The 124,630-nt window shown below is 44.9% G+C and overlaps 2 protein-coding genes and 1 long non-coding RNA gene across 3 annotated transcripts; all 3 read right to left on the bottom strand.

Moving 5' to 3' along the window:
* Nucleotides 1-9,101: 9,101 nt before the first annotated feature.
* On the bottom strand, nt 9,102-40,323 carry LOC307100544 (adhesion G protein-coupled receptor E2-like; the record flags this gene model as incomplete). Its single annotated transcript, XM_079773011.1, has 15 exons — nt 9,102-9,107; nt 11,013-11,123; nt 11,209-11,377; nt 12,210-12,301; nt 12,807-12,873; nt 20,089-20,324; nt 20,596-20,793; nt 22,125-22,304; nt 22,481-22,701; nt 22,890-22,997; nt 30,479-30,656; nt 31,063-31,140; nt 31,264-31,310; nt 31,864-32,013; nt 40,275-40,323. Coding segments are annotated over 15 exons (1,890 nt in total), but the record flags the coding sequence as incomplete, so codon positions are not given.
* Nucleotides 40,324-40,378: 55 nt separating this feature from the next.
* Nucleotides 40,379-41,287, bottom strand: LOC307099206. The gene is made up of 3 exons (XR_013813502.1): nt 41,236-41,287; nt 40,923-41,048; nt 40,379-40,430 (listed from the first exon to the last, which is right to left on the bottom strand). It is a non-coding gene; the product is annotated as an uncharacterized lncRNA (long non-coding RNA).
* A 307-nt stretch (nt 41,288-41,594) lies between these two features.
* LOC307100543 (adhesion G protein-coupled receptor E2-like) lies at nt 41,595-113,990 on the bottom strand (the record flags this gene model as incomplete). The annotated part of the gene is made up of 18 exons (XM_079773010.1): nt 113,896-113,990; nt 110,276-110,326; nt 109,977-110,102; nt 109,333-109,491; nt 104,283-104,432; nt 103,660-103,706; nt 103,459-103,536; nt 102,865-103,042; nt 88,132-88,239; nt 87,723-87,943; nt 87,361-87,540; nt 80,364-80,561; nt 79,617-79,852; nt 79,351-79,417; nt 78,976-79,067; nt 77,979-78,147; nt 77,783-77,893; nt 41,595-41,666 (listed from the first exon to the last, which is right to left on the bottom strand). Exons 1-18 carry the CDS (start codon nt 113,933-113,935, stop codon nt 41,595-41,597), a joined length of 2,283 nt encoding a protein of 760 aa, XP_079629136.1. The 5' UTR covers nt 113,936-113,990.
* Between the last annotated feature and the right edge of the window lie 10,640 nt (nt 113,991-124,630).

Raw genomic sequence — 124,630 nt, 5'->3', positions numbered from 1 at the left:
CCAGACATATAGGACATTCTCATCAATGTTGGTTCCTATTGTTATTACAGTAGTCCCCCCTTACCTTCAGTTGCCTGCAGTCAACCATGGCCCAAAAATATTAAATGAAAAATTTCAGAAATAAATAATTCATGTTTTAAATTGTACATCATTCTGAGCAACATGATTAAATCTCATGCCATCCTGTTCCGTCCAGTCTGGGACAAATCATCCCTTTGTCCAGTGTATCCACACTGTAGTGCTATCCACCATTGATCACTTAGTAACGGACTTGGTTATCAGATACACTGTCATGGTATCACAGTGCTTTTGTTCAAGTAACACTTATTTTACCTAATAATGGACCCAAAGTGCAAGAGTAGTGATGCTGGCAATTTGGATATGCCAAAGAGAAGTTGTAACGTGTTTATGATGACCGCCCAGCTGGCGTGGCTCAGTGGTTGAGCATTGACCCGTGAACCAGGAGGTCCCCGGGACCCGGTCCCCAGAAAGGGGCGTGAGGAGGCAGCCATAGGTGATTCTCTCTCATCACTGATGTTTCTATCTCTCTTCCTTCCTCTCTCTGAAATCAATAAAAACATATTAATCTAAAAAAGAATAATGATGATCTCTAATAACATCTGTTAATTCCTGAAGGAATTTAATGTGCATATTATGATCTAGGAACATATTCCTCATGGACAATGGGGGACTACTATGTTCAACATTATGGCCTCTTCTATGGTCAAACCTGACCCAATCTAGATCATTCTCTTCAGTGCTGTTCTATGATGTCCTTGTACTTCCTGGGTAGAAACCCACATACCCCTTCTCTGGCCTCTCTGATCCCTTAGTAGAGTCTCTAAAAGCTCATTCACTCCCAACACCATTCGTTTAAAACAGGGGTTTTCCATCCTAGCATTATTTGGGGACAGGTAATTATTTGTTGTGAGGAACTGTCTTATAGGAAGTTCAGCAGCATCCCTGGCCTCAACCCATTTAATGCCAGTTGCATTCTCCTCTACCCCTACTCATGAAAACCAAAAAGCACTCCACATCTGGTCACATGTCCCCTGAGAGCTAGAATCACCCCCAGCTGAGAACCTGAAAAAAAAAAAAAGACACTGTAACCTGCAGGAACTTCACTCAGCAATTCCTCTTCGGATGTTTATTCTAAAACTGTAGTAAGCTCAGACCCAGCAAAAACCTTGGGAATATCTCACTTATTTTTATGGTCTTCATATAGGAACAAAACCCCAAACTAATCCTCACCATTTTCTTCCAACTTATAACCAATCAATTTCCAAAATCACCAACTCTCCCAGCTGGTAAAATAGCTTTTGCTGCAGACTACTATCAAGGGCTATTTAAGTGTCCAAATGAATCTGATCTCTCTCTGTCCATTCACATATCCTCACCCTGAAAGCAGCTGATGCCAAATGAGTGCTGACTGTGTGGGAGACATGGAGTGTTTCACATGCTTAACACGTCAATCCTCAAGTCCTGGAGGTGGATGGTGGTCATGTTTGCATAATAATGTGAATACTCTTAATGGCATCAACAGTTCATTGAAAAGTGAATAAGATGGTAAACTTTTATTTCATTTTTATTGTGTATATTTGATCACAATAAAAAAAGAAACACTGCCTGTATATATTATTTGTCTGTATTTTTTTTTGGATTAGAAGACAGAGGTTCAGAGAAGTGCGGTGACTTTTCCAGCATCACCCAGCAAGGAAGTAACAGAGCAAAGATTTGAACAAGAGAGGGAGCTGATTCTAAAGTCCCTGTTTTCCCTTTGCATTCAACACACTCCCCTTAAATGCTATAAGAGATATGTCAGGATTTGCTACACACACACACACACACACACACACACACACACACACACACACTGTGTACATTCAGTCCTGCATGTCCCCAAACTTACCTTTCATTCCAGGGTGCTCAGGTGGTTCCACTGCTATTGATCTGTCTTTTTAAAAAGGCACGCCTCTGGGTGTTTGTAATCTCTCCACCAGCAGTTCCCCTGTGGCTAGAGATTCTGGCTGTGATCCCCTTGTGCCCTGAGCTTTTAATAAACTATTTCCTTCCAAGACATCTTTTGGGGGAAAAATATTTCCAGCCATCCAACCTCTTCCCTGTCAGTCAGGCAGGCAGAGCTGGGCAGAGCTAGCTATGACTCATTTTAATCTGGGCTGGATCCTCTCACTGTGACTCCTAAATCAAGACTTCTCATGTGGGTTGAAGAGGAGCCCCTTCAGCAAGTTTCCAAGTTGTGGTTTCACCTCTTCCTTTCCTCATTTACCTGAGTGATGTCAAAATTTGGGTCTAGGGGTTCCGCTGGTGATGCTAAGTGACTAGGGCAAAGGCACTAGCATTACTCGCCTTCTTGTAGCCAATAAAACTTTTACATATCTCTACTATGACCAGGCATGATCTGGACCCTTGGTCACCTAATTAAATAAATAGCAATTTGCCGGACACTGTCATTGACTCTTTATTTAATCCTCACATCCGATTACCCCCACTCAAAAAATCCACAGCAGAGCTTGCTAAGTAAACTATGCTCAATGAAGACATCCTGCAAGGAAACAATATTTTTGTTGGAACTAATGTTATTGACAAACGGACTGAGAGAGGGTAAGTGACTAATCTAAAGTCACACACCTACTAAGAGGGCAGGCTGTAATTCAAAGTCCCATCTGATTCCAAATCCTGAGCATTCTCAACTCTGAATGTTGCATGTTTCTTGAAGTTAATGCTCACCTCTTCTGCCCAGGAGTTCAGAACTGAGAACTCCTCTGGGGGGTGGAAGTGAGGGGAGAATGGCTTGTCCTCAGAAGGTGAGCTGGGGAAGACCCCAAACCATTCCAGATACATTGTTTTTGTTAGGTGCCCATGCTCAACAGCTTCCAACAGCTTTTATGGAAGGTCAGCATGAGTTGACCTTCAACATATCAACATAGATGACTTCCTGCTATCTAGAGGCCTGACTTTCTTGGGTTTATAGCAATGAAGACAGTTATGGAAAGAATAAGCATTCAGCATAACAAGACATCTATTTGTGGCTTGGCAAATATCAAAGAAGTAGACAAAAGTCCATCTTTCTATCTACCTGTATACACCCAACCCATCATGTCTGTGGAAAACAACATCAGCAATCCTTCCACTAAGGTCTAATGTCTAAATCATGCCTGGAATCCCAAGATTCCCACAAGTTGGATTTCAAGTTCTCACCCTCCCACTCACCAGGGTCTGTGTGCAGAGTGAGGGACCTTTCTCAACACCCCATGAGCATGTCAACCACCTCATTCCAGGATAGACTCTAATCAAACCTCCCTGGATTCTATCATTATGGGCTTAATCAGTGCTGCCTTTGTCTATGCAGAGATAGATGTCATTATTTGGAGACAGAGGCTCCAGGGAGAGCTGTTGCATCAGAAACCCCTCGGGGTCTCTATTTCTGCTAGAGAGAAAATTATAGTGGAAGCCTAAAGCCCTTGGTATTTGGATTGTCCCTGGAAGACTGTGGAAAAACATGTACTCATCTCTCAACCACAGGAAGAATGGGAAGCATTGATGTGGATAACTTAATGTGACAGATGTCCAAGTCTTTCTGTTTAGATATAATCAAGAGGAAGAGATGTGGGAATCCATTACAGCAAATGCATCCTATGCCTCATCTCTCCCCACCAATTATGATGTCCAGGAGACTTATTCTGAGTTAAATAATGAGACAGTGATGGTTGTGGGAAAGCAGGGGCAGCTTCCCTGGGTCAGGACATTTCTTCTTCTTCTTCTTCTTCTTCTTCTTCTTCTTCTTCTTCTTCTTCTTCTTCTTCTTCTTCTTCTTTTTTAATATTTTTATTGGTTTTAGAGAGGAAGGGAGAGGTAGAAAGAGATAGAAACATCAATGATGAGAGAGAATCATTGATCGGCTGTCTCCTGCACGTCCCCTACTGGAGATAGAGTCCGCAACCCAGGCATGTGCCCTTGACTGGAATTGAACCTGGGACCTTTCAGTCCGCAGGCCAACACTCTATCCGCTGAGCCAAACCTGTTAGAGCAGGACATTTCTTCTTTAAACTCCATTCTTAAGGGTCCTTCAAGACCAGGAGATGATGCAATGCTCTATAGATAAATTATTCTAGTGTCCATGAGTTTATCGTATGTTCATGGCCAGGACAGAGACCAGAGAGCCAGGCTACCATAAACAGTAGTAGCCCACTGCAGTAAGTCACAGGCAAGGCCAAGGTAGAGTGAGTTTACCAATAGTGATGTTCAGGCCAAAGCTGAGTAAGATAGGTGGCAATAAGCTGGAACCAGGGTGGAAGCAATAATAAAAGTGACATATGTTAAGGACCTGACCTATAATAGGTAACTATCAGCAAATTCCTTGTACCATGCCACCACTCTTTAGTTCCAAGCCCATGGCAGAAATTAGTAATCAATCTCATTGCTTTCTACTTCTGAGCTTGGATAGAGCTTCTCAAATCAGCACACTTTACAGCTAGACTTTATCAATTGCTTTTGACATTTGTCATGAAATCCACTTTGCAAGAAGACTCTAGACCAGTACTCAGAGCAGTGGTGATAGTCTGCATGGAGAGAAGGAGCTTGCACCAGAAAGTTACACAACACATTGCTTCCTTTATTGATAACATCTTGTTATGGAATGAAATACATGTCAGTTGAACTAAAGCTTAGTGATGTTGTTGATTTACAGTCTACCCCAAGGTTCTTTTTTCCTCAAGGGCCAATACCAGTTCATGCACCACATTTTGAGTAACACTGCCATGGACTATGAGTGCCTTGATGGCAAGGAACCTGCTGTATTCATTTTTGTGTAACTGGTAGCCAAGGCACATGGACAAAGCAATGTTTATTGCACAGGAAAGGCTGCAGCAGGCAGAAATTTGGAAAAAATTAAGATATGGAGAAGTGGGCTGTGGTAATTCTCACACCTGGCATGTTGACTTGCTTCAAAGATGGATGGGTGGATGGATGGACGATGGATAAGCCACGATTAAAGTTATTTGTAACTGAGTCATGTTGTTCTAAAGAACAGGGTAAGAGAAAAAGATGGCAAAGAAACTGTTAGTACTCTAGATGTGGCCTCAATTATTAATTCTTTGCATACACCTTCATATTTTTGCCATTTCCATATACTACCCATACTAACATTTTCTTAAATCAGGTACCTACTGCTTAATGTCAGTTATTCATAAAAAGCAGATGCACACAAAACTGTCCATTTTGACCCTATAGTCCATTATTTTAAATGAGAGAGATTGTATTATAACTCTTCACCAATTTCCTGAAATATAGCTAAAACCAATTAAAGATTTATGTGTCAGTAATAAAATATCATGTTAGAATATAAAATACTTAAAACATCACTTCCTATTGACTGCCAAATGAACATAGTTGTTAACAGTTGTTTGGTAAGAAGTCTACTCCATTGCTTACATTTCCAAGATTTTCTTTTTACTCCCTCAACTTTTGGAGGACTGACTCATTGTAGAAAAGAACCTTTGCTTTTGGCAAAATGTAGAAGGTCCCGAGGAAACAAGTTCAGAAGGAGCACACAATAGTAAGGAATGACTGACATTGAGTGTGATGTTATGATGACCTCTCTTAGCACCAACAACATCTGAGACACACACTTTCTTTTGTTTTTACTTGGGGCACTTTTTCTATTTATTGTTTTATTTGAAATCATGTATTTAACTCAAGGTATAAAATTTTCCTGTGTAATCATGGGCCAGAAAATATTATATTGAGAGATACTCACATTTTGAAAAGTTTAGACATTATCACCAACCCCGCCCCCCCCCCCCCCCCCCCCCCCCCCGCCCCACTTCTTTCTACTGGGAAAAGTTTAACCAGGGAGATAGTTTGTGGAATATAGCCTTTCCTTCCTCCCTTCCTTTCTTTCTTTCTTTCTTTCTTTCTTTCTTTCTTTCTTTCTTTCTTTCTTTCTTTCTTTCTTCCTTCCTTCCTTCCTTCCTTCCTTCCTTCCTTCCTTCCTTCCTTCCTTCCTTATTGAGGTAGCATTGGTTACCAACATTATATGTTATAATGTTACCATTATATATAATTCGATATAATTTAGCAATTTTTTTCTGAGTATATATCTGAAGAGTATAAAAAACAAATTTAAAAAATATGTATATGCATATGTTCATTGCAGTACTAATTACAATAGTCAAGATATGTAAATAACCTATGTGTCCATTGATGGATGAATTGTTAAAGAAGATGTGGTACATATGGAATACTAGCAATGGAATACTATTCAGTCATAGAAAAGATTAAATATTGCCATTTGCAACATCAATCCTGAGAGTATTAGGACATAAGTGAAATAAGTCAGACAGAAAAGGATAAAAATCATATGATTTTACCTGTTTTTCTTTAATCACTCACTCTTAGTTTTCTTATAATTGACTTAATTTTCTCTTTTCTGCTGTTGTTCCATCACCTTTTACCTGGGGAAGAGATAAAACTAAAATTATGGAAATGGCTAATAAATAAATAAATAAATATTCAAGTATTTTCTCAGTTTTTCTGGAAAATTTAAAGGAACATTCATGTACCTTTAACCAATTATTCTTTTATCACATTGTTTTATCTCTTTATGCATACATAAACACACACACTTTCACTTAATATCAAATTTACAAACTTATGTAATATATGAAATTCATATAACATAAATTAAATCATTTGAAAGTGTATGATTCAGTGGCATTTAGTACATTTGCTATATGCACTCTTCCCCTCTATCTAGTTCTAAAATATTTTCATCACCTCAAAGAAGACTCCATGTTCATTAGGTAGTCATTTCCCATCACCCTCTCCAAGCTCCTGTCAACAACCAATCTACTGTCTGTCTCCACAGATTTATTATACTGAATATTTCATATAAATAGAATTGTCCAATATATAACCTATTATATCTGAATTTCTTTTTTTAACTTAGCTTAATGTTTTAGAGGGTCATTCATGTTATACCATTGTTATTGGTTGAATTCTATACCCTCAAAATTCATATGTTGAAATCCTAACCTCCAGGACTTCAGAACATGACTATACTTAGACAAAGGGTTTTTAAAAGAGGTTTTAAGTTAAAATAAGGACATTAGGATGAGCTCTAACCCAATATGACTTGTGTCCTTACTTAAAGAAGGGAGGTTAGGGGTAATGTCAGCAAGATGGCAGAATAGGAAGCTCCAGACTTCCTTCCCCTCATGGACACATCAATTCAACAACAATACATAAATCCATTTCCTTTGTGAAAAATCCAGAGATCGCTTGAGAGGCTCCTGCACCCCAATTGAGTATGACACCTGCTGCATTGAAGCCAGTAAGAAAATTCATGGCACCATCTTGCCACAGGAGATGACTGAATTGTACCGCCAGCATTCTAACATTTTGAGGGTCTGCCTGATAGACTGGGTTTTGTCATGCCTGAGAATGAGCAATAATGGGCAGGTGCCACAAGTTGGGAAGCACTGAGAACAAAGGGGATGGATTGGACCAGCACACACTCTCTGCCCATTGGTCTTTCCCCACTTTAGCACAGAGCACATGAAGAACAAATGGTGCAGCTGCTGTAGAATACGGTACAGAGTTTCCTCAAAAAATAAAAATGGTCCCTGGCCAAGTATGGCTCAGTTGGTTGAAGCATTGTCCCAGAAACTGAAAGTTGTGGGTTTGATTCCCAGTTAGGGAGAGTATGGGAGGCAGCCAATCAGTGTTTTGTCATCATACCTCTCTCTAAGCATGTCTTTGGGTGAGTATTAGAAAAAAATTAAAAAGAAATTAGAAATGGAACTACCTTATGACCCAGAGATTCCACTTCTGGGAACATATCTGAAGAAATCCAAAACATTAATTCAAAAAATATGTGCACACCTATGTTCATTGCAGCATTATTTACAATAGCCAAGATTTGGAAGCAGCTGAAGTGTCCATCAGTAGATGAGTGGATAAAAAAGCTCTTGGTACATTTACACAATGGAATACTATGTGGCTATAAAAAAATAAGGAAATCTTATCCTTTACCACAGGATGAATGACCTGGAGATTATTATGCCAAGTAAAATAGGCCAGTTAGAGAAAGACAAATACCACATGAACTCACTTATATGTGGAATCTAATGAACAAAATAATTTAGCAAAACAGAAACTGAAGCATAGTTACATAGGAGAGACTGACAGCTGTCAGATGGGAGGGGTTTTGGAGAGCTGGGTAAAAAAAGGTGAAGGGGTTAAGCAAAAATATATACATATGACATATAAACATGGTGATAGCAAGAGTAAAAGGTGGGTGGGGAGAGGTGGAGGTGGGCAAAGTGGGGATAAATGGATGCAAAGAGAATTTGCTTTGGGCGGTGAGCACACGATGAAGTGTGAAGATGATGTTTTATTTACTTGAAACGTGTCTGTTTTTTTAAACCAACATCACCCCAAAGTTCAACAAGAAAAGTTTATAAATACTGCACTTCAGGAAATTACTCAGAACTGAACACAAGGGAAAGTACATGTAACAGGTTTAACACAGGAGTGGCATGATTTCATTTGTGTTTTGTAATGATCCCTCCGACTTCTGGGTATAGAGGCATTGGAAGGTGACAAGAGTAGGAAGGGGTAGTTTGTGATTCAGACATGAAGGGTATTGCAGTGGTTCAGACGTGAAGATGGCAGCCTGGCCATCTGGGCACATGAGGGACATACTGAGAAGATAAGAACAATAGGGCTGTCTAATGGATAGGTTTTAGTGGGAAATAAGGTAGCTGTGGAGTAACATTCAGGTTTTAAACTTGTGCAACGGAATGGATGTAGTTCAATTCAGAGAAAGACACCATGGAAAAGGATGGGATTAAGGTGAAGATGGTGAGTCATAAATTGCAAGGCTGAGTTTAAGATGTCTAGGTAATATCAAAGATGTCAAGTAACTAGAAATACTCCTCAAGTTCTCAGAGATAGAGAAGCGTAAGTGGCCATCATTTGCATCTCTATGGTGACTGACTCTAAGGAATGAATTCTATCGCCTAGGAAGAAAGAATTTGATGAGAATTTAAATTGATCTGGACTCAATCCATTGGGTGAAGCTATAACTGAAACAAAGAGAGAAAAGTTAATGGAGGTGATATAATGGAGAAAGACATGGAGGAGGGGCATTTAAGTAGATTCTAGATAGGAAAAGGATGGAGTGTTTCATGAGAAAGAGTGATAAATAGTGTAAGAAGTTTCTGGAAGGATTTTAGGGATTCGGAGATCATTGTAAACCTAAGAGATATTTGCTTTGGTGGAATAATGGGGGAAAGAAGTCAAAATACATGAATTGAGGGAATGAATTTAAGGCAAGGAAAGACCAACAAAGAAAAGTCAACTCTTGGCTGGTAGCTATAAGGAAATGGTAGGCCAAATGGCACATGTTTATAAGATGGGAAAAAATCAGCATGTTGCTACAGCATTGGGTAGAATGCTTTTGAGAAGGTGAGGTAAGAATGAAGGGGATAAGGGTGGGAGAAAGACAAGGAGGGAGGAGGGAGAGAGAATGTGTGAACAATAGTGTAAGAATAATTGATAAGGCAAGAATGTCGGGATTCAAAGTGAAGGTGAAAGTTGTCTTCAGAGAGAAGGGAAATGGTGTGAATGATATAGCAATGTGGAGAAGGTGCATGCTAATGTAATGTGTGGTTGAGAGGGTGCAGTTCACAGAGTCATCGCAATGACTCGGATTTTCTCTGTGGAATATGTGGTAAGAATATTTGCTGAGAAAGGGAGAGGAGATAGAAGATTCAACAGTGAAACCAGTGCTTGTGGAGCATGGGTGAACAAGTGAAAGATATACAGGACTTCCTGAGAGTATAGTAGGCTCCTTTATAAAAAAATTATTTTAAAATATGTTTTTATTGTTTGAGAGAGAGTGAGGAAGGTAGAGGGATAGAGAACTAGAAACATTGATAGGGTGCCTCCTGCATGCCCCCCACTGGGGATCAAACCTGCAACTCAGGAGTGTGCCCTGACCAGAATTTGAGCCAGGGACCTCTTGGTTCATGGGTCAATGCTCAACCACTGAGCCACAGTAGGCGGGCATAGTAGGCTCCTTTAAATGGGAAAGAAGACTCAAGGGGCTTAATGGAAGATGGAAGAAGAGGTGAGAAACTGTAAGTAAGAGGACTTTCTATGTCTAAAAACAATTGTAAAAAGAACTTGGTAAATCCAAACCACTGGTGGTTCTTAGTAATCATTGCCGTGAATTATCCCATGCAATGATGGCTTTTCCTTTCTGGCTTTACAGTGGATGGAGGGTGCTGAACATATCAGGCAGCCTCCTTAAGTCTAAAATGCTAGCTAACACTTATTTCCATTTATTTCTTTTTTAAAATATATTTTTATTGATTTCAGAGAGGAAGGGAGAGGGAGAGATAGATAGAAACATCAATGATGAGAGAGAATCATTGATTGGCTGCCTCCTGCACGCCTCACACTGGGGATTAAGCCCGAAACCCAGGCATATGCCCTGACTGGGAATCGAACCTGTGACCTGTTGGTTCCTAGGTCAATGCTCAACCGCTGAGCCACACCTGGCGGGGCTCCATTTATTTCTTAAATATGTACATAATTTCCCCCATTTTTGCCTTTTTGTTGTGTGGTGCTGAGTGACTACGAGATAGAGGTAGATGAAGGGTAAGATAATGTGCGTCTGAGTGGAACAGGCATTCTTGCTTCATATCATTGATTCTTGCTTATTTAGCTAACCAAGCATGGCACACAGCAGGTGTTCAATAAGAGTGCTAATGTGTAAAAGTCAAGATGAACACAGTTCCTCAGGAGTAAGAGCAAAATATATATTTTCTAAGTGAGACCATTGCTAAAGGTTAAGGAACCAAAGAGTAAATTCAGTGGAAGCCATCCTAGGGCATCACCTGCTATATACCCAGGTCGTCCAGTGTGTTGGGCATGAGGTACTCTATCAGCTAGTAAAGTGCTCTGGGAGCAATGTATGAACTTACCACACTGTGTTTAGGGGCATCCGACAGGAGTCCGCTGGAGAGGGTGTATTGCTCAGACTCTGCTTTGGTTTTCCTGACCCCTTCCCACCATTTCCGGTATTGTTGGCGGACCTGCAGAGGCAAAGCATGCTCTGAGTCAGCTCACTGAGGGGAGTGAGAGTGGAAAAAGTCCTGGGTGAGAGGTGGACAGTGGTACCTGCTGGCTGAGGAGACAGTACACCAGGAAGATGAAGACGCCCTGCAGGCTGTTGATGATGGTGAAGAGATAGGCCATGGCGAGAGCAGCTGGACCCACCTGCAGGATTCCCAAACACCACGTGCAGCCCAAGATGAAGAGCTGAGCTATCGCTTTAAATGTCAGCATCCTGAATAGGAGGAGAAGAGAGGTCCGTGGTGCAGCCAGAGCAACAGAATCAAGGCCATTCTCATCTCCACCCAATGAATGCTCCTGACTTCCCTTGTTGGTAATCAGTTCACAGACAGAGTTGTGTTCAGCTTTGACCTTGACTGTCAATGATTCTCCACAATAGAAATGCTACTTGGGTCCAGGATGGCATTTTGATTGAATTGAGTAGGACTGTGACACTTCATAATGTAAGTTTCAAAAAAACTTTCTATAATGCTCCCTGGTGATGCCTAATTTTATTCAACCAACATTACCGAGTGTGTTCTGTGCATCAGGCTGTGTTCTGGGGCCTGGGTATTAAAAGTAACAGAGGCAAGGTTTCTATTTTCATAAAGGCCACAGGCTATTCCAATGACTAACACAACGGAATAATGACATGCAAAATGTAGAAAGGACACTGGAGAGGGGTGAGAAGGAGCCTGACCGAGAGTGGGTATGGAAGAGTAGACTGGGTTGTGGGAGGAGTCACAGATTTTTCTAAGGGCACACAGGTTCTTTGTACTTTTGTTGTAGGACTGCTGACAAAAGTCCAAAGAATGTTTATCAACCAATGTCAATTCCTCCTGTTGCTGAGGGAGTTACAAGCTGAGATTAGAGACAGAGCATTGCGGCTGGAAAGTCAGCAGCCCACCACTGAATCCAAGCTGGCTCTCATTGGAGGACAGCTGCATCTCTTTACTCTGGGTTCCCTCAGAAGACCCTATGAAGAGACCTCATGGCTTCTAAGGCACATGGATTTGCTCTTGGGACCACACATGTCTGTGGGGTTGTCACCCTCTTCTCCATTTTACCTTGTATTCTTGAGGGTGGACACATCACTGTTGAGCGAAGAGAGTTTGCTTTTCAAAATCCAGAGGGTCATCAGAAAGAAAGCTAGATTGACCTTCAGGAAAACACACAAGGTTTAGTGAATACAATTTTAGTTTGTTATCTCTAGCCTAGCCTTTTCAACAGAAATTCCACATTTAAGTAGTTTTTATATTACACTACTAAACTACTAAAGCTAGAGCTTGTAGTTTTAGGAGCAGTCTTAGAAAACCAAAGCAGCCGAAGCCGGTTTGGCTCAGTGGATAGAGCGTCGGCCTGCGGACTGAAAGGTCCCAGGTTCGATTCCGGTCAGGGGCACGTACCTTGGTTGTGGGCACATCCCCAGTAGGGGGTGTGCAGGAGGCAGCTGATCGATGTTTCTCTCTCATCAATGTTTCTAACTCTCTACCCTCTCCCTTCTTCTCTGTAAAAAATCAACAAAATATATTAAGAAAAAGAAAAGAAAGAAAAGCAAACCCAAGGCAACCCAGGGACATTCTTGCTTATGTCATCCTCCCACCTCTTTATAAGTCTAATGACCCTCAGCTGAGCCTTAAGGATTCTCTGATGTCTTTACTCACAAAGAGGATGGCACAGACAGGTCCAAGGAAGCCCCATATAAATCCTTTTTCCCTGTGGAGCCAGCAGCTAAGAAAGAGAGAGAATTAAAAATGCATCGTCTCACTCCAACAAGAATTGTTTGAGTTGTCTTGTACCCATGGTGTGGGGAAGTGGGTTTATGATATCTAAATCCAGCCTACCACCAGGAATGCTCAGGACCTACTCAAGAAGGCAAATAATCCTTTCCACTAATATTTACAGGGTAAAATAAGATTGTTGTTAGAGTAATAAATTTGACAGTAAAATAGTAGTCAAGTTTTCAGGCAAATTTAAATTGGCTAGTTGAAACAAGCAAATATTCTAGAAAAATTAATTGTAGTGGACAAAAAGCAGTTCCTAAAGTGTTAACTAATATTTTTATTGGTAGTTCATCTCATGATAAAATTGCGCACCATGTATTGAACCTAAAACAGTAATATTATAGTGCAAAAAATTAAAATTTAAAAGCCATCAAGACTACATTATAAAATTTTCAAAAGCCTCCTAATATTTAAATAAAAAAAGGGGGGGGGGATAGTAGAAGAATATCATGTAAGGAAAAATATCCTATAAGTAAATTACATCTAGAAAATTAATACTTTAGAAAATTAATTGTAAGGCTAAAAGCAAGACACCCATGAAAAACACAAAAGGTGTCAAAACAAGCCAGAGGAAAATCATTTGGGCAAAAAATGAAATAGGATCGCAAGTCAAATTTATAGAAAATATTCCTTTATTAACTTTTGGTCGAGAATATGTTTGTATATTTTCAGAAAACAACTCCAAGACCATGTGGAATCCAGCAACAGAGAGGAATCGACAAGACTACTCCAGCCATGAAGACAGAAGAGAAGCAGTCCAGAGATGGAAGACGCTGACGTTGCCTTGCCATACTAGCAGTTAGCAGCTGTGCGTCACTGCAGGTTGCCCAGGACCAAACCAGAGAGAGTCGGACCTGCATTACCACCATTTGTCCACCATCCAGAACTGAAATGTCATTTCTGACATGTACACATAAGGAACTGTTTGACATTGAAATTGGGTCTCAAAAGAACTGTTGGCCCAGAAAGAAACTCACTACAGACTGATTCATTTGCCTGTCACCATAACCATTATTGCTTGTCTCATTTTCGGTTCTTATTAAGTGTATTTCTAATAGCACATGATCTCACTCATCTAGGGGAAATAATGAACAACATAGACTGATGAACAAGAACAGACCCAGAAACAAGGAGGCATGGATCAGACTGTCGGGCCTCAGAGGGAGGGTAGGGGAGGGTGGGGGTAAAGGGGAGAGATCAACCAAAGGACTTGTGTGCATGCATATGATCCTAACCAGTGGTTAAGGACAACAGGGGGGTGGAGGCATGCCTGGGGAGGGAATGGGGGGATGAGGACAAATATGTGATACCTTAATCAATAAAGAAATTAATTAAAACAAACAAATAAATAAATAAATAAATAAAATAAAATAAAAATGCATTGGTCCTTAGAAAAGTAGAACAATTATGCAAATTCATTCATTAATTCATTCATCAGTAAACATTGAGTGTCTCTTCTGTGATAGGCTCTGTGGTTGGCTCTGAAAATACCATCGTGAAGAAAGTAAGCATGGCCTTCAATCCCACACATCTCACAGACACACAATGAGACACCCTGCAACAACAAAACAAAAATGGGAACACTCTATCCACTGAGCAAAACCAGCTAGGGCAGAGTTTTTTAAATTATGGCTTTTTTGAGAGGTAACTCACAACCAGAACATTCACCCATTTGAACTGTACAGTTCAGTGACGTTTAAAATATTCATAGAGTTGCCCTAGCTTGTTTGCTCAGTGGATAAAGCATTGGCTTGCAGACTGAAAGGTCCTGGGTTGCAGGCTCAATCTGCAGTAGGGGCCGTGCAAGAGGCAGCCAATTAATGATTCTCTCTCATCATTGATGTTTCTATCTCTCTCTACCTCTCTTTTCTTCTCTGAAATCAATAAAAATATATTTAAAAAAATTTAGTGTTGGGCAATCATTACCACAATCTAACTTTAGAACATTTCCAACTCCTCAAAAAGAAACTCATTCCTACTAGCAGTCACTCCTCATTCCTGCTTCCATGTACCTCACCACCCACCATAGCCCCATGGCATCATTAATCTACTTTCTGTCTCTATGGATTTGCTTATTTTGGATATAAATGGAATTGTACAATATGTAGTATTTTATGACTGGGTTCTGTCACCTAGCATGTTTTCAATCAAGGTTCATCCATGTTGCAGTATGTTTTTATGGCTGAATAATCTTTTTTAAAATTATTATTATTTTTGTTGTTATTACTCATCCGAGGATATTTTTCCATTGATTTTTTTTTAAGGGATAGTGGAAGAGAGAAGGAAAGACGGAGAGAAACATTGATGTGAGAGAAACACATCAAATGGTTGCCTCCTGCACACGCTCTAGATCAGGGCCAGGGAGGAGCCTACAACCAAGGTACGTGCCTTTGACCTGAATCAACCCAGGACCCTTTGGTCCGCAGGCTGATGCTCTATCCACTTAGCCAAACCAACTAGGGCAGTCTTTTTATTTTAACCTTTTAACCTAATTTCAGTGAAGTGACATCTCATTTTGATTTTTTTGATTTTCACTTTCCTAATGACTGACGATGTTGAGCAACTTTTCATACACTCACTGGTCATTTACATATCTTGGAAGAAATGTCTATTCAAATCTGTCCATTTTCACTTATTTATTTTTTATTTAAATCTTAATTTTAAAAAAATTGATTTCAGAGAGGAAAGGAGAGGGAAAGAGAGATAGAAACACCATAATGAGAGAGAATCATCAGTCAGCTGCCTCCTGCACACTCCACACTGGGAATCAAGCCTACAACCCGGGCATGTGCCCTGACATGGGATCAAACCCAGGACCTCATGGTTCCCAGGTCGACACTCAACCACTGAACCACGCTGGCTGGGCTATTTAAATCTTTATTGTTAAAAGTATAATATAGGTCCTCTTTCTCTTTTGTCCATTTTTAAATTGGGTTGTCTTTTGTTGTTGAGTTGTTCCACTTAATTTTAACAACAGTGCAAAACAGAAGTTCTCTTCTGATTACAGGTTTGTAACTGAAGTATAAAGGGCTTAAGGTTTTACTGATAAACAGTGACAGAATTCACTCTTGATCCACTTTAGGGTAAGGAACAGGGGTGGGAAAAAGTAGGCTTACAGTTGTTTATATGTGAAGCAGTTTATTCTTGTACTATTACGTGTTAATTATTGTATTGTTTTCCATACCAACAATTGTAAACCTTTTGCCTACGCTTGTGCAGAGGACATTTCAGGGCAATGGAGAGTGTAGTAGGACATTGAAATGTACACTGAGAAAATTGTAAGCAAGAAAGAACTAATGTGTCCAAGAAGGAATCTCTCTAGAGTTGAGTTGATGCAGGCGCACCTAAGTTTGAGCAGCATGTTGTGGGGAAGAGTGCAGCTTCTGGGAGACTGACTTCCTGAATGTAAGTGTGCAGACTTGCTCTCCTTCTAAAAACAACAAACACATAAGCAACACAACTAAAACCAACCATTTCAAAACTCTGACAACTACCCAAAGCCACACAACAAACTGAAGTAGTCTATCCAAGAGAAACTACCGAAGCTTGATAAGGTTGGTGAGGAAGGACTCTTGTGATGTTTCAACTCTGAACTATTTCCACTCCTCTTCCCAGCTTAGTGGTGAGGCCACCAACAGCTGGTAGCATGGCAGACAACAGGGAGATGTGGCATTTTTTGGAGCTCATTTGAAAGTATCATCATTATCTCCAGAGCAAAGTCAGTATTTTTTCTGACCCTTTAGCTATCTGGGAAACCTGTAGTCTCCAAATTTGGTGTGTATTTTATTCCACTGAAAGCTCATCTCAGTGAGAGACAAAACAGCCTGCCCTTAGGGCATTCCACAAATAATAGCAAACGCCTGTCAGTAACTTTGCTAACTGCCTAAGGCTGTGATTTCAGGTGGTGTCAACAAGAACTTGTCTGAGGCCCTGGCTGGGTGGCTCAGTTGGTTGGCGTGTGGTCCCAATGCATCAGGGTTGCAGGTTCAATCCCAGGTCAGGGCACATACAAGAATCAACCAATAAATGCATAAATAAATCAACAAGAATGCATAAATAAATGGAACAACAAATCAGAAGTGTTGTTTGCAAATACCTTCTCCCATTTAGTGGGTTGCCTTTGGATATCTATCCAAAAATTTTTAAAACATTTATTCACAAAGATATATGCATGGCTATGTTCACTGCAGCATTATTCATGGTGGACAAGACATGGAAACAACCAAAGTGTTTTTCGATAGATGGTTGGATAAAGAAGATGTACTTATTATATACAATGGAATACTACTCCGCCATAAGGACACATGAAATTGTCTTTGTGACAACATAGATGGATCTTGAGAATATCATGCTAAGCAAAACAATTCAGACAAAAAAAAAAATCAAGAATCCTATGATTTCACTCATTTGTAAGATACAAAACTGAAAGCAAGAAATGAACAAACAAGACAATAAACAAACAAAAAGTCATAGACACAGCCCTAACTGGTTTGGCTCAGTGGATAGAGTGATAGCCTGTGGACTGAAGGGTCTCGGGTTCGATTCCGGTCAAGGGCACATGCCTGGGTTGTGGGCTTGATCCCCAGTAGAGGGCATGCATGAGGCAGCCAACCAATGATTATCTCACCATTGATGTTTTTATCCCTCTCTCACTTCCTCTCTGATATCAATAAAAATATATTAAAAAAAAAAGTCATAGACACAGACAACAGTATGGTGGTTACCAGAGGGTAAGAGGGGTAGGAGGAGGAAGTAAAGGGTGAAGGGGGAAAATATAGGTTGATGGAAGGAGATTTGACTTTGGATGGTAAACATACAATGCAATATACAGATTATACATTATAGAACTGTACACTTAAAACATATTTAATGTTACTAACCAATGTCACCCCAATAAATCTAATTAAAATATTTTAATTTGTACTTGTATGTTTATAGCAGCATTTTTCACAGTAGTAAAAAAATGGAAACAATCAAAATGTTTGTCATCTGTTGGATGGATAAAAAATGTGATATATCTATATAATGGAATATTATTTACAAAACAACAATACCAGAAACAACAACAATTCCAGGTGAGGCCTGGAAGCTGCAGAAATGGCCACAATCACAGCCGGGACTCCGTAGCCCACAGGTCATGATACTTGCTACAACATGATGAACCTTGTACACATCATGCTAAGAATCCAGTCACAAAAGACAGCACTTATGATTTAATTTATGGGAAAATCCAGGGTAGGTAGATCCATAGTTTAGTGGTTGTCAGGGGTTGGGGAGGAGGAGTAGCTAGCAGGAATGAGGACTGCATGACTCTGCATGATACAAGATTTCTTTCTTTTTGTTGTTGTTAATCTTCACCCGAGGATATTTTTCCATTGATGTTTAGAGAGAGTAGAAGATAGGGGGAGAGACACAGAGAGAGAAACATCGATGTGAGAGAGACACATTGATTGGTTGCCTCCTGAAAGCATGCTGACCAACTGGGTCACAACCGGGGTTGACCAGGGATCAAACCTGCAACTGAGGTACATGCCCTTGACTGGAACCAAACCTGAGACCCTTCAGTCCGCAGGCCAACGCTCTGTCCATTGAACCAAACCATCTAGGGCACAAGGTTTCCTTTTAGGAATTGAAAACATTGTGAAATTTGATTGTGGTGATAGGTGTACAACTCTGTGATTATTGGAAGAACCCTTTAAAGATATGTGAAATATATTTCAAAATGAAGTGAAAACAATAAGCCTAGTATAAAAAGGTGAAACTAAAAGAGTGCAAGCTCTGGAGCTTGACTCCCTTGATTTGAATCCCAGCTCTGCTACTTACTAGCTGTGCCCCTTTTATTGGGCATTTATTTAAACTATTTGTGCCTCGATTTACTTATCTGTAAAATGGGTCAAATCACAGTGTCTAGTTCACAGTATTGGTGTGAAGAAGCATTGCATTAACTAATATAAAAATGCTTAGAAAAGTGCCTGGCACAGCCTGGCTGGTATGGCTCAGTGGATTGAACATCATCCCATGCACTGAGAGGTTGCTGGTTTGATTGCCAGTCAGGACACATGCCCAGGTTGTGGGCTCCATCCCCAGTAGGGGGCATGCAGGAAGCAGCCCATCAATGTTCCTATATCTCTCTTTTCCCTTCCTCTGTCTCTAAAAATCAATAAAAACATATATTTTTAAAAAGAAATACAAAAGTGCCTAGCACAGTCCAGCCGGCATGGCTCAGAGAGTTGACCTATAAACCAGGAGGTCACGATTTGATTCCCAGTCAGGAGGTCACAGTTCGATTCCTGGTTTGTGGGCTCAATTCCCAGTGTGGGGCATGCAGGAGGCAGCCAATCAATGACTGATGTTTCTCTCTCTCCCTCTCCCTTTCTCTTTGAAATAAATATTTTAAAAAGGGTTTGGCACAGAGTAAGCATCATGTTAATCTCAACTATGTTACAATCTATAGTTTAAATTATTTAAATCAGCTCTATTTTTCCAAACATAAATTAGGGACAACCTGTACGATTTGGATAAAGAGGTAGGTTAAATTGTTTATAATGATGTCCTAAGCACCTTTTTTCATTATACCTTTGTTATTTATGGAGAGTTTTAGAGATATTCTTCTTAAGTATTATAAATTAGAAGGCCAGTGCATGACATTTGTGTGCTGGCGGTGGGAGGGATGGGTGTCCCTCAGCCTGGCCTGTGCCCTCTCGAAGTCTGGGACCCCTTTGGGGATGTCCGACTGCCGGTTTAGGCCTGCTCCCCTAAGCTGGCAGATGGACATCCCCCAAGGGGTCCTTAGTACTGCCATGGAGGAGGGAGAGGTTCCCGCCACCATTGCTGCACTCACCAGCCATGAGACTGGCTTCTGGCTGAGCTGTGCTCCCCCTGTGGGAGCGCACTGACCACGAGGGGGCAGCTCCAGGGTTGGGCAGCTCCAGGTTTGAGCATCTGCCTCCTGATGGTCAGTGCGCATCTTACCGACTGCTCATTCTGCTGTTTGGTCAATTTGCATATTAGCCTTTTATTATATAGGAAAGCCATCAGAAAGATGCCCTAACCATCATCACTTATTGTCTCTATTCATATGATCTGTCATAATCAGAATGCTATGTTGGTTCCACAAAGTCATGGTCATGGAGAAGTAAAAGAAATGGGAAATTGCCCTTACCGAGCAGATGTTCCATAAAGGTGAGGCCTGGATGCTGCAGAAATGGCCACAATCACAGCTGGGACTCCGTAGCCCACAGGGAGCATGAACTTCTTCATGAACCTGCTCACACTGGAGTAGTTGACCACCGTCAGGTTGCGTGTGGTGAGGAAGAGGTGCAGGCCCTCCAGCAGCATCCAGGTGAAGGAGGCCAGGTAGAGATAGTGTAAGGCACCCGCGATGATGGCGCACAGCACCTGGGGGAGCAGTGAGAGTCACCAGGTGAGATTGTCAGGGTGGAGCATGGACCCAGGACCTCTCCTATACCTTGCCATTTGAGAGAACTCTGCTGTATAGGAAGGAATTGTCCAAAGAAGGTGTGATTTCTATTTGGGTCAGTCAATGTAAAATTGGCTACGTACCCCTCTAACCTTCCCCAAACCCAAAGTCATTTTATTAAGGTGTCCAATGCAAGTGTACTCCTCATTCCATGGTCAGGGCATGCGTCCTTTGGGACAGTGTCAGTACCTTGTTCTCAGTTCTGTCGATGGCCGTGAGGAAGAGCAGGTGGGCCAGGAAGAGGCAGAGCGAGAGCTGCAGGTGGAGTGAGGTGCTGGTGTTCTGGATGGCTTTGCACAGCAGGAAGGTGAGGGCCGCCAGGAGGAGGCACAGCAGAGAGAGGCTCAGCCCCACGTAGGTGATCACAGCCAGGGCGGGATCCTCCTCCTGGCACCCAGCAAAGAGGAGAGAGCAGTCACACTCTCCTGATCTGGGCTAATGACCCTTGTACCGATTTCAGTTTTGGGCAGGTACAACACAATTAGGAGTGGAGGAGCCAGGTAAATTTGTGATGTTTATGGACACTGTTAGAATTCTAGGGGGTCCTGAACTAATTCAGACTCTGTACACACTGAGGGATAAGAGAGTCCTCATTCAGGACCAAGCCCTGGAAATCATAGGATTGATTTTCCTTCATGACTAAGCTTATAGATTATCATGTGAGAGTCACAGAGGCACACGGCTCCATGTTGAGCATCATCCTCCATCCCCATGAAGTGATACTGTGTGACAGAGTCTGTATCCAGAGACTCGATGTCCAGGGATCAACTTCCCACCTTGGACTTATTCACCTCATCCCTGCAACACCTGTTCCTTACAGCTTTAAATCCTTGATTAAAGAAGGAAAAGTATTGATGATGGTGGTAGCTTGAAATTAATATTTCCAGCCTAATTTTTTATTATTTATTAAAAAAATATATTTGTATTGATTTCAGAGAAGAAGGGAGAGAGAGAGAGAGGGAGAGAGAGAGAGAGAGAGAGCTAATAAACATCAATGATGAGAGAGAATCATTAATCGGCTGCCTCTTGCACACCCCCTACCAGGGATTGAGCCTGCACCCCGGGCTTGTGCCCTTGACCAGAATCAAAAGCGGGACCCTGCAGTCCTTATGCTGATGCTCTAGCCCAGTGATGGCGAACCTCTGACACAGTGCCATTTCTGCTGACACGCGGCCGCTGAGGCGGCCGCATGCCGAGGATGAAACATTTATGTTATTTAAACTATAAATATCGCGAAATAATGTTTTTTCCTCAAAGGGACACACTACCCGAGTTATGCTCAGTTTTTTGGCGAAGTTTGAAACACCAAGCTCTAAAGGTTGCCCATCACTGCTCTAGCCACTGAGACAAAGTGGCTAGGGCTCCTGCCTATTTTTTAAAGATTAAAAATTTTCCTGCCTGATTTTTCAAATTATCTTAAATCTATAAGGAGATATATTTAAAAAATTAATTTTAGTGTAAGTAGGTGAGAGAGAGAGAGAGAAAGAGGGACGGAGAGAGAGAAAAACAAATGTGAATATGATAAAGAAAATGGAGGATAGCAATCCTCAGATGAGATGTTTGTGTATGACCCTGACTGGATAACCCAGCTGCACCATGTTTATTTGTTGACCCAAATAAGTTGCAGAATAATAAATTATGTTTTTTAGGTGCAACATGCATGGGAATTTATTACAACACAATAGACAATGAACAAAGTACCTTCTCAAGGCTCTCACCTGCCCCTCATAGTGGGCCATGAGGACGGCAAAGCTGCTGAGGTGGGTGCATTGGCAGATGGTGCTGGTGTCTCCGGTGCCCACCATCCAGCAGCCTTTGGTGGACCAATGACCACTTCCATTCTGGCCAGACTCCCAGAAAACACAGAACACCTCCTGCCTTGGTCCTGGGGTCACTGACTGTAGGAACAGGGCAAGGTGTGAGCTGGTGGTTCTGGTGCTCAAAAATGCTGACCCAAATCCTGCTGGTGATGGGCTTTCCTGGGGAGAAGATGCACCCATGGGAGAGCCCCTGAACCCCAAGACTGTGTCCAGGACTCAGGCCTCTTCCACAGCCCTGTTTCACCAGCACTCACGTGGTTGAAGACAAAGGTGACTGGGGAGCTGAGGTTCTGAGTGTCCTTATTGCTCACAAAGACGGATATGACATCTGAGAGCAGGACAGGGGAGCGTTCCTGCAACAGGCCCTTGTGTGTCTCATGCAGAACTGACTGCTCCTCAGTTTCCACGACCAGTGGGGCCTCAGCCAGCAACTTGCCCATCCCTGGAGAAGAGACAAGGCCCACCGCAGAGGGGCCTACAGACAAGGACAAGGTTGACATCTTGGGGTGTCCCAAAGGCCCCCTTCCTTCTTGGATGCATTCTCTCCTTTGACCAATCACAGCCCGCACTTCCCTTTAATATTTAATTCTCTGTTTGTCACATCCTTGGGTGTCATGTTCCACTGTAAAGCCTCATTGACCTTCTCTCCATATCAGTCATTACCTGAGCCACCTGAGTCCTGCACCACATCCCAGTTCACCAGCATCATTGCCTGATTAATACTCAGGGTGACATTCTTGTCTTCTTGCTCCTTCACTTCCAGGGACAGTTCTATGAGTTGTGAGAGTTACATAAGGGAGTTAGATTAGTAACTGTGCCTGCAGTTGTAGCTATAATACCATTTTAATGTATAGATATCTTTTATATGTATACTAGTGGCCCAGTGCACAACATTCGTGCACGGGGTGGGGGTGTACCTCAGCCCAGCCTGCACCCTCTCCAATCTGGGACCCCTCGGGGGATGTCTGACTACCAGTTCAACCAGCAGTTGGACATCCTTTTTGCAATCCAAGACCCCTGGCTCCTAACTGCTCAGCTGCCTGTTTGCTTGCCTGATCGCCCCTAACCACAGGTGCCAGCCAGCTTGTCCCCAAATGCCCCCCCAGTGGCCTGCTCACCCCCAACTGCCATCTCCCACCGGCCAGCTTGCCCCCAACTGCCCCCCCTGCCAGCCTGATTGCCCCTACCTCCCACCCCCTGCTGGCCTGCTCACCCCCAACTGCCCCTCCCGCTGGCCTGCTCGCCCCCATCTGCTCTCCCCCCTTGCCAGCCTGATTGCCCCTAACCACTTTTGTCTTGGCCCCACCACCATGGCTTTGTCCGGAAGGATGTCTGGAAGGTCACCCGGTCTAATTAGCATATTACCATTTTATTAGTATAGATTTTGTTTCACTATATACAAAATGTTATCTATAATATTATTATAGGTATACCAAATAATGTCATATATATCCTATATAATAAAGAGGTAATATGCAAATTGACCATCACTCCAACATACAAGATGGCCTCCTCCATCTGGTCAAAGATGTCTGCCCACATGATGACACAAGATGGCCACCACAAGATGGCCAGCAGGGTAGGGCAGTTGTGGGTGATTAGGCCTGAAAAGGAGGAGAGTTGGCAGCGATCAGGCCTGCAGGAGAGAGCAGTTAGGGGTGACTGGGCTGGCAGAGGAGGGCAGTTGGGGGCGACAAGGCCTGGAGGTGAAGACAGTTGGGGGAGACCCAGGCTGGCAGGGGAGGGCAGTTGGGGGAGAGACCAGCCCTGCAGGGGAGGGCCAGGCCTGCAGGGGAGGGCAGTTGGGGGGGACTAGGCATGCAGGGGAGGGCAGTTGGGAGCAACCAGGCCTGCAGGGGAGGGCCAGGCCTGCAGGGGAGGGCAGTTGAGGGGGGACCAGGCCTATAGGGGAGGGAAGTTGGGGGCAACCAGACCTGCAGGAGAGGGAAGTTGGGGGGGAACAGGCCTGCAGGGGAGGGCAGTTGGGGGAGACCAGACGTGCAGGGGAAGGCAGTGGGGGGAACCAGGCCTGCAGGGGAGGGCAGTTGGGAGTGACCAGACATGCAGGGGAGGGCAGTTGGGGGTGACCAGGCCTGCAGGGGAGGGCATTTGGGGGGGACCAGGCCTGCAGAGGAGGGCAGTTGGGAGCAACCAGGCCTGCAGGGGAGGGCAGTTGGGGGGGACCAGGCCTGTAGGGGAGGCAACCAGGCCTGCAGGGGAGGGAAGTTGGGGGGGACCAGGCCTGTAGGGGAGGGCAGTTGGGGGCAACCAGGCTTGCAGGGGAGGGTAGTTGGGGGGGGGTCAGGCCTGCAGGGGAGGGCAGTTGGGGGCAACCAGAACTGCAGGAGAGGGCAGTTGGGGGTACTAGGCCTGCAGGGGAGGGCAGTTGGGGGAGACCAGGCTGGCAGGGGAGGGCAGTAGGAGTGACCATGACAGCAGGGGAGGGCAGTTAGGGGCAATCAGGCCAGCAGGAGAGCAGTTAGGCATCAATCAGACTGGCAGTGGAGTGGTTAGGGGCAATCCAGCAGGCAGGCAGGAGAGCGGTTGGGAGCAAGTAGTCCTGGATTGTAAGAGGGATGTCCAACTGTCCATTTAGGCCCGATCCTAGTGGGATCGGGTCTAAATGGGCAGTTGGATATCCTTTGAGGGGTCCCAGATTGGAGCGGTTGCAGGCTGGGCTGAGGGACACACACACCCTGTGCACGATTTCATGCACTGGGCCTCTAGTGTTATAATAAGACACATATTTTGTATATGTAATAATGATATATATACCAATCTGAATTTTCAAAGAATTATCAGAGTAACTACCAATTATATAACCTGAATGAAATAAACAAATTCCTACAGACCCATGAGCTATAAAAGTAACTGAAGAAGTAGAGTCTGAACAGACCTGTTATAAGTAAGAAGATCTAATCTGTAATCAAAACTTTCTAAGTGAAAGTTCAGACCTGAATTCGACCAACCACTTAAGGAAGAGTTAACCTTTTGCACTCGGATGTCGAGTGCGGTTAGCATCAGTAGCAGGAATCGAGAAAAAAAGCAAGCGAGTGCAAAGGGTTAACACAAATTCTTATACACTCCTAAAAAATAGAATGAAAAGGAACACTGAATAATTTTATGAGGCCACAATTACTCTAAAAACCAAACTAGAAAAAGACATAAAAAGAAAACAAAACTATAGACTTTAACTCTTATGAACGTAGTTGCAAAACTGTCCTCCCCTGCTGTCATAGGAATATAACTGCCCTCCCCTGCTGTCATAGGAATAAAGTTATCCAAGAAGGCTTAAGACTTGTCCACTGAAAACTACAAAATATTGTTAAAGAAATTTAAAAACCCTAAATAAATGGAAAGGTATCCTGTGATTATGAATTGGGAGACTAATATTTTAAACATGGCAAGATTCCCAAAAGTGATCTACAGATTCAATGCAATACTAACAATATTCCAAAAGCATATATATATATAGAAAAAATGAAAAGCTCATTCTAAAATTCATATGGTATTGCAAGAGGCCCCAATATACAAACAATATTGAAAATGAAAAACAAAGTTGGAGAACTCAAACTTCCTGATTTCAAAATTTATTACTAGTATACAATAACCAGAGCAGTATGGTACTACCATATGAGTAGACATATAAACCAACAAAATAAAATTGAGAGTCCAGAAATAAACCCATTTATGGTCAACCGATTTTCAACAGAACCCTTCAATGAGGGAAAGAATAGTCGCTTCAGTAAATGGCGCTGGGGCATCTGGCTATGCACAAGCGAAAAAAGGAAGATGGACTCACACCTCACACAATACATAAAAAGCGGGTCAAAATGGATCAAAGACCTACATTTAAGAGCTACAAATAGAGCAGTTAGGCCCAGCCCATGTAGTTCAGTGGTTGACCCAGGAACCAAGAGGCACCCTCCTTCCCCTCCTGTTTGATTCCTGGACAGGGCACATGCCCGGGTAGCAGGCTCTGTCTCCTGTGGGGGTGTGCAGAAGGCAGCCAATCAGTGATGCTTCTCCCTCATTGATGTTTCTATCTTTCTATCCCTTTCCCTTCCTCTCTAAAAATATCAATAAAAACATTAAAAATAAAATAAAAATAGAAGTTAGTAAAAAACACAGGAGTAAATATTCATGACCTGGGATTTGGCAATCAATACTTAGATATGACACAAAATGCACAACAAAAGAAAAAAATAAACAAAACGGGCTTTATCAAAATTTCACGCATCTATTTATTAAAGTAAAAAGACTATGAAGAAAGTGCAAAGAATCTATAGGATGGGAAAACATACTAGCAAATCACATGTCTCTTTTCTTTTTAATATATTTTATTGATTTTTTACAGAGAGGAAGAGAGAGGGATAGAGAGTTAGAAACATCGATGAGAGAGAAACATCGATCAGCTGCCTCCTGCACACCCCCCACTGGGGATGCGCCCGCAACCAAGGTACATGCCCCTGACCGGAATCAAACCTGGGACCCTTGAGTCCACAGGCTGACACTCCATCCACTGAGCCAAACCGGTTTCGGCCAAATCACATGTCTCATAAGGGTCTACTAGCAAATACATAAAGAACACTTAAAACTAAACAACAAAAAGCCAAACAGCCCAATTAAAAAGTAGGCAAAGGACTTGAACAGACATTTACCCAAAAAAGATACACAAATGTTCAACAATCACTTGAAAAGATATTAAATATTACTAGTCATTAGGAAAATGTAAATCAAAACCCTAATGCAAGCATGTCAAACTCAAAGGCTAACACGGGCCAAATAAACAGGTTTAAGTTTATATGGGCCGCAAAAAAAACAAAAGCTTCAATTTTCAATGTATAATAGCATTATTACATATCAAGCAGATTATTTTTACTTCAGAGCAAAAATATTCCAATTTCGACTTTTCTTGGAAATTTCGATGTTTGTCTCCAATTTTTCATTTAGTTTTACTACCACTACCTTTGTATTCAGCATGTCCCTATTTCGATAGGGACATGCTGAATACAAAGGGATGAAATAAATGAGTAATTGTTAACATAAAATAATAGAACATTTTTATAAAAATTAATATTTTTTCTTGAACATTAGCTTACCAGACACTGAATACCTGCACAAATTAATAGGCGTAACGCAAATAAACCTATTTTTCTTGTTCTCCAAAAGCAAAGTATTTTCTGTTGCATACACCAAACAAGTCAGTAAAAGGCTAATGACTTGGCAATCGGCTGCTAAAATATTCGCTGCTGGTATTAGTGGAGAGAAAAGGTGCATCTGCACGTAAGGCGTGTAAGGGAAATGAATGCAATATGATTATAGTAATCAGTCATTAGCAAACGTTGTAGTTCGTTATTAATAACTAGGAGCCCGTTGCACGAAGTTTCGTGCAATAGACTTTTCCTTCACCTGGCTGCCGGCACCAGTTTTCCGCCAGCAGCAGTTTTCCTCTGGCCACCCGCTGATCAGAGAGCCTCCCGCCAGCACGATCGGCCACCCCAAGAGGAACTCTGATCAGGAGGCGCTCCAATCGGCGGGTGGGCAGAGGAAAACTGCTGCTGGCGGAAAACTGGTGCCGGCAGCCACGCAATCGGCCACCCCGAGTTCCCCCACCAGCGTCTTCCGCAGCGCCGGCCTAAGCAGCGCCGGCCATTTAGGCCAGCGGGAGGAGCAGGGGTCGGGGACTCGTGAGTCCCCGCCCCCCGCTCCTACCGCCAGCCAATTGGCCACCCTGAGTCCCGCCCCCCGCGCCTCCAGCTGGCCCAATCAGGGGCGTAGCAGAGTGATGCAATTTGCATATTACCTTTTTATTATGTAGGATTATGTATAACAGGATATTGTAAAAATTAAGTTACAAAATTTTTATTAAAACGTTTTTTACATACCAATATATTGGCTGGACTGCAAAAATATTCATTGAGGGCCATATGTAGCCCATGGACTGCAAGTTTGACATGCTTGCCCTAATGAGATATCACCTGACACACTAGAAAGGCTTTAATAAAACCAAAACAAAATGGAAGTAAGACGTTTTGCTGGGCATGTAAAGAATGGAACCCTCACACATTGCTGGGGGTGGAGGACACAGCCATTTTGGAAAACAGTTTGGTGGCTCCTAAAGTTTGGACATATAATTAGCATATCACTCAGCAATTCCACTCCTACATATGGGCCCAAAGAACTGAAACAGTTATTCATACAGAAATGTGTACACCAAAATCATAGTAACTCTATTCACAATAGTCAAAGGGTGGTAACAATCCAATGTCCATAAATGGATGAATGGATAAACAAAAGATGGTGTATGCATGCAATGGAATAGTATTCAACCATATGCTATATGCTACGACGTGGATGACCTTGAAAACAGTATGCTAGGTGAAAGAAGCTAGACTATAAAGTCATGTATTGTATGATTCTATTTATATGAAATTTACAGAATCGGCTAACTCATAGAGACAGAAAACAGATAAATGCTTGCCAAGGACTGAGGGAGGGAGAAATGAGAAGTAACTGCTTAGTGGGTATAGTGTTCACTTCTGGGGTGATGAAAATACTTTAGAAATAGAGGTGATGGCCTGGCGGGTGTGGCTCAGTGGTTGAGCATTAACCCATGAACCAGGTCACAGGTGGATTCCAGATCAGGACACATGCCAAGCTTTCTGGCTCAATCCCCAGTAGGGGGCGTGCAGGAGGCAGCCACCATTAAAAAAAAATAAAAAAATATATATTTTAAAATATATTTTATTGCTTTCAGAGAGGAAAGGAGAGGGAGAGAGTGTCAGAAACAACATGATGAGAGAGAATCATTGACTGGCTGCCTCCTGCATGACCCCTATTGGGGATCAAGCCTGCAACCCAGGCATGTGCCTTGACCAGAATCAAACCCAGAACCCTTCAGTCCACAGGTTGATGCTTTATCCACTGAGTATAACCAGCTAGGGCTAAAATACATTTTTAAAAATATATTTTTTATTATTAAGAGTATTACAGATATCTCCCATTTTTACCCCCTTTACCCCCCTCCTCCCAGCCCCTACCCTCACTCCCCCTCACCACAGGTTTCACTACCCTATTGCCCATGTCCATAGGCTATGCATATAAGTATATAGGTTCTTTGGTTTATCTCATCATTGATGTTTCTATCTCTCTCTCCCTCTCCCTCTCTCTGAAATCAACAAAAACATATTAAAAAGAAAAGAAATAGAGGTGCTGGCTGTACAACTCTGAATGTATTAAATGCCACTGAATTGTACACTTTGATTAAAATGGTGGATTTTATGTTATGTGAAATTCACCTCAATAAAACAAATCACTTAAATATCAGATAATATTAAATTGTATTCCTCCAAATTTAATAATTTGTTTTCTTTTAGGCCATGTCTATTTTATCTAATTTACTTATTACTAGAGGCCTGGTGCATGAAAATTCATGCACTGAAGGGGGATGTCCCTCAGCCCGGCCTGCCCTCTCTCACAGTCTGGGAGCCCTCAGGGGCAGGAGTGACCCGGTGATCATGGGAAGGTGATGCCCCATCACATCTGTGCTGCTGCCACTGCTGGCAGTGCAAGCTTCGCCTGGCCCTGGTTACCTGAGCCTTGGGTGGTCCTGGGCGGCTGGGCAGCTGCCATCCGAGGCTTGCCTGCACCTCAGGCTGGCCCTGGGTGGCTGGTGGGCTGAGGAGACTGGGAGACTCTGGAGGCAGGAGCATGGAGCGGCAGGGCCTGCCTGGGGGCAGGCCCAGCCTTGCCGTGCACCTGCTGCCCTGGTGGGGCTGAGGGGAATGAGTGCTGCCATCTTGTGGCTGTGGGTGCTACCATCTTTGAGGGCATGGCATTCAATTAGCATATTCCCTCTTTATTGGCTGTGGGTGCCGCCATCTTTGAGGGCGTGACAGTCAATTAGCATATACCCTTCTTATTGGCTGGGGCACTGCCATCTTTGAGGGTGTGGAAGTCAATTAGCATATTCCCTCCTTATTGGCTGTGGGTACTGCCATCTCTGCAACAGCATAAGGTTCCATTAGCATATTCCCTCTATATTAGATAGGATAATTATTTCATCTGCTGATAATTTATATTACAATGAGAATGTGTAGTATTGATAATTTTTTTCATTTTCTTTTGATCTCTTATCTTAATATGTTTATGAGAGTAACAGGGAGGTACACTCAGCTCTAGTGCGATGGGAAGAGGAATGAGGTGAGGAGCAGGCAGAGCAGGGCCTGGGGGCAGGCGGGGTTACTTGCCTGTTCCTACAGCTGTCCCGAAGGTCAGTGGCCCATTGGGCAAGGCCTTGCTCAGCTCTCTCAGGATCTGCTCCTGGCCAGTGAGCAGGATAGTGGCCACACAGTGCTGCTCTGAATGAGGCAGGGTAAGCAGGTCCCCCGGGGAATCCAGCAGATTATCCACCTCCTGTATGATGTCCTGGGGGGATGGAGACACAGAACCAGTGGATCTTGTGCCAGAGAAGCTTCAAGAAGACCCTGACACTCAGCTTCTGAGAACAGGCCCTTGAGCCTGTCTATTTGGGGATAAAGGTGGTATCGGATGGGATTCCCTGGGTCTTTGCTAGTGCAATCCGCCACTCAGAGGTCAAACCCTGGTCATGACTACCAAGGACAATGCAATTCCAGTGGCCAGGACAAGAGGAAAGGTGTTAGTGGGTCTAACAGTGAGTACAAATACATGGTATGCTCTTCCCATCCACCCTGGGAGAGCAGGGCCTCACAGCAGGGTGCCATTGGTGTTGGGGTCGGTCTCCTTCCAGACCAACGGGTCCTCGGGTCTGTATGGGATGCCTCCACCTGCCTCCCCTGGGTCCTGTCCTTACCTGGATGGTGTCCTGGGCCGTGGCAGGCTTGAAGTCTCTGAGCAGCTCCTGGACTCTTTCAAAGAAGCGGGAGAGACTCTGGAGAAAGAGGAGATGAGGCCTTAGAGGGCCTCATGCATGGGTGGAGGAGCGTGGGGAAATGGGTGGACAGTTTGCTGAGTGGAGGGACCTTGCCTTCTGGTCCCAGCTGGAGTCACTCACCTGGCTCTTGATTCCAGGGGGTGTGGTCCAGGTAGGGAAGGAGATCTCTGCAGGGGACAGAACAGCAGTCCATTAGGATGTGTGTGTGTGTGTGTGTGTGTGTGTGTGTTGGAGGCAGGGCCTGGGGTCAGACCAGCTATCTTCACACTGAGTAGTCCTTTGTTTATTCAGGAATCTGGGCCCCTCTCCTCTCCGTGCCTCACCCCCTTCCTGTATTCAGGCCCCCTCCCCCCCACGCTTGGCTGGAGGTGATGACACCTGGTGACTGCACATCCCTGAGTGGCGGACGCATGGGTTATGGGAAGTGTGCAGAGGCCTGACACACAGCAGGTGAGCCCCACACAGAGGTACAGGTTGTGAGCTATTAGATACCTTTGTCCCAGTTAGTAATTAACTGCTGCCTGGGGTCCCCCAGAAGCCTTCCCCTTGCTACCCCAGCTCCTTCCGCAGGACCCCCAGATCTTTTCCCATTTAGTCTCAAAGAATGGAAGCCTGGCACCCCCAGCATTCATTGTGTTGGGTTTGTGTGGCTGCCCGTGAACATGTGATCAGGTGGCTTGAGTTGTGGGTCTTTGGGAAAGTGAGATCTGAACTCCGAACCTTGTTCACAGACGGTGTTGTGTGCGCCATTGGGGGACCCAGGAACCGGCTTCCAGCCAGGGCGGCAGCGGCACTCATAGCTGCCCTTGGTGTTGTGGCATTGAGTGGATTTGTGGCAGGAGTTTTGCCCAGGTTTACAATCATCCACATCTGAGGACAAAGCAGAGACAGTGTCAGATTTCGGGGTTCAGCTGCCTTTCGTCCATTCTTGCAAGGGGGAGGATAGGGTGGTGGATGCCTGCAGCCGTGGGCAGCCTTCAAGCCTCGGAGTCAGCCACGTTTCCTGTCATGGAAGTGGCTGGAAGGCCCCACTGCCTCCTCCTAGTTGAGTGGTGCCTTTTCTCATTCACATGGAGGTGTCCTGAGGGTAAGCATGGTGGCCTAGATGCTCTGTTGTCCAGATGTGGCCAGAAGCGGCCCAAGTCCTCCCTCTGATTCCCTCTACCACCATCCCCCCCCGGGCAGCTCCCAGCTAGGGCAGCGACAGCACCACCACTTGGGTCCCAGCCTGAGGACTTGGGCAAAGGCCAGGCTGGGCCTTCCTGGAACCAAGTGCGGGAGAAGTGCTGCGGGCCTGAGCAGGCTCGTTTCGGCGGCCTTGGTCCTGACTCCCCCGAGGGGGGCTGTTAGCTGAGCTCTCCTTGGTTCCTGGTGACTCTGCTGAGACAGCGCTCTCCCATCCACATGACTTCTGAGACTCCAGCCCATGGAGATGGACCTAGAACCACCCTTGAGCCTGACCCCTCGCGGACAAGGCTTTTAGGCCGGGGCCCAGAATGTGAAAATGATGCCAGACAGGCCAGGGCCACCTGGACAGCGGGTGCCAGGCCATGAGGGCAGTGGGGCTGATATCCAGCCATGCAGCCTTGGGGTGGGAAGGTGTCCCTTCTGATCCCCCCTGAGGGCATCCCCTGGACTGGCAGGGAGTGATGAGAATCCACATGTGAGCAAGGCCAGTGTGGGCAAAGGCTGGGTGCCTGGAGCAGGCACAGGGGCTGATGGATGAAGAGTGGCAGGTGTTTCTGTCATCTGGCTCCTTGTTCTCCCACCAGGGACACAGACTTGTGGGCCTGGCCAGAGGGGCTCAGCCTCCATCGTCAGTCCCACACTGGTATGGGCCCCCATGGCATCTGGGTTGATCTCCTAGGGAGAGGATTGAGCCTGCGGCTATGGTCCCTGATGAAACCTGGCTTCAGGTTCTTCTGCCTCAGCAGGGCGGGCCTGTAGACCCTGCTCAGAGCCTCTAGGATCCCCAGCTCAGCCTCCTCCTCCCCTCTCTGTATTCTGCACTAACTCCCTCTCTCTGGGTGACTTGCGGCTTCTGCCTGACCACTGCTGGCCCCATCTACCTGCGGATGCCTGAAGCCCCTTCCCTGTTCCCTGGAAAGTGAGCAGAGCCTGGTGATGAGTGCAGGCCTGGCTCCTCCTGGGTCTCTGGTGAGGGGATGGGCCAGGCCAGCTGTTCTCTGAGCACCCACTCTGGGGCATGGTCCCCTGGGATGTCCAACCCGGAGAGAGTGTGTGAGATCAGAATGACTGTAGTCTAGAGGGTAGGAGAAAATGGCTGCTGGATAGGCAGACCTGTGGGGCACCTCACCGCAGGTCCAGACTGGAAATACAACTAAATTAGAGAACATTCACCTAGAATTACCAACTGAGGTCCAGCTGAGGATGTAACTTATAACAGGAAGAACAGTAAACACCTGGAGACAGGTAGGAAGGGGGAGGTTGTGAGAGGAGGGGAGCTGAGAGAGGAGGGAGCACTGTGCTATGGGGAGAACTGTTCCCTCAGAAAAGAGGAGCCAGGAGCACAGGCTGGGCTCCACACACCTGTGGTGTGACCCACGGCACACGTCTCATCCAATCAGCTATGAAAGGTAGCAGGGCTGGTGGTAGTAGCAGAGTCCAGGCCCAGCAGACCAGAGCCAGTGGGAGAGATTGCAGCAGTTTTGTTGCATTGGCCAGGGAGGGAGGCAAGGACTTGAGGTGCCTGAGGAGAGCTGGGGTGGGAAGCAGTGCAGGGAGACTTGAAAAAAACAGTAGCCAGGAGTCCTGTATTAGGTCCTTCGTACACCTCCAAAACGGCCATTTTTCCTGGGAGGAGCTAGCTGCTCCCCACACCCAGAGGGCAGGTAAAGAAAATAAATAAACCCTGCCCTAGGTGATACAACCTGCCAGACCCCAAATTTTGAGCTTTACTGAGGGAACAAAGGTAGAGGCCAAGTTTAAGGGTAGAACAGTCTCAAGGAGCCCTCAGTGAGCAGATTGGAGGAGGGGCCATCTGCCACACTATTCTAGGATCCTGACTGATAAAAACTCCAGGGTCCCAGCTGACCACATTGGTCTCCATACAAGGATCTCTGTCCAGCCAAGGGCAGAGTAATATGTTGGGCCACTCAGGGAAGAGTAGCTCTAGAACAGGAAAACACCCTCATCATATTCCCTGAAAGCAAAAGAGCACCTACCTACCTAAAGCCCTGTCAGAAACAGACTGTAGAGTGATTAAGATTGACAGCTGGCTGACAGGCCAAGGTGGGCAGAGGTGGAAGCTGGGGAATCGGGGGAAGTGTGCTGAACCAGCCCTGGCCCTGCGCAGCTAACTAACCTACTCCAGAGGGCCGATTGGCCCCTCCTGCTTACAGCCAAGGCCTGTGGAGACAGACACAAGCGGTGGACCAGGGCATTGCTTGGAGCTCCAAGCAGGTTCTAAAAGCCAACAGACAGTACCTGACAGTAGTTAGCACCTAAATACTTAACAGGAACCTAGAATTGGCAGACAGAACAAAAGAGTAGGGTCCTAAGCCAGTTCCCATGGGGCATTAAAACTCAGTTGAAATGAACGACACTTCACGTTTTCCCCCCAACTTTTTCCTTCCTTTCTTCTCCTATTCACTCCCATTTTTATTCTCCTTGATTCTTTTCAGTTTTTCTCTTTCCTTTCTGCCCCTCTCCTTTAAAATTTATCTTCTTTATCTCTCTGCTATATTGATTTGTTATTATTCTAGTCTCTGTTGTTTTGTTCATATATCTAATTGTCCTCTTCCCTGCTCCTATTCAATTTTCCATTCTGTTTTCTTTTTATTCACTACTCATTATATTTCTCTCTTCTCTTTCTTTTTTCTTTTTCTACTAATTTCTCGATTCACTTCCTAAATTTAGGTCTATCTGCTATTTTTCCTTTTCAAAAAATTTTTTTTCTTATATTCTCATTTCTTTTCTCCCTCCTTTATTCTACACCATGTTCCTTCCCCTATTCCTCTAATTCTTTATTCTTATTTCTTTATTTAAGCTCTGTATTTACAGATTCTTCCCCCATTTCTTGGTGTTTTTGTTTGTTGTGTTTTCTCCCCATATCTTTCTTTCTTTTTTCTATCATTCTTCCTCTATTTTATCTTTCCTAATTCTCTTTTCTCTGATGGTCACTTTTGTTGGGGCTATAATGGACTTACGTACATTCTTGTTCTGTTTCTCCTGTGTCATGTTTTCTTTTGTTGTATTTTGTGCTGTTTGATCAGCACTTCCATAATGGTTGGCACAACGTGGTCAGGGTAAGCCACATAATCAGACACCCTGGAAGGAGACTCCATTCACGAATGGGACAATAACATTCAACACCCAACAACAACAGGAGAATCCAAATTGGGGGGGGGTGTCTTCCTAGAACACCCATCCCAGGAAACCTGAGAGACTGCACCTCTGGGTCCCACAAAACATATATTCAATTTTGAATGATAGCCTTTTTTGAGTTACATAAGACCAACTCAAAAAATCTAGGTGGTATAGCAGTTTGATTTACTAGTAATACAAAGAAATAAATGAAGGCACAAACAAATGGAGAGACAAGGAAACAACCCCCAAATGAAGGAAAAGGAAGAATCACCAGAAAAGGAACGAAATGAAATGGAGGTAAATAATTTGTTAGATAAAGAATTCAAAGTAATGGTTATAAGGATGCTCAAACATCTGAATGGAAATTACTAGCAACTCAATGAGAAGTATAAGGAGCTGAATGAGAAATACATCAACATGAATAAGAATAAAGAGGATATGAAAAATGACATAGTGCAATAAAGAACACCCTGGAAGGTTTCAACAGTAGACTAGAAGAAGCTGATGACAGAATCAGTGAGTTAGAAGACAAGGTAGAAAAAAACACCCAAGCAGAGCAGCAACTGGAAAAAAAAAAAACTACACTAAAAAGCAGGATACTTTAAGCGAGCTTTGGGACAACATGAAAAAAACAACAACATCTGCATAATAGGGGTGCCAAAGGAGAGAAAGCTGAGCATGGAATAGAAAACCTGTTTGAAGAAATAATGACAGAAAACATCTCTTACTTGGGGAAGAAAAAGTCACACAAGTCCAAGAAGCACAGAGAGTGACAATCAAAATGAACCCCAAAGGACCTACACCAAGATACATCATAATTAAATGGGCAAATGTAAAAGACAGAGAAAGAATCTTAAAGACTACAAGAGAGAGCTAGAAAATTACTTAAAGGGATCTTCATTTGACTGTCAATGGATTTCTCAATAGAAACACATCAGGCCAGAAGGCAATGGCATGAATGATAAAAATCAAGGTATTGAATCCAAGAACACTCTATCAACAAGGCTATCATTCAAAATTGAAGGTGAAGTCAGGAGCTTCACAGACAAAAAAGGCTAAAGGAGTTTATAACCACCAAACTAACAATGGAAGAAATGCTAAAAGGACTATTGTAAAAAGAAGAAATAGAAAGGGAGGGAGGAGCACCGGCATAAAGAATAAAAATGGCAACAAAGGAGTACCTTAAACATAAATGGATTAAATGTTCTAATCAGAAGGCAAAGGGTATATATACATATATACCCATATATACACTGTTTACAAGAGACTCACTTCAGAACAAAGGACTCATGAAGTCTGAAAGTGAAGGGATGGAAAAGTGTTTTTCAGGCAAATGGAAATTTTAAAAAATCTGGGGTAGCAATACTTATATCTGACAAAAGAGACATCAAAGTGAAGGCCATAACAAGAGATAAGGAAAGCCACTTCATAATACTAAAAGGATTGATACAACAAGAGGATATAACTCTGGTAAACATATCTAACCTAATAATAGACAAACATGCAAATTGACCGCACCTCCGCTACACCCACAGCCAATAGAGCGAACAAGATGGCGGTTAATTTGCATATGCAGGCGCTGAGCGGCCTCGGTCCCGTAAACATCCTCCGGACCCAGGTCGCTCAGAGCCTGTAGGCCCACGCTTAGGTCCTGAGCGGCAGGGGCCCAGAATGCCCCTGGCCACTGGGAGCCTTGGAGGGGCGGGAACATTCCCACGTAGCCATAGCAACGCGGGAATGTTCCCGCCCCCAAACACTTGCAGCAGTCTGGGATCTGGGACCAGGAAAATATCCTCCGGACCTAAGCCGCTCAGAGCCTGTATGCCCGCGCTTAGGTCCTGAGCGGCAGGGGCCCAGAATGCCCCCTGGCCACTTGGAGTTTAAGGGTGCAGGTGCCAAGGGGCTGGGTCCCGCAAACATCCTCAGGACCCAGGCCAGTCCGAGCCTGTAGGCCCCTTGCTTAGGTCCTGAGTGGCAGGGGTCCCAGAACGCCCCCTGGCCACTTTGAGCCTATAGGTGCAGGCGCCAAGGGGCTGGGGGCGGGGCGGGGCGGGAACATCCCGTGTCACCATAGTGTCCCCAGCCGCTTGGGAATGCTCCAGCACCAAGAGGCAGTTTGGGTCCATGCCCCCAGCCTGGCGCACACGATGGGGGGCTGGCTGCTGGCCTCTGGGGTGTGTGGAGACCCCCGGCGGCCACCTCTGGGTGCGGCCCATGGGTCCCTGCATGCCCCCCAGCCTGGCGCCCATGGTCAGGGCTCATACAGGAGGCAACCAATCAAAGTGTCCCTCTCACATTGATGTTTCTCTCTGTCTCTCCCTCTCTCTTCCACACTCTCTAAAAATCAATGGGAACATACCCTCAGGTGAGGATTAAAAAAAAAATAGCATATCCTATGAAAGACACATCTTGAAAATGCCTAAAGAAAGTTGTCATTTTTTCTTGGTGAAGGGACTGGAGTCCGTGTTGATGAAAACACCTTGGTGGCTGTGGTGACTGGCAGTGGCTGCAGCAGCAGGGTGATGGGGCTGGTGCCTTCCCCTGATCAGCCCGGTTGCCTCCCACAAAGGGGCGTGGGGAGCGGGCCTAAGCCATCAGTAGGACATCCCCTGAGGGCACCCAGTATGTGAGAGGGGGCAGGTTGGGCTGAGGGACCCCCAACCCCAGTGCACGAATTTTATGCACCGGGCCCCTAGTATATATATATATATATATATATATATATATATATATATATATATCCAATACAGGAGCATCCAAATATATAAAAACTACTTCAGGAGGATATCAAGGGAGAGATCACAGCAATACACTAATAATAGGGAACTTTAATATCCCACTAACAAAACTTGATAAATCTTCTAGACAAAAAAAAAAAGAAATCAACAATGAAACAGCAATCCTAAGTTACACACTCTATTACATGAAGCTAATTGACATCTTCAGAATATTCCATCCTAAAGCTACAGCATATACATTCTTCCCAAGTGCAACAAGGGAACTTTTCAAAGGTAGACCACATGTTAGGACACAAAATAAGTCTCTACAAATTCAAGAAGATTGAAATCATATCAAGCATGTTCTCTGACCATAATGACATGAAATTAGAAATCAGCTACCAGAAAAGCACTCAAAAACAATCAAACACACGCAGGCTACATTGCATGCTATTAAACAATGAATTGGTTAACAAAGAAGAAATTAAAAAACATCCTAGCAACAAATGAAAATGAACATACAACAATCCAAAATCTATGAGGCACAGTGAAAGAAGTCCTGAAAGCAAAGTTTATAGCAATTTACAATAATTAAGATTTGAAAACAGTCTAAGTGCCCATCAGCGGATGAGTGGATAAAAAAACATTGGTACATTTACACCAAGCTTGTCAAACTCGTGGCCTGCAGGCTGCATGCCTCATTTATTTGGCACTTGTTAGCCTTTGAGTTTGACATGTTTGATTTACACAATGGGATACTACATGGATGTATGAAAGAAAGAACTCTTACCATTTGCAACAGTATGGATTGACCAGGGGAGTATTATGCTAAGCCAGTCAGAGAAAGAAAAATAAAAAATCTGATGAACAAAAATAGGCCCAGAGACATAGAAGCATGGAACCAACTGTTCAACCTCAGAAGGAAGGCAGGGGAAGATGGGTGGGAAGAGATCAACCAATGAACTTATGCATAAACATAAGCCGTGGACATAGACCATGAGATGGTGAGGACCTGAGGGGGTGAGGCAGGGGTGGGCTGGAAGAGATCAATGGTGAAAAAAGAGGACTTATGTAATACTTTCAGCAATAAAGATAAAAAGTAAAGAGAAAGAATGAGTATAGTCTAAAAACCCAACAGCCACCACTATGTTGTGCTCTATAATCACTTATACTTCCCAGCATTTTTGGGAGGTAAGCAAAATTATCACTCCCTTTTACAGATGGGTAAACTGAGGCACAGATGGGTAAACTGAGGCACAGAGCAGTAAAGAACATGTCCAAGGTCATACAGTTAACAAAAGGTATAGCTACTTTTGTTTTTAATCTGTAAAAGGTAGGCGCTCTTTTAAAATACACACACACACAATTACAGTAATATTATCACATCTCACACGTTACCAGTGATTCTATATAATAAAAGCCTAATATGCTAAGTGTCCAGTTGACTGGTTGGTTGTTCAACCAATCAAAGCATAATATGCTAATGATATGCTAAGGCAGCTCAACTGCTCGCAATGACATGCACTGACCATCAGGGGGCAGACAGTCCACTGGTCGACCAGTCGCTATGACGTCCACTGACCACCAGGGGGCAGATGCTCCGACCAGGAGGTTAGCTTGCTCTTGTGGTCCGGCGGTACTGAGCAAGATGGGTTGGACATGCCCTGGAGCCCTCCCACGTTCCCTCCCTGGCTGGCCAACCTCCCTTGTCCTTCCCCGATCCCGATATTGCACTTGTGGGGTGCATCGGCCTAGCCTGCACCCTCTTGCAATCTGGGACCCCACGGGGATGTCAGAGACCCAGTTTCAGCCCAACTCCACTGGTGCACGAATTTGTGCACTGGGCCTCTAGTTTCTGAAGAAGTGTCCTGGCTGGTGCTGCATGCCCAGCTGTCAAAGTACAAAACCAGGACCTGGGTCATGGCTCAAAGGCCACCCCACCTCTCTGTTTTAGTGCGACAGGCACAGGCACATTGTTCCCTTTCAGACCTGGAACCAGGGCCCGGCACCCTGTATGCTGCAGGAATGGCTCTGGTGACTCAAACCTCATGGACGGGGAGATGGAAGATGCGGGGTCATTCTTACCTTGACACGTATTCTCTCTTGCATTACTGAACTTTGTTGCCCCAGAACCAGGCCTGTATCCTGGCTTGCATGTGCAGTAATAGCTCCCCTTTGTGTTATGGCAGCCTGCGTCTTTTCCACAGATTACTTCCACGGGTTGTTCACATTCGTCAATGTCTGGAATAAAACGGGGGAAAGGCTCACCTCCCAAAGCCATGAGTGCCCTAAGGGCAGAGAGCCTGGTCCCATACCCAGCATGGAGCCTGATGCTCAATCAGTGTCTTTTAGGAAATATTTAGACTCTCAGGCAACACTGCTGTGGCTGGAGCAAGCCATTCCTGAAACCCACTAAGTCCTCTCTGCTCTGCTCAGCTTTCTGTCTGTCACCTGGATTTGGATACAGGAGCAACTGCTGAAGTGGTGGGTGGGTGAAAGCTCTGTATCCCCCTTCCCAGTCCTGGAAGGGTAAACTGAGGCATAAGTTCCAGGCTCCTAGAGACCCAGCGCCTCTCTCTGTATGAAGCCATGTTTATTCACTTCTGATTTTCCACCTTCATATCTTTTTCTTTCTCTTTTCTCTGTCCTTCATGATGGTCTGAGAACAAAGAATGAGGCCACCAACCACCATTCCCTCTCCATGTAGCCCTCCACCACCCCAAGCCTCTGTACCTTCACAAGTCTCCCCGGGGTTGACTTCAGTCTTTCCAGATGAAGATTGGAATCCTGGATCACAGCGACAGGCAGTGCCACCGACACATGAGGAGTCTGGAGGGCACGGCTGGGGACAGGCAGAGGCTGTGGGATGGAGACCATGGTCAGAGGATGAGGCTGAGCCAGAGGCTGGGGAGGGGTGTTGTGGGCGGGGGGGGGTGGGGGGCAACTCTGAGCTTCCCCTGCAACAGGCCTTTCCCCTGCCTGGGCTGAGAGGTGCAGGTGGGGAATGGGACTCTCCTGTGGACGGAGTTACTCCCAGCAGACTCACCCCTGGTGCTCTGGGGTCCATCTTCCAACATAATCAGCAAGACACATAGCCCTGGAACAGAGAGATGGGGGTCAGGGGGGGCACAGGACAGGGAAGGGAGGCCTGAGGGTGACATATCTGAGAGAAAGGGCTGCTCACCCCTCCCAGGCTCGGGCTCTGTCCATTACTCAAGGAGAGAGTGGCAGGTGGCAACCTCCCTGGCCTCCAATGCCCCTGGCCAGAGGGTCTGCACCCATCGCCTGAGGGGGGCTTTCAGGAACTGAAGGATGGGGAGGGGCCCGAGCCTGGCAGGGGTCTTGGCTTCTGCTGACCTGTGGGCAGCAGTTCAGGAGACATACTGGAGCCAGGTGGCCTTGGTTCTACTCCCAGACCTTGGTCAGGTGCCTCAGTTTCCCCTTCTGTAGAATGGGGATGAAGAGGGGGCCCTTTTCCTAGAGTGTGAGAGTTAAGCACACAGTACTGCCTGTTGTGTCAGAGTGCTTACTGCTGTCATTTCTTTATGTAAAAATGAAGGGGCTGGGCCAGGTGTCCTCTCAGATCTCCCAAATCCAAGGTACTCCGGCCCACACCCTTCCTCAGGGACACAGGTGCAAGCACACTGCACCCACATCTGTCAGCCACAATGACCAACTTGGGACCCAGTGGTGACATTTCACCCCCGGGCTCCCTGCACACAGGAAGATGCTGGGGGCTCATGTTAGGGGTGGAGCTACACGGTTCCCCCAATCCTACTCTTCGAGAGAGAGAGAGAGAGAGAGAGAGAGAGAGAGAGAGAGAGAGAGAGAGAGAAAAGACAGAAATAGAGAGCGAACAGAGGCAGAGTTCAGAAGACAGTGATCTAGAGAGATGGACAGAGAAATAGGGAACTCCTAGAAAGGAAGAGACACAGATGCCAGAGATTAGACTGGGAGACAGGGAGAGATAGGGAGATTGAGAGCCAGATAGAGAAACAGAGGGGAAGGGAGGGAGGGAAGGAGAGACTGAGGGCGGGCAGGGCCTGGGTAGAAGGTGGGGTGTGGGGAAGGCTTGAGGGATCCATCCAGTCCTTATAGATCTAGAGATGCTGGGGAGGTAGCCCAGACCCAGATAATCCAGGGAGACCAGATGGGGGGCAGCGGGTGGAGGGATGGGAGCCAGAGAGGCAAGGCAGGAGTGAGTCACTTTCTGGGCCAAATGAAGGGATAACTAATGGCTCCCAGTCCCACATGGAGGGGCTCTCAGGGGAATTCTGGGGTCTGTCATTGTGAGCACAACTTGGGGAGCTGTGGAGGGTGCAGACTAGAGGGTCCCCTGAGCACTCAGTCCCAATGTCCAAACTTGATACCTCTCAGGCCAGCAGAGGGCAAAGACACCCACACCTTCTCTGAGGCCCTCACAGATGCGGTAAACTGAGGCTGGACTTCCTGTCTTCCTCCTCTGTGGCCACAGGGTTTGGTTAGTTCTCCCTTTGGTGGAAACCCACTTCCTCTTTGTAGGACAGACCACAAAATGACCTTCCCTGGCAGGGTGGGCCCTTGGCAGATTCATCCCCAGCTCCCAAAGCCCCAGTAGCGGCTTCCATGCTCACAACTGCCCTAGGAAACAGAGGCTCTGTTTATGTCCACTCTGCAGATGGATAAACTGAAGCTCAGAGCCCAGAAAAGGCTTATGGAGAATCTGGTGAAGAGGGGGCTGGGGAAGATGGAAGTGAGGGGTCAAGTTCCCCAGACCCTGCAGGGAGGGGGTTCTTTGTGCTGAGCTGGGCTTTCCTGCCCCACCACAGAGGCTGCTGGGCCAGACCCCCCCCCTGGGGCCCAGGAAGTCCCCAAACAGGAGCCTGGAGAGGGGTGGCTGGTCCCCTGCTCCCAGTCCCATCTGGGTTGCATTCCCCTAGCTGAGCCCTGGGCAGTCAGATTCCTGCCTGGGGCCCCTGTGGCAGGGGTGGGGCAGTCATTCTGTCCTGGCTCCTCCTGCTAAGGACCCCCCCTCCCAACCCATCCCCCACACCCTCCAGTGAAATAATAATAATAGTAGCATTAACAACAACAACAACAATAATAATGTTTACTTAATTCTTACTGTGAACCAGGACTCACTCAACTCTTAACACAAGCCTGTAAAGTGGAGACCAGTCTTGCTCTGCCCCATTTCACAGACCTGGAAAGTGAGGATCAGGGGCTCTGTGACTTGGCCCCCTGACACATCGCCCCCTTCAGGTGAGCTCCACACGGACTCGGCAAATTTACTAAAAATCATCTAATTGTAATCATGCAACAGGCGAATTACATGCTATGTAAATTACACCTCACCTTGATAAAAACACACAAAAACACCAGCTCAGGCCTGGCACCCTGGGCCCGCACAGGGAGCCCCATCCCTGTGGCCCGGGGAAGTTCTGAGTGGCACCCCAAATGTCATTTCTTAACTCTCTTTGTTGCCTGGTTGCCCAGGCAACGAGCTGCCCTGATAACCTGATAACCCTTAGAGCCACCCTGGGTGGGGCGGGAAGGGAGGCAAGGGGGAAGTCACAGCAGAGCTCAGGTTCAACCCACAGCAGCAAAGCCCTTCAACGCACAGCTGAGTCCCAGCTGGGTCCGGGGGACCATAAGAGGGGGTCTCCGGGCTTCCCCTGCCACACGATGGGAGATGTGTGGGTGTCACCCCATTGTGGAAGGGCTCCCCCTTAGCTCCCTAGCCCCCTCTCTGCCCTCTGTTAAGAGTGACTTCCTGAGGGGGTCACAGCACTCACTCACCCCCTCTCTTCCACAGGCTCCAGTTTCCCCTCTTAGGGAGCAGCTTCCCAAGTGGAAGGAGCTTGGAGATCCCTCTGGGGGTGGGGAATAGACCCTTAGAGCACCCGGGGGGTTCCTGCCCGGGCGTGGGGGTACCCGGGCACTGCCAGCTGCTCTCTCATGTACTGTGGCCCCCGCCTAACCATGTGGCTTCCTTCATGTCAGGTCCCAGAGCTGCCAGCGGTGCCTCCAATTTCTCCTCAGTGAGGGTGGTGTGGGGAGACTGGGAAATAGATGCACCAAAGGGGTGCTACCAGGAACTCCCTTACCCCTCCCTTAGGGGCCCCAAATTCTTACCGTGTAGGATGTGAAAGGCGTTGAGGTGGGGGCCTCCCATGGTCTGGGCAGGGTGGTTGCCGTGTTGCCAGGCTGGGCAGCTGTGCATCCTCCTGTGGCCTCCTGGCCCTTATACAGCCTGTGAGTGGGGGTGGAGGAGCCACTGCCCAGGGCGGTGTCCCCACACCATCCACAGAATCATCTATTGTTTTGCCTTCTCCTCCCCTGGGATGTGCCTTGAGCCCTAACCTGTCTGGAACTCAGTCTTCCTGTCTGATGAATGGGAATACAATGCCTGCCACTGGCCTCACGCAGCAGGGTGGGGAAGAACTGGGGTAACATACTGGAAATGCATTGAGATGTTTGCTGCAAGCTTGGGGGAGGCCTGAAGAGGAACATCCCGCCACCACCACTATAACCGGGCCTGTCAGCAAGCCCGATGGCTCTGACTTCAACTAGACCCCAAATCCTCCCACTTCTCCTCATTGGCCCCCACTCTGGTCTACCCCCATCATCTCCCACATCGGTGCCCTGGCTCCTGTCCCCATACTTTGTTCCCCTCTGTCAACCTAAGAAACATTCAAACCTGAAGAGAATTTTTATGAGTTTATTTGAGCCAAACTGTCAGCAATAGCCTAGAAGCAAAATCCCAACAGATTGAAAAAATTCTCCCAAGAATGGCAGTTTTTCACTTTATTTTATACATTACAATCAAAAGAAGAGGCAGAAGGGGGTTACAAGAAATCCTCTGGTGGTAGATTGGGGAGTCAGGCGCAGAAATCTCTGGGGTTGGGTAAAAAGTAAAAGGAACAGGTGCAGACTCCTTTACGCAGGTGGGTACAGGAGAGTGAAGAGTTCACAATTCACATGATAACAATCACTGTGAGGGGTTCTGTGGTCTCCTGTCCAGGTGGGAGATTGTGCTCTGAGGGACTGGATGTAAGGAAGTTACCCTAACATTGCAAAGGTATGTTATGTAGATGCAAAAAGACAATAGACAAGCTCAGTGAAGGTAAAGCTTGGCCTTTGTCAGGGAAGATACACGTCTAAGACTTGGCTACCTTCCATGACTAGTTTTTAGTTTAAAAGTTTTTATTTCAGGTTGTCCCATTGTTATCAGTGGAAGTGGAGTTCTTGGGGTGCTGCAAGGAAAAGATTCGCTAAAGCCCCAGGGGAAGATGGGGTTTCGTGGAAAGTTTTATTGATGATGTAAACTTAAGCGGGTTCCCCTCCAAGGTCCCATCTCTGTTTATCTCGCTTTGGAAGAAGTCCAATCTTGTCTTCAGCAGGGCCAGAATTAAGGTCATTGCCCAGAACATCTGTTCCCTATTAAAATCCAGTCCAGTCCAGCCACAGGCCATGTGACTGTTTAAGGTCACATGGTCATGGAGGCGAGCACGGGAACGCAGGGGTGAGTGTGGGTCACAGAGCAAGAGGGAGCACAAGAAGAAGAGAGGACTCTGGGGATTTGAACCTTCTAATGTTGTATTGTAAATCAGTGAACTAAAACAGGAGACCCCTTAATCAATAAGCCAAATTAATTTGGAGTCTTTTTATTATGCTAGCGCTAGCGGGCTCAGAATACAATATCTCTGTCAAATTCTGGGCCCCAACATGGTGGAAGTCTTCCCAATTTATACTTTTTTCAGCTCTTTGTCTTCCAAATTTGGAACGCGACTTCCGGACCTTCTGAGAAAGAAGGCTTGCATGCTGGGACGGGCCCGTGAGACCATATCTCAAGGCTGGCCCGGTGCCAGCACTGACAACTCTGTCTGGGGCATAGCTTATGGCCTCTCTGGAATGGGAGTAGTCTTATTTTCCCCCATTAGTTAAGCAAGCGAGCGTTTACAGAAGCCAAAATAGCAGGGTTAAAATTTCAAACAGCAGTTTTTACACAAGATGGAGGTTACTATGCTTCACTAACATTTTGTGCGTTTCCATCCCCTGGCCCAGGGCCCCTGAGTGCACACGTGCTGAGAATTTGAGTCACTGACTCTTATTGTGCATGTACTCGAAATCAGGGATCCCGTGCGCAGGCAATGAGAAACAGAGTCAAGTCACGGGTGCTCAGTGCTGTCTCTCGCATGGAGAATGAGGGTCCCCGGTTTGCTTGAGGCCTGGGTTGCACAGCCGCGCTGTGTCAGTGGGAGGTTGAATCCTGCGCTTCGGGAGAGAGACTTCCATGTGCCCTCATCCAGAATCAAAGTGAGGTGTCACAGCTGCCCTGTGTGGGCCTGGGGTCTGGTTGCACGAAGGCACTGGGGGAAACAGATTCTCTGTGTCCATGGGCCCAGGCTCAAATTCAGTTAGCGCAGCCGCTCTGTGTGGGCATGGGGTCAGGTCACGGAGTGCGTGCTGTGGGGAAAAAAAACCCCGTGTCTGCACACCCAGGCTGAAATTTAGGTAGGGTAGCTGCCCTGTGTGGGTGTGGGATCAGGTCGTGGGAGTGCGCAATGTGGGGAACTAACTCCCGGAGTCCGCGCACCCAGGCTAAACTGGGTAGCACAGCCACCATGTGTGGGCAGGAGGCCTGCTTGCCTGGAGCAGAGCGGGTCTAGCAGTTCCTATGCAGCTGCAGAGGGCAGGTGGGGAGGGGGATGGGCTCTGTGACTCACAGAAATCCAAGGCCTGGATGCCTGGAGTCTTGGTGTCCGTGGATCTGCAGCTGTGGTTGCAGGTCTTTTACCCAAGTGGCTGTAGGGTCCCGGTTTGCGTCTGAGACCAGATGGGGTGGTGGTGAGGCTAGGATCCTAGTCTCAAGCAGTTCTGTTCTTCAAGATGGCATGGCTTCTGTGCCGGCGGTGTCCTCCCCCGATGGCTGAGTCTTAACAACATACTCCTTTGTCGATTCTAATCACTAGTGATGTACAAACATCTTAATTTGCTTGATGGATTTTGTAGTAGAATCTTAGTTTATCAGGTTTACTGAGGTACTATTGACAAGTAAATTGAAATATATTTAAAAGGTATGACCTAATGATTTGGTTGTAGTGGAATCTTGAGCAAAAAGAAGTGTCCCCAGAGACACATACAAAAGCCACCATTGTCATAAAGCTCAGACACAGAGAAAATGAAACAAGGTTTTGGCATACAGATGTGCAAGAGAACAAATAAACAAAAAAATGAATGAGAGAATAGGAAACAGAATTTGAGCTGGTGGAGCGAGAGAGCAGGGTCATGTCCCAGTTCTTGGTGGGGGACTGAAAAAGGGGGGGGGGTGTCCTTATAGGAATAAAAATAAATAAATAAATAAAGTAAACTAAAGCTGGTCATGGGAAATTGTTTTAAATATATATTTTCTTTTAAAATATTTTTATTGATTTCAGAGAGGAAGGGAGAGGGAAAGAGAGATAGAAAGATCAATGATGAGAGAGAATCATTGATCGGCTGTCCCTTGCACGCCCCATACTGGGGATAGAACCTGCAACCTGGGAATGTGCCCTTGACTGAAATTGGACCCGGGACCCTTCAGTCCATAGGATGATACTCTATCCACTGAGCCAAACTGGCTAGAGTTGGTCATGGGAAATTGATTTTCTGAACCTGAGACGCTGTAAAACTTTCTTTTTGAACTTTTAAAATGTTTTAAGTCTCTAATGAGAAGTGGTTAGAGGAAGAAGAGATGGAAAGATGTGCCCAGTCTTGGGGAGGCCCCAGAGGGGGAAGGGGATGAGCTGGGGGGGAGGGGAGAGGTGGTGGGTAGTGGAGGAATTGACAGTGGCCAACAGGAAGCTGTGCAGTACGGAGCTGATAACAGTCAGTGCTTTTTTGGTCGCTTTATCGAAGCTCAGAGCCTCTTCCCCATTCTGCAAGGGTTCCTGGGAGTGCCCAGTGACAAAGGGCTCCTGTCTCCCAGGGACCCTGCAAGGGAGTCCCAGAATGTGGGCTGGGCTGGGGCAGAGGGAAGGAAGAGGGTTTAGGCTGAATACCCAAGTCAACCTCTCTTTGTGCCTCAGTTTCCCCAGCTGCACCTCGCCCTCCATCATAGGTTTTTGGGGTCTTGGGCAATGGTGCTGATGGTCATGACCAGTCTCAGAAAGAAGTGATGTATTCTGAGAGCCAAGGACTTCAGTAAGAGTAAACCCATCCCCAGCACTCTATCTGATTGGGGACTCCCTTCACCAGTTGTATACAACATTTTTGTCACTTCCTTAAAAAGTTAAATAGAGTTCCCCCATGACCTAGTAACTCAACTCTTAGGTAAGTACCTAAAATAACTGAGAGCAAGGACTCCAACAAATACTTGTACACCTACGTTCATTGCAGTGAGATTCCCAATCGCCAAAAGGTGGAAACAAACCAGGGTCCATTGACACATGAATGGATGAACAAAATGTGATCCATCCACACAATGGAATAGTATTCAGTCACAAAAAGGAATGAAGTTTTGATAGAGGTGGTGGTCACCCAGCATGTAAATGTGATGAATGTCACTGGATTGTTCACTTTTTTTTTTTTTCAAATTTTATTTTATTTTATTTTTTTTATTTTTTATTAAGGTATTATATGTGTACATATCTTGCCATTGCCCCCCCCCCCACTCCCATATATGCCCTCACCCCTCAGAGTTTTGCGTCCATTGGTTATGCTTATATGCATGCATACAAGTCCTTTGATTGATCTCTTATCTCCCCCATCTCTCCCTAACCTTCCCCCTGTAATTTGACAGTCTGTTTGATGCTTAACTGTCTCTGTATCTATCTTTTTGTTCAATTTTATAATGTTCTTTATTATCCATAAATGAGTGAGATCATGTGGTATTTTTCTTTCATTGACTGACTTATTTCACTTAACATAATGTTCTCCAATTCCATCCAGGTTGCTGCAAATGATGAGAATTCCTTCTTTTTTATGGCAGCATAGTATTCCATTGTGTAGATGTACCACAGTTTTCTGATCCAGTCATCAGCTGACGGGCACCTAGGCTGTTTCCAAATCTTAGCTATGGTGAATTGTGCTGCTATGAACATAGGGGTGCATATATCCTTTCTGATTGGTGTTTCTAGTTTCTTCGGATATATTCCCAGGAGTGGGATTACTGGGTCAAATGGGAGTTCCATTTTCAGTTTTTTGAGGAAACTCCATACTGTTCTCCACAGTGGCTGCACCAATCTGCATTCCCACCAGCAGTGCACGAGGGTTCCTTTTTCTCCGCATCCTCGCCAACACTTGTCGTTTGTTGATTTGTTGATGATAGCCATTCTGACAGGTGTAAGATGGTACCGCATTGTTGTTTTGATTTGCATCTCTCGGATAATAAGTGACTTTGAGCATGTTTTCATGTGTCTCTTGGCCTTCCTTCTGTCTTCTTTTGAAAAGATTCTATTTAGGTCTGTTGCCCATTTTTTTATTGGATCATTTATCTTCCTTTTATTAAGTTGCATAAGCTGCCTGTAGATGTTGGAGATTAAACCTTTATCAGTGATGCCATTTGCAAATATGTTCTCCCATGTAGTGGGCCTTCTTGTTGTTTTGTTGATGGTTTCTTTTGCTGTGAAAAAGCTTTTTATTTTTATGTAGTCCCATTTGTTAATTTTCTCTTTAGCTTCCACTGCCCTAGGAGCAGTGTCAGTGAAGAATTTCTTTTGGCATATGTCTGAGATTTTGCTGCCTGTGGATTGCTCTAGTATTTTTATGGTTTCCCGTCTTATGTTTAAGTCCTGTATCCATTTTGAGTTTATTTTTGTGTATGGCGTAAGTTGGTGATCAAGCTTCATTTTTTTTGCATGTATCTGTCCAATTTTCCCAACACCATTTATTGAAGAGACTGTCTTTATTCCATTGTATGTTCATGCCTCCTTTGTCAAATATTAATTGAGCATAGTGGTTTGGGTCGATATCTGGATTCTCTATTCTGTTCCATTGATCTATATGTCTGTTCTTGTGCCAGTACCAGGCTGTTTTGAGAACAGTGGCTTTGTAATACAGCTTGAAATCTGGTATTGAGATCCCTCCTACTTTATTCTTCTTTCTCAGGATTGCTGTGGCTATTCGGGGTCTTTTTTTATTCCAGATGAATTTTTGGAGAGTTCTTTCAAGGTCTGTGAAATATGCCGTTGGTATTTTAATGGGGAGTGCATTGAATCTATAGATTGCTTTGGGTAGTATGGACATTTTAATGATGTTGATTCTACCAATCCATGAACATGGTATGTTCTTCCATCTGTTTACGTCTTCCTCTATCTCTTTTTTCAGTGTCCTGTAGTTTTCCGTGTATAGGTCTTTTACCTCCTTAGTTAAGTTTATTCCTAGGTATCTTAATTTTTTTGGTGCGATGGTAAATGGGATTGCCTTTTTAGTCTCTCTGTCTGTAAGTTCACTATTGGTGTATAGAAAGGCCATAGATTTCTTGGCGTTAATTTTGTATCCTGCTACATTGCCGAATTCATTTATTAAATCTATTAGTTTTTTGACGGAGTCTTTCGGATTTTTTATGTACAATATCATGTCGTCTGCAAATAAAGACAGCTTTACTTGTTCTTTTCCAATTTGGATGCCTTTTATTTCTTCTTCTTGTCTAATTGCAATGGCTAATACTTCCAGTACTATGTCAAACAGGAGTGGTGAGAGTGGGCATCCCTGTCTTGTTCCTGTTCTTAGGGGAAATGTTTTTAGTTTTTGTCCATTGAGTATGATGTTTGCTGTGGGTTTATCATATATAGCTTTTATTATGTTGAGGTATGAGCCATCTATTCCCACCTTGTTGAGAGTTTTTATCAAGAAAGGGTGTTGGATTTTGTCAAATGCTTTTTCTGCATCAATTGATATGACTATGTGATTTTTATCTTTCAATTTGTTTATGTGATGTATCACGTTTATTGATTTGCGGATATTGTACCATCCTTGCATTCCTGGGATAAATCCTACTTGGTCATGGTGTATGATCTTTCTGATGTACTGCTGGAGCCGATTTGCTAGAATTTTGTTGAGGATTTTGGCATCTATGTTCATGAGGGATATTGGTCTGTAATTCTCTTTCATTGTGTTGTCTTTATCTGGTTTTGGTATTAGGGTGATGCTGGCTTCATAGAAGGAGCTTGGAAGTGTTCCTTCCACTTGAATTTTTTGGAATAGTCTGAGGAGGATAGGTTTTAGTTCTTCCTTGAATGTTTGGTAAAACTCTCCTGTGAAGCCATCAGGCCCCGGGCTTTTGTTTGCCGGAAGCTTTTTGATGACTGCTTCAATTTCGTCCATAGTTATTGGCCTATTGAGCTGTTTAGATTCTTCTTGATTGATTTTTGGAAGGTTATATTTTTCTAGGAATATGTCCATTTCCTCCAGGTTGTCCAGTTTGTTGGAATAGAGTTGTTCGTAGTATTTTGTAACAATCCTTTGTATCTCAGCAGGGTCTGTTGTTATTTCACCTCTTTCATTTCTGATTTTGTTTATTTGGGTCCTCTCTCTTTGCTTCTTGGTGAGCCTGGCTAGAGGTCCATCAATCTTGTTTATCCTTTCAAAGAACCAGCTCTTGGTTTTGTTGATCTTATGTATTGTTTCTTTGGTCTCTATGTCATTTATCTCCGCTCTGATCTTTGTTATTTCCTTCCTTCTGGTTACACTGGGCTTTTCTTGCTGCGCTTTTTCTAGCTCTTTGAGTTGTAGGGTTAAGTAATTTGTTACCATTGTTTCTTGTTTTTTGCAATAGGCTTGTAGAGCTATGAACTTCCCTCTCAAGACTGCTTTCGCTGTGTCCCATAGATTTTGGATTGTTGTGTTTTCATTGTCATTTGTTGCCATGATGTTTTTTATTTCTTCCTTGATCTCTCTGGTGACCCAGTCCTTGTTTAATAGCATGCTGTTTAGTCTCCATGTGTTTGATTTCTTTGGATTGTATTTATTGTAGTTGATTTCCAGTTTTATGCCACTGTGATCTGAGAAGATGCTTGATATAATTTCTATCTTCTTGAATTTGAAGAGATTTTGCCTGTGACCCAGCATATGGTCTATCTTTGAAAATGACCCATGTGCACTTGAGAAGAATGTATATTCTGTGGCTTTGGGGTGAAATGTTCTGAAGATGTCAATTAATTCCATCTGGTCTAGTGAGTCATTTAAGATTGCTGTTTCTTTGCTGATTTTTTGTTTAGAGGATTTGTCCAGTGGTGATAGTGGGGTATTAAAGTCTCCTACTATGATTGTGTTGCTATTAATCTCTCCCTTGATATCCTCCAGGAGTTTTTTTATGTATTTGGGTGCTCCTATATTGGGAGCGTATATGTTTACCAGAATTATTTCTTCTTGTTGGATTTCTCCCTTTAGTATTATGAAGTGGCCTTTCTTATCTCTTGTTATGGCATTTACTTTGAGGTCTATTTTGTCAGATATAAGTATTGCTACCCCTGCTTTTTTTTCATTTCCATTTGCCTGAAAGATATTTTTCCATCCCTTCACTTTCAATCTGTGTGAGTCTCTTGTTCTGAGGTGGGTCTCTTGTAGACAGCATATACATGGGTCGTGTTTTTTTATCCATTCAGCTACTCGATGTCTTTTGATTGGAGCATTTAGTCCGTTTACATTTAAAGTTATTACTGAAAGGTATTTGTTTGCAGTCATATCTATTTTTGTGTCTGTATTCCTTCTTACCTGTTTATTTCTTCTTTTTACAGTATTCCCTTTAGCAATTCTTGCATTGCTGGTTTGGTGGTGATAAACTCCCTGAGGCTTTTTTTGTCTGCAAAGCTCCTGATTTCCCCTTCAATTTTGATTGATAGTCTTGCTGGATATAGTATTCTTGGATTCAGTCCTTTGCTTTGCAACACTTTGTATACCTCCTTCCATTCACTTCTAGCTTGTTGTGTTTCTGATGAGTAATCATTTGACAATCTGATGGGTGTTCCTTTGTAGGTAACTCTCTGTCTCTCTCTTGCCGCCTTTAGGATTCTCTCTTTATCATTTATATTTGCCATTGAAATTATGACATGTCTTGGTGTGGGTCTTTTGGGGTTGATCCTGCTTGGGACTCTCTTTACTTGCGTAACTTTTATCTTTCCCATATCAGGGAAGTTTTCTGTCATTATTTCTTCAAATAGATTTTCTAAACCGTGCTGCTCTTCTTGTCCTTCTGGCAGCCCTATTATACGCATGTTACTTCGTTTCATGTTGTCCCGAAGCTCCCTTAGGCTTTCCTCCTACTTTTTAATTTTTTTCTCCAATTGCTGTTCAGCTTGAGCTTGTTTCTGTACCTGATCTTCTAACTCACTAATTCGGTCCTCTGCTTCTTGTAGTCTACTGTTGAAACTTTCCATGGCGTTTTTGATTGTAGCTATATCACTCTTCATTTCTTCCTGATTCTTGCATAAGTTGTTGATTTTCTCATCCATCCGTTGTATAAATTCCACGACCATTACTCTGAACTCCTTTTCGGTCATGTTGCAAGCTTCAGTTTCACTAATTTCCTTTCTTGGCGACTCCACATTTTCTTTCCTCTGTGAGATATTTCGTTTCCCCATTCTGGCTATTACCAGAAAGCTCAAGTTTCCGTTTGTGTGGACCTGGGCCGTGTGCTGTGGGGACTTCGCTCCACCCGAGTTTCACTGGAGTGCTCTGACACTAGGACGTGTGGCTGCCTTTGGTTGGTGGGAACCAGACTTGCCCAGGGTCAGTGTCCCCAGTGTTCTGTGTGGTCTCGTGTGCACACTTGGAATCAGGGGCCCTGTCTGCACCACACTGTTGGTATGCGCCGAAAATGAGATCCTTAGGATGTGCCAGGAGTCAGAGTTTCCCTGTGTCTGCACCAAGACTCGAGTGTCAAAGTCTCTGTTGCCTTGTGAGGTTTCTCGTTGAGAATCAGGGTCCCTGTGTGTGCATGCACCAACAATTGGGGTCGCTGGCTCTTAGTGTGAATGCGCTGTGAGTCAGGGATCCCCGGCAGCTGTGTCCGGCGTGCCAAATTCCCTGAAGTGGAGCTGCGTCCTGTGTGTGCTCTCTCTACTGAGCCAAACCGGCTAGAGCGCACATTCTTAAAATCCTGAAGATGAGCTGATTCTGTGGTGCACTCTCCCAAAGTCCCGGAAGGGGGGCGGAGTCCGTCCTGCGCGCCAACTTCCCTGAAGGGAAGCCCTTCTGTGCACGCCCTAAGATTCCCAGAAGGGGGAGCTGTGACCCGCAAGCCAAATTCCCCGAAGGGGAGCCCTCTGTGCGCACTGACAGATTTCCCCGACCGGGAGCTGCTTCTGTCCCGTGCCGCGCCAAATTCCCTAGTGGGGAGCGCGTCCCTGCGCAAAGCTCGGCAGCTTGGGGGAGGGGCGGGTCTATCAGTTACTATGGCGCTCGCGCGCCTGCTGGGAGTGGGGTAGGCTCTTTGACTCACGGAATTCTGCTGAGAAGTCTGGATTCTTGTTTGTTGGTCTGAAGCTGTGATAGCAGTTCTCTGTGCCCAGTGGCTGCAGGGTCCTGGTTTGTGTCAGAAGCCAGGATCCGCGTCTCAGGCAGCTCTGTTTCCCAAGATGGCGTGGTCTCCGCGTCCGCACCAGCCGCTGAGAAGTGTCCGCTTTGTGCGCGGGGCTGCGCCGTCTAGGACTGCCCAGTTAAGGAGCCCCTTGGAAGACGTGCAGAATCTAACTGACCCTAGCTCACACACACACACACACCACACACGTCTACACTCTCCTCTATGGGTTCCTCACTCGCACTCTCTCCCTACCTTCCAGCCGGTCGCCATCTTTTTTCTCTCTCGATTGTTCACTTTTAAATGGTAAATTTCACATCATTGTGAATCTCAGCCCAGCTTTAAAAAATCCCAAGTGGGTGATGGCACTGTCCCTCAGCCCCACCCTGGGCATCTCTGCTGTCACAGCCTCTCCTTTGTGCCTCACAGGTTGCCCCTTGGTTCACCTTTCCACTGTCTGATCTGAAGTAGGCATTACCCTCCTCTTTTTACAGATCTGACAGTCACATATTCACTCAACAAATGCTGCATCCCAGGCATTGTTCTAGGCTCTGGGGGTACAGGTGTGAAAAAGAGCAAAACTTCTACCCCATGGGAGATCATGAACATGATACATGAGAATGTTGTGGAGAATGTCAGGTATGGGAACATTAAGCAGGTTAATGAAGGGGGAGAGGGATGCTGGTGGGGGTGGGGTTGCCAAACTAAGTAGGGTGGTGAGGAGGCCTCCCTGAGAAAGTGACATTTGAGGAAAGACCTGAAGGAAGTGAGGAGGCAAGAGCTATGAAGATATCTGGGGAAGAATGTTCCAGGCAGAGGGATAGGCCCGTGCAAAGGCACTGAGGGAGGGGAGAGCCTGGTGTGGAAGAGGCCTGTGTGTCTGAAGCTGAGTGTGCGTGTGTGTGGTCGCGGGGGGGGGGGGGGGGGGAGATGTAGAAGATATTCTGGAGAAATAATGGGGTGACATTATATGCAGCACACAATAAAGTTAGAGTTGAATTAAAAAATATTTAGTACTCAGACTGGAGTTGTCACCCCTGTGTGGGTTCTTTATTGTACCCCTCATTTCTGATAGCCTCTGTTGAGTACCAGGAGCATTGGGACCCTCCATGGCAGCTAGCACAGACCTGTCCACAGACCTTTTCACACCCACACATGAACTAGAAAGGACCATGAGCCATTTTACAGGTGGGGAAACAGGCTAGAGTGGGGTGGGATTATGCAGAATTACATACATACAGGCAGAGCTGGGAATCCTGATGCTCTCTGCTACACTGGGGTAGGAATGTAGACTCTGGGTGACTTCCTGCATCCAGCTCCCATCATCACTCCCTGTCCCCCACTTCCACCCTCACACTCCATAGCAACTGGAGGGTGCCTGTGAGCACTCATGTCAGGGACCATTCCTGCTCTACTCAAGAACCCTCCATGGCTCCCACCTCACTCAGAGCAAAAGCCCAAGTCCTCTCACCTGGCCCCTAACACTCTGCCCTGTCCCCTCTCTACCCTCATTATCTTCTGCTGTCCTCACATACTCTGTTCCAGCCACATAGGCCTTCTCACTGATCCTCAATACTTCAGGCATGTTCCCACCTCAGAGGCTTTGCATGGACTGTTCCTTCTGCTTGCTCTGCCCTTCCTACCCAAGACTTCCACACATTGCTTGCCTTAACTCTATCTGGTCTTTGTTCAAATATCACCTCTTGAGGGTTCCAAGATGGCTGTGGAGTAGCTCTATTAGCTTGCTCTAAGTACTGGTCCAGACCTGTGGCTAAACTGCAGAGCATTCAGATTGAAACACCAGTTGAAGTGTAGCCTATTTGAAATATTGTGAATGGGGAGCAAGGAGAGGGTACAGGAGGAGACTCAGAGAGGGTGAGCCTACTTGTGCAGCTGCATTGCTGGGAAGTCAAAGGGAAGGTGCAGCAGCACAGCCCACGCCCCTGGGAGCATGGGGTTTAAGCCCCATGAAGGGATCTCCAATCAGAGCAACAGAGAACATAAGGGGAGCCCATGTAGCATCGGGCTGTGTCAATCAGTGGTGATTTGGTCCAACTGGGAGACTCAGATTGTACTATCGCAGGCAAAAAGAAATTGCTTTGTTACAACACCAGCCTGGGATGTTTGCCCCTACCTGTGTCTGTAGGAGGGGCTACGTGGCAGAACTCAGGGCCGGTGGAGTGGGCTGACTAGTACACCCAGCAGTGAATCTGAGGGACCATTTATTCTCTAGAAGAACTTCTGGCAGTGTTCAGGATGGGGGTTGGACAGTGTGATCCAGGGAGAGAAAATCAGTCCTGCCCAACTCAAGCACAGGGAATGCGCCATTCCCCATCTATAGAGTAGCTGATACTGCCCTGCCCTGCTGGGACCTGAGGCAAGGGGGAACAACTCTGGGCTTGAAATCTGTGCCCATATGGCTGATCTGGTGGCACAGGAGACTCAGACATTTGGCCTGTTCAGAGCCTACGGCCACTCCCAGTGGGGTAGTCTGAAATATTGGAGTTACAAGCAGGGCTGAGTTTTTAATTTTTTAACTCCTCCTCATTGGGATGGTGGCAAGGTGTTGCAAGAAATCCAGGCATAGCTGAGGAATTATAAGGAGAGTAAGTGCCCACCCACCCCCTATTCCAGTCTGTTTAAACCTTCCTGGTCAAGACCCAGATACCCCTCCGAGCTCAGTTCCATGGAGGAAGAGAGAACAACTCAGAATAGGGACATTCAAGGTGAAAGGCTGGCAGACCTAGCCTCTGGGCTACAAGACCCCACCCTCTGGACTACTTGGGTTTTTGCCCTACTGTGATCTAGTAAGGCTGGCCAAGACTAGGCAAAGGCAATAACTCACATAGGTTTGCAGTAGAAAACCTCCCAGGAGTCCCAGGTCCAATATGCCAGTGGGCCAGATCCAATAACATCAGATCAAAATCCAGTGAGCTCCACAAATAGCAGACACAAGCACTTGTATAACAGTTGGCATGACATGGTTGAGTTAGAGCATCACAGTCAGCAAGACTGAGGGCTGAGCCCACCCACAAATGGGACAAGAGCAATCAAGACCCAAATGCAATCAAGACCCACACAACCAACACAAAAAACATTCCTAGAGCACCCAGCTCAGAAGATAAAGAAGACTACAAAATTGAGTTCCAAAAGGAGGACACCCCACCAAGACTGGCAGGCATAGCAGCCTTATGCAATCCAAAAAAACACACAAAAGAACAGAAACATTGGAAAACAAAGATAGCCTCCAAATGGAAGAGCAGGAGAAATCCCCAGAAAAAGAGCTAAATGAAATGTAGGCAGAAACAGAGTAGAAAGTAATGGTTTTTAGAATGCTCAACAGAATGGAGGAGGACATAGAAATCATAAAAAACAACCATTTGGAAATGAAAAATGACACAGCTTAAATAAAGAATACAATGGAAGGAATTAATAGTAGGTAGGAAAAAGCAGATGATTGAATTGGAGAATTAGAAAACAAGATAGAAAATATAAGTTATTCAGAGCAGCAAAAAGAAAAATACTTTAAAAGCATGAGAATAGATGAAGGGCTCTTTGGGACAACATGAAACATAACAACATCCACATCATAGGGTGACTAGAAGCAGAAAAAAGTGAGCAAGGGATCAAGAACCAGCTTGAAGAAATAATGACATAAAACTTACATAACCCTGTGAAGATAAAAGTCACAAACTTGAGGTAACACAGAGTTCCAATGAAGATGAACCCAAAGTGACCTGCACCAAGACACATCATAATTAAATGGCAAACATAAAAGACAAAAAGAGATTCTTAAGTACAGCAAGAGAGAGACAGTCAGTTACCTACAAGGGCGTTCCCATAAGACTGATAGCTTATTTCTCAACAGAAACACTCTAGGGCAGAAGGGAATGGCATGAAGTATTCAAAGTAATGGAAAGAAGAAATGGTAAACAAGACTTCTCTATCCAGTAAGGCTACCATTTAAAACTGAAGGTGAAATAAAGAGTTTCCCAGACCAAAAATTCACTACCACTACCATCACCACCACCAAACAAACAAACAAACAAAAAAGAAACACTAAAGGAGTTTATTAACACAAACCAACATTGCAAGAAATGTTAAAGGGACTGTTGTAAGAAGATGAAGAAAGAGAAAGAGAAGAACATAGGCGTGAAGAATAAAAATAGCAATAAATAAATACCTAGAAATAGTAACCCTAAATGTAAATATATTAAATGCTTCACTAAAAAACCATAGGGTAGCTGAATGGTTAAGAAAATATGAAGCATATATATGCTGCCTACAAGAGACCCAACACAGAACAAAAGACTCACAGGATGAAAGTGAAGAAATGGAAAAATATATTCCATGCAAAATAAAAGCAAGGGGAACAATACTTATATCTGAGAAGCTATACTTCAAAACAAAGGCCATACAAGAGACAAAGAATGATACTACATAACAATAAAGGGATCAATCCAATAAGAGGATATAACCCTGGTAAACATACATGCACCCAATATAGGAGCACCTAAATATATCAAAAAGACTTGCAGGACTTAGGCAGAGATAGACAGCAATGCAATCATGTAGGGGACTTTAACACCCCACTGACTACACTGGGTAGATCTTCCAGACAAAAAATTAAAAAGGAATAAGTGACCTTAATGACACACTAGATCAGATGGATTTAATTGATATTACAGAACATTTCATCCAAAAGCTGCGGAATATACATTATTCTCAAGTGCACATGAAACATTCTCAAAGATATAACACATGTTATGACAAAAAACAAATCTCTACAATTTCAAGAAGACTGAAATCATATCAACCATCTTCTGGGATCACAATGGCATGAAGCTAGAAATCAACTTCAATAAAAACTCTCAATAACATTCAAACACATAGAGGATAAATAGCATGCTAATAAATAATGAATTGGTTACCAATGATATCAAGAAAGAAATAAAAAACTTCCTGGAAACAAAAGAAAATAAGCATGCAACAACCCCAGGTCTATGGGACACAGCAAAAATGGTCCTCAGAGGGAAGTACATAGCATGACAGACCTACCTCAAGAACAAGAAAAATATCTATTAAACTATCTAACCCTATAACTAAAAAAAAAAGGTAGTAAGAGAACGACAAGAAAGGCTCAGAGTAAGTAGAAGGAAGGAAATAATAAAGATCTGAGTGGAAATAAATGACATAGAGACTAAAATAACCCAAAACAATACAAAAGATCAATGAAACCTAGAGCTAGTTTTTTTAAAAGATAAACAATATTGATGAAACTATAGCCAGACCCATAAAGAAACAGAGGACCCAAATAAATAAAATCATATAAGAAAGAGGTGAAGTAACAACAAACACCACAGAAACACAAAGGATTGTAAGAAAATGCTGTAGACATCTATATGCCATCCAACTAAACAACCTGGGTGAAACTGGTAAATTTATGGAAACATCCAATCTTTCAAAACTCAATCTGGAAGCATCACATAACCTGAAGAGGCTGATAACAACTGATGAAATTGAAGCAGTAATTACAAAACTCCCAGCAAATAAAAGTCTGGACTGGATGGATTTTAGGCGAGTTTTACTAAACATTCAAAAAAGAACTAAAACCTATCCTACTCAAACTATTCCAAAAATTTCAAGAGGAGGGAAGATATCCGTACTCTTTTTATGAGACCAGGATTATCCTAATTCTAAAACCAGATAAAGACACCACAAGGAAAGAAAGTTATAGGTCACTATTCCTGATGAATATGGATGCTAAAATCCTCAACAAAATGTTAGCAAATCAGATCCAACAATACATTAAAAGGAAAATACACCATGACTACTTGGGATTTATTCAAGGAACTCAAGGCTGGTACAATATTCACAAATCAATAAACATGATACATTACATTAAAAAATGAAGCATAAAAATCACATGATCATATAAATAGACACAGAAAAAACATTCAACAAAATCCAGTCCCCATTTTTGATAAAAGCTCTCAGCAACATGGGAATATAGGGAACATTCCTCAATATAATAAAGGTTGCATATGACAAATCTATAGCCAACATCATGCTAAATTAGCAAAAACTAAAAGTGTTTCACTTAAAAACAGGAACAAAACATCATGTCCACTTTCACCACTCTTATTCAACATAGTACTGGAAGTCCTAGCCAGGGCAGATGTGATGTGATTAGTTGGGGCCCCCACCATCGCCCCAGGATCGCCCCACAATTGCCCCAGAGGGAGGACCAGACCACACTCTATGAGGCGATCAATCGGGGTGGGGGCTATGCGATTGAACACCCTGCAGAGGGAGGCCCAGGCCACGGGCCTGCGTGCAGCGGTGGGTGGTGTGGGCCTCCCTCTCAGGGGTGATCTGGGGTGATGGCAGCGGCCCCCCGACCAATCACATCGCACCCGCCTTGGCTGGCCTGGCACCAGTGCGTGTCATAGCATGGTCGTCCAGATGGTCATATTGCTGTTCAGCCATTTGGTCGATTTGCATATTATACTTTGATTATTATAGATATGCATAGCCCAAGGACTCAGGCAATATTGCAGTGAGGGCTTGTGGTGGGGCAGAAGCTGGGTGCAGAGGGACAAAGGGATTGGGGGCGAGAAATGGCAGACATCTGTAATAATCTCAAGGATAAAAATAAATATTGAAAAAGAAGCATTTGAAGAAGGAAAAAATAACTGGAAGGGAAAGTTACATAATTTACCTGACAATGTAAACTATTTTGAAAATTCAAAACAAACATGAACATATCATAGAGTGGTATGCAAAAACCTCTGGTATTTTAATATTAAAAAACAGACACTTCAAAGAAATTGAAAGCTGGTGACAAAGTGCCCCAAGCCACTGAAGATTTCACATTCCTCTGCTGGTAAGGATACTTGAGGAGGAGGAGGAGGAGGAGAAGGAGGAGGAGGAGGAAGAGGAGGAAGAGGAGAAGGAGGAGAAGGAGGAGGAGGAGGAGGAGGAGGAGGAGGAGGAGGAGGAGGAGGAGGAGGAGGAGGAAGAAGAGGAGAGGGAGGAGAAGGAGGAGGAAGAGGAGCAGGAAGAGGAGGAGGAGGAGAAGGAGGAGGAAGAGGAGCAGGAAGAGGAGGAGGAGGAGGAGGAGGAGGAGGAGAAGGAGCTTAAGAACCTCTGTAGTATTATGTCCTAAATAGGGTATTACTTGTTGTCTGAGAGTTTAACCAATTGTTATGTAAATTTCAGTCCATCATAACTTAAGCAAAACAACAGTTTTGCAAGTTAGTCTTTAGCTCATAAGCCTGGAGTAGAGCAAATGAGACTTTCAATTAAAATTGAAAAACAATATAGTATAGAGACACGTTTCTTTAAGCAGACTACCAAATCTGATATTTCCAGACATTGGTAAAAACTAGCATAACCACTGCCATCACATCCTGGCTAAGCTGAAGGGAGGCAGCATTACCCATGAGGCAGTGCTTGATGGTAAAGATTACGCAGAATAAACAGCAAGAGCTGGTTCAAGGTCTTAGGGAACCCACACACTTGGACTTCAATTATTTCTCTAGTATTACTAATTTTGTGAAAATAACATTAGGTATTTCTTTTTCTTCATCATATGAACTATTAAAACTATTAGATTAGCCAACTAATAAATGTTAAGCAGAGCTTGGATTTAACTGAGATACATGATTGTGGTACTGAAACGGGGCAGCAATAGAATGTGGGGGAACCAGCTAGTATTGTAAGAAATAGTAATCATGCTCTGTTAACCGTGATTGTTTTATTCTGATTAAAGAAGACACATTCTACCCTGGCTGGAGCTCACTCTAGAGATGCAGCCCTTCCTCTCCATTTGGAGATGCCTATCATCATGAAAAGATTAACAAAGATTTGTGACAGAAACCAGATGGACTGAAATTTACATAACAATTGGTTAAACTCTCAGACAACCAGCCCTTTGAGGATTCCCAGCCTTTTCTTGCACACCTGCAGGCCTTTGCAAATCTCCAGCCTGCTTACCTGTTAGTTTTGGCACTCCCTTTGGTATTTCCCTATGTAACCCTAGCCCTTGCATACCACTAAACCCTTTGAAGACCCCTAGTCCTTTTGCATATCTGTAAACTGCCCTTTTGCTATAGAAGCAGCTGGCTTATGGTGGGCTGCAGAGCAGATTTTTGTGGATAACCTGCTGCTCTCCCATACTGCCGGCAATATTGGAATAAATGATCATAAATGATTCAACCCTGTCTCTGCTTAATTGGCTCATGTAGTGACAGGCAGCACGGACCCATTGTTTGTCTGGTTATAATGCCAGATACAATGGGTCCAAGAATGCCTATCACTACTTGAGCCAAATTGAACCATATATTTATTATTGAAAGAAATACATGAGCATTGATTTCAATCATGCTAGCAGTATGGAGAGAGCAGTTGCTCCTCCTGCGAATTCTGCTCTAACATTTAATTTTAAACACTCTCTCACATAGAGTTAGTGGGTGGGGAAAAAAAATTTAAAGCTAGTGAATTCCCAGGGTTTGCCTTCCTTCATTGTCCTTACAAAGATTAGCCCTGGAATGTTCTCTCCCTTCGGATAGGTTTCATCCTTGATCCGGGCTCCAGGATACCTTGTCTCAAGGACCCGATCTCATTGTAAGATGTCCTTCTGTTTTCCAGGGTCTGTAAGAAAACCTATCTGTAGTTAGTAAGGTGAATAATCATTAAACAACTGTGGTCCTACTCTTACTACATGTTCTTCCACCTCTCATTTAGTATTATCACCTCATATCTATGAAATTAGTTTTATATGGAAGGGGTCTTGTTGTTGAACTGTATTCGTCCTGTCCTGTTCTATTTTCCCCTTATGGATTTTTGACTCGGAATTCTTTCAGGGAAAAGGGGCATCAGGTCTCCTCTGTAGCTGTCCATTATTTAAATGAATTGTTTGTTTTTTATGTTGAGTTGTATGAGTTATTTCTATATTTTGCATTAACCCCTTACCAGCTATATCATTTGCACATATCTTCTCGCATTTAGTAGGTTGCTTTTTTGACTTTTTGGCATTTTTGTTTTTGCTGTTGTTGTTTAGTGATGCACAAAGCTTTTTGGTTTCATGTAGTCACATTTATTTTTTTAAAACCTTTATTGTCGAAAGTATTACATATGTCCCATTTTTCCCCCATTGACCCCTTCTAGTCTGTCCCTGTTCTCATCTCAGGCCTCCACCCCACTATTGTCTGTGTCCATGGGTTATGCATATATGCACACAAGTTCATTGGTTGATCTCTTCTCACCTGCCCACTGTCCTCTGCCCTTTGTTTATTTTTGTTTTTGATGTCTGGCCAATTTTATGTTAAAGTCAGCTGATTAGCAAACATATCTCATTTACTTCCTTAATCATCCTATCTATGAAAAATGACATATCACAGTTTTCTGGGGCTAGGATGCTAGCATGTTTTGGAGGTGCTCATCCTGCCTATTATAAAATCTTTATCAGTAATATTATATAAAAGAATTAAAAGAGACATTTTTAGGAGTATATCATATTATATCCTTAAAGAATCTTTATATAAAGTAAATAAACAATGAAATTATAATAGCCTCTTGAATGAGTGAATACCCTATTTTAAAAAAATTACACACAACTATGATTTCTTTTTTATTTTGTTCAGAAAATCTAAAACTTCCTGTACCCAACTCTAACAGAGAACCACAGGCTTCTACTCAAAGAGTGGTCCTCCGGCCAGGACCTGCAGCATCATCACGTGGGTGACTGTGTGATTCTCAGAATCTCAAGGCCTCCGGGACCTGATAATTTAGATTCTGAAATTGAACTAGACTCCTGGGTGACTCGTATGCACAGTGAAGTTGGAGAAGTGCTGGTCTAGACTAGGTGCTCTCACCATTTCATGCTGTCAATTGAGGCAGGATAATTACATGTGTTGCGTATTGTTGGTGTTCAGCAGCATCCATCAGACATTGACAAAGAGCCCCTGAGGCACAGTCATCTCTGGATGAGAACCACTGCCCCACAGTGAAAGCTAGAGGCATCCTGACAGAATTCTCATCAGTTTGACCTCTGAGCAGATCAGTAACCTCATTTGTGCCCTATTCCTGCAATGGGGAATAGAGAATAAACTTTTCTAAAAATTAAATCAGATAATTCCTCTAAAATGCTTAGCTCAAGTCATATGGCATAACAATATCTAAATATATCTCATCATTAATTAATATTTTTAAAATATGTTTTTAATGATTTTTTTTTTTAGAAAGAGAAAGAGAAACATTGATGATAGAGAAACACCGATTGCCTGCTTCCTGTATGCGCCCTACTGGGGATCAAGCCCACACTGGGGCATATACCCTGACAGGAATCTATACAGTGTCCTCCCAGTGCATTGCATGATGCTTAACTAACTGAGCTAATGGGGAACATAAGACTTTTTTTTTTTTGGTTGGGGGTGGGGTGGGGCTAGCAATCTGAATCTTTGCCAGTAACCTGCCTTCTAATGCACACTTTTGCTAGCTGATAATTAACTTCATTTGTGAAAGAATGTAGGAGGCTAGCAGCTTGACTCTGTATGTAGTTAATATGTAGAAGGCTAGCAGCCTGACTCTGTACCTAGTTAATCAGTATCCTAATGCACATTCCTGTTAGCCCATAATCAAGTCACTGCCCCTTCCTTAATTATCTGCTCTTGCAAGACCTAATTACCTAAATACTCCCAATTTACAAGGGCCATAAACCAAGGATGTAACAGCTTAGCTAGAGGGAGGTCACTGGCGCCATCCAGGATAGACATTAGATACAATCTAAATTAACCATTCTAACTGACTCAGGAGGGGCTGTGCAAGTGCACCACAGAAGCTTGGTAGTTAGGAAACAACAAAACTCAGAAATATATAAGGAGAAAATCTCATTGTATAAGTTGTTCAGGATCTGGATATTTGAGTCCCCTGAACTAGCAGCGCTGCTTTGAATAAAGGCTTACTTTCCTGAACCTCTGAGTGTTCAACTGCCCCTTATTCCGTGCCAATTCCACAAGCCATACTGGCCTTGTTAATTAATATATTATGAGGTACTAAATGAAAGCTCTTAACTTGTTATCCTATTAGTAAAAAAGGTAAAATGCAAATTAACTATCACTCCATCACAAAGATGGCTACGCCCATAGCCACAAGATGGTGGCACCCAGTCCTCTCAGCCCTGCCAGAGTCCCAGGGGTGGAGAGGGGGGAGAGATGGCGGCTGCTGAGAATGGGCAGTATGAGCGGCCTGGCGGAATGCATGCTTCATTGCTGTGTCCAGCTCGGGCCTGCCCCCCGTAGCCAGAGCAGACACGGACACGGACATGGACAGGGACGGGGGGCCTGCCTGCAGCCTCCATGGCCGAGTGCAGGCCCGGAGAGGAGATGGCAGGCCTGTCTCCCACGGAGGCTGTGCAAGTCTCTCCCACCTCCCGCAGAATCAGCATGGGTACCTCCCAGCTCCAGTGGAAGCAGCGCGCAGAGGTTCCCACCAGCTCCCACGTAATTGGTGGGCGGCTACTGTGCGCAATATTATTTGATAGGCTACTAGTATAAGTACAAAATCCCTAATTATGTTGACAAATGTGTCAGGAAGCCAAAGAATGTGAATGTGGAGCCATGGATTGCATATCAAAGGAGCATAGTTCTGCTTTGTTGAAGAGAATAGCAATTTTCCAGAGATATCAGGTCAGTGTCCCACCCCAATCAGACATTGAAGAATCTGTGAAATCAGGGATGGGATAGGGTAATAGAAAGCATATGAGATTAAGACAAGGAGTCATAAAAACTGAATTAACGAATTCCATCCTGGCCTATTGAGATCAGAGAATCATTAGGAAAAATTTCGTTTGTTTTTCCAGAGGCCCAGAGTGAAATCACGTGCTTAGATATTGGAAAAACATGAGGGAAATGTGCCTGATGAGCTGTAAATATCCCCCCTGTGCAGTCCTCAGCCTATACAACCCTTGGGGACAGGGAATGGCTGTTGCTTTTGATTCCAAAGCTGGCTCAGGAACTGATGCTTCACTCTTTCCTGCAGTCTTGTGTGGGGCAGAGCTTCAGTTTCCATCATCAACCATCCAGGGAGCAATTCAGTCTTCCACACAGAGACCTTCCTCTCAGAGACCCCATGAGTCTGGGAGGCCAGTAGGTACATCAGGAGAGGGTCAGAGAGGATGGAACCTGTCAACTTTTACCTGAGTCACCTGCGAGCACAAACAGCCTAGCCCACAGACAAGAGATCACTCTGTCTGCCTTCTTGGTTAAGTGACAATCTGTAATTTATTGAACACATTAAGAAAGATGTGTTTATTTGATTCTGCACTACAAGGGCCATAATGGGTATGCATATACAGTTGAATGAGACTGTAGAATGAGTGAGATGCATAAAGTAATTGCAGTAAAATGAAAATGTATTTGAGATTCATTTTTCAGGGAGGAAGTAATAGGGTATTAGGTGGGAAGAACAGTGCAGTGGACAGGGAGTGTTTGCATTAAATTTCAATGATGTTGTGTATTTGAGCATGTTTATTGATAAAATCCTCACCAGTGGAGGTAGATGGCACCTTGCAGAGCAGTTCCTGAGACATTATTGCCGTATCTTTCTTCATTATGGGTATTCATATAAGAAAATATTATTTAACTAGAGGCCCAGTGCATGATTAAATCATGCACGTTTAGGGTCCCCTACACGCTTTCGCTTTCCATCGCGGGGGAGCTGGGTGCCTGTCCGCTGGTGCATCAGGCCTTTCAGAAGCCTCCGGGGCGGCGGAGGCTTCTGAAAGGCCTGGTGCCGGAGTGGACAGGCACCCAGCTCCCCTGCTTTTGATGGTCCGTGGCGGGACGTGAGCTTGCTGCCCCAGAGGCTCCTTCTGTACTGCAGCTCGCCGGCCCAATCAACCACCCCGGCCCAATCGGCCCCCCCGGCCACCCCGAGTCCCGCTCCCCCGTGCCTCCTGGCCAATCGTAGGCATAGCGAAGGTACAGTAAATTTGCATATTTGTCTATTATTAGGTAGGATAAGGTTAAAGAGGAATACTAAATAGTGTTACTTTGAGTTATTTTATTATTGGCAAGGATGCGTATATTTTTGGATTGGTTATCCTTTCTTTTCTTTATTTTAACAATTAGTAGGAATTCCTATTCCACACTCAGCCCCCCCCCCCCCCCCCCCCGTGGTCATGCGTTCTCTATTTTTAATGAGAAATTCTGTCATGTTCTTGTAGAATATAAATTGAGGACTGGCTGACTTCTAGGCAAAGATATAGGGTGCTGAGAAAAAAGTCACTATCGTTATGTAGATGGAGAAATAGAGGTCACCCATTGTACCTTAACTCTTAATGCCACAGAGGCAGCACAGTCAGTTTACATTTATGCAGTGAGGCCTTCACTGTACCAGCTGAAAATCTGGTTAAAATTTATTTTCTACTTTACGTGTGTTTTTAACATAAAATTCCCATACCCAAGGGACCTAATGAATGAAGAGGCTTAAACTCAGTTTCCTCAGACGAATTTTATTGAATAAATGTCTCTATTAGAATCCTATAGCTGCTGTAAGTATTCCCATACTAGTTGTTTAAAACAAACAAATGTATACTCTTCCAGTGTGGAGGTCAGAAGCTTGAAATGAGTCTCACTGACTAATATCTAGAGGTGTGCAGGCTGGGGTCCTCCTAGAACAGCACTTCTCAACCTGTGGGTCGCAACCCCTTTGGGGGTCGAATGACCCTTTCACAGGGGTCACCTAAGACCACCGGAAAACACAGATATTTACATTATGATTCATAACAGTAGCAAAATTACAGTTATGAAGTAGCAACGAAAATAATTTTATGGTTGAGGGTCACCACAATATGAGGAACCGTATTAAAGGGTCGCGGCATTAGGAAGGTTGAGAACCACTGTTCTAGAGGCTCAGGGGAGGATCTGTTTCTTTCTAATGCCTGTTATTGTTGCTGGCCGCCTGCATCCCTTGGCTCATGTTCTTTCTTCCATCTTCAAAGCCAGTTGTGTAGCATTTTCAAAATGTCTCTGAGACCAACTCCATTTTCTCTCTCTTTAATGTTAACAGAACCATACAGCTAGGCCTTATCAATTGGTTTTGACATTTGTCATGAAATCTACTTTGCAAGAAGACTCTAGACCTATACTCAGAGCAGTGGTGACAGTCTGCATGGAGAGCAGGAGCTTGCACCAGAAAGTTAGACAACACACTGCTTCCTTTATTGATAAAATCTTGCTATGGAATAAATGTCAGTTGAACTAAAGCTAAGTGATGTTAATTTACAGTCTATCCCAATGTTCTTTTTTCCTCAAGGGCCAACAACAGTTCATGCACCATATTTTGAGTAATGCTGCCATGGACTCTGAGTGCCTTGATGGCAATGAACTGCTATATTCATTTTTGTGTAATTGGTAGCCAAGGCACATGGACATAGCAATGTGTATCACACAGGAAAGGCTGGAGCAGGCAGAAATTTGGAAAGAAAAATTAAGATAAGGAGAAGTGGGCAGTGGTGATTCTCAACACCCGGCATGTTGACTTGCTTCAAAGATGATGCATGGGTGGATGGATGGATGGATGGATGGATGGAACAAGCCATGATTAAACTTATTTGTGACTGAGTCATGTTGTTCTAAAGAACAGGATAAGAGAAAAAGATGGCAAAGAAATTGTTAGTACTCTAGATGTGTGCCTCAATTATTAATTCTTTGCATACACCTTCATATTTTTGCCATTTCCATATGCTATGCACACTAAGATGTTCTCAATTCAGGTACCTACTGCTTAATGTCATTTATTCCTAAAAAGCAGATGCACACAAAACTGTTCATTTTGACTCTATAGTCCATTATTTTAAATGAGAAGGATTGTATTATATATCTTCACCAATTTCCTGAAATATAGACAAAACTAATTAAAGATTTATGTGTTAGTAATAAAATATCGTGTTAAGATATAAAATACTTAAAACATTGCTTCCTATTGACTGCCAAATGAACATAGTTGTCAATAGTTGTTTGGTAAGAAGGCATATTTCTACTCCATTGTTTACATTTCCAAGGTTTTCTTTTTACTCCCTCAACTTTTGGAGGACTGACTAATTGTAGAAAAGAACCTTTGCTTTTCTCAAAATGTAGAAAGTCCAGAGGAAACAAATTCAGAAGGAGTACACAATAGTAAGGAATGACTGACATTGAGTGTGATGTTTTGATGACCTCTCTTAGCACCAACAATATTTGAGACACACACTTTCCTTTGTTGTCACTTGGGGCACTTTTTCTATACGTTGTTTTTATTTGAAATCATGTATTTAGCTCAAGGTATAAACTTTTCCTGTGTAATCATGAACCAGGAAATGTTATATTGAGAGATATAGAAAGTTTAATCATTATCACGAGAAACCTCATTCTACTGGGAAAAATTTAACCAGGGAGGCAGTCAATGGAATATACCCATATTTTTCTTTTCTTATTTATTTATTTAATATTGAGGTAGCATTGGTTAAAAACATTATATGTTATAATGTTAACATAATATGTAATTTGACATAATTCAGCAATTTTTCTTCTGAGTATCTGAGGGATATAAAAAAACCCAATTCAAAATATATACATATACCCTTATGTTCATTGTAGCACTATTTACAATAGCCAAGATATGTAAACAACCTATGTGTCCATTGATGGATGAATCACAAAGAAGTGGTACATATATACAATGGAATACTACTCAGTCATAAAGAAGATTAAATATTGACATGTGCAACAACATCAATCAGGAGAGTACTATGTTAAGTGAAATAAGTCAAGAGAGAAAAGGACAAAAAGCATAAGATTCCACCCGTTTTTCTTTCGTTACCCACTTTTAGTTTTCTTAGAATTGACTTAATTTCTTCTTTTATGCTGTCAATCCATCACCTTTTACCTGGGAAAGAGATACAACTAAAATGGTGGGAATGGCTAAAAAGAAATAAACAATAATAATTAAAACATCAAGTCTTTTCTTAGTTTTTCTAAATTTTTCACTTGAAAAATTTTAGACCTATGGAAATTTGAGGAACATCCATGTACCTTTAACCAGTTATTCTTTTGCCACATTGATTTATCTCTTTGTGCACACATAAACACACACTTTCACTTAATATCAAATTTACAAACTTACATAATATATGAAATTCACATAGCATAAATTAAATCATTTTAAGGTGTACAATTTATTGGCATTTAGTACATTTGTGATATGCATTCATCCTTCTATCTAGTTCTAAAACATTTTTATCACCTCGTAGAAGACTCTATGCTCATTAGGTAGTCATTTCCCATTATCCTCTTCCAATCCTGGCAACCACTAACCTAGTGTCTGTCTCCACAAATTTACCTATACTGGATATTTCATATAAATAGAATTGTCCAATATATAACCATTGTGTCTGAATTCTTTACTTACCATGTTTTAGAGGTTCATCCATGTTATAGCATTGTTATCGGCTGAATTATATCCCCTCAAAATTCATATTTTGAAATTCTAATTCCCAGGACCTCAGAATATGACTATACTTAGACAAAGCATTTTTACATTGTTTTATGCTTTTGTTGTTGCTAATCCTCACCCAGGGATATTTTTCCATTGATTTTTAGGAGGATTGGAAGAGAGAGGGAAAGACAAAGAGAAACATAGATGTGAGATATGAGAAAAACACATCGATTTCATGTCTTTGATGGGAATCGAACCCGAAACTTTTGGTCCACAGGTGACACTCTATCCACTGAGCCAAACCAACTTGGACAGACAAAGGGTTTTAAAAAGAGATTATTAAGTTAAAATAAGGACATTAAGGTGAGCTCTAACCCAATATGACTTGTGTCCTTACTTAAAGAAGGGAGATTAGGGGTAATGTCAGCAAGATGGCAGAATAGGAAGCTCCAGACTTCCTTCCCCTCATGGACACATCAATTCAACAACAATACATAAATCCATTTCCTTTGTGAAAAATCCAGAGATCACTTGAGAGGCTCCTGCACCCCAATTGAGTATGACACCTGCTGCATTGAAGCCAGTAGGAAAATTCATGGCACCATCTTGCCACAGGAGATGACTGACTTATATTGCCAGCATTCTAACATTTTGAGGGGCTGCCTGAGGGACTGGGTTTTGTCATGCCTGAGAATGAGCACTAATGGGAAGGTGCCACAAGTTGGGAGGCACTGAGAACAAAGGGGATGGATTGGACCAGCACACACTCTCTGCCCATTGGTCTTTCCCCACTTTAGCACAGAGCAAATGAAGAACAAATGGTGCAGCCTCTGTAGAAAACAGTATGGAGTTTCCTCAAAACATTAAAAATGGGCCCTGGCCAGTGTGGCTCAGTTGGTTGAAGTATTGTCCCAGACACTGAAAGGTTGTGGTGTTTTATTTCTGGTTAAGGCACATACCTGGGTTGTGGGTTCGATCCCCAGTCAGGGAGAGTATGCGAGGCAGCCATTTGGTGTTTCTCCCTCACATTCCCACCCGCCTCTGTCTTCCTCTCCCTTTCTCTAAGCATGTCCTTGGATGAGTATTAGGAAAACATTTAAAAAATTAAAAATGGAACTACCATATGACCCAGAGATTCCACTTCTGGGAATATACCTGAAGAAACCCGAACACTAATTCAAAAGAATATGTGCACCCCTATGTTCATTGCAGCATTATTTACAAAAGTTAAGATTTGGCAGGAGCCTAAGTGTAGGTCCATAGATGTTGAGTGGATAAAAAAGCTGTTGGTACATTTACACAATGGAATACTATGTGGCTATAAAAAAGGAAATCTTATCCTTTATGACAGCATGGATGGACCTGGAGATTATTATGCAAAGTGAAATAAGAAGACAAATACCATATGATTTCACTTATATATGGAATCTAATGAACAAAGTAATGTAGCAAAATAGAAATAGAAGCATAGATATTTAGGACAGATTGGCAACTGTCAGATGGGAAGGGTTTTGGGGAGCTGGGTGAAAAAAGGTGAAGGGATTAAGCAAAAATATATACATATGACATATAAACATGGACAAAACTATGGTGATAGCAGAGGGAAAGGTGGGTGGGGAAAGGTGGAGGTGGGCAAAGGGGGGATAAATGGATGTAAAGAGAATTTGCTTTGGGCAGTGAGCACACGATGAAGTGTGCAGATGATGTTTTATTGAGTTGCACACTTGAAACCTGTCTGTTTTTTTAAACCAATATCACCCAAAAATCAACAAGAAAGAAGTTTATGAATACTGTACTTTAGGAAATTATTCAGAACTGAACACAAGAGAAAGTACATGTAACAGGTTTAACACAGGAGTAGCATGATTTCATTTGTGTTTTGAAAGGATCCCTCTGACTTCTGTGTATAGAGGCATTGGAAGGTGACAAGAGTAGGAAGGGGTAGTCAGTCAGAAGGGTATTGCAGTGGTTCATATTTGAAGATGGCAGCCTGGCTCAGGAGGGGGTGATGGAGACCGAGCCATCTGGGCACAAGGATAAACAAGATTGATAAAACTCTAGTCAGCCTCACCAAGAAGCAAAGAGAGAGGGCCCAAATAAACAAAATCAGAAATGAAAAAGGTGAAATAACAACAGACTCCACAGAAATATGAAGAATCATAAAAAAATACTATGAGCAACTCTACTCCAACAAACTGGTCAACCTAGAGGAAATGGACATATTCCTAGAAAAATATGACCTTCCAAAACTCAACCAGGAGGAATAAAAAAATCTGAATAGGCCCATAACTATGGAAGAAATTGAAGCAGTAATCAAAAAACTTCTAACAAACAAAAGCCCTGGACCAGATGGCTTCACAGGGGAGTTTTATCAAACATTCAAAGAGGAAATAAAACCTATCTTACTCAGACTATTCCAAAAAAATTCAAGAGGTAGGAACACTTCCAAGCTCTTTCTATGAAGCTAGCATCACCCTAATCCCAAAACTAGATAAAGACAATACAAATAAAAAGAATAACAGGCCAATATCCCTCATGAACATAGACTCCAAAATCCTCAACAAATTCTAGCAAATTGAATCCAGCATTACATTAGAAGGATCATACACCATGACCAAGTGGGATTTATTCTGGGGATGCAAGGATGGGACAATATCTGCAAATCAATAAATGTGTTAATAAATAAATAAATAAACTTAGAGATAAATAAATAAACTTAGAGATAAAAATAATATAATCATATCCATTGATGCAGAAAAATCATTTGACAAAATCCAACACCCTTTCTTGATAAAAACTCTCAGCAAGGCAGGAATAGATGGATCATACCTCAACATAATAAAAGCCATATATGACAAACCCACTCAATGGGAAAAAACTAAACCTATTTTCCCTAAGAACAGGAAGAAGACAGGAATGCCCACTCTCACCACTTCTGTTAAACATAGTATTGGAAGTACTAGCCATTGCGATCAGACAAGAAGAAATAAAAGGCATCCAATTGGAAAAGAAGAAGTAAAATTGTCCTTATTCACAGATGACATGATATTGTACATAGAAAAAACCCAAAGACTCCATCAAAAAACTACTACACTTAATAAATGAATTTGGCAGTGTAGCAAGGTACAAAATTAACACCCAGAAGTCTATGGCTTTTCTATACACCAATAATGAACTCACAGAGAGAAATTAAAAAAGTAATCTCATTTACCATTGCAACAAAAAAAATTAAGATACCTAGGAATAAACTTAACCAAAGAGACAAAGGACCTGTACTCAGAAAATTTCAGGATGCTAAAAAAAAGAGATAGAGGAAGACATGAACAAATGGAAGAATATACCATGTTCATGGATGAGTAGAATCAACATCATTAAAACATCCATACTACCCAAAGCAATGTTTAAGTTTAATGCAATCCCCATTAAAATACCAATGGCATATGTCAAAGACATAGAACAAATTCTTCAAAAATTCATCTGGAATAAAAAAAGACCCTAAATAGCTGAAGCAATCTTGAGAAAGAAGAACAATGTTTGAGGGATCACAATACAAGCTATACTACAAAGCAACTGCTCTCAAAACTGCCTGGTACTGGCACAAGAACAGACATATAGACCAGTGGACAGAATAGAGAACCCAGAAATTGACACAAGCCATTATGCTCAATTAATATTTGACAAAGGAGGCAAGAGCATACAATGGAGACAAGACAGTCTCTTCAATAAATGGTGTTGGGAAAACTGGAGAGATACTTGCAAAAAAATGAAACTGGACCACCAACTTACACCATACACAAAAACAAACTCAAAATGGATAAAGGACTTAAATGTAAGATGGGAAACCATAAATATCTTTGAAGAAGCCATAGGCAGCAAAATAGCAGACATTTGTCATAGCAATGTCTTTACTGATACAGCTCCTAGGGTAATGGAAAGTAAAGAGAAAATAAACAAATGGGACTACATCAAAATAAAAAGCTTCTGCACAGAAAAATAAATGATCAACAAAACAACAAGAAAGCCCACTGCATGGGAGAACATATTTGCCAATGTTATCTCTGATAAAGGTTTAATCTCCAAAATTATAGGGAACTTATACAACGTAACAAAAGGAAGATAAACAATCCAATTAAAAATTGGCAAAGTACCTAAATAGACACTTTTCGAAAGAGGACATTCAGAAAGCCAAGAGACATATGAAAACACTAGAGGCCCAGTGCACAAAATTTGTGCGTGGGGGGAGGGGGTTCCCTCAGCCCAGCCTGCACATTCTCCAATCCAGGACCCCTCAGGGGATGTCCGACTGCCAGTTTTGGTCCTATCCCAGGGATCGGGCTGAAACCGGCAGTTGGACACCCCTCTCACAATTTGAAACCACTAGATCCTAACTGCTCAGCTGCCTGCCTGCCTGGTCGCCCCTCACTGCCCCCGCCTGCTGGCCTGATTGCCCCTCATTGCCCCCTGCCGGCCTGGTCGCCCCACACAGCCTGCTGTTTTGTTGTTACTGTGAGGGTGTTGTGACCAATTTGCATATTACTCTTTTATTAGTATAGATGCTCAAAGTCACTAATTATCCTAGAGATGCAAATCAAAACAACAATGAGGTACCATCTCACATCTGTCAGAATGGCTATCATCAACAAATCAACAAAGGACAAGTGCTGGAGAGGATGAGGAGAAAAAGGAACCCTCCTTCACTGATGGTGGGAATGCAGACTGGTGTAGCCACTGTGGAGAACAGTCTGGTTTTTCCTCAAAAAAAAAAAATGAAAATGAAACTGCCATTTGACCCAGAAATACCACTTCTAGGAATATAACCCAAGAAAACAGAAACACCAATCAGAAAGGATATATCCACCCCTATGTTCATTGCAGCACAATTTACAATAGTTAAGATTGCCTAAATGCCCATCAGCAGATGAATGGATTATAAAACTGTGGTACATTTACACAATGGAATATTATGCTGTTGTAAAAAGAAGGAATTCTTACCATTTGCAACAGCATGGATGGAACTGGAGAGCATTATGCTAAGTGAAATAAGCCAGTCAGTGAAAGATAAATACCACATGATCTCACTCATTTATGGAATATAAAGAACATTATAAACTGTTGAACAAAAATAGATAGAGGCAAAGAAGCATCGAACAGACTGTCAAACTACCGGGGGAAGGTAGGGGAGTGTTGCGGGGGGCGGGGGTGTGGGGTGTGGGGTGGGTGTAAGAGATCAAACGAAGGACTTGTATGCATGCATATAAGCACAACCAATAGACGCAAGACACTGGGGTCTGGGTGAGGGCAAGTGCTAGGCAGTAGGGGAGGCTGGGGGGAAGTCAATGGGGGAGGGAGGAGACAGGTGCACTACTATTTGTAATACCTTAAACAATTAAAAAAGAAAAAGAGGGCATACAGAAGACCAAGAGACACATGAAAACATGCTCAAAGTCACTAATTATCCAAGAGATGCAAATCAAAACAACAATGAGGTACCATCTCACACCTGTCAGAATGGCTATCATCAACAAATCAACAAATGACAAGTGCTGGCGAGGATGCTGAGAAAAAGGAACACTTGTGCACTACTGGTGGGAATGCAGACTGGAGCAGCCACTGTGGAGAACAGTATGGAGTTTCCTCAAAAAACTAAAAATGGCACTTCCATTTGACCCAGTGATCCCACTTCTAGAAATATATCCCAAGAAAACAGAAACACCAATCAGAAAGGATATATGCACCCCTATGTTCATAGCAGCACAATTTACGATAGCTAAAATTTGGAAACAGCCTAAGTGCCCATCAGCAGATGAGTGGATTAGAAAACTGTTATATCTACACAATGGACATCTACGCTGCTGTAAAAAGAAGGAATTCTTAACATTTGCATCAGCATGGATGGAACTAGAGAGCATTATGCTAAGTGAAATAAGCCAGTCAGAGAAAGATAAATATCACATGATCTCACTCATTTGTGGAATATAATGAACAACATAAACTGATGAACAAAAATAGAACCAGAGGCATAGAAGCATTGAACAGACTGTTCAACCTATGAGGGAAGGCGGGGGATGAGGGGGTAAAAGATCAACCAAAGGTCTTGTATGCATTCATATGAGTAAAACCAATAGACATGGATAGGAGGGGCATGAGGGCTTATGCTTGGCTGTGGGAATGTTGGGGGAGAGGTTAATGGGGGGGGGGGGTGTAAAAAGGAGACTCATGTAATACTTTAAGCAAAGAATTAAAAAAAAAAAGAAAATGAAATTTAAGACATATAATACTTCAAAATAATATCAATCAGGGAAAGGAGAAATATGTACATATCTGTATGGTTTAATGTACAAGGTCCATATTTATAAGCCTAAAATGATATTATATATTTTAAATACAACTAAGGATAATTTTTTTTTAAAAAGGGTGCTAATGTGTAAAAGTCAAGATGAACACAATTCCTTAGGAGTAAGAGCAACATATATATTTTCTAACTGAGACCATTGCTAATGGTTAAGGAATCAAAGAGTAAATTCAGTGGAGCCATCCTAGGGCTTCACCTGCTATATACCCAGGTCATCAGTATGTTGGGCATGAGGTACTCTTTCAGTTAGTGAAGTGCTCTGGGAGCAATGCATGACCTTACCACACTGTATTTAGGGACATCCGAGATGGCTCGGCTGGAGAGGGTGTATTGCTCAGACTCTGCTTTTGTTTTCCTGACCCTTTTCAACCATTTCCTGTATTGCTCCCGGACCTGCAGAGGCAAAGTGTGCTCTGAGTCAGCTCACTGAGAGCGGTAAGAATGGAAAGAGTTCTGAGTGGGAGGTGGACAGTGGTACCTGCTGGCTGAGGAGACAGTACACCAGGAAGATGAAGACGCCCTGCAGGCTGTTGATGATGGTGAAGAGATAGGCCATGGTGAGAGCAGCTGGACCCACCTGCAGGATTCCCAGACACCACGTGCAGCCCAAGATGAAGAGCTGAGATATCCCTTTAAATGTCAGCATCCTGAGTAGGAGGAGAAGAGAGGTCCATGGTGCACCCAGAGCAACAGAACCAAGGCCATTCTCATCTCCACCCAGTGAAAGCTCCTGCCTTCCCCTATAGGTGATGAGTTCACAGACAGAGTTGTGTTCAGCTTTGACCTTGACTGTCAATGATTCTCCACAATAGAAATGTTACTTCGGTCCAGGATGGCATTTTGATTGAACTGAGTAGGGTTGTGACACTTCATAATGTAAGTTTCAAAAAAAATTCTATAATGCTCCCTGGTGATGCCTAATTTTATTCAACCAACATTACTGAGTCTGTACAGTGCATCAGGCAGTGCTGGACCTGGGCATTAAAAGTAACAGAGGCAAGATTTCTATTTTCATAAAGGCCACAGGCTATTCCAATGACTACCACAACGGAATAATGACATGCAAAATGTAGAAAGGACACTGGAGAGGGGTGAGAAGGAGCCTGACCGAGAGTGGGTATGGAAGTGTAGACTGGGTTGTGGGAGGAGTCACAGATTTTTCTAAGGGCACACAGGTTCTTTGTACTTTTGTTGTAGGACTGCTGACAAAAGTCCAAAGAATGTTTATCAACCAATGTCAATTCCTCCTGTTGCTGAGGGAGTTCCAAGATGGGATTAGTGACAGAACATTGCGGCTGGAAAGTTAGCAGCCCACCACTGAATCCAAGCTGGCTGCCATTGGAAGACAGCTGCATCTCTTTACTCTGGGTTCCCTCAGAAGACCCCGGGAAGGGATGTCAGGTCTGCTGAGGCACATAGATATGCTCTTGGGACCATACATGTCTGTGGGGTTGTCACCCTCTTCTCCATTTTACCTTGTATTCTTGAGGGTGGACACATCACTGTTGAGCGAAGAGAGTTTGCTTTTCAAAATCCAGAGGGTCATCAGAAAGAAAGCTAGATTGACCTTCAGGAAAACACACAAGGTTTAGTGAATACAATTTTAGTTTGTTATCTCAAAATAAAAGATAGACATTAAGCCTGTCCAACAGAAATTCCACATTTACATACTTTTCATATTTAGTAACAGTGTTAGAGCTTTTAGTTTTAGGAGCAGTCTTAGAAAATCAAAGCAAATCCAAGACAACCCAGGGACATTTTTGCTCATGCCATCCTCCAGCCTCCTTATAATTTTGCTTTTCCAATGACCCTCAACTGAGCCTTAAGGATGCTCTGATGTCTTTACTCACAAAGAGGATGGCGCAGACTGGTCCAAGGAATCCCCATACAAATCCCTTTTCCTGGTGGAGCCAGCAGCTAAGAAAGAGAGAGAATTAAAAATGCATCGGTCCTTAGAAATGTAGAACAATTATTTAAATTCATTCATCAGCAAACATTGAGTGTCTCTGCTGTGATAGGCTCTTTGGTTGGCTCTGAAGATACCGTCGTGAAGAAAGTAGGCATGTTCTCCAATCCCACACATCTCACAGATAAAGGAATGAAAATTTGCCCTTACCGAGCAGGTGTTCCATAAAGGTGAGGCCTGGACGCTGCAGAAATGGCCACAATCACAGCTGGGACTCCGTAGCCCACAGGGAGCATGAACTTCTTCATGAACCTGCTCACGTTGGAGTAGTTGACCACCGTCAGGTTGCGTGCGGTGAGGAAGAGGTGCAGGCCCTCCAGCAGCATCCAGGTGAAGGAGGCCAGGTAGAGATAGTGTAAGGCACCCGCGATGATGGCGCACAGCACCTGGGGGAGGAGTGAGAGTCACCAGGTGGGATTGTCAGGGTGGAGCATGGACCCAGGACCTCTCCTATACCTTGCCATTTGGGAGAACTCTGGTATATATTGTCAAAAGAAGGTATGATTGCCATGGCCGGTTTGGCTCAGTGGATAGAGTGTCAGCCTGCGGACTGAAGGGTCCTGGGTTGGATTCTGGTCAAGGGCACCTGCTCGGGTTGCAGGCTTAATCCCCAGTTGGAGGCGTGCAGGAGGCAGCCAATCAATGATTCTTTCTCATCATTGATGTTTCTATCTCTCTCTCCCTCTCCCTTCTTCTCTGAAATCAATAAAAATATATTTAAAAAAGGAAAAACAAAAGAATGTATGATTTCTAGTTGGGTCAATGTGAAATTTGCTACTCACCCCTTTAACCTTCCCAGAACCCAAGGTCGTTTTATTAAAGTTTCCAATGCAGCATGGCCCCATGTACTCCTCATTCCATGGTCAGGGCATGCATCCTTTGGGACAGTGTCAGTACCTTGTTCTCAGTTCTGTCGATGGCCGTGAGGAAGAGCAGGTGGGCCAGGAAGAGGCAGAGCGAGAGCTGCAGGTGGAGTGAGGTGCTGGTGTTCTGGATGGCTTTGCACAGCAGGAAGGTGAGGGCCGCAAGGAGGAGGCACAGCAGAGAGAGGCTCAGCCCCACGTAGGTGATCACAGCCAGGGTGGGATCCTCCTCCTGGCACCCAGCAAAGAGGAGAGAGCAGTCACATTCTCCTAATCTGGGCTAATGATCCTTCTACCATTTTCAATTTTGGGCAGGGTACAACACAATTAGGAGTGGAGGAGCCAGGTAAATTTGTGATGTTTATGGACACTGTTAGAATTCTAGGGGGTCCTGAACTGACTAATTCAGACTCTGTACACATTGAGGGATAAGAGAGTCCTCATTCAGGACCAAGCCCTGGAAATCATTGGGTTAATTTTCCTTCATGACTAAGTTTATAGGTTATCATGTGACAGTCACAGAGGCACACAGCTCCATGTTGAGCACCACCCTCCATCCCCATGATGTGTGATAGAGTCTCTATCCGGAGACTCGATGTCCAGGGATCAACTCCCCAGCTTGGACTTACTCACCTCATCCCTGTGAAACCTATTCCTTACAGATTTAAATCCTTGGTTAAAGAAAGAAAAGCACTGATGATGGTGGTAGTTTGAAAGTAATATTTCCTGCATATTATTTACTTTTCATTTATTTATTCAGTTTTAAAAAATATTTTTATTGGTTTCAGGAGGAAGGGAGAGGGAGAGAGAGATAGAAACATCAATGATGAGAGAAAATCATTGATCAGCTGTCTCCTGCACGTCCCCTGCTGGGCATTCAGTCCACAACCCAGGCATGTGCTCTTGACCAGAATCAAACCTGGGACCCTTCAGTCCGCACGCTGATGCTCTATCCACTTAGCCAAACTGGCTAGGCTTCCTGCCTATTTTTAAAAGATTAAATATTTCCCTGCCTGATTTTTAAATCATCTTAAATCCATAATTATAAATTTCAAAAATTAATTTTAGTGTAAGTAGGCGAGAGAAGAAAGAGGGAGAGAGAGAGAAAAAAAGAAACATGAAAATGATAAAGAATATGGAGGTTAAATGTTCAAAGTTGGTGCATCTGATAAAGAGCAATACGGTATTATTTACACTATTTTTATTATTGCAATAAATCTGCAAGATTGACATTATTTTCTAAGTAAATGTTTGCAAATAAATAGCAAGCTCTCCAGGTGATTGACACGTACCAGGTTTTGAGCATCTTTGATGTAAGGAAATAAACTAATTCCTCTACCACATAAAGAGCTCCTAGATCCATAAGAAATGTGTCAACAGGCCAATAGAAAATGGACCAAAAGGTGAACAACTTGTTTCCAGAAACAGAAATATAGATCTCTTAAATGAAGATATTCCATTCCATTCAGAATGAAAGACATACAAATTTCCTAATATAACAATATATGTTATATTTATCTCTCGGATGGATAAAGAACCAAAACTTTGATAATGACCTTGTTGTGAGAGTGTGAGGAATCATACAGCTTCAGGTAATACTGGTAGGAGTGTTCACATGTGTGACCTCTATACGCTAAAATATGGAAATCTCTACCAATATAGGTTAGGGATAAAAGTAAACCCAGCTAAAGGTAATATTTTATTTTATGCTTTCACCTAAACAATTCACTCTTCTGCCTTTTTGTATATGCTTCTTGCCTTAAAACACAGTATTAAGGATGAAGAGATCCTGTTATGCAATACCCATATCTTTTTTTTTTTCTTTTTTAAGAGATGAGCAGTGCAATTTAGAGACATATCAGTATTCCATATTTGGAATAGGGAAGTATTTTCAATGTCCTTGACTATCATAAGTGTTGAGAAAAATGCTTGATTTTCTCATTTAAAAATACTGATGAAGATCACCACTTTCTTCATGTAACAGAAGTCAGGTTAAAACACTTAAGTATACTTTAGATCTTCTGTTTTGTAAGCATCACCTGAGGAAATACCACAAGAATGACATTGACATATTTAACAGATTTGGAGGTAAGTCTACCTGTGAATCTTGGAGCTGTGTCTTTAGGTGTCAGTGTGCATGCATGCAAGTGTGAGTCACCCTTAGCTTTGCAGAGGCCAAATAATTGGGGTGTTATCAAGTAGTTAGCACATTCTTATTTGAGTTCTTAAGTCACCAGGGGAAATAAACTTTTCACTGTACCATGAAAAAAATTTGACATAGTATGCATACTAACTAGATACTCAAACAGGAAAACTATACATTGTGTATAAATAATTATAACTTTATTTGTAGTAGGAAATGATCATGAAACAAAATTCCCACTATGAGAAGATTTGATATATAATTTACAGCACACGCATACAATGAAATGTGCTGGAAATGAAAAGAATGGAGTGTCTTTTTATCGATTGGAATAGAATAATCTTTCAGAGATAATAAATAAAAACACAAAATGCACAGCCGTGAAAAATAACACTATGTGAGTAAAAAAAGAGGGACAAAGAATAAACGCAAGTGACATCAGAGTAATGGCAGCATGAGAGAGGCCCTTGTCCTCTGCCTCTGAAATTTCAAGAAGTTAACCAACTATGATTCAACATACAAACCCCTGCTCAACACAGATGCATGCCTAAGAGACACGCACATTGAAACATCTAAAAGTAGGCAACCGGGAATAAATGGGGAGTGAGAAGGGAGGACCTGCCAATGCAGCCCCTGGCTGGCTGGGAGAGGGGAAAAGCTGGCGGTAGTAGGTGCTTCCTTTGGCCAGGAGGAACAGAGAGCTGCAGGGGCTGGGGGAGTCCTGGGAATGCAGCCCAGCCATGTGAGCTGTGAGGGAGTGTCTGAGTCAGTAGATGCCTGACAGAGCATATGGTTCTGCCATGTGGCTCCCCACTGTACAGCTGGTGGTGGTGTTTCATACAAAGAAACAAAACCACAGAGCCCTGACGCCACTTGGATTCCCAAAACTCACCTCCCTTTGCCCTTGGAGTTGGGTACAGGAGCATACTATCTGTAAACTAAGAGCTCTTGCAGGAAAACCGCCATTTCCCTCTGTGACATCCCAGGAGGGGTTACCATTATGGTAAGGGCAAAACAAACCCCATCCCCAAGCAGCATAACTGTACTGTCTTACAGAAGCTGCAGTGGTTCAAGACTGGGAGATCACAGAGGTAAAACAATCTTGCAATTCAGCACCATCTACTGGAAAATATTAGAGAGACCTCTTCAGAGATAAATGTGTAAGCAAAGGAGGACAGTAAATACCATGAACAAGGGAAGTAATGAGGATGACCAGAAAGAAAATGTAAAATCTCTAGAAAGCAAGCTGGAACACATGGAAATATCCTATATAATAAAAGCCCAGCAACCGAAATGATGGAATGAGCACAATGACCAGAGACCAGAACAACCGCAGCCTGCAAACTGCCAGCGGCCCCGTGCCCCGGCTGGACCCACCCCACAGCGGGGACCCCCACCCCGATTGGTGGCGTGGCTGGTCTGCAAATAGCTGGCGGCCCCTCGCCCCAGCCGGCCCCGCCCCCCAGATGTGGGGTGTGGCCGGCCTAGGGACCACACCCGCTCACGCGTTTTGTGCACCAGGCCTCTAGTGTGATATAAATGACAGAGATTTCAAGATTGCAGTTCTGAAAGTACTCAATGAGATGAGAGAAAATATAGACAGGCAATTTAATGTACTCAGAAAACAAATCAATGAACAAAATGAGTACTTTACCAAACAGACTGAAACTTTAAAAAAGAACCAATCAGAAATCCTAGAAATGAAGCATGCAATTAAAGAGATTAAGAGTGAACCACTGAGCATAGAAAACAGAGCCAACCAAATGGAGGAAAGAATTCATGATATTGAAGATAGGAATCTAGAAATGGTGCAGGGGGAGAAGAGAGAGACTTGAGCATAAAGAAAAATGAAAGAGCTCTATGAGAACTATCTGACTCAATCAGAAAAAGCAATATTAGAATTATAGGTATTCTGGAGGAGGAGGAGAGGAAGCATGGAATGGTGAGTCTACTCAAACAAATAGTGGATAAGAACTTTCCAAACCTATAGAATGAACTAGATCCTCGAATCAAAAAAGTAAACAAAATTCCTAGTTACCTCAATCCAAAGAGGCACTTGGTATTGAAGTGTCAAGGATTAACAACAAAGAAAAATTCTCAAAGCAGCCAGTGACCTACAAAGGAATACCCATCAGAATTTCATCTGAGCTCTCAACAGAAACTCTACAAGCCAGAAGAGAGTGGAACCAAATACTCAAACATCTGAAAGAGAAAAATTACCAGCCACGAATAATATATCCAGCAAAATTATCCTTTCAATATTTTATTTCTCATAAATGAACAAAATGAGTACTTTATGTTCCCAGACATATCAAAGATAAGGTTGTTTTTTTTTTGTGTGTGTGTTTTTTTTTTCATGAGAAAACCTCCATTGCAGGAAATACTCAAGAGGGTTATTCTATCTGAAACAAAGATCAAAAAGTCACAACTCTACGAGTAAGATCACCAAAAACTTACAGCATAAACAGGGATAATTTGTGACAACAAAACCATAAAGGAAAGGGGGCAAAGGACTGAACTGGCAAAGGAGAATGAAGATCAGATGCACTAAAAAAAAGGCTAGTGTATATAAGCAAAATTTTTTTTTATAAACCTAATGGTAACCACACACAAAAATCCCCAAACCAGGACACATAGTTAAAAAAAAAGAGGAAACAAAGGGAAGAAGTATGGAATATCACCAAACAAAAACAACAGACAGAAACAAAAAGGAAAAGAACCAATGGAGGCACAGAGCCACCAGAAAATAAAAGACAAATGGCTATAGAAAATCCTTATACATAGATAATTACCCTAAATGTAAATGGTCTGAATCCACCTGTAAAGAGGCACAGAGCAGCAGAATGGATAAAAAAACAAAAGCCAACCAAATGCTGCAAGAGACACATCTAAGCTGCAAAGACAAAGGTAGATTCAAAGAAAATGGGTGGAAAATGATTCTCCAAGCAAAAAACATCCAAAGAAAAGCAGGTATAGTCATACATATATCTGACAAAATAGATTTCAAAATAACAAAGATAGCAAGATACAAAGATAGCCACTTTAAAATGATAAAGGGTACACTACATCAAGAAAACATAACACTTCTTAATATATAAGCACCCAATCAAGGAGCACCGAAATATATAAAACAACTAATCATAGAATTAAAGGGAGAAATAGATAAACATAATCATAGTTCAGGACCTTAATACTCCATTGACAGCTCTAGACAGATCAACCAAACACAAGATCAATAAAGAAATATCAGCCTTAAATGAAACACTAGATCAAATGGATATAGTTGACATTTACAGAACTTTTCATCCCAAGACATGAGATTATACATTCTTCTACAGTGCTCATGGAACATTCTCAAGGACAGACCATATGTTGGGTCACAAAACTAGCATTAACAAATTCAAGAAGATTGAATTATACCAAGCATATTCTCTGACCACGATGCCTTAAAATTAGAAAGCAATTGCAAAGCCAGGCCAGCATGCCTCCATGGTTGAGTATCGACCTATGAACTAGGAGGTCAGGGTTGGATTCCCAGTTAGGACACATGCCTGGGTAGCAGGCTTGATTTCCAGTGGGAGCACACAGGAGATAGACGATCCATGAGTCTCTCTCTCTCTTATCATTTATGTTTCTATCTATCTCTCCCTTTTCCTTCCTCTCTGAAATCAATAATATATCCTATCTAATAAAAGAGTAATATGCAAATTGACCATCACTCCAACTCACAAGATGGCTGCCCCCATGTGGACACAAGATGGCCACCACAAGATGGCCAGCAGGGGAGGGTAATTGGGAGGGACCAGGCCTGCAAGGGAGGGCAGTTGGGGGCGATCAAGCCTGCAGGGGAGGGCAGTTAGGGGTGACCAGGCCGGCAGAGGAGGGAAGTTGGGGGTGACTGGGCCTGCAGGGAAGGGCATTTGGTGGGGACCCAGGCCTGCAGGGGAGAGCAGTTGGGGGGGACCAGGCCTGCAGGGGAGGGCAGTTAGGGGTGACCAGGTCTGCAGGGGAGGGCAGTTAGGGGTGACCAGGCCTACAGGGGAGAGCAGTTAGGGGCAAACAGGCTGGCAGGGAAGCAGTTAGGCATCAATCATGCTGGCAGGGGAGTGGTTAGGGGGTGATCAGGCTGGCAGGCAAAAGCGGTTAGGGGCAATCAGGAAGGCAGGCAGGTGAGCAGTTAGGAGCCAGCAGTCCTGGATTGTGAGAGAGATGTCCGACTGCCAGTTTAGGCCCAATCCTACCTGGGTTGGGCCTAAACTGGCAGTCGGACATCCCTCGAGGGGTCTCAGATTGAAGAGGGTGCAGGCTGGGCTGAGGGACACACAACCCATGCACGAATTTTGTGCACCGGGCCTCTCTCTATATATATCAACTGCAAAAAGGAAGTAAAGAAACCCACAAATATGTGGAAATTAAACAACGTACTGGAATCGAATCCGCAACCCTTCAGTGCATGGGATGATTGTCTAACCACTGAGAACATTGGCCAGGGCTGGAGAGTAGCTCGATGTGAGGGAGCTTCTGCTTCTGGCCTCCAGATAAGAGCATAGACACATTGTGAAAGGGCCTGAGAGAGGGCCACATAAGAAGGAATGCAGGTAGGCCCTAGTAGTTGAATGTGACCCCTGCTGCCAGCTAACAAAAGTGTAAAACCTCAGTCCTACAACCATAAGAAACTGAATTCTGCCAGCAACCAGAGGACAGAAATCCTCAGATGAGAGGCTTGTGTATGACCCTGACTGGACAATACAGCTGCACCATGTTTATTTGTTGACCTACATAAATTCCAGAATAATAAATTATGTTGTTGTTTTTTTAGGTGCAACATGCATGGGAATTTATTACATAACAATAGACATTGAACAAAGTCCCTTCTCAAGGCTCTCACCTGCACATCATAGTGGGCCATGAGGACGGCAAAGCTGCTGAGGTGGGTGCATTGGCAGGTGGTGCTGGCATCTCCGGTGCCCACCCTCCAGCAGCCTTTGGTGGACCAATGACCACTTCCATTCTGGCCAGGCTCCCAGAAGACACAGAACACCTTCTGTCTTGGCCCCGGGGTCACTAACTGTAGGAACAGGACAAGGTGTGAGTTGGTGGTTCTGGTGCTCAGAAATGCTGATCCAAATCCTGCTTGTGATGGGCTTTCCTGGGGAGAAGATGCACCCATGGGAGAGTCTCTGAACCCCAAGATTGTGTCCAGGACTCAGGTCTCTTGCACACCCACAGGCCCGTTTCGCCAGCACTCACGTGGTTGAAGACAAAGGTGACTGGGGAGCTGAGGTTCTGAGTGTCCTTATTGCTCACAAAGGCGGACGTGACATCTGAGAGCAGGACAGGGGAGCGTTCCTGCAACAGGCCCTTGTGTGTCTCATGCAGAACTGACTGCTCCTTAGTTTCCAGGACCAGTGGGGCCCCAACCAGCAACTTGCCCATCCCTGGAGAGGAGACAAGGCCCACCGCAGAAGGGCCTACAGACAAGGACAAGGTTGACATCTTGTGGTGTCCCAAAGGCCCCCTTCCTTCTTGGATGCATTTTCTCCTTTAACCCACCACAGCCCATACTTCCTTTTAATATTTAATTCTCTGTTTGTTACATCCTTGGGTGTCTTGTTCCACTGTGAAGCCTCATTGACCTTCTCTCCATATCAGTCATTACCTGAGCCACGTGAGTCCTGCACCACATCCCAGTTCACCAGCATCGTTGCCTGATTAATTCTCAGGGTGACATTCTTGTCTCCTTGCTCCTTCACCTCCAGGGATAGTTCTATGAGTTGTGGAAGTTACATAAGGGAGTTAGATTAGTAACTGTGCCTGCAGTTGTAGCTATAATACCACTTATATGTATATATTATGTTACACTATATACCAAATGTTATCTGTAATACGTTATAAGTATACTAAATAATGCTATATATATATATATATATATATATATATATATATATATATATATATATATATATTATGCAAATTGTCCCCGCGGGAGTTCAACTGGGAGACCGATCGCTTGCTATTACATGCAATGACCACCAGGGCAGTGCTGAATGAAGGGAGGTCCTGGTCAGCAGCCAGCAGCCGGGGAGGGAGGCCTTGGCTGCCAGCTGGAAATCCCTGATTGGCCCTGATCGCCGGCCTCCTAGGGACCCTACCCATGCAAGAATTTTGTGCACTGGGCCTCTAGTATATATTATAATAATACACATATTTTGTATACATAATAATTATATATATATATATATATATATATATATATATATATATATATACCAATCATCTGAATTTACAAAGGATATGAGAAATTATGAGCAATTATTCAACAACAAATTATATAACCTGAATGAAATAAACAAATTCCTACAAAGCCATGAACTATAAAAGTAACTGAAGAACTGGAGTCTGAACAAACCTGTCACAAGTAAGGAGATTGAATTCATAATTAAAACTTTCTAAAATTGCCCTAGCTGGTTTGACTCAGTGGGTAGAACGTCAGCCTGCAGACTAAGAGTCCCAGGTTCTATTTCAGTCAAGGGCACATGCCCAGGTTGCTAGATCCCCAGTAGGGGGCATGCAGGAGGCAGCCTATCAATGATTTTTTTCTCATCATTAATGTTTTTCTCTCTCTCTTCTTGACCTTCCTGTCTGAAAACGATAAAATATGTTAAAAAAAAAACATTCCAAAATAAAAGTGGAGACCTGAATTCGACTAACCATTTAAGGAAGAATTGACACAAATTCTTGTAAACTCCTAAAAAATAGAATGAAAAAGAAAACTAAGTAATTTTATGAGGCCACAATTACTCTAAAAACAAAACCAGAAAAAGACATAAAAAGAAAACAAAACTATAGGTCATTAACTCTTATGAATATAGATACAAAAATGTTCAACAAAATATCAGGAATAACTTTACCGAAGAAGGCTCATGGCTTGTCCACTGGAAAGTATAAAATTGCTAAAGAAATTTAAAAACCCTAAATAAATTGAAAAGTATCCTGTGATTATGAATTAAAAGACAACATTTTAATCAGGGCAATATTCTCAAAAGTTATCTACAGATTCAATGCAATACTCACAATATTCCAACAGCATTTCTTTTTTGCAAAAATGGAAAAGCTCATCCTAAAATTCATATGGTATTGCAAGAGGCCCCAATACCCTAACAATATTGAATATGAAAAACAAAGTTGGAGAACTCAAACTTCCTGATTTCAAAACTTATACAGTAATCAGAGCAGTATGGTACTGCCACATGAGTAGACATATAAATCAACAAAATAAAATTGAGAGTCTAGAATAAACCCATTTATTTATGTCAAATAATTTTCAGCAATATGGTTCAATGAAGGAAAGAATAGGTTATGCACAAGCAAAAAATGGAAGATGGACCCATACCTCACAAAATACACAAAAACTAGGTAAAAGGCATCAAAGACCTACATTTAAGAGCTAAAAATAAAACAGTTAGACCCGGCTCATGTAGCTCAGCAGTTGAGCATTGACCCAGGAATCAAGAAACCCCCTGGATCAATGCCCAATCAGGGCACATGCCTAGGTTGCAGGCTCAATTCCCTGTGGTGTATGAGTGCAGGAGGCAGCCAATCAATAATGTTTCTCTCTCTCTATTCTTCTTCCTTCCTCTCTCTCTAGAAAAATCAATAAAAAGTTAAAAATAAAATAAAAATAGAACAGTTAGTAGAAAACACAGGAGTAAATCTTCATGGCCTTGGGTTTGGCAACCAATTCTTAGATATGCCACACAATGTACAAACAAGAAAAGAAAAAAAATGAATAAAATGGGCTTTATCAAAATTTAATGCACCTATTTATTAACGTAAAAAGACTATGAAGAAAGTGCAAAGAATCTATTGGATGGAAAAACATATTAGCAACTCACATGTCTCAGAAGGGTCTACTAGCAAATATATAAAAAAACACTTAAAACTAAACAACAAAAAGCCAAACAACCCAATTAAAAAATAGACAAAAGACTTGAACAGACATTTCTCAAAAAAAGATACACAAATGTTCAATAATCCCATGAAAAGATATTAAACATCACTGGTCATTAGGGAAATGCAAATCAAAACTTTAATGAGATGTCATCTGACACACTAGAAAGGTTTTAATAAAACCAAAATAAAATGGAAGTAACACATTTTGCTGAGGTTGTGAAGATTTGCACCCTTGCACCTTGCTGAGGGTATGGAGTATATGTATAATGGTGTAGCCATTTTGGAAAAATAGTTTGGTGATTCCTAAATGTTGGACATATAATTAGCATATCACTCAGCAATTCCACTCCTACATATGGACCCAAAGAACTGAAACAGTTATTCAAACAACTTGCACACCAATATCATAGTAACTCTATTCACAATAGTCAAAGGGTGGCAACAATCCAATGTCCATAAATGGATGAATGGATAAACAAAAGGTGGTGTATGCATGCAATGGAATAGTATTCAACCATATGATATATGCTACTATGTGGATGACCTTGAAAACAGTATGCTAGGTGAAAGAAGCTAGACTATAAGGTCATGTATTGTGTGATTCTATTTATATGAAATGTACAGAATTGGCTAATTCATAGAGGCAGAAACAGATAAATGCTTTCCCAGGGCTGGGGGGTAGGGGGATGAGAAGTAACAGTTTAGTGGGTACAGTGTTCACTTCTGGGGTGATAAAAAAAACTTTAGAAATAGAGGTGATGGCCTGGCTAGTGTGGCTCAGTGTTTGAGCATCAACCCATAAACCAGGAGGTCACAGTTAGATTCTGGATCAGGGCACATGCCCAGTTTTCTGGCTCAATCCCCAGTTGGGGACATGCAGGAGGTAGCCACTTTTTAAAAAAAAATATATATTTTATGATTGATAGTATTACAGATATCTTCCATTTCCCCTCCTTTATTCTTCTCTTCCCAGCCCTTACCCCCACCCCTCGGTTTTCACTACCCTATTGCCCATGTCCATGGGCTATGCATCCTATCTAATAAAGAGGGAATATGCTAATTGACCATCATTCCATCACAAAGATGGCTGCACCCACAGCTGAGGCCAAGTTCCCATAAGGAGCCTTAATGAGCAATCAGCAGGGACCTGAGGCTATGCCCTCCCCCACCTGGCAGGGCTTGACAGGGGACCTCAGGCAGTGCCTCCGCCCTGGCATCAGGCTGGGGTACCTCAGGCCACACCCCCCACCACAGTGCCAGGCCAGGGGACCTGAGGCCACGCCCCCCGCCCAGCGGGGCTTGACAGGGGACCTCAAGGTGTGCTTCCCATCCTGGTGCTGGACTAGGGGATCTCAGGCTGCTCCCCCTGCCCCAGCACCAGGCCAGGGGACCTGAGGCTGTGCCCCCTTGCCTGGCTGGGCTTGACAGGGGACCTCAGGCCGTGACCCCACCCAGCAGGGCTTGACAGGGGGCCTCAAGGTGCACCCCCAGTGCTGGGTTGGGGGAACTCAGGTCATGCCCCCACCAGGAAGGCTTGACGGGGGACCTGAGGCTGTGACCCCCTCCCAGTGCTGGGCTGGGGGACCTGAGGCTGTGTCCCCCAACCTGGCAGGGCTTGACGGGGGACCTCAGGCCCTGCTCCCCACCCAGTGGGGCTTGACAGGAGATCTCAGGCCGTGTCCCCCACCTGGTGGGGCTTGATGGAGGACCTCAAGGCATTCCCTCCCCCCCTCCCCCCCCCCCACCGCCGGGTCTGGGCTGGGGGAACCTGAGGTTATGCCCCCTGCCTGGCAGGGCTTGACAAGGGTGGGACTGGCCAGGTCTGGATCTAGCCCAATGGGGGGGTGGGTGGCCTGGCCGGGTGTGCCCCAGACTCTGACAGGAGGAAGGTTTTCATATACATTTTACTAATTTTCTTTCATCTCTGACACTTCTATTATAGAGAAAGGGCAAATAGCAATATTAAACTACTAGAGGCCCAGTGCATGAAAATTCATGCACTAGAGGGGTGGGGTTCTTCAGGCCAGCTTGCCCCCTTTCACAGGATGGGAGCCCTCAGGGGCCGGAAGCGACCCAGTGATCAGGGGAAGGCGACGTCCCCATCACACCTCTGCTGGTGCCACTGCCAGTAGCGCAAGCCTCAGCCAGCCCTGGTTACCTGAGTCTTGGGCGGCCCTGGGCAGCTGGGCAACCGACATCCGAGGCTTGCCTGCGCCTCGGGCTGGCCCTAGGCATGTGGGCAGCTGCCATCTGAGGCTTGATTGCACCTCCAGCGTTGGCTGGGCAGCTGACATCCAAGGCTTGCCTGCACCTCGGGCTGGCCCTGGGTGGCTGGGGGCTGAAGGGACTGGGGGACTCTAGAGGCAGGTGCGTGGAGCTGCCAGACCCGCCTGGGGGCAGGCCCGGCCATGCCGCTCACCTTCTGCCCTAGGGGGGCTGAGGGGACTGGGCGCCGCCATCTTGTGGCTGTGGGCACTGCCATCTTTGAGGATGTGGCAACAATTAGCATATTCCCTCCTTATTGGCTGTGGGTGCCACCATCTTTGTGAGGGCATGATGGTCAAGTAGCATATTCCCTCTTTATTAGATAGGATTTCCTCTAATTAATCCCCTTTTAATGTGCACGAATTTTGTGCACCGGGTCATTAGTATACATATATAGGTTTTTTGGTTTATCTCATCATTGATATTTATTTTTATTTTTTTTATTGTTTAAAGCATTACATATAGTAGTACATATATCTTTTTTTCCCCCCATTGATCTTTCCCCAGCCTCCCCTACCCTCTGTCACATGCCCTCATCCCATGCCCCCAGTGTCTTGTGTCCATTGGTTGTGCTTATATGAATTCATACAAGTCCTTTGGTTGATCCCTTTCTCCCCCTCCCCAACACTCCCCAGCCTTCCCACTGTAATTTGACAGTCTGTTCGGTGCTTTACTGCCTCTGTATCTATCTTTTTGTTCATCAGGTTATAATGTTCTTTATTTTCCATAAATGATTGAGATCATATGGTATTTTTCTGTCATTGCCTGGCATATTTCACTTAACATAATGCTCTCCAGGTTCATCCATGCTTCTGCAAATGGTAAGAATTCCTTCTTTTTTATAGCAGCATAGTATTCCATTGTGTAGATGTACCATAGATTTCTAATCCACTCATCTGCTGATGGTCATTTAGGTTGTTTCCAAATCTTAGCTATGGTGAATTGTGCTGCTATGAACATAGGGGTGCATATATCCTTTCTGATTAGTGTTTCGATTCCTTAGGATATATTCCTAGAAGTGGGATGACTGGGTCAAATGGGAGTTCAATTTTTAGTTTTTTGAGGAAATGTCATATTGTTCTCCACAGTGGCTGCACCAGTCTGCATTCCCACCAGCAGTGCACGCGTGTTCCTTTTTCTCCGCATCCTCACCAGCACGTGTTGTTTTTTGATTTGTTGATGATTGCCATTCTGACAGGTGTGAGATGGTACCTCATTGTCATTTTGATTTGCATCTCTCGGATAATTAGTGACTTTGAGCATGTTTTCATGTGTCTCTTGGCCTTCCTTCTGTCTTCTTTCGAAAAGTATATATTTAGGTCCATTGCCCATTTTTTTTTATTGGATCATTTATCTTCCTTTTATTAAGTTTATAAGTTCCCTGTAGATGTTGGAGATTAAACCTTTATCAACGATAACATTTGCAAATATGTACTCCCATACAGTGGGCTTTCTTGTTGTTTTGTTGATGGTTTCTTTTGCTGTGCAAAAGCTTTTTATTTTGATGTAGTACCATTTGTTTATTTTCTCCTTAGTTTCCATTGCCCTAGGAGCGGTATCCGTGAAGAAATTGCTTCGGCATATGTCTGATATTTCTCTGCCTGTGGATTCCTCTAGTATTTTTATGGTTTCCCATCTTATGTTTAAGTCCTTTATCCATTTTGAGTGTATTTTTGTGTATGGTATAAGTTGGTGATCTAGTTTCATTTTTTTGCATGTATCTGTCCAATTTTCCCAACACCATTTATTGAAGAGACTGTCTTGACTCCATTGAATGTTCATGCCTCCTTTGTCAAATATTAATTGAGCATAGTGGTTTGGGTCGATATCTGGGTTCACTATTCTATTCCATTGGTCTAGTGCCAGTACCAGGCTGAGTGAGAACAGTGGCTTTGTAAATACAGCTTGAAATCTGGTATTGAGATCCCATCTACTTTGTTCTTCTTTCTCAGGATTGCTGTGGCTATTCGGGGTCTTTTATTACTGCAGATGAATTTTTGGAGAGTTCTTTCTAGGTCTGTAAAATATGCCATCGGTATTTTAATGGGGAAGTGCATTGAGTTTATAGATTGCTTTGGGTAGTATGGACATTTTAATGATGTTGATTCTACCAATCCATGAACACAGTATGTTCTTCTATCTGATTACGTCTACCTTTATCTCTTTTTTCAGTGTCCTGTAGTTTTCCATGTATAGGTCTTTTACCTCATTAGTTAAGTTTATTTCTAGGTATCTTAAATTTTTTGGTGCAATGGTAAATGGGATTGCTTTTTTAGTCTCTCTTTATGTATGTTCACTATTGATGTGTAGAAATGCCATAGATTTCTTGGCACTCATTTTGTATCCTGCTACATTCCGAATTTATTTATTAAGTCTAATAGTTTTTTGATGGAGTCTTTCAGTTTTTTTATGTACAATATCATGCAACCTGCAAATAAGGACAGCTTTACTTCTTTTCCAATTTGGATGGCTTTTATTTCTTCTTCTTGTCTAATTGCAATGGCTAATACTTCGAGTACTATGTCGAACAGGAGTGGTGATAGTGGACATCCCTGTCTTGCTCCTGTTCTTAGGGGAAATGGTTTCAGTTTTTGCCCATTGAATATGAAGTTGGCTGTGGATTTATCATATATGGTTTTTATTATGTTGATGTATGATCCTTCTAGCCCCACCTTGCTGAGAGTTTTTATCAAGAAAGGGTGTTGGAGTTTATCAAATACTTTTTCTGCATCAATTGATATGACTATGTGATTTTTATCTCTCAATTTGTTTATGTGATGTATCACGTTTATTGATTTGCAGGTATTGTACTATCCTTGCATCCCTGGGATAAATCCTACGTGGTCATGGTGTATAATCTTTCTGATGTACTGCTGGATCCAATTTGCTAGAATTTTGTTGAGTATTTTGGCATCTATGTTCTTGAGGGATATTGGTCTGTAATTCTCTTTCATTATGTTGTCTTTATCTGGTTTTGGTATTAGGGTGATGCTGGCTTCATAGAAAGAACTTGGAAGTGTTCCTTCCTCTTGAATTTTTTGGAATAGTCTGAGGAGGATAGGTTTTAGTTCTTCTTTGAATGTTTGGTAAAACTCCCCTGTGAAGCTGACTGGCCCCAGGTTTTTGTTTGCTGGAAGCTTTTTGATGACTGCTTCAATTTCTTCCATAGTTATTGGCCTATTGAGCTGTTTAGATTCTTCCTGATTGAGTTTTGGAAGGTTGCATTTTTCTAGGAATATGTCCATTTCCTCCAGGTTGTCCAGTTTGTTGGAATAGAGTTGTTCATAGTATTTTTTAACAATCCTTTGTATTTTGGTGGGGTCTGTTGTTATTTCTCCTCTTTCATTTCTGATTTGTTTATTTGGGTCCTCTCTCTTTGCTTCTTGGTGAGCCTGGCTAGAGGTCCATCAATCTTGTTTATCCTTTCAAAGAACCAGCTCTTGGTTTTGTTGATTTTTTTGTATTATTATTATTATTTTTTGTCTCTAGGTCGTTTATCGCTGCTCTGATCTTTATTATTTTCCTCCTTCTGCTTACACTGAGCTTTTCTTGTTGGTATCTTTCCAATTCTTTGAGTTGTAGGGTTAGGTAATTTATTATCATTGTATTTTGTTTTTTGCAGGAGTCTTGTAGAGATTTGAACTTCCCTCCCAAGACTGCTTTCGCTATATCCCATAGATTTTGGATTGTTATGTTTTCATTGTTGTTTGTTGCCATGATTTTTTAAAATTTCTTCTTTGATCTCTCTGGTAACCTAGTCATTGTTTAATAGCATGCTATTTAGTCTCCTTGTGTTTGATTTTTTGGGATTGTTATTATTGTAGTTGACTTCCAGTTTTATGCCTCTGTGAACTGAGACGATGCTTGATATGATTTCTATCTTCTTGAATTTGAAGAGACTTTGCCTGTGACCCAATATATGGTCTATCTTTGAAAATGACCCATGTGCACTTGAGAAGAATGTATATTCTGTGTCTTTGGGGTGAAATGTTCTGAAGATGTCAATTAATTCCATCTGGTCTAGTGAGTCATTTAGGATTGATGTTTCTTTGCTGATTTTTTGTTTAGAGGCTTTGTCCAATGGTGATAGTGTGGTATTAAAGTCTCCTACTATGATTGTATTGCTGTCAATCTCTCCCTTGATATCCTCCAGGAGTTTTTTTATGTATTTGCGTGCTCCTGTATTGGGTATATATGTATTTACCAGAGTTATTTCTTCTTGTTGGATTGCTCCCTTTAGTACTATGAAGTGGCCTTCCTTATCTCTTTTTATGTCCTTCAGTTTGTGATGTAATTTATCAGATATAAGTATTGCTACCTCAGCTTCTTTTTTCATTTCCATTTGCCTGAAAAACCTTTTTCCATCCCTTCACCCTCAGTCTGTGTGCATCTTTTTTTCTGAGGTGGGTTTCTTGTAGACAGCAGATATATGGGTCATGTTTTCTTATCCAATCCGTTACCCTATGTATTTTGATTGGGGCATTTAATCCATTTACATTTAAAGTTATTATTGATAGGTACTTGTTTGTCACCATTTTTATTCTTTACCCCTGTGTTCCTTCTTTGCTTCCTATTTCTTTTCTTTTCTTTTTTTTTTTTTTTATAGCAGACCCTTTAGCATTTCTTGCATTGCTGATTTTGTGGTAATAAACTCCCTTAGTCCTTTTTTGTCTATGAAGCTCCTGATTTCATCTTCAATTTTGATTAATAGCCTTGCTGGGTACAGTATTCTTGGATTCAGACTTTTCCTTTTCATGACTTTGTATATTTCATTCCATTCTCTTCTGGCCTGATGTGTTTCTGTTGAGAAATCAGTCGCGTCTTTTTTTTTTTAATTTAATAAATCTTTATTGTTCAGATTATTACAATTGTTTCTACTTTTTCCCCCCCATAGCTCCCCTCCACCTGGTTCCCACTCCACCCTCTGCCCGTACCTCCCCTCCACTGTCCTCATCTATAGGTGTACAATTTTTGTCCAGTCTCTTCCTGTACCCCCCACACAGACACCCCTTTCCCCCTGAGAATTATCAATCCACTCCCATTCTATGCCCCTGATTCTATTATATTCACCAGTTTATTCTGTTCCTCAGATTTTTAATTCACTTGATTTTTAGATTCACTTGTTGATAGATATGTATTTGTTGTTCATAATTTTTATCTTTACCTTTTTCTTCTTCCTCTTCTTAAAGAATACCTTTCAGCATTTCATGTAATACTGGTTTGGTGGTGATGAACTCCTTTAGCTTTTTCTTATCTGTGAATTTCTTTATCTGCCCTTCAATTCTGAATGATAACTTTGCTGGGTAGAGTAATCTTGGTTGTAGGTTCTTGCTATTCATCACTTTGAATATTTCTTGCCACTATTGTCTGGCCTGCATGGTTTCTGTTGAGAAATCAGCTGATAATCGTATGGGTGCTCCCTTGTAGGTAACTGTTTTTCTCTTGCTGCTTGTAAGATTCTCTCTTTATCTTTTGCCCTTCACATTTTAATTATGATATGTCTTGGTGTGGTCCTCTTTGGATTCCTTTTGTTTGGGGTTCTGTGTGCTTTCTGGACTTGAAAGTCTATTTCTTTCACCAGGTGGGGGAAGTTTTCAGTCATTATTTCTTTAAATAGCTTTTCAGTATCTTGCTCTTTCTCTTCTTCTGGCACTCCCATAATTCTGATGTTGGTATGCTTGAAGTTGTCCCAGAGGCTTCTTAAACTATCTTTAACTTTCTGGATTCTCTTCTCTTCTTTCTTCTCCGGAGGAGTGTCCTTTACCTCTTTGTATTCCAAATCTTTGACTTGATTCTTGCGTTCCTCTAGTCTGCTATTGGATCTCTGTATAATATTTTTTATTTCAGTCAGTGTATGTTTAATTTCTAGTTGGTCCTTTTTCATATCCTCGAGGGTCTCGTTAAATTTATCGGCATTTTCTAGGAAATTCTTGAAAAACCATACAACCGTGGTTTTGAACTCTATATCCAGTCGTTTGTTTTCCTCCATTTCTTTAGTTTGGGATCTGTTTCCTTGTCCCCTCATTTTCGCTACTTCCCTGAGTTGGTAGGGTGGCTTTGTGTGCTAGGTGTCCTATATCAGTGATTGCGAACCTATGACACGCGTGTCAGCACTGTCACGCGTAGCCATTTCTGATGACACGCGGCTGCATGCCGAGGATGAAACATTTGCTGCTCCTGAGGATGAAACATTTGTGACTAGAGTCTTGGTTAGTTTTTTCCTCAAAGTGACACACTACCCGAGTTATGCTCAGTTTTTTAGCGAAGTTTGACACACCAAGCTCAAAAGGTTGCCCATCACTGTCCTATATGGTTCAATGGGTCAGCTTCCCAGTTACCTGAGGTGGACACTCTTGGTGCACCCCTTTGTGGACTGTGTGTACAGCCTTGGTGTAGTTAAGCCTGGATTGCTGTTGGTATCACTGGGAGGAATTGACCTCCAGGCCAATTGGCTGTGAGGACCCGCTGTGTCTATAATGGAAGAATTGCTGTGCTGGAGACACATTTATGGGGCAGGATTTGTTCCAGTGGGGCTTTGGTGCTCATTGAGTCTGCCTCTTGAATGTGTCCCTTATGAGAATAGTTGAAATCTGGTGTTGTCTCACACCGACCACTAGATACACCAGCTTCTGGATCTCCAATGGGGTGCAGGCCAGCTACTGTCTGAGGCCACCCAGCAGGAGCTACAGCAAGAACTACAGTTTTCTCCTCTTTGCTTGGGGTTTGGAGGTTTTGGAGCTGTCTGACTGGAGCTCCAGTTTATTTGGTTAAGCTTCCACAGGGCAGGCCATTTATATGCAAAAGCCGCTGCGCAGAGCTTGGGTGTGTTTGTAGGTTGTGCAGGCGGGGTCTCAGGGCGTCACTAGGCTAGGGCGTGGCAAACAGCAATGGCTGCAAGTCAGCCGTCTCTGCCTTTCCGCGTTTCCAAGTCCCCGCATCCCGTGCTCTAGCGCAGTAAAAAATGATTGCTGGGCGCACCTCTGCAAGAAAGCCGCCCTCACTTTCCGACCCGATGGCAGACAGTCCAGCTTCTCCCCGTAGGAGTTTGGGTCCCCCGGGTCTCCCTAGAAATTGAATTTCAGAGTAATCGGGAGCTTGTCTCCCTTCTGGTTGAAAAAAAACAGTGCGCCCAGTCACCCGCAGCCATCCCGATTGGCGTGTCTCCATACCTCAGCTTTTCAGCGCTTGTGCTCTTTCCTCTTTCCTTCTAGTTGTAGAACTTCCACTCAGCCAGCTTTCCCGTGGTTCTGGGTGATAGACGTTTTGTCTTTTAGTTGTAGTTTTGCAATTGTTGTGCTAGGCGGCAGTTTAGGTGTTTACCTTTGCCGCCATCTTGGTTTCTCCGTCAGTAGCGTCTTATGGGGGATCCTTTGTCGGTAACTTTCTGTCTCTCTCTGGCCACTTTTAAGATTCTTATTTTGTTGGTGTTTGCCAATTTAATTATAATATGCCTTAGAGTCAGTCTTTTGGGATTCATTTTGCTTGGGACTCTGTGGGCTTCTTGGATTTGTGTAGGTTTTTTCTTCACTATATCAGGGAAGTTTTCTGTCATTATTTCTTCAAACAGGTTTTCTATTCCTTGCTCAGTTTCCTCTCCTTCTAGCACCCCTATTATGTAGATGTTGTTTTGTTTTGTGTTGTCCCAAAATTCCCTTAGGCTCTCCTCCTGCTTTTATTTTATTTTTTCTAGAAGCTGCTCTATTTGGGTATTTTTTCCCACCTTGTCTTCTAGCTCATTGATGTGGTCCTCTGCTTCTTCTATTCTACTCTTGATGCTTTCTATTGAGTTCTTTACAGCAGCAATGTCATTTTTCATTTCTTCTTGGTTCTTCTTCATTTCCTCTTGGTTCTTTCACATCTTGTTGAATTTGTCTTCCATTTTTTCATCCACCTTATGACTATTTCTCTGAATTCTTTCTCTGACAGGTTGCTTGCCTCCATTTCGTTTACTGCCTTTTCTGGTGATGCCTGCTTTTCTTTCATATGCAGGCTGTTTCTTTGTCTCCCCATGATCTCTTTTCTCCGGATGTCTGGTTATGTAATTATCTCTCTCCTTTTTGTGAGGGAGTGTAGAGCTCCTCTGGATCCACATTCTTGAGTTACTTGGGGACCAGCGTGGTGTTCTCGGGTTCATAGCTGTTCGGTGGGTCCAAACAGCTCAAACCTGGAGGCTCCAAACGTTTCAGGAGGTGGTCAGTGTTCTCGGTAGCAGGTGGACTGCCTAGACTGTGTTCTTCAATTGGGGGTTGCTAGGTGGGTAGCACCTATCCCACTGCCAACATTTTCACTGGCTGGCTCCCGCTGGACAGCCAGTCGACCTGCTGTGACGCAGTGGGACTGAGGCTCTCCCTCATCACTGATATTTCTATTTCTCTCTCCCTCTCCCTCTCTCTGAAATTAACAAAAACATATTAAAAATAAATAGAGGTGATAGGTGTACAACTCTGTGAATGTATGAAATGTCACTGAATTGTACACTCTGATTAAAATAGTGAATTTTATGTTATGTGAAATTTACCTCAATAAAACAAATCACTTAAATATCAGATAATATTAAATTGTATCCCTCCAAATTTAATAATTTGTTTTTTTAAAGCCATTTCTATTTTATCTTAAACTAGAGGCCTGGTGCACAGATTTGTGCACTGGTGGGGTCCCTCGGTCTGGCCTGTGGGGATCAGGCCGAAACTGGCTCTCTGACATCCCCCCGAGGGGTCCCGGATTGTGAGAGGGTGCAGGTCACGCCGAGTGCTCGATCAGGACTGGGAAGAGACGCAAGAGGTAGGCTGGCCTGGGAGGGACTGCGGGAGGGCTCCAGGACATGTCTGGCCCATCTCACCCAGTCCCGATCAGCCAGACCCCAACAGCAAGCTAACCTACTGGTTGGAGCATCTGCCCCTAGTGGTCAGTGTGTGTCATAGCTGTCAAATGAATGATTGGACACTTAGCATATTAGTCTTTTATTATATAGGATTATTTTGTATAATTAATAGAGGTCCAGTGCATGAAAATTGGTGCACTGTAGGGGGGTGGTTCCCTCAGCCCTGGCCTGTGCCCTCTCACAGTCCAGGAGCCCTTGGGTGGATATCTGACTGATGGCTAAGCTGGCAGTCATAGTGCTCCCCAGCCGTAAGCCTGGCTTCTGGCTGAGTGGCACTCCCCCTGTGGGAGTGCAGTGACCACCAGGGGGGATGCTCCTGCATTGAGCGTCTGCTCCCTGGTGGTCAGTGAGTATCATAGCGACTGGTTGTTCTGCAGTTCGGTCTATTTGCATATTAGCCTTTTATTATATAGGATTTCATTTGTTGATAATTAATATTACAATGAAAATATTTAGTATTGATAATTTTTTTTCTGATCTTTTATCTTAATACTAGAGACCCGGTGCACAAAATTTGTGCACGAGGGGAGCAGGGGGCGGGTCCCTCAGCCTGGCCTGCACCCTCTCCAATCTGGGATCCCTCCAGTAATCTGGAACCACTGGCTCCTAACTGCTCACCTGCCTGCCTGCCTGATGTCCCTAACTGCTCTCCCCTCCTGGCCCGATCCCGCTAACTGCCTATATGCTCTCCCCTCCAGGCCTGATCCCCTTAACTGCCTATCTGCTCTCCCATCCTGGCCTGATCCCCCTTAACTGCCTATCTGCTCTCCCTTCCTGGCCTGATCACCCTGCCTAACTTCTGCCTTCTCATGCACGGCACCAGCCTTCTCACCTTCTCCCTTCTTTCTCAGCACCAGCCTTTTCACTTTCCCCTTCTGCTTCTCCTGCACACCCCAGCTTTCTCACCCTTTCCCTTCTGCATTCTCCAATGGCACCGGCCTTTTCACCTTCTCCCTTCTGCCTTCTCCCATGGTGCTACCCACCCTCGAGTTGCCTCAGGCTGGTCCCGCCTTCTCCTGGCACCTGCCTGCTTCAACCCCGTCTTCTGAGCAATGCCTCGTCTCTGGAGCAATGCCCCGTGGCACACATAGGAGCTGATAAAGAGCTAATATGCTAATGGTACAGTCATGATCCATTATGGCATCCTGATCAAATTTGCATATTACCTCTTTATATTATATATAGATATTTATAAGAGTAACAGGGAGGTACAAGTGTGATCACTCAGCTCTAGTATGATGGGAGAGGAATGAGCAGGCAGAGCAGAGCCTGTGGGCAGGCAGGGTTACTTGCCTGTTCCTGCAGCTGTCCTGAAGGTCAGTGGCCCATTGGGCAAGGCCTTGCTCAGCTCTCTCAGGACGTGTTCCTGGCTAGTGAGCAGGTTAGCAGCCACACAGTGCTGCTCTGAACGAGGAAGGGTATTCAGGTCCCCCGAGGTCTCCAGCAGATTATCCACCTCCTGTATGATGTCCTTGGGGCATGGGGACACAGAACCAGTGGATCTTGCAGAAGAAAAGCTTCAGGAAGACCTGGCCCCCTCAGCTTCTGAGAACAGACCCTAGAGCCTATTTATGTGGGGATAAAGATGGTACTGAATGGAATTCCCCGGGTCTTTGCTACTGCAATCCGCCAGTCAGAGGTCAACTCCTGGTCATGATTACCAAGGACAATACAAGCTCAGTGGCCAGGACAAGAGGAAAGGTGTTAGTAGGTGTACATGGGTCTAACAGTGAGTACAAATACTTGGTCTGCTCTTCCCACCCACCCTGAGAGAGTAGGGCATCAGAGCAGGATGCCATTGTGTTGGGGTTGGTCTCCTTCCAGACCAAGGCGTCCTCGGGTCTCTATGGGATACCTTCACTTGCCTCACCTGGGTCCTGTCCTTACCTGGATGGTGTCCTGGGCCGAGGCAGACTTAAAGTCCCTGCCCAAGTCCTGGACTCTTTCAAAGAAGCGAGAGAGACTCTGGGGAAAGAGGAGATGAGGCCTTAGAGGGCCTCATGCATGGATGGGAGAGCTTAGGGAAATGGATGGATGGTGAACTGAGTAGAGGGACCTTGCCTTTTGGTCCCAGCTGGAGTCACTCACCTGGCTCTTGATTCCAGGGGGCGGGGTCCAGGCAGGGAAGGAGATCTCTGGAGGGGACAGAACAGCAGTCCACTGGGTATGAGTGTGTGTGTGTGTGTGTGTGTGTGTGTGTGTGTGTGTGTGTGTGTTGGTAGGGTCTAGGGTCAGGCCCTACTTTCACACTGAGTAGTCCTTTGTTTATTCAGGAATCTGGGCCCCTCACCTCTCTGTGCCCCACTCCCTTCTTGGGTTCAGTCCCCCTCTCCCCATGCCTTGGCTGGAGGTGATGACACCTGCTGACTGCACATCCCTGAGTGGGGGACGCAGGGGTTATGGGAAGTGTGCAGAGGCCTGACACACAGCAGGTAAGCCCCACACAGAGGTACAGGTTGTGAGCTACTAAATACCTTTGTCCCAATTAGTAATTAGCTGCTGCCCGGGGTCCCCCAGGAGCCTTCCGGTTGGTACCCCAGCTCCTTCCGCAGGACCCCCAGATCTCTTCCCATTTAGTCTCAAAGAATGGAAGCCTGGCAAGCAGGGCACCCCCAGCATTCATTGTGCTGGGTTTGTGTGGTTGCCCGTGAACATGTGATCAGGTGGCTTGAGTTGTGGGTCTTTGGGAAAATGGGATCTGAACTCCGAACCTGCTTCACAGACGGTGTTGTTTGGGCCATTGGGGGACCCAGGAACCGGCTTCCAGCCAGGGCGGCAGCGGCACTCATAGCTGCCCTTGGTGTTGCGGCATTCGGTCGACTTGTGGCAGGAGTGTTGCCCCGAGGAACATTCATCCACATCTGAGGACAAAGCCAGAGCATCAGGCCCTCCCTCCACTCCTTGGTAGCATCCTTCCTGTCCCTTCACTCAAATCCCTTAGCAGTTCACACCAAGGACACCCCACTACACCCCGCTTATCAGGACCTAGCCTGACAGGATACAAACTTGTGGTGACATTTTCCACTGTAAAAGCACCATAAGCTCAGAGCGCCCCTGCAAGGTGGACAGGGCAGGGCTGTGTGTGTGCAAGTGTCATCCCAAAGCTGTGCCCCCACCTGTGGGGCAGGATGGACTGGGGAGGACCTGTGATGGACTTCTAAGCAGGGAGATTGTCACACTGAGAGCTCCCACATGTGAGGCTGTGGGCTGTGGGCTGTGGCACCGCTGCACCCAGAGCTGCACTCCTGCCCTTATTAGAACAGAATCTGATGCTCAGCCCTGCCCCGCCAAGGTCCCTCTCCTCACTGCCTGCCCTGGGCACACAGCGTTTCTGAAAGTGCTGCCCCTTCTCTGCCAAAGCGCCTATGGCAGCTTCCTTTAAGGTGGCTCAGCCAAGTAAAGAAGATGTGGTTCATTTATGGGGTCTGAACTCCGAACCTTCACAAACGGTGTTGTTTGGGCCATTGGGGGACCCAGGAACCGGCTTCCAGCCAGGGCGGCAGTGGCACTCATAGCTGCCCACTTTGTTGAGGCATTGGGTGGTTTTGTGGCAGGGTTTTTGCTCCGAGGTGCATTCATTCACATCTGAGGACAAACCAGAGACAGTGTCAGGCCCTCCCTCCACTCCCTGCATGCAACGCTCCTGCCCGTTCTCTCAAATTACATTCAGGATACTCTATTAAACCCTGCCTAAAACCCACCTAGCCTGACATATACGAAGTTGTGGTGACATTTCCACTGTAAAAGCACCATAAGCTCAGAGCGCCCTTGCAAGGTGGAGAGGGCAGGACTGTGTGTGTACAAGTGCCATCCCAAAGCTGTGTCCCCCACTGTGGGGCAGGATGGACTGGGGGAGGACCTGTGATGGACTTCTAACCAGGGAGGCTGCCACTTTGAGAGCTCCCATGTGTTGAGGCTGTGGGCTGTGGGCTGTGGCACTGCTGCGCCCATAACTGCAGTCCTGCCCTTATTAGAACAAAATCCGAAGCTCAGTCCTGCCCGGCCCAGGTCCCCTCTCCTCACTGCCTGTCCTGGGCACACACCATTGCTGGAAGTGCTGCCCCTTCTCTGCCAAAGCGCCTATGGCAGCTTCCTTTCAGATGGCTCAGCCAAGTAAAGAAGATGTGGTTCATTTATGGGATCTGAACTCCGAACCTTCACAGATGGTGTTGTCTGGGCCATTGGGGGACGCAGAAACTGGCTTCCAGCCAGGGTGGCAGCAGCACTTATAGCTGCCCGAGGTGTTGTTGCATTGGGTGGATTTGTGGTAGGGATTTTTCTGTGTGTGTTTTCTAAAAATATATATATTTTTTTATTTTATGGAGAGAGGAAGAGAGAAGAACAGAGAGATAGAAATATCGATTGGCTGTTTCCTGTACACCCCCTACTGGGGATGGAGCCCACAACTTGGTCATGTGCCCTGACCAGGAATTGAATCAATGACCTCTTGGTTCATGGATAGATGCTCCACCACTAAACCCCACTGGCCAGGCCTGTGGCAGGGTTTTTGCCCCAGGTACATTCATTCACATCTGAGGACAAAGCGAGAGCTTTCAGGCCCTCCCTGCTCCCACTTCTCATTGCCTGAGGATCCCACCATTAATACACATGCCACCACCTGGTGACTTTCAACTTCTCCTTCAAAGCACATTGCGGTGGCCTCATTATGGACATGACAGGGACCATAGTCTCCAGTTTATAGGTGTCAAATCCAGGAGGGAAACTGAGTCATGAGGGCTGAACTTCCTGACCAAGGACTCCTGCCTACTCCCTCCTGAGGGCTGCCCCTGGTCTTCTTCTGGGAACCAGAAGTCACACCTCTGGACTAAATCACATGGGAATTGTCATCACTTCCTGCCAGTCCAGGGGATGCCTTCAGGGGGATCAGAAGGGACACCTTCATCACCCCAAGGAAAGATGAGGAAAGGAAAGGAGGGTCTGGGGCTGCTTGCAGGGGCTCCACAAGGAAACCCCAGGCCCAAAAGACCCTGCCACTGCCCTGCTCTGTGGCAGGACTTTTCAGGGAGGCGAATCCTTAGCCAGAGCCTAGTCAGGCCCTTGGCATTTCAGAAACCTGAGAATCTTCTCCTGCCTCCTGGGGCTGCGGGACCTGCGTGGCCCCTTCCCCAGCTCCATCCAGTCCAGCCTCACAGCGTCCTCCCGGGGCCTCTACCTTTGCACAGCTTCGGGTCCTCCAGGTTGAGCTCAAATCCTGGCGGGCACGTGCAGGTGTAGCTGCCATGGGTGCTGACACATTTGCTGCGGCTTTTACAGATTCCAGGTTTCAGACATTCGTCCATGTCTGCAAGGGGAAGGAGAGGGTGGTGGATGCCTGCATCAGTGGATGCCTGCATCAGTCAGCCACGTTTCCTGCCATGGAAGCGACTAGAAGACCCCACTGCCTCCCCCCAGGTGAGTGGTGCCTTTTCTAATCACATGGAGGTGTCCTGTGGGTAAGCATGGTGGCCTGTTATCCAGTAGACGTTCTGTTCTCCAGATGTGGCCAGAAGCGGCCCAAGTCCTCCCTCTGACTCCCTCCACCACCACCTCCTCTCCGGGCAGCCCCCAGCTAGGGCAGCGACAGCACCGCCACCGGGGTCCCAGCCTGAGGACTTGGGCAAAGGCCAGGCTGGGCCTTCCTGGAACCAAGTGCGGGAGAAGTGCTGCGGGCCCGAGCAGGCTCGTTTTGGTGCCTTGGTCCTGACTCCCCTGGGGGTGCTGTTGGCTGAGCTCTCCTTGGATCCTGGTGACTCTGCTGAGACAGCGCCCTCCCATCCACACGACTCCTGAGACTCCAGCCCATGGAGATGGATCGATAACCACCCTGAGCCTGACCCCTCGCGGACAAGGCTTTTGGGCCGGGGCCCAGAACGTGAAAATGATGCCAGACAGGCCAGGGCCACCTGGACAGCGGGTGCCAGGCCATGAGGGCAGTGGGGCTGACATCCAGCCATGCACCTTGGGGTGGGAAGGTGCCCCTTCTGATCCTCCTGAAGGCATCCCCTGGACTGGCAGGGAGTGATGAGAATCCACATGTGAGCAAGGCCAGTGGTGGGCAAGGGCTGGGTGCCTGGAGCAGGCGCAGGGGCTGATGGGTGAAGAGTGGCAGGTGTTTCTGTCATCTGGCTCCTTGTTCTCCCACCAGGGACACAGACTTGTGGGCCTGGCCAGAGGGGCTCAGCCTCCATCTTCAGTGCCACACTGGTATGGGCCCCCATGGCATCTGGGTTGATCTCCTCTGGAGAGGATTGAGCCTGGGGCAATGGTCCCTGATATTGGCTGGTTTCAGGCTCTTCTGTCTCAGTAGGGCGGGCCTGTGGACCCTGCTCAGAGCCTCCAGGACCCCCAGCTCAGCCTCCTCCTCCCCTCTCTGTATTCTGCACTAACCCTCTCTCTCTGGGTGACTTGCGGCTTCTGCCTGACCACTGCTGGCCCTATCTGCCCCTGTAGCTGCCTGAAGCCCCTTCCCTGTTCTCTGGAAAGTGAGCTGAGCCTGGTGATGAGTGCAGGCCTGGCTACTCCTGGGTCTCTGGTGAGGAGATGGGCCAGGCCAGCTGCTCTCTGAGCAGCCACCCGTGGGGCATGGTCCCCTGGGATGTCCAACCCGAAGAGGGTGTGTGAGATCAGAAGGACTGTAGTCTAGAGGGGAGGCAGACCTGTGGGGCATCTCATCCCAGGGCCAGACTGGAAATACAACTAAATTAGAGAGCATTCACCTGTAATTACTAACTGAGGTCCAGCTGAGGATGTGACTTATAACAAAGAACAGTAAACACCTGGAGACAGGTAGGAAGGGGGAGGTTGTGAGAGGAGGGGAGCTGAGAGAGGAGGGAGCACTGTGTTAAAAGAGCATACAATGGAGCAAAGATGGTCTCTACAATAAATGGTGTTGGGAAAACTGGACAGGCACATACAGAAAAATGAAGCTAGACCACCAACTTACACCATACACAAGAATAAACTCAAAATGGATAAAAGACTTAAATGCAAGACGTGAAACCATGAAAGTCCTAGAAGGAACTATAGGCACCAAAATCTCAGACAAAAATGAACAAAAATAGACCTAGAGACATAGAAGCATGGTATGGACTGTTGAACCTCAGAAGGAAGGCAGGGGAGGGTGGGTGGAAAGAGATCAACCAATGAAATTAAGCATAACCCGTGAACACAGACCATGAGGTGGTGAGGGCCTGGGGGCAAGCGGGGGGGAGGTGGGCTGGAAGAGGTCAATGGCGGAAAAAGGGGACTTACATAACACTTTCAACAATAAAGATAAAAAGTAAAGAGAAAGAATGAATATAGTCTAAAAAACCCAACAGCCTCCACTGTGTTGTGCTCTATGAACACATATACTTTCTCAGCATTGTCACTCCCTTTTACTGATGGGTAAACTGAGGCACAGAGCAGTGAAGAACGTGTCCAAGGTCATACAGCTAACAAAGGCATAGCTACTTTTGTGTTTATTTGTAAAAAAACAGGTGTTGTTTTTTAAAAACACAAAATCACAATAATATTATCACATCTCGCATATTATCAATGATTTCTGAATAAGTGTCCTGGCTGGTGCAGCATGTACCTGGGTCCTGGCTCTCATGCCACCCCACCTCTCTGTGCTAGTGGGACAGGCACAGGCACACTTGTCCCCACTTAGACCTGGGGCTGCACCTCAGACCAGGGCCCGGCACCCTGTACGCTGCAGGAATGACTCTGGTGACCCCAAACCTCATGGCGGGGAGATGGGAGATGCAGGGTCACTCTTACCTTGACATGTGTTCTCACTTGCTTTACTGAAGTTTGTTGCCCCAGAAACAAGCCTGTATCCTGGGCTGCATTTGCAGTAGTAGCCCCCCCTCGTGTTATGGCACTCTGCCACTCTTCCACAGGCACTCACTGCTCCGGATTGTTCACATTCATCAATGTCTGCAACAAAACTGGATAAAGGGTCACCTCCCAAAGCCATGAGTGCCCTCAGGGCAGAGAGCCTGGTCCCATACCCAGCATGGAGCCTGATGCTCAATCAGTGTCTGTTGGGAAATAATTAGAATCAGGCAACATTGCTGTGGCTGGAGCAAGCCATTCCTGAAACCCACCCAATTGGCTCTGCTCTGCTCAGCTTCCTGTCTGTCACCTGGATTTGGATCCAGGAGCAAGTGCTGAAGTGGTGGGTGAAAGCTCTGCATCCCCTCCCTGGTCCTGGAAGGGTAAACTGAGGCACAGATTCCAGGCTCCTAGAGACCCAGCTCCTCCCTCTGCACGAAGCCATGTTCATTCACTTCTCATTTTCCAACTTCATATCTTTTTCTTTCGCTTTTCTCTGTCCTTCATGATGGTCTGAGAACAAAGGCTGAGGCCACCAACCACCATTCCCTCTCCATGTAGCCCTCCACCACCCCAAGCCTCTGTACCTTCACAAGTCTCCCCGGGGTTGACGTTGATCTCCCCCGATGAAGATTTGAATCCTGGGTTACAGCGACAGGCAGTGCCACCGACACATGAGGAGTCTGGAGGACACGGCTGGGGACAGGCAGAGGCTGTGGGACGGAGACCATGGTCAGAAGATGAGGCTGAGCCAGAGGCTGGGCGGGGTGTTGGGAGGAGCAGCCCTGAGCTTCCCCTGCAACAGGCCTTTCCCCTGCCTGGGCTGAGAGGTGCAGGTGGGGGATGGGACTCTGGCTGTGGACGGAGTTACTCCCAGCAGACTCACCCCTGGTGCTCTGGGGTCCATTTTCCAACAGAATCAGCAAGACACACAGCGCTGGAACAGAGAGATGGGGGTCAGGGGGGCACAGAACAGGGAAGGGAGGCCTGAGGGTGACATATCTGAGAGAAAGGGCTGCTCACCCCTCCCAGGCTCGGGCTCTGTCCATTACTCAAGGAGAGAGTGGCAGGGGTCACCTCCCTGGCCTCCAATGCCCCTGGCCAGAGGGTCTGCACCCATCCCCTGAGGGGGGCTCTCAGGAACTGAAGGATGGGGAGGGGCCCGAGCCTGGCAGGGGTCTTGGCTTCTGCTGACCTGTGGGCAGCAATTCAGGAGACATACTGGAGCCAGGTGGCCTTGGTTCTACTCCCAGACCTTGGTCAGGTGCCTCAGTGCCTCAGTTTCCCCTTCTGTAGAATGGGGATGAAGAGGGGGCCCTTTTCCTAGAGCAGGCGTCCTCCAACTACGGCCCGCGGGCCACATGCGGGTGTTTTTGCTGGTTTTTTTTTTACTTCAAAATAAGGTATGTGCCGTGTGCATAGGAATTTGTTCATAGTTTTTTTTAAAACTATAGTCCGGCCCTCCAATGGTCTGAGGGACAGTGAACTGGCCCCCTGTTTAAAAAGTTTGAGGACCCCTGTCCTAGAGTGTGAGAGTTAAGCACACAAGTACTGCCTGGTGTGTCAAAGTGCTTACTGCCGCCGAAGCCGGTTTGGCTCAGTGGATAGAGCGTTGGCCTGCGGACTGAAAGGTCCCGGGTTTGATTCTGGTCAAGGGCATGTACCTTGGTTGCGGGCAAATCCCCAGTAGGGGTTGTGCAGGAGGCAGCTGATCGATGTTTCTAACTCTCTATCTCTCCCTTTCTCTCTGTAAAATATCAATAAAATATATTTTTTAAAAATAATAAAAACAAAACAAAAAAACACAAATTGCTTACTGCCGTCATTTCTTTATGTAAAAAAGAAGGGGTTGGACCAGGTGTCCTCTCAGATCTCCCAAATCCAAGGTGCTCCGGCCCACACCCTTCCTCAGGGACACAGGTGCAAGCACACTGCACCCACATCTGTCAGCCACAAGGACAAGCTTGGGACCCAGTGGTGACATTTCACCCCCTGGCTCCCTGCACACAGGAAGATGCTGGGGGCTCATGTTAGGGGTGGAGCTACACGGGTCCCCAGTCCTGCTCTTCCTGCTGCTCAGGGGCACCCCATCCCAGGGCATGTCCTGGGGGTTCTCCTTAAGTCAGCAGAGGGTCTAGATATGAGGACCCATAGATCAGAGAGACAGACAAGGAGGCAGAGATGGAGAGAAAATAAAGAGGAGAGAGAGAGAGAGAGAGAGAGAGAGAGAGAGAGAGAGAGAGAGAGAGAACACAGAAATGGAGAGAGAAACAGAGAGGCAGAGTTAAGAAGACAGTGATCTAGAGAGATGGACAGAGAAATAGGGAACTCCTAGAAAGGGAGAGACACAGATGCCAGAGATTAAAAGGAGAGATAGGGAGATTGAGAGTCAGATAGAGAAACAGAAGGGGAAGGGAGGGAGGAAAGATGGGAGGAGTGAGGGTGGGTGCCTGGGCAGCAGTGGGGTGTGGGGAGGGCTTGATGGATCCATTCAGCCCCTGCAGATCTAGAGATGCTGGGGAGGCAGCCTAGACCCAGATAATCCAGGGAGACCAGATTGGGGGGGGGGGGGCAGCGGGTGGAGGGATGGGGCCAGGGCAGGAGTGAGTCACTTCCTGGGCCAAATGAAGGGATAACTCAGGGCTCCCAGGGGAATTTTGGGGTCTGTCATTGTGAGCACAACTTGAGGAGCTGTGGAGGGTGCAGACTGGAGGGTCCCCTGAGCACTCAGTTCGAGTTTCCAAACTTGATACCCCTCAGGCCAGCAGAGGGCAAAGACCCCCACACCCTCCCTGAGGCCCACGCAGATGCGGTAAACTGAGGCTAGAATTCCTGTCTTCCTCCTCTCTGGCCACAGGGTTTGGTTAGTTCTCCCTTTGGTGGAAACCCTCTTCCTCTTTGTAGGACAGACCACAAAATGACCGTCCCTGGCAGGGCGGATCCTGGGCTGATTTGTAGCAACTTCAATGCTCACAACTGCCCTAGGAGACAGAGGCTCTGTTTATGTCCACTCTGCAGGTGGACACACTGAGGCTCAGAGCCCAGGAAAGGCTTATGGAGAATCTGGTGAAGAGGGGGCTGGGGAAGATGGAAGTGAGGGGTCAAGTTCCCCAGACCCTGCAGGGAGGGGGTTCTTTGTGTTGAGCTGGGCTTTCCTGCCCCACCACAGAGGCTGCTGGGCCAGACCCCCCCCCCCCCCCCCCTAGGGCCCAGGAAGTTCCCAAACAGGAGCCTGGAGAGGGTGGCTGGTCGCCTGCTCCCAGTCCCATCTGGGTTGCCTTCCCCTAGCTGAGCCCTGGGCAGTCAGATTCCTGCCTGGGGCCCCTGTGGCAGGGGTGGGCAGTCATTCTGTCCTGGCTCCTCCTGCTAAGGATCCCTCCCCGCCCCCACCCCAGACCCCTTCCACACCCAGCTTATCCATCAGACTCACCAGTGAAATAATAATAATAGTACGATTAACAACAACAGCAACAATAATAATAATGTTTACTTAATTCTTACTGTGAACCAGGATTCAACCCTTAACACAAGCCTGTAAAGTGGAGACCAGTCTTGCTCTGCCCCATTTCACAGACCTGGAAAGTGAGGATCAAGGGCTCTGTGACTTGGCCCCCTGACACATCGCCCCCTTCAGGTGAGCTTCACACGGGACTGGGCAAATTTACTAAAAATCATCTAATTGTAATCATGCAACAGGCGAATTACATGCTATGTAAATTACACCTCACCTTGATAAAGAAAACAGCTCAGGTCTGGCACCCTGGGCCCGCACAGGGAGCCCCATCCCTGTGGCCCAGGGAAGTTCTGAGTGGCACCCCAAATGTCATTTCTTAACTCTCTTTGTTGCCTGGTTGCCCAGGCAACGAGCTGTCCTGATAACCTGATAACCCTTAGAGCCACCCTGGGTGGGGCGGGAAGGAGGCAAGGGGGAAGTCACAGCAGAGCTCGGGTTCAACCCACAGCAGCAAAGCCCTTCAAAGCATAACTGAGTCCCAGTTGGGTCTGGGGGAGCAAAAAAGGGGTGTCTCCGGTCTTCCCCTGCCACACAGTGGGAGATGTGTGGGGGTCACCCCGTTGTGGAAGGGCTCCCCCTTAGCTCCCTAGCCCCCTCTCTGCCCTCTGTTAAGAGTGACTTCCTGAGGGGGTCACAGCACTCATTCACCCCTCTCTTCCACCGGCTTCAGTTTCCCCTCTTAGGGAGCAGCTTCCCAAGTGGAAGGAGCTTGGAGATCCCTCTGGGGGTGGGGAACAGACCCTTAGAGCACCCGGGGGGTTCCTGCCTGGGCGTGGGGGTATCCGGGCACTGCCAGCTGCTCTCTCATGTGCCGTGGCTCCCTGGTTCCCGCCTAACCATGTGACTTCCTACATGTCAGGCCCCAGAGCTGCCAGTGGTGCCTCCTATTTCTCCTCAGTGGGGGTGGTGTGGGGAGACTGGAAAATGGAGGCATCAAAGGGGTGCTACCAGGGGTTCCCTTGTTCCTCCCCTAAGGGGCCCCAAATTCTTACCCTGTAGGATGTGAAATGAGCTGAGGCGAGGACCTCCCATGGTCTGGGCAGGGCAGTTTTGTATTCACAGGCTGGGCAGCTGTGCATAGTTCTGTGGCCTCCTGGCCCTTATACAGTGTGTGAGTGGGGGTGCCCCAGGTCCCTCCCCGGAACTGGTGGAGCAACTGGAAGTGCACAGGAAGTAAAAACACAGATTGGGGGGGGTGTGTGTGCAAAGGCACTGGTGCGCCCCCTCCCCCTCACACACCACAGAGGTGTCTCCTGCTCTCAGATCCTTTGCCTGCGGCTCCACCGTTTGAATTTCTGTCAAACACCCTGAGCCCTGGGGCTCTCGGCACTCATCCCAGGCAAATGTGGCCGTGCGGGCTGGGTGGGGGAGTCTTGCCCAGAGGACTGTTTAGCTTCGGGAGGGGCCATCGCCACGTCAGAAATCCCTCGGGGCTTCCATGCTGGGGACTCCCCTGTGCTCATGGCCTTGGCATGTCCTAGTCTCCAAAGCCATCCCCTGAGCTAACAGTGTCCCCCCCCCCCCCCCCATTTTCAGAGGAGGAAACAGGCACAGAGAGTTCAGAGTCCGTTAGGAGCTGCAGGAGTGTGAGGTGCCCTCATGGGTGCCAGGCAGGCACTAAGAAAAGCCAGTCAGACACCCGGGGCCACCATGCTGGAGACAGCCTTTCCGGGCGAGGTTCCCCCAGGTGGGAAACTTGCATTTCAGAGGAGTGTGGGCATCACATTAACCCACAGAGAATCACATGATAGGAAAGTTGTTTCCTTTTTGAATAAGTCACATGACTGGCTTGTCTCTGGGGCCATCTAGCAGTTTTTTAAATATGCTATTATTTATAAAGCGCTTACTCCGGGCCGGGCCTGACTGCAGGTGCCGTGTCCATTTCAACCTGGTGACTCTGTGAGGCAGGTGCAGCTCTGCTCCCCATTTACAGGTATGGGGGAGCTGAGGCACAGATAACCAGTAGCTCAGCAGAGACCCAGGGCAGGAGAAAGTCTCTTCTGGGTACTAATGTGTCTTTAACATCACAGTGGCCCTGAGATTTATCCAGCTAGCGACCATGGTGTTATGTTCCTTGTGTTATTATTTTAAGTTTATGGAGGCCCAGGGCAACAAAAAGGGTTTGTCAGCGATAACATTGTTAATGTAAGAACATTCAAACCTGTATAGAATTTTTGTGAATTTATTTTAGCCAAACAGTCGACAATTGCCGGGAAGCAGAATCTCAAGGGATTGGGATGATGCACTGGAGAATGGCAGTTCTTCACCTTGTTGTGTACCTTACAATCAAAGAAGGAGACATAAGTGGGTTACATAAAATCCATTGGTGATAGATTAGGGAGGTGGGAGAAAGCAAAGCAGGGAAACCTCTGGGATTGGATAAAAAGTAAAATGATAGACATATACTTCTTTTACTTAGGTGGGTGCAGGATAGTTAACTGTCAACAATGAACCTGATAACAATAACAATGAAGGAATTTATGGTCTCTGTCCTGGTACTCAGGTGCCTATGGCTGTGCCCTGAGGGGTCCGTAAAAAGGGAACTTACAAGTTACCCTGACATTTCACAAGGATGTTATCTTAGATGCAAAAAGACAATAGACTTAGTTAAGATAAAGGTTGACCTTTATCAGGGAAGAAACTGTTTTAGGACATGACTACCCACTATAAACTGCTTTTAGTTAAAGTTTTAATTTTAGAGCAATGGTTCCCAACATGGGCACACGTCCCACAGGGTGGCAATTTGATTTTTAAGGGGGGAAATTAGAGAATGAGTTACCAACAGTGAATTTTTTGCATTGCTTATGGTTCTAGGGGCCTCATATATAATCCTATCTAATAAAGAGGAAATATGCTAATTGATCCTCACACCATCGCACCCACAGTCAATAAGGAGGGAATATGCTAATTGACTGACCCACCCTCAAAGATGGCGGTGCCCACAGCTACAAGATGGCGGTACCCAGTCCCCTCAGCCCCCAGAGCTGCCCAGGACCAGCCCAAGGCACAGGTGAGTCTTGGATGGCAGCTGCCCAGCCACCCAGGGCTGCCCGAGGCTCAGGTAACCAGGGCTGGCTGAGGCTTGAGCTGCTGGCAGTGGCAGCAGCAGAGGTGTGATGGGGCATCACCTTCCCCTGATCACCGAGTTGCCTCCTGCCCCTGAGGGCTCCCACACTGTGAGAGGGGGAAGGCCGGGCTGAGGGAACCCCCACTTCAGTGCATGAATTTTCATGCACTGGGCCTCTAGTCTATAAATATATATTGTGACATTTATGAATTTCAGTTCTCTATTATATGTTTTGAAGTTTTATTTGCTATTTTTTCATATCACTTCATATCATTATTATTATTTTTTAAAACAATTTCTTAGTGATTTCTTTCTCAGTACTTCAACTGTCCTTTCATTCTTTTATTTTTCTCTTTCATGGATGCTATGTTCTCCCCAAAAAGGTTGGGAACCACTGTTTCAGACCATACTTTGTGGTTACTTTGAGAAGGCTAAAAGGCTAATTCCAATGTAACCCTGATGTTTGGGGGGGGGCTAGCAATCTGAATCTGTGCCAGTAACCTAATGTACATTCTTGATAAACTATAATTAAGTCATTGCACCTTTCTTCACAATTTGGTCTTGCAAGACCTGTCACCTAAATGCTCACATTTTACAGAGGCCATAAACCATGAATAATACATACCCCCCCAGAGGGGGTTATCAGTGCTGGCGCCAGGCCAGGCCCTTAGATATGGTCTCAAGACCCCATCCCAACACATGGGGCTTTTGTCCTGATGCCCAGGCGCATTTGGCTGTGCCCTGAGGGGTCCATAAAAAGGGAACTTACAAGTTACCCTGGCATTTCACAAAGATGTTATTTTAGATGCAAAAAGATAATAGAATCAGTTAAGGTAAAGGTTGACGTTTATCAGGGAAGAAACTGTTTTAGGACATGACTACCCACTATAAACTGCTTTTAGTTAAAATTTTAATTTTAGAGCACTGGTTCCCAACATGGGCACACGTCCCACAGGGAGTCAATTTGATTTTTAAGGGGGGCTTTTTGCAAAGCCCATGAAAGGTCTGGAAGTCCCATCCATATCTGGGGGACAAAGAAACCAAATGGGGATAAAAGAAGAGCTCCCATCATATTGGTTTGCTCAGACTTTGGAGACAACTCCTCTGAGACCACCGGTGTAATAAAGCTTTGTAACTCCATTTCTCTAAGCATTGCTTGGGTTTCTTCAGTCTTCTACAACAACTTTAGGTCTTTGAGTTTGCAAAACCACCATGCAGACCTTCCCTGAGCTTGTCAGGTTAGCATGTGGCTGTTTTTTCTGTCCACAACATCAATATGCAGTTTCCTTTTTAAATGAATGATTCAAGGATGCAAAAGTGTAGAAAATATGATGTAAAATTAAGCAGGTTCTCCTGCAAGGTCCCACCTCTGTCCATCTCACATTGGAAGAAGTCCAAGGTTGTCTTCAGCAGGGCCAGAATTAAGGTCATTGTCCAGAACTTCTGTTCCCTATTAAAATCCAGTCTAGTCCAGTCACAGGCCATGTGCCTGCTTAAGGTCACATGGCTATGTGGATGAAAGGGGCCACATGCTAACCTGACAAGCTCAGGGAAGGCCTGCCTGGCAGTCTTGCAAACTCAAAGATCTAAAGTAACTGAAAAATGGACTTTGAAAGAACAGACTCCATCCTGTCCCCTTGCCCTCTATCTGAACCATAGTCACTCCATTTTATTCCCATAAATTTTGTAAAATCTGCCTTTTAGGGTTTCCCTATGAGCACAGATGGTCCACTTGTTCTGTTAATTCCAGGATGTAACTAAACCAGGTAAGTAACTATGCTATTTCTAGCTTCTGTAAACGTGCTTGCTTAAATAATGGGAAAATAAGACACTTTTAGAAAAAAGGGGGTGGATGTCTGCAAATCTGAGCCTGTGATGGAAATCTGGTGTACATTCTTATTGGGCTATGGCAGGTGTCCTCAAACTATGGCCCGCGGGCCACATGCGGGTGTTTTTGCCGTTTTGTTTTTTTACTTCAAAATAAGATATGTGCAGTGTGCATAGGAATTTGTTCATAGTATTTTTTTAAACTATAGTCTGGCCCTCCAACGGTCTGAGGGACAGTGAACTGGCCCCCTTTTTAAAAAGTTTGAGGACCCCTAGTCTATGGTCTGGTCACTGCTCCCTCTTAATCATCCATCTTGCAGGACCTGTTTACTTAAGCATTGTTCCCATTTTGGAAAGGCCATCCTACCTAATAAAAGAGTAATATGCAAATTAACCATCACTCTGCTACACACAAGTCATGCCCATAAGCCATGCCCACCAGCCAATCAGAGTGAGTATGCAAATTAACCCCAACCAAGATGGCTGCTGCCACAGAGAGCAAAAGAGGCTTGGGTTTCCCCGGCAATGGAGGAAGCCAAGCTTTCCACACACCCTGGCTTGCCCAGGCCTCCACTCAAGGATACAAAGTTTCAATTATAGAAGATAAATCCCAAGAAAAATGGCGGCAGCCATGGAGCTGGAGAGAGCAGGCTAGGGTTGCCCCCGGCAATGGAAGAAGCCAAACTTTCCACCTGCCCTGGCCGGCCTAGGCCTCCACTCCAGGCTACAAAGTTTCAATTATAGAAGATACATAAATTACAACAGAAATGGCTGCCACCATGGAGCGAGCAGAAGGCTACAAAGTTTCAATTGTAGAAGATAAATATATCCCAGTTACCAGGGACTCCACTTGGGTCACCGGGGGGCATGGCCGGCCTGCAAACCACCACAGGCCCCTCGCCCAGGCCGCCCCATGCCCCAAGGGAACCCCCACCCTGATCCGGGACACGCTTCAGGGCAAACCATCTGGCCCCCACCCATGCACCAGGCCTCTATCCATCTAATAAAAGAGTAATATGCAGATTGACCATCACTCCAACACACAAGATCAAGATAGCTGCCCCCATGTGGTCAAAGATCCTGCCCCCATGTGGACACAAGATGGCCACCACAAGATGGCCAGCAGGGGAGGGCAGTTGGGAGGGACCAGGCCTGCAAGGGAGGGCAGTTGGGGGCAATCAAGCCTGCAGGGGAGAGCAGTTAGGGGTGATCAGGCCAGCAAAGGAGGGAAGTTGGGGGCAAACAGGCTGGCAGGGGAGCAGTTAGACATCAGTCAGGCTGGCAGGGCAGTGGTTAGGGGGTGATCAGGCTGGCAGGCAGAAGTGGTTAGGGGCAATCAGGAAGGCAGGAAGGTGAGCAGTTGGGAGCCAGCAGTCCTGGATTGTGAGAGGGATCCCATATTGGAGAGGGTGCAGGCTGGGCTGAGGGACACCCCCCCCCCCCGCACGAATTTCGTGCACCGGGCCTCTAATAAACTATAAAACCTCCAAACAGAGTTGTCAGGACTGGCACCAAGGCCAGGCCTTGAGATATGGTCTCACTGCACCAATCCCAGAGTTTTCCCCCCTCTTTTTGCCTTTATAAGCTTACCCTTAACTTCATTTCGGGATCATGAGGTTTGGAGAGACGTTAGCCCTTCGCAGTTGCCAGCTTTTGAAATAAAAGTTCCAAAATTCGACCCTATAACTGGCATCTTCTGTTGGACTGACTGAATTTAAATATAACATAACCACAAAGGATGGTCTGAAATTAAACTTTAACTAAAAGCAGTTATGGTGGGTAGTCACCTCCTAGGCCAGTATTTTTACTGACAAGGTCAACCTTTACCTTAAGTGAGTCTATCAATCTGTCTTTTTGCATCTATGATAACATCCTTGAAATGTCTGGGTAACTTGTAACTTCCCCTTTTCTGGGCCCCTTGGGGCACAACCTAATGTGCCAGGGCACTAGGACAGATACCACCAATTCCTTCATTGTTATTGTTATCCTGTTAATTGTTGACTGTTAACTATCCTGCACCCAACTAAGTATGTATCTATCGTTTTACTTTTTATCCAATCCCAGGGACCTCCCCCAGCACCCCCGCCCCACTTTGCTTTCTCCCACCTCTCTAATGTATCACCAATGGATTTCATGTAACCCACCTACCACCCTTCCTTTGATTTCAATGTATAAAAATAGATGAGAAACCGCCTTTCTCTGGAGCATTATCCCAATATGTTGAGATACTGCTTCCCGGCAATTGTTGACATTTTGACTCAAATAAACTCACAAAAATTCTTTACAGGTTTGAATGTTTTTACGTTAACACTATGGAGGCGAAGCACAGGAACGCACATGGGTTAGTGTGGGTCACAGAGCAAGAGGGAGCACAAGAAGGAAGAGCAAGTAAGAGAGAGAGAGAGAGAGAGAGAGAACTCCTTGTCTGGGGATTTTAACCTTTTAACATTTTGTGAGTTTCTGATGAGGTCCACCCTTTAGCCCAGTAGTGAGGAACCTTTTTTTGCCAAGGGCCATTTGGATATTCATAACATCACTCACAGGCCATACAAAATTATCAACTTAAAAATTAGCCTGCTATATTTGGTCAAACATTTAATGTCTTCACTCCTAATGCCTTGGCCGGGCCAGACTAAAATATTTTGAGGGTCCGACATCCCCACCCCGGCTAGCCAATCCATTGTTCTCCAGGCTAGACTGAAAGGCGACCACCTTCCCTGCTTCACCTGACTTCACTGCGCAGGTGCCTCTCTCCCTTTGTTCGATCCCTTCCCCAGTGGAGGCTTTCGGCCTGGGGCCGCAGTGGACACCCAGCTCCCTGTCATCAATTGTAGGGGTCTGCTCCGGCACCAGGCCGAAAGCCTCTGCTGGAAGGCTTGTAGAAGATAAATATATCCCAGATACCAGGGCCTCCACCTGGGTCACCGCTGGAGGCTTTCGGCCTGAGGCCAGAGCAGATACCCAGCTCCCTGTCATCAATCGCAGTGGGTCCGCTTGTGCACCAGGCCGAAGCAGACACCCAGCTCCCTGCTATCAATTGCAGGGGGTCTGCTCTGGCATCAGGCCAAAAGCCTCCGCCGGAGGTTTTCGGCCTGGTGCCGGAGTGGACCCCAGCTCCCTGCCATCAGTTGCAGGGGGTCCGCTCAGGGCGCCTATGTATGCAAATTAACCGCCATCTTGGTTGGGTTTATTTGCATACTCGCTCTGATTGGCTGGTGGGTGTGGCTTGGCTGGTAGGCGTGGCTTGCATAACGGAGTGCTGGTTAATTTGCATATCACTCCTTTATTAGAGAGGATTATATTATATTATATTATATTATATTATATTATATTATATTATATTATATTATACTAGAGGCCCAGCGCACGATTAAATCATGCGGGTAGGGTCCCTAGGCCTAGCCTCCTGCTATCAGGGCCATCTTCTGCCTGTTCGCCAGTCCCCAGGCCCAATGCTGCCTCCGCCGCTGCCACTGACCTGCCAGGCTGTTGGGATCACCAGCTCATCCCCAGCCGCTGCCGCTGCTGCTGGGGCTTGAGGTGCTGACGAAGGGGAGCATGGCAGGGGATCCGGGTGCACGCGCATGCACCAGGCCAAAAGCCGGGTGTCCGGGGTGTCCGAGGCAGCCTCCCTCAGCGGGCGCCAATCTGGCCGTTGAGAGGCGTGGGGGGCGGGACTCCAGGCGCGGGGGGCGGGACTCCAGGTGGGACTCCAGGCATGGGGAGGCCTATGTGGCTGGAACAGAGTATGTGAGGACAGCAAAAGATAATGAGGGTAGGTAGGGGACAAGTCAGAGTGTTCAGGACCATGTGACAGGATTTGGGCTTTTGCTCTGAGTGAGGTGGGAGCCATGGAGGGTTCTTGAGAAGACCAGGAATGGTCCCTATCTTGGATGCTCACAGGTGCTTTCTGGCTGCTGTGGAGAGTAAAGGTAGAAATGGGGGACAGAGAGGATATTACACTGGTCCAGGTGTGATTATAGGGGCTGGATGCAGGAAGTCACTCAGAATCTACATTCCTACCCCAGTGTGGTAGAGAATATCAGGATCTCCAGCGCTGCCCGTATTTATGTAATCCTGCACAATCCCACCCCATTCTAGCCTGTTTCCCCACCTGTAAAATGGCTCATGGTCCTTCCTAGTTCATGTCTGGTGTGGAAAGGTCTGTGCTGTCCCTGGGATAGGGGGAACTGCCATGCAGGGTTCCGATGACGCAGGCATTCAGCAGAGGCTATCAGAAATGGGGCTACAGGAAAGAACCCACACAGGGCTGACAACTCCAGTCTGAGTGCTAAATATTTTTTAATTCAACTCTAACTTTATTGGGTGCTGCATATAATGTCACCCCATTATCTCTCCAGCCTTATCTTCCACTTCTCCTCTCCGCGCCCCCCCCCTCTGCCACACACACACACACACACACACACACACACACACACACACACACTCAGCTTCAGCCATACAGGCCTCCTTGCTCTTCCACACCAGGCACTCTCCTGCCCCTGTGCCTTTGCACGGGCTTTCCCCTCTGCCTGGAACATTCTTCCCCAGATATCTTCATAGCTCTTGCCTCCTCACTTCCTTCAGGTCTTTCCTCAAATGTCACTTTCTCGGGGAGGCCTTTGCCACCATCCTATTTAGTTTTGCAACCCTGCCCCCACCAGCATCCCTCTCCCCCTTCATTAACCTGCTTAATGTTCCCATTCTTGACATTCTCATGTATCACATTCATGATCTCCCTCATGGGAATGCCAGCCCCGTGGGGTAGAGGATTTGTTCTGGCTTCTTTACACATGCACCCCTAGAGCCTAAAACCGTGCCTGGGATGCAGCATTTGTTGAGTGACTATGTGACTGTCCGATCTATAAAAGGAGGAGGGTAACGCCTACTTCAGCTCAGACAGTGGAAAGATGAACTAAGGAGCAACCTGTGAGGCACAAAGGAGAGGCTGTGACAGCAGAGATGCCCAGGGTGGGGCTGGGGGACAGTGCCATCACCCACTCGGGACTTTTAAAAATTGGGGTAAGATTCACAATGACGTGAAACTTACCATCTAAAAGAGAATAATTTAGCCCTAGCCGGTTTGGCTTAGTGGATAGAGCATCAGCCTGCAAACTGAAAGGTCCCAGGTTCGATTCTGGTCAAGGGCACGTGTCCGGGTTGTGGGCTCGATCCCCAGTAGGGGGTGTGCAGGAGGCAGCCAATCCATGATTCTCTCTCATCATGGATGTTTCTATCTCTCTCTCCCTCTTCCTTCCTCTCTGAAATCAATTACATATATATATATATATATATATATATATATATATATATATATACACACACACACATATGTGTGTGTGTGTGTGTGTGTGTGTGTGTATTTTTTTTAAAAAATAAAAGTGAATGATTCAGTAGTATTCAGCACATTTACATGTTGGGTGACCATCATCTCTATCAGAACTTCATTTCTTTTTGTGGCTGAATACTATTCCTTTGTGTGGATGGATCACATTTTGTTCATCCAATCATGTGTCAAAGGACTCTGGCTTATTTCCACCTTTTGGCAATTGAAACTCTCGTTGCAATGAACGGGGACCCCGGCAATATTGGAATTAACGATCATAAATGATTCAACCTTGTCTCTGCTTAATTGGCTCATGAAGTGACAAGCAGCACGGGCCCATTGTTTGTCTGGTTACAATACCAGATACAATGGGTCCAAGGATGATGCCTATCTCTACTTGAGCCAAATTAAACCATATATTTATTATTGAAAGAAATATATGAGCTTTTATTTCAATCATGCTAGCAGTATGAGTTTCTCCCCCTGGACAAACTCATATAGAGTTAGTGGGTGGGGAAAAAAAATCTAAAGCTGGTGAATTCCCAGGGTTTGCTTCTTTCATTGTCCTTACAAAGATTAGTCCTGGAATGTTCTCTCCCTTCAGATAGGTTCCATCCTTGATCTGGGCTCCAGGATACCTTGTCTCCAGGACTTGATCTCATTGTAACATGTAGGTCTGTTTCCCAGGGTCTGTAAGAAAACCTATCTGTAGTTAGTAAGGTGAATAATCATTAAACAACTGTGGTCCTACTCTTACTACATGTCATTCCCCCTCTCATTTAGTATTTTCATCTCATATCTATGAAAGTAGTTTTATATGGAAGGTGTCTTGTTGTTGAACGGTGTTTGTCCTGTTCTATTCTATTTTCCCCTTATGGATTTTTGACTCTGAATTCTTTCAGGGAAAAGGGACATCAGGTCTCCTCTGTAGCTATCCATTTTTTAACTGAATTGTTTGTTTTTTATGTTGAGTTGTATGAGTTATTTCTAAATTTTGTATCATTTGCACATATCTTCTCGTATTTAGTAGGTTGCTTTTTTGACTTGTTTTTTTAATTTTTTCTGTTGTTTTGTGCTGTGCAAAGCTTTTTGGTTTCATGTAGTCACATTTATTTTTTAAAACCTTTATTGTTGAAAGTATTACATATGTCCTATTTTTTTCCATTTGCCCCTTCTAGCCTGCCCCTGCTCCACCCCAGGCCTCCACCCCCATGTTGTCTGTGTCCATGGGTTATGCATATAGGCACACAAGTTCATTGGTTGATCACTTCTCACCTGCCCACCCTCCCCTGCCTTTTGTTTATTTTTGATGACTGGCCAATTTTATGTTAATGTAAGCTGATTAGCAAACATATCTCATTTACTTCCTTAATCATCCTATCTATGAAAAATGACATATTACAGTTTTCTGGGGCTAGGATGCTAGCATGCTTTGGAGGTGCTCATCCTGCCTACTATAAAATCTTTTTCAGTAATATATTATTTAGTCTCTCAAGGACCCTTATAT

Source organism: Cnephaeus nilssonii (assembly GCF_951640355.1).
Source record: "Cnephaeus nilssonii genome assembly, chromosome: 5".
NCBI classification, from domain to species: domain Eukaryota; kingdom Metazoa; phylum Chordata; class Mammalia; order Chiroptera; family Vespertilionidae; genus Cnephaeus; species Cnephaeus nilssonii.
Note: the sequence above shows the minus strand (reverse complement) of the source record. Positions and strands in the feature narration are given on the sequence as shown.